The 144179-nt window shown below is 33.6% G+C and overlaps 1 protein-coding gene across 1 annotated transcript; it reads right to left on the reverse strand.

Annotated features, from left to right (window-relative positions):
• Positions 1-4852: 4852 nt before the first annotated feature.
• On the reverse strand, positions 4853-64754 carry LOC129218616 (nuclear pore complex protein Nup98-Nup96-like). Its single transcript, XM_054852935.1, has 8 exons — positions 64689-64754; positions 50339-50399; positions 43137-43337; positions 40756-40932; positions 34195-34261; positions 31204-31564; positions 16768-16847; positions 4853-5612 (listed from the first exon to the last, which is right to left on the reverse strand). Exons 2-8 carry the CDS (start codon positions 50382-50384, stop codon positions 5363-5365), a joined length of 1182 nt encoding a protein of 393 aa, XP_054708910.1. The 5' UTR covers positions 50385-50399; positions 64689-64754; the 3' UTR covers positions 4853-5362.
• Between the last annotated feature and the right edge of the window lie 79425 nt (positions 64755-144179).

Here is a 144179-nt window from a genome sequence, read left to right on the forward strand (position 1 = left end):
TGCAGTCTAATGTTTCTGCAAATTTTCAGTCTGACACTCTTCCAAGAGTTGGAATCATCTCCTAGAGCTACTCTTTCTATTCTTAAGTTTGATATTGTTTTGAAAGATCTGTAGTTTATGAAATACAACAATTTAGAAACGATAAGAAATTTGAGAAATTAGAATAGAAAGAATATCAAAATAGCAAAGCACAAACAATTTTGAAGCAATACATAATATCATCATCGAGGGTCTACTGTCTGTACCTACCACTACACATGGTTTAGGGCTGCAAAGACTTTTTTGATCCAGACCAAGACCTGAGCACCTCCACAGGTTTTGCAGCAATATTTGAATCGTGTCGAAAGAAAATACGTGGATGAGAATGTACTGAAAAACACAAGCAGAGGAAATGGTAGCTAAAATGAAACCAAATCTCTCAACTATGTGTCATTCAGTCAGTACAGGAAATATGAACATTTCAGGAATCTGGAGGAGAAAATAATCATTCATTTTTTAAGTTAAAATTTATAATATATACCAAATCAATAACATATAGTTGATCTTAATTAGTCAAGTGAAAACAAATAGCAACCGTGATTGCTTAAAAAGAGCATTAACATAAGAAAGGTATTTTTCAATACAATAATTACACATATAATGACTTGATTTTTAAATCAATCTCATTTTAATAAATTATCATTAGAATAACGGAAGGGGTCATTTTGATTAGTAAGCAAACTTTTTTTGCTAACTGCTGTTCTATATTTTTACTAATATTGTAATCCTTTCTTGACTTTTCATAAAGCATTGTGCTGTGTGATACTACTTAGAGTTAAAGAATATTTTTTTTTTTGAGCCCTAAACAGAAGGTTATACCTAGAATAACGGGAAGTGTCGTTTTGACCCTTTTAAGAAAGGAGTCTAAATATCACCAACAGTGGCCCAATTAAAAAAAAAAAAAAATCTACCAAATTTGTCGCCAAGTTGGCGACAAAAAGACTGGCAATATATCGGCAAGCCTGCGCCAAATTATAACACCACTTGAGTTTACATCGAAATTAACAATGATTCCCCCTAAAGGGTGCAAAAGGCCCCTTTAAAAAACCCCGAATGCAACCATAAGGGGAGGTGCTCAAATAGACCCCACTAAGAGTCTGCGTACCAAATTTCAACTTTCTAGAACATACCGTTCTTGAGTTATGCGACATACATACATACATACGGACGTCACGAGAAAACTCGTAATTAACTCGGGGATTGTCAAAATGGATATTTTGGGGCCTGTACGTTCTTAGACACTTATCCACGTGTGGTCAGGTTGAAAAAAAAAAAAAAAAACTCAATATTCATTCACGGATGAGCAAAATGGAAATTAAGGCCGATTTTTGAGTGAAATTTGTTTCGCGAATACAATACTTCCTTTTTTGTAAAAGGTAGTAAAAAAAAAGGTTAATGCATTTCGTCGCAATATATTTTCGTTCTGTAAGCTATAGGGTAAACGCTCCAGTAGTCGGCTATGTAAGAGATCGGTTGTTGGTTTTTGTTAACCTACAAATTTCAGCAATCAATACAACAATAAAAACATTGTAAGGCCTTTAGACTATACCTTTCTGATAACGATTCACTAACTTATTTCTGGAATAAAAACATTTTTATTTTAAACTCTAGGGGATCGCAGAAGAATATCAAAGGGAGTGTTGAGTTCTATTATAAAATAAAAATAAAAATGACATTTTCGGTTTTATGGTCACATGAGAATATAAAATAACAGAGTCAGCCCTCTCATTAATGATGTGAAATTGACTAATGTGCACGCCAACCTCACCTGGATCGTGCATTACCTAAAAAAAAAATTGTATTAAATCCCTTTCATCTAGGATCCCCCCCCCTCTCCGATAGCGAAAAATGTTTCTTTATTAACTATTTATGTTAACTTAAAGACTGAACAAAAGAGTTGATAGAATTCATGGCCGATAAAGAGCGAATTATTGATCGATATGATTGACACTTGACTGGTCCATATTTATGAGAATGGACCTTCAACGTACTGAGCATAAAACTAAAATTGCAGTTATTGAATAATTTCACCTCAAAACAATGCAAGTAAAAATCCGTTTGCGTAAAAGATTAGCAATTAAAGTCACATCTAAAAGAAAATTTAACATAAAAAACAATGGAACTTCGCTGTGAATCAACTGGAGTATGATGAATTATAAAGGCTCGACGGTATTTTCAAAGTTTTTCGGGGAAAGGGGGAGGGGCAGAGGGTATGAATTGAATTATGTTTCAAAAATCCGGAGGGGTCAATTGCCCCCTCCCCCCCCTTGACTGCCCAAATGATGGGCTTGTATGTAGGTAAATTGAGAAGGGGGGGGGGGCGGTGTCATGCAGATAATCATACAGCTTTCAACCAGAATATAAGTAAATGATGAACAAGCTAAAATGGAATTTGTAACTACGTAAAACAATTTTGAAGCAAAGTCAGCATTATTTTAAACAAGAAATAAATTTTGCTGTTCTTGAGAAATAAATCCCAAGGAATTTAATATTTGGTTATAGAAGCAGTAATAAGAAGTGGTACTGCTTCTATAACTAAACATTTGAAATAATTAGCCTTAGTAAAATCAAACCACCAATGTTAGATGGTTTGATAAGAAAAATGATTAATCACCATTTGGTAATGACATGTTGAGTAATAGAACTTTTATTTTAAACGCAACGATGGACTATTTACAACACCTGCTTACGAGAGTTCTAAGTTAAAATCAACATTAGAAGCAATAAAACGACAAAATTAATCTTTTTGTCAAAAAAAAAAGTTAAGGCACAAAGTTTAAACATTTTCTTTTGAAGAAATAACGTCATAAAAGGAATTTTTAGTCAAAACAGATAAATTGCCACTGTGTCAATACTTTAATTACTATTTGATGAACATTAGAAAATCTATAAGAAGTATACGCAGTTGACTAGTATAGATCAATCAAACAGTATAGAACCTGTTGTCAATCTGCCGTGGCCGACTACTGGAAATGCATAAGAATTCAGTACTCAGTTGTCAGCCATAACGCAATTGTCGGCCATTTAAAACATAATTAAAAGCAAATTTACAGTAGAACGAAAAACATAAGAGTACTTAACATTTAAAGATGATGTGTCTTCTTAACAAAAAAAAAAAACAGAATAGGATAATGGGCATACCACTTAAAATAAAATGACTCCGTTACTACTTAATAAAAAGTATCCACAACTTCACTGATATTGGATGATAATTGGGGATAGGTTAAGGAATGGGGAAATGCATCATATCCGATCTTGAGTTGTACACATATTTATAAGCAGTTTTAAAGTTCTTGTGGCCGACTACTACTGGAGCACTTACCCTATTTGTTTTTGCCAACTAAGCAACAAACAAAAAAATAAAGGGAGTCTGCATAACATCACACCTGCCTCTCACGTTATGCCATGTGAAATGCTAGCATCATTGAATCAACATAGAATTTTCATTTTGGGGTAAATGAATATTGTTCGCAAAATATGGGACTAAAAAACTGTTAAATGTTGACAAAAAAATTTCAATGATAATTACTTGCCCCCCACGGGAATCGAACCTGGGACACTTTGCTTGGTAGCCAAAAGCTCTAACCACCGAGCTATTTGAGGCTAGAACACGAGATCTTAAACATTATAAAAATAAAAAAATAACATTAGTTATTGTTGATTTAAAGCACTGTAAAATCGGCATGTAACATCATAGAATCAACATAGAATTTTCTTTCCTGCAAAATATATTATTCTCAAAATATTAGAGACTAATATAAACCTCTTAAATTTTGAAAAAAAAATACTGTGATGATTATATTGGACATCATGGGTATCGAACGAGATACGTTCCGCATGGTAGCGAAGCACTTTAGCCACTGAGCTATTCAAGGCAGGATGTCGTGATCTTAAACACTATAAAAACAAAAGATTCACCTTAGTCAATATTGATTTAAGCACTCTAAAATCTGCAGGTCGCGTCATCGAGTCAACAAAGAATTTTCGTTCCTGCATAAATTAATATTTCTTGCAAAATATCGGACAAAAAAAAAACCCTTGCCTGGGCAGCTCTTACCGAGAAGGCCACACGAAGAAGGGGATAGTTGACCCCTGAAAGTTGACAGGAGAGGAGGTACGTCTCTCCGTCCCGTACACACAGGAGTCTGTTATTGTCTCCTCACGGAGTGCAAGAACAACTTTTGCTGGCCTTTGTTGGCCAGATTACTAATCATCATTTCACATTTTATCATAATCATGTAAATAGAACTGTGTAAATAAAGCTATACTTTGCAAATTCTGCTGAATCGTCTCCACACACAACAAATAATTACAATGGTCCCGTTAGGCAAGCATAAATTTGCAAATATTGTATTGATGTGTTTCAGAGTTAAAAAGACTGCATTTTCAGTGTATACAGATGTGAGCCTATGGATAAAAAGCCATTCGAGAACAGATCTTTTCTTCTGTTCTGTCTTTTTCTTTACAACCATTAACTTTTTTTTTTGCATTCCAAAAGAATCCCTTGTAACTCCGAAACAAGAGTATGCTTTTTTTCTTTTTTGCTAAAGCTATGCATACTTTTACCATCGTTTAGATTTTTACATACATTAGTAAAATAACTTCTGCATCGAGTATAAGACTTCATTTTTGCATCATTTTAAGCATTGCACCAATAAACAGAATTCAGTTACAAAAGTTGCAATACCAGCCAAAGGGATCCCTAAAAGAAAATAGTACTTTGAAACCATGAGTGTGCCCATGAATCTTTTCCGCTCCGTTTATTTCTTTTGTGCCAGTATTGTATAATAAAGAGATGACTCGAATGGTTTAATGATCCATTTTACTGTGTAGCTTTATAAGTAGCCTTAGATACATATAAAAAATAATGTTTATAACATTTTTATATAAAATGATCGAAACCACATATCCAACATTAAAGGTTCATCAAAATATTTTTGTCCACTGTTTGCACTTTTCACATTCACAAACAAAGAGATTCTTACATGTGAAAGGAACGGTACTTTCCGACAGAAAATGTTCACACGGAAGGTGGTTAATGGAGAAGCCGTCTACTTTTGTCCTCATAAGAAAAGTCTATAGTGAATGAGTAATAAGGTTAACATCAAAAAGTGGACGGTTGATGTCAATACCGAAAATGGGATGAACCACTGTGAGGCACTTTACGGGCATCTCTGAGTCTTGCATTCAAAGGCACGGATTGCATGTCATCGAAAGCCATTCACGGGAGGATGATGACCATGCAAGAATGATGTCAAGGGCAGGGGAGGGGCCAGGTGTTATAGGCATTCAGCAGCACCTCTGCTGCTGCTGCCTCATTCCCTCAACGGACAGTCAGGTCGAGGGGCATCTCTTCCATCTCGTCTGACTCGTCTGGGACCAGTGTGATGTACCCTTCATCTGTGGCCAGTTGGATGGACCCTCCGTTTGCGGCCACTGTGATGCACCCTCTGTCTGTGCCATATGTGGTCCACCCTCCTCCATCCAGCATCTCCATCAGCCAGTCCCTGCCACCGTCCAATGCCACGTCTTCGTCCGATTCCGAAGAGGATTCCGACTCGTGCCGACATCTCCTGGAAGGGAAGGGAGTCTCACATTAACACGCATTCCACTTAAAACTGTTAATTGTTACACCTTTAAAAGAACACTAGAGCCAGAATAGAGGAGAAACGAAAGCGACTGGGATGACATTCGTGACGACTCTCCAATCGTTGCAAAATGATATACAAATGTGACGAACAGCAACAGGCTGGTCCTAGTCAATTTACAATCCCCAGTGAAGATTAACAGCCCTCTTAAAACTATCTACTCCCTTGCTCATTACCACCTCTTCTGGTAAACTGTTCCAAGGTTCCACTACCCTGCTAAAATAATAATTTTTCCTAATATCCATGTTAGCCTGAGATTTAAATAGCTTAAAACAATGACCCCTTGTCCTGTTTTCAGTGCTAAACTTCAGCCCCGTAACATCTTTCATTTCAATAAATTTAAACAACTGAATCATGTCCCCTCGGTCCCTTCTTTGCTCAAGACTGTACATTTTTAGCCTTCTAAGCCTGGAATCATAGTCTAAGTGAGAAAGTCCATTTATTAGCCTTGTAGCCCGTCTTTGAACCCTTTCCAATACGTTAATGTCTTTCTTAAGATAAGGAGACCAAAACTGAACAGCATACTCCAAATGAGGTCTTGCCAAACTTCTATATAAGGGCAGAAGAACTTCTTTAGATTTGTTTGAAATAGATCTATTGATAAACCCAAGCATCTTATTGGCCTTGTTACTAGCAATGCTGCACTGTTGGCTAAACTTTAAATCCTGACTTATTAAGACCCCCAGATCAGTAAATTTGTCTGCAATATATGCGGGCAATTTCTTGGGGAATCCTGGGAAGTTCCCTGAAAGTGGCATCAACTGACTCCGATTTTTTGCCAACGCACCGTACTCATAGACAACTGAATGCAGATTTCTATCGACACCGGCGGAGGGCAGAGTTGGGCAAATTTTAATTGCATGAAAAATTAAAGATTAACAATTGATTAATTGATAAATGTAACCACAACAAATAACAATTGATCAATTGTAATTGTGGAAAATTGCAATTAATGATTAATTGTTAATTGTAATTTACTACAGTTAACAATTAATTGTTAACAGTAGTTTCCTACAACTAACAATTGTCAATTGTTTTGTGAATTTTAATTAAAAACTAACTCTTAAAAAAATTACTGGTTTTATATAAAATACTGTACAGGCCACAGGTCTACCTGGGATGTGGACGCTGGACATGCACCATATTATTATCTATTTAAATACACATGTCAGCAACTAATAAAAGATCAATGCTCAACAGTAACTTTATTACAAGCAATAAATTATTTACTGCAGCATACGACTTTTAAATCTTATGGCTCCAGCGAGGTATATTTCAATTAAAAATTCAAAAACATCTTTTTTCTTTTTTTCTAAATAACATCTGAGAGAAATTTCAGAAATGTATCTAAATTATGTACATGATTTAAAAAAAAAAAAATAACAGAACGGTCTCTGAGACCTTACATCCCCTCTTATATCCTTCTTTCTCACCTCCCCTGCTATGTGTTAAACTAAAACAGTGTTATCACAAGCTTAAAACACTTAATTAAAACACAAACATTTATGTGTGGAAAAAGCTAGCCTAGACGTGAGTAGTTCACGCAGCGAGCAAGCAATCAGCACTGAATGAAAATACGAAATTGAATAACACTTTTGACTTTTTATCCTGCGCTGTACCTATTGATACATAAAGTTAATTGTTAGTTTTAATTGTTATATAAAACAATTTAAAACATTAATTGCAATTATTTTAATTGTGAGAAACAATTAACGTACATTAATCCAATTAAATTAATTGCAAAGTGCGATTGATAGTTTAACTGCAATTAATTTAATTGGAATTACTTTTTTAATCAATTAACAATGCAATTGAAAAAATAGTTGATTAATGCCCAACACTTGTAGAGGGGTTGAAAAGTATAGGCCTGCCAAGACGATGCGTGTGCCACCATTTCAAAATAACATAATGGGTAAAATGGTCGTACCTTCCAAAAAAAATGTTAATTCGAGCTTTCAATTTCTAATAATTTAACTAACAACAATGCAAGATTCATTTTAAACAGGTTCTACACTTTTTCGTGAGAGTGTCGACTTCCCATTTTTTGACTCGAAAACACAGTAACTGGTCAAGAAGTCTATTCGTGATGGGTCCTCTTCGATTTCGATCTAATTGTATGCACAGGTATGGTCCGACCGCGAATGAATGAACCTTGTCAATCATTTGAGAAAATGAGTCCATTCCTTAAAATGGGTAGAGAAGGAAGAAAGGACGCCGGCCACACATACTTTCGAGTTGAGCGACATTTTACCGATATAGAAAAAAAAAATGTACTTTTAGTATATTTGTGTTATGAAATTATTAAGCCCTGAAATGCTTAAGTAACAGCAATAACAGCACTGAGTTGGCGAAAATATAATGACAAGCTTTGCATTCTTTACTGCAACCCTACTCTCACCAATTATAAGTTCAAATTAATTATAGGAGGCGTTGTTCTCCAATGGCTGCTGAAAGAAGTAAAACCAAAACCCACCCACATACTTGGAATGTGAGCTGTCCAATGAGACATCCGCCTTGAGTGTTCGAAATTGAAATGTTGTACCTCTTTGGTTGATTTCTTAAATTATGAGGTGACGTTTCGAGCTCTAGAACCAAAACCACATTGCCAGTTTCGATCTTTAATTTTTGTCTGCGTATCTTTCCTTCATAATGGTGGACGCTTCTGAAATAAAGCTGAGTCAAGGAATCAAGTGCCAAACTCTTGGCAGCTTAGCGATGTGTTAAAACACCCCCCAAGAAAAATCTTGGCAGGCAGTTCACGGATTGTTCAAAACAATTTTGTATTTTAGAGTCAAAATGTGAAGCTCCATTAAAAATAATGTTTATCACATTATGTTTCCCACAAAATGAAAGTCAAACGAAAATAAAAGATGCCATAGCATGGGACTTTAGGTGCCTCAGAAAACACATCTAAACATTAGAATAAGAAGTAGTTCAGATTATCAATGAGCAGGTGCACCAACCGGGCATGTTGCACCTCTGAAATTTTGAAAAGGGTCATTTGAGACAGATTTTTGGTCTCATTCTGGAAATACTTTGTAGCACTCAAGAAGGGAGCCATTGCTCTCGAGGTACCCCTATGATCCGGAAAGGTTTATAATACACTGAGTAACAACATTCTCCGAAAAAGATAGATCTGAATCTGGAACTATTATTATGTTAAAAAGCATAAATGAATAATTCCTATGTCTATAAAACGGAAACTCTAAATGTGCATGTCCGGAGAAAATTTGGAAAGTACAGGACCGATTTTGACGAGATTTTTCAATTTGTCTTGTTTAGCCCTAGAAGGTTTACAGACCAGTTCGTGAAAAAAAAAAGAAACAAAAACTAATTCTTTCATTTTTCCAATTTAAGGCACAATTTTTTGTTTGTTCTTATATAAAAGTACTTCCTGACTCTAAATATGATTACCGTTTTCCCTCATCCATTTTCATTTGGAAATGATGTCTATCTATTTTTATTTTTTTTCATTTTTCAGTAGTTTTAGTGGAGGGGAAGAGCATTACATTAACCGTTAACATTCTTCTGGGGAGCTAGAGTGGTGAAAAGTGAACATGGACATTTGAAGCAAGTTGGGACTCATGGGGTATCACCCCCTTCCCTCCAATATTTTAAAAGTAACAAAAATGGTCTTTTTTTTCCTGGTTTATTATGCAATTAAGATTGAAAATGAAACTAAATGTGTTGGTAATTAGGACTCGACCGGTGAATCAAAATGCGTTAAACTTGGGGTTTACGCCTAAAGAATAGCTAAACCATGTCAATTTTATGCTTAACCCGTAATATGTTAAGAATGTACATATTCACACTAAAATTCCACGAACCTCATTCTGTACCTCAGAGCCAGAAGGATGCAAGCCACATTATAATTTTACAGGAGAGAGGAAAAATATTTTTCTGGTGCATGCAAAAGATGGGACGTATGCTCTTTTAACTATGGTAAAAAATTGAAAAGGATTTTTTTTTTAAAATTACGTTCACATGGCTAAATGCAGAATAGGCTTCCGCATATATTGCACTAATTAACGGAAGGTCTCAATTTTTGGACTGGCTCTGAGGTACAGAACTTTCCTTCAGGAAAAGCCCTCTTTTATGATGCAAATTTTTCTGAATGAATCTTACAACTACTAAATCTATACTAATATTATAAAGAGAGAGGACAAATTTTTGTGTTTGAAGTAACCTCCGGAACATTGCGACTGTTTGAAAAATTCTTTCACTGTTATGAAAGGTGCCTTCTTACTGAGTAACATAGGCTGTAATTCGAAAAAAAATCCGATAAATTCTTTTTTTATTCCAATTTAGGCCCAAACTTCACGTAAATTGCCTATTATTGACTATTAAAGGAGTGAAAAATTACTTGCACATATTAATATTTTATATCGTTGAAAAGGGTAGAATTTTCCGCATTCTAAGCAATTTGTTTCAATGCTTTAACTTCATTACGACAGGAGCAATTTGCGTTTTTATCTCAAACTTTTTTAGGCTTAGCTGAAATTTTGGCAATACTTTCATTAAATATATCAATAAAAAGTGAGGGAATTTTCCCACAGTTTTCTTTTTGACACCATTGGAAAAAGCAACATTTTTTACTCCAGGAACCCTATCTCTAAAGGAAAAAAGTTACAAGCTGTTAAAAATAAAGTTTGAATAAATCTAATCTTCATTAAAATTACAGACGTTTTGTTTTGCATTGTCATGATTACGTCTTTTACCTTCGCTTCATTTTAATTTCTTAAAGGTCCATAAACTTGGCACCATGGAATTATAAGCAATGGGGAAATGTTTTCGCCAATTCTGCATATTTTACGATCTACATTATGATAATCCCAACAGACAATATAGAAATTGCGGGAAGAGTTTAAAAACTAGGAGTTTTAGCAATTGTCACAATTGTCGCCAAGTTTGTGAACACCAAAGACCAAGGGCTAATGTACTTTTGTCATGGCCTTCCTGATAGTGACAGAAGCAAACAATTATAGCCCATAATTGACGATAGTGTTGGCCTAGCGCCCCTTAAATAATAATTAACAAGTCTTAACTAATTCATCTCACCACTTATCTCACGATAGTATCAGTCAACTGCCTAATCCTAGTATGGGAGAAATTTTTCAACGATGTTTTTCTACCTTCTAATGCGGATGTTTGAAGATGTATCTCGCACGTGCAGTCGCCGATCTTTACGTAATCGATGAAGCATCGTAACTGATCGGCACGTGCCCAATGCTCATTGGCCAGGTGCTATGCTGGCGTGTATCAGAAGGTGATTTGGCGTCCGCATGCAAATGAGTTGACTTAGGATAAAAGGAAATGTTTCGAGTAGAAAATTGACTTCTTCGGTGTTTTCTCTCTGGCAAGTTGACTCGAGTGCTCGTTTGCTTTTATGCAACGACGCGGGTTTATTTTTAATACATGGTTAATAGATTGATATAGCTCAGCTCTAGTTCGCGTTATTTTTCAAATGTTTTTAATAATCTTAAACTAACTTTACTAAATTACCAAATAAATTTGGTTTTTATTTTAAGTTGTCTTTAACTATTTTTAATCATGCATTTCTAGTCATATATTTAATTAGGTTATCGCATTTGGAGGTTATTAGTCTTGAGCATTCTCTTGCTCATTAGATAGCGCCTAACCCCCCGTTATGAAAATATCCTCGAAATTACTAATGAAAAGAAACCAGTGCATCTTAAAAGCATAGGGGATGGAAGTTGTATTTGTATTCGCTTTTACATTTAATTCTAAAGAAGAGCATTACTATGATTTAGCTTTCAAAACTTAATGATATTTATATCAATGTGAAAAGTAGCCAAGTTCGATTATGAGGTTATGTTTTGTTGGGATTTTATTTTACAGCGATCCACATCATTTGGTAATGTCCACAGCCCTGCTATTTTAATTACAATAGAGAAAATAATGCCTTTTAGTTCAGAGTAATTCCATGTGTAACAGAAAGAGTTTTTTTTTCCTTTCTAAGGTTTAAGCGATTACAGTGAAATTATTTTCATTTCAATTGACTTTTTTTTTCACTGCACTTCCTTGTTAAAATATGAAAAACAAGACGGAGAAAAAAAATTATATTCCTTTTTCCACAATGGTTCTGCTATTTTCTGCTCCGTGATGAAACAACACTTTTCTGAACCAAGTTTTTGGACTTCTTAGAACAAAACGATATTTTTTGTGAAATTGTGTAACAATTAGAAACTGTTAATTTAAATAATTTTTCATGCACTAGGTTGACAAATTCAAGTTTATGCGTTTTGACGGAATGACTGGGGTGGAGTGGCTTTTAAAGCTCATTCATTACTATAAAAATGCCCATATTAAGTTGAAAATTGTTGCCTTTAACTTATATGACACTGCTGTTGTTGTTTACCTGTCCATAGTTAATAATCATGGAAGGATTGAGGGCCATTGCCTCGAGATTTTGGACTTTTTTTTATTTATTCACATATAATACATTATCAGAAAGATTTTAAGCATAAAGAAGGGAAATACACCACTCAGAGCATCGTTTACCGGCATTTGAAGTGAAGTTTCTACTACAAAGCCACAAAGACCCCCAGCGCATAATGAATGAGGCATAATGAGTGATATAGTTTACACTTTTTTTGCCAAAGAAAAAACATCCGCTTCACTTGCAAAAGGGCTGGATTCCGGTTGCTTGGTCGCTTGGCGCTGAGCAGTTCAGTCTAGGATTATTGCTTTAAAGCAACCCTAAATGTAATTCATTGTTTTGGAAGAAAAGGAACTTTTGATTTGTTTTTATCCGAGTGAAATGTACGACATTTTCTTCTTTTTTTCTGACGATTTTTAAATGTTCAACTGGATTTTTTTGTTTTTTTTTGTTAGACGGATAGATTCTGGGAGCATGGTTGCTGGGTGAGTTTTGCGATAAACAATAGAGTTGCAGTACTATTTTTACATTTGAAAGATATTATTTGATGTCTTTTTTTGTTTATTTGTCGAAATATTTTAAATTGCAGTGAAAACTGCTTCACTCGCTAAATAGAGTTTTAAAGCAACTGTAAATCTAATTTCATGATTTGATGAAAAGTTTTAAATTCCAAATAAACTTTTAATAGGTTTTTTTTCTTTAAAAAATTGGTACGCATTTTATACAAAGAAAAATGATCGTTTTACATAAGAGGGGAGGGGGCGTCATTTTTTTTTAAATTCAACGGACTTCCATTAAATTTTTAGCATGGACATCACTGTACGGTTTACTGCTAGTAATACATAAATAATAAGCTATTTTTTAAATTTTACTACAGAGAAAATCACGGGAATGATATTCTTCGAACCAAAATAGCCTTGAGGAAGCACTAAAAGCTTCCACTTAAACATTTAAATTTGAAAGTCGAATTCTTGAAAGAAACTGCACTGCTGAAAGGTAGATTTCAGACCTTTTGCAAGGGCTATGAGCTTCACCAAGATCAACAAATTCAAATAGGACTAGAGACGGAAATGGTTGGGAAAGAAATCGGAAATTCAGGGGAAGGGGGAGGGAGGCGGTTACCCTCGGAGGGGTTCATTCACTTCTGGTACAAAATAATGTATTCCAAAAATTAATAAATATATATTTCAACGCTCTTTTTGTTTAAACAGTTATTATATTCAATATTTTACATGAAAACACAAAACTTGCTAATACAAGCATCAAGATGATTCAATTTACCTGTACACAAAAGAATCAATTGATGCTTTTCTCAATAGAACTATTATGTATACACAAGACAGATTTAGTATATTAATACAAGCTATTAGCGATATGTCCAAGTAAAATGTTAATATATTTTCATTTAATGTGTATGTACAGTATATATATAGACACACATATATAAATAAATATCTGTAACAAATTTTATGGCACAGTACAGGCTAAAAACCTAACAGAGCCAACTAAACTTTTTTTAAAACTTAAAATAAAGTTCTGTTTAAAATCTCAACATTTACAAAAGAAAAAAACAAACTTGAGTTACAAAATTCGGCTTAACATTTTATAAAATTCTTATCTTACTCAAAATTTATGGTTGATTTATGACTTGACTCATTTAGACCTTTTTGGTGTTTTCCACTAAGGAAGCTACTGGTTTAATTTTTTTACATCGAAAATTTTTTATATATATTTCACATTAAAAAATAATAACATGGATTCCATTAACGTTTAAAGTAGAATCCACGTCAATTCAACAAGGGGCGTAATTTGATGGTCTCTGATTTTTTTGAATTTAACATGTGTTAAAATTCATAAAAAATTAAGGAATGCTTTTTTTTATGTTTTGCCCCCCCCCCCCCCCAAAAAAAAAATCCTAGGCCAAGATACAGGCTGCCAAAGATGGCGGTCCTCTCATGATTTTCGTCAAAATTTTTAACGAACATTATCTCAGGAATGGTAAAACATATTTTGTTGCGTATTGTTTTATTTAAAAGGATTTTTTTGTTGTTTAAAAATATATGCAACATTTTGAAATACGTGCTTTAGTTTTTGTTCTGGTCTTCTGAAAAAAAAAGTTTAAAATAATTGTTTTGATTTTACTCAAAAATGCCAATTTCAAAAATTTTTTTTACAGTTTATTAGTACCACTGAGCACTAGGTTCCCTGAAAAGGAGAGCTTCAACTTTTTTGTTTAACAGATTTTAGAGGCATTTGAAAAAACGAGGGTTTTTAAGGAACTGGTATTATTTTCTGGTACTAATTTTTTTAATATTACCAACTGCCTTTAAACTGGTTTAATAAACTATTAAAACACAGGGGACAAATGAAAGTAAGTTAACTTTTGTTCCTAAAACTAACAAAAAAGGTTTTCGCAACTAGTGGACAGAAAACACTTTTAACTAAGTTATATAGCAAAATTTTCATTTTGAGTCTCCACTTTATCCAGGAATTTCACTTTTTATGAAAAGAAGAATGGTCTCCAGCCATTTCGCTGCATTTTCCCACGCAACCTTTCAGCGTAGCGCTGAAAGAATTGTTAAGCACAATGTCATCTTGGTCTCACTAAATTCAATATCCAGAATAAAATGGCGACTCAAAATGAAAGTTTCGCTATATGACTGAATTAAAAGTGTTTTCTGGCCTCTTGCTGGGTTAAAAAAAATGAATTTTCAGGTCTGCAGGGATGAGAGTGGTCAGAGGGCAAAAAGGAGGAAATCCAAAAAAATTTCGTTAATGGTATTGTATCCAAAACCGCATCAAAATATTACCTGGAAGCCATGATATTCAAAATTGAACAAAAAATAGCTAATTTACCAGTTTTAAAAGTAATAGTTATTTAATTAAGTATAAGCAATAATTTTGTACAATTTGCGGCATTATACCATTTCTTGGAAAAGTGTTAATTCCTAAATAAATCTAAGTTTTGAAAAAGAAGCAACAATTTCTAACCCCTGAGTCCTTGAACAAAGGGTTGGGGGAGCCAGAGGTCAATCTTGGCTGCATCACACAATAGTGCCAACTTTTCATATTTTTTTGGAGAAAAATACTTTTTTTCATTAAAAACACTTGAGTTTTTAGTGTTAAACGAGTGAGAACATAAATTTTAAAATTAGGTCTGTTTGTAAAGTAAAAATTTACAACAGAGAGAAAAATCCAAAACTTCTTTACGTGATAGAACATACTTTTCATAGTAAGAATTGAAAATAAATAAATATATATGTATGTAAAATAGATTGATTACCTTTCTCCTTGCATTGGAATCCAAAATTTGTTGCTGAAAACTCCCTAATACGATTTCCGAATCAAAAGAACTTGCAGCTGCCTCATTTAATCATGAAATCTCAAAACGTTTAATAGGCTGTAAAGCCTAAACCATTTGAGATTCATCATAAATATTTTTTACACTTTCTTAAATGCACAAAAAAAAGTAACCATGCCAAGTTTCATTAAATTTTGAGACTGTGGGTGCTAGCCACATTGACTTTCGCATTTTTTAAAAATAAATTAAAGAAATAAAAATATTATTGAAATAATGAATAAAATAAGCAGATATAAGGTAGCATATAGTAAAAAACCAGCCAACATTAAAAATAATTAAAATACTTGCAGGATGCAAAGAGATTGAAATCTCAAACGAGGCATGCAACTTTCGGTGCAGCACGTATTTGACGTCGTTGGCATGATTCTAAAACATACGTTTTTGGCAGATAGCATGGAGGATGAAAATTCGAGTGGAAAAAATCAGAAATTGGAGACTGAAAATTTAAAAAAATCGAATTTTTTACCGATTTTTGAGAAAAATAAGGCTTGAAAGAGGCAAAAATGGGAGGAAATGTTTTAAAAGCCAACAGAAAAAGCTGGAAAAATCTCATCCCTGGGTCTGTTCATTAAAAACCCTCATTTTTTCCAAATGCCTCTAAAATTTGCTAAACTTTTTGTTCAGCGAGGGGTTTATAGGGAACGTAGTACTCAGTGGCACTAATAAACTGTAAAAAATGAAAATTTTTGAAATTGACTTTTGAGAAAAATCAAAAAAATTATTTTAAACTTTTTTTTTTCAAAAGACTGTGGAAAAAAACCTAAAGCACATATTTCAAAACGTTGCATATGTTTTTAAACAAGAAAAAATATCCTTTTAAATAAAACAAACCGCAACAAAATATCTTACACCGTTCCTGAGATAATGCACTTTAAAGATTTTGACGGAAATCCCAAGTGAGAAATCATGACAGGACCGCCATCTTTGGCGGCCTGTATCTCGGTCCAGGAATATTTTTGGGGGAAAAAACGCATTTCTTAATTTCTTATTAATTTTAACATATGTTTAATTCAAAAAAATCGGACCATCAAGTTACGCCCCTTGTTGAATTGATATAGATTCTACCTTAATATTTTTCATGTTTTTAAAGGAAATATGACTTAAATACATTTTAATTGACAAAAATAAAAAAAACTTCTACTTTTTCCCCCCAATTTTCCCAGGGGAAAAAAAAACATTTTGTTTTTCCCACCATCTCAAAACTTCCAGAAATTTTACATCCCCATATATCAGGGATGGAGCTCAAGACTTTCCTTCCCATTCCCAATTAATTACAGCACAATGTCACTTCCTGGCGATTCATTAAACAGGTAACTTACTCGGGAGGTGGTCCTTCCAAATTTTCGGAATTGCGATTTGATGTTGATGGTGGATGAAACATTGCTCCACTACCACTTCCCTGCAACAGAGAGAGCACAAAGTTTTTACAATATAAATTACAAATTTAATACAAAAATAAATCTATCCCTTATAACATTGATCATTTTATAATGACAGTGAGACATGGGCAATGAACAAAACAGAGAACAGGCTACTCATTTTTGAAAGAAAGATCATTCAGTCAATTTCTGGAGCGGTAAAAGAAAACCACACATGGAGAAGTTTTATAACCATGAAGCAAGGCCATAGCCAGGATCTGTTTGGGGGGGGGGGGGCGTCTTAAATATGACAAAATGACGAAGAAGTCAAGTGTTGGTATGAGTTTTGAAGCATTATTGCGCATTGGTAGACATATGGTAATGGGACCCCTCCCATTGGGGTGGGGGGGGGGGGGGGACAGAAAAAATTAAAAAGAACTTGGAAGACAGGGGGGGGGGGCGGAATTATTGATTGTTTAAATTTTTTCTTTTGAACAGTAATTTTACTGAATTACCAAGAGTTAAAGCTGCGACATCAAAATGTTTAAATGTGAGTAAATGTTTCCTCAGAAATTTAAACTTATTATTATAATATCATTTTATCAAAATTAAACAATGTACAACTTTTATTGGTACAGATAATGATGTGATGTCGTAAATGTCGCAATTGCGAAAGATACCAATGACATGAGGACCTTTAATTGGCCCTCAAGTTAGAATATGAAATAGTAATATGTGCCACCAATCACTTTCATGAGCTTTGAAGGTCAGGATCACCCAAATTATTGTTTGTACGGGAGGAAAAGAGCTAGGAGTATTTTTAATATTTTGAAATACATGCCAAACTGACAATGGGTTCGGTATCTCATTTTAGATGAAATTTTAAAAAACATTTTTTTAAAACACAATTTCAGGCTATATTTGGTTGCAACACAAGAAAAAGGGTTTGGTTTGTGGAAGCTCCCCTGGAAATTTTTTAATCCTTAAAAACTCATTTGGGGCTGATGCCAGGAATTTTTTTTATTGAAGTTTTAAAAATGCAATTTTGGGATATATGTTGACATGTTAGAGGAGGAGGTGGTTGCTCTAACTCAGAAACTTTTTAAGGTTATAAGGTCTATGATTGATGACGCTGGGGGGGGGGGGGGGAGGGGGGGAGGAGGTCTAGGAGGCTCTCAAATATTTGATAATAAGACTTTAAAAACGCCATAACAAATTTTCTTTCAGTGAGTTTACAGGAGGGAGATAGAAATTTAGGAGCTTTACCTTCTTGACACATTCTAAAGTTCTCTTTGGTAACTTTATACAAGGGAAAGAGGTTCCTCATGGAAAACTGCTTGCAATCGAAGTCTAAGAAATATGATTTTTGATTATGTTTGAAAAGAAGGCATAAGGGGCGGGTAATCAACTGCTGTCCTCCCACAATTTTAAATTAATTTTATCGATATTAGGGGGGATAGCAGGGATTGGAGACTCTGATCCGAAATTTTTCGAAAATTAAGAGCCTGGAAACCTAATTTTGGACTGTCATTGCTACTGTCAAAAGGGTTAAAACACTTTTTTAGATCAGTGATAAGGGGTTTCTCCCGCAGAAAATTTAAGGATTTGTAGTCTTGAAAAAGCATTTTTGACAATCTTTGGTAATGTTAGAGGGAGAAGAGCTATGAGGGTAAATGTAAAACAGCAATTTTTGTATCTCTAAGTATGTTAATAAAAGGGTGGTTCCGGAGCTCGCCAATGAATTTTTTTAAATTGTAGCTCTAAAACGCAGTTTTAGAAGTTTTTTGGTGATGTTAAGGGGAAAGAGAGATTCCAGGGCCGGATCCCGCAATTTTTTTTAATTTTCAGTTTTAAACATGCATTTTAGATGATTTTTGGTAATGTAAAGAGAGGTTCAAGTGCGCTCCCCTCGGCTTTTTTTGAAATTGTGTCTTTTAAAATGCAATTGTTGATTATCACCTGTTATGCTATATGGAAAGGGTGGTTCGAAGGATCTCCCCCAAAATTTTTTGAAATTATAGTTGCAAAAACGCAATTTTAACAATCTTTGGTAATGTTAGGGAAAGAGAGATTCTACCCCCCCCCCCCCAGGAACTTTTTTGAAATTGAAATCTTTAGAATACGATTGTAAGACCATTTTTGGTAGCTTTATGGGGTAGGCAGTCCTTCCCAATTAAAGCTCTAAAAAGGTAATTTTGGTTGACTTTCAATGATGTTAGGGGGAGGAGTTTTCAAAAACTCTTCTCTGGAAATTTTTCGAAATTTAAGCCATAAAAACAAAATTAAATACAATCTTTTATGATTTTGGTGAGACAGGCGGAGGAGAGGGAACAGAGAGACATTCCTCCAAAACTCCCGCAGTATTGTTAGTTGTGAGGAAAGGTTTGGGCGCCCTTCTTCGGTCATTTTCGGGGGTGCTTCAATGGAAATTTCTTTTAAATTGATCCTAAAAATGGAATTCTAAAGGATCTCTGGTAAAATGGGGGGGGGGGGAGGTTACGACCCAAACACTCCCCCCTCTAGCAACCATCTTGTCATGAAGTATACAATAAATACGGACAACATGACACATTAAGAGTTATTAAATTAAACAGAATCAGATGGCTGAGACATGTTTTTCAATGTGCATATTTGGATGCAGTTAAAAAATCTTTTTTCTAAGATTGGGGATACTAGGAGAAACAGCAAGGTGGTTGTACCATGTAGCAAGATATTTGGCGATCTCGGAAATAAATAGGAGAATAAACCTAGCATAAAGTCATGGCATCTAGAGGGAGCAAACAGAGAAGGTCTTTGACCATACCAATCTGTAGTACTGCTGAAGGAGAAGAGTAATTTTACTTTGGTAACGCTGTTGTTTTATGGTAATCCAATACAAGTAGATAGTTAACTATTCTTTGTTTATGCTTGCAAAAGAAAAATATTCCCTGCACCAGTACTAGTGTCAAAAGTTTAACAAGAATGAATTAAGATCGCCAATATTTTAATACAAATACAAGTACAAAAGTGACGACCAGCAACAGGCTCTGGGCCCAGCTAGACTGGTCCTAGTCAATTTACAATCCCCAGTGAAGATCAATGGCCCTCTTAAAACTGTCTACTCCTTTGCTCATTACCACCTCTTCCGGTAAGCTGTTCCAAGGTTACCCTGCTAAAATAATAATTTTTCCTAATATCCATGTTAGCCTGAGATTTAAATAGCTTAAAACAATGACCCCTTGTCCTGTTTTCAGTGCTAAACTTTAGCCCCGTAACATCTTTCGTTTTAATAAATTTAAACACCTGAATCATGTCCCCTCGGTCTCTTCTTTGCTCAAGACTGTACATTTTTAGCCTTCTAAGCCTGGAATCATAATCTAAGTGGGAAAGTCCACTTATTAGCCTTGTAGCCCGCCTTTGAACCCTTTCCAATACATTAATGTCTTTCTTAAGATAAGGAGACCAAAACTGAACAGCATACTCCAAATGGGGTCTTACCAAACTTCTATATAAGGGCAGAAGAACTTCTTTAGATTTATTTGAAATAGATCTATTGATAAACCCAAGCATCTTATTGGCTTTGTTGCTAGCAATGCTGCACTGTTGGCTAAACTTTAAATCCTGACTTATTAGGACCCCCAGATCAGTAACTTTGTCTGCCTGACTAATGACTGAACCTTGCAAATAATAACTTGTACACTTATTTCCATGCCCTAAATGTAGCACTTGACATTTCCCAACATTAACAGCCATACCCCATTTATCAGCCCACTACGTAATATGATCTAGATCCTCTTGCAGCTGATTTGCTTGTTCTTCATTTTCTACAGTCCCCATAACTTTGACATCATCAGCAAAACAATTCATGTTCCCAGAAATATTTTTGTGAATATCGTTCATAAAGACAATGAACAAAACAGGCCCTAACACTGATCCTTGAGGAACCCCGCTTAAGACCTCACTCCAATTAGAATAATTTCCCCTTACAACTACCCTTTGTTTCCTTCCGGTCAGCCAGTTTTTTACCCAAATGAAAGTTTTCCCTCCTATTCCTATATCAGCTAATTTGCTAAGTAGAGCAACATGCGGTACCTTATCGAAAGCTTTTTGAAAATCAATGTAAACAACATCTACAGGCTTCTTATTGTATTCTTATTGTGACTATCAAAAACTTCCCGCTTTTGCGAATTTACTTGAGGAATGTATTTGCATACGTAAACAAAAAACAGGGAACTATATACTTGCATAGGTATACCACAAAACAACAGAATTATGAAAACAAACATAATCTTCTTCGTCAGCTGCATTGCAGCTTGTTACAGGCATTTTCTGACTGCTTCAACAGTATGATTTTTTGCTTGGTTTCTCCTCCTTAGTTGTTATACATTAGATCTGAAAATTTGTAATTTATACAAATGAAACAAAAAATATATGTATGAGAATAAGTATGTATGTGTGTATATAGGCATGTATACATTTGATCTTGACCAAGTTTAGCAGGGAGGTACTTGTGAAACAAATAGCCCAGTCAATGAAGGTACAAAAATAGGCTTTGTTGCAACTAATTTAGGGAAAGCTGAATTTTCGCAGGATGTTAGCACAAAGTATACACTAAAAAAACACAAAGTTCCGACCCCCACCCCTCTTTCTTTCCTCCCCACCCTTTCTGAAACATTACAAGAGCAGTACTATGCTTATACGTTTTTGGTGTCACAACGAATACGGGGAAAGCCGATTTTTTTTCATGATGTTAGTATACAAAGTATACACTCAAAAAAAAAACACAAAGCTGTAACTCCCCCCTCTTGTTTCTCCCCCCCAACCGTTCCGAAACATTACAAGAGCAGTACCATGATAATGCAATTGCAGCTCAAAAATTAATGATGTTACCTGGGTGTTCCTTTTATTTCACCCCTAACAATATTATAAACCAGTGGCGTCCAACCTATGGCCCGTGGGCCATAGGTTGAACTTGGACACCACTGGTTTGGTCGGGCACGGATCACCGTTGGGAGATACTGGCCACGAAGGTGTCCGTGTGGTCCGTTCTTTAGTGAAATGTTAAAACTCAAAGAGCATGATTATTGACAATGTTACAACTTTGGAGCCAAATATCTAAAAATTGGTTTCTGCAAAAAAGGTTGCATTTAACAAAAGAAGCATCAAGTATTGATAAAAAAAATTACTTTAAAATTTTCTTTCCTTTCTTTTTTTCCCATTTCATTTAGAAAAGATTTAAAATGTTTTGAAATTTTGTATGTGCTAACTATTGAAGTCTTGCTTTAAATAAATCAGGAATAGTACATTTTAACTGATTATTTCCTTGCAACATTATTAACATTTAATATTACTTTTTAGTCTTTATAAGGAGTCATCTTCTATTACTTTGGTTTGGTTCAAAATATTGTTACAGTGAATTCCGCAAGTGTCCACACATAGACGTGCAATCGAACCCAGCTCTACATAAACTACAGTTTGTAACACACATTTTTTTACAATTGCAAGATATTAGTAGGAGACGTTCACTTGGAGCAGGGGTAATTGTAATGGACTTGGGAATCAGTCTGTTGCTTGAAGTATATTGTCAACCCCATTTTGCTGCTGGAACCTAACAAAGTTTGAATAAAAGTTTGTGTATGAGCAAGTAATCGTAAAAATGTCCCTAAAGTCAACTTTTGATTCAGCAAAACTTCCACCATCTTCAGATGCTGCTCGTCAACATCTTTTTAGGGTTTGCCTCTAGATTCAAACTTGGTTATGATTTAAACTTCCCCCAGAACAGTGGGGTTGGCAGTATACTTCAAGCAACAGACTGATTTCTAAGCTTGTGACGATTACCTCTGCTCCAAGTTAACTTCTCCAACTAATATCTTGCAATTGTAAAACATTATGTGTTACAAACTGTATCTGTCGTAAAGCTTGGCGTGATTACTTGTCTATGTGTGGACACTGTAGTGAAATGAAATGTAACAATATTTCGAACTAAACCAACAAAATAGTAGAAGATGACCCCTTTGCGAGAAAATAATCTGTTAAAATTATATATTCTTGATTTATTTAAAGCAAGATTTAAATAGTTAGCCTAGCATCGACATTATTTTGTAGACTATCAGTGACACAAACAAACGATAAATTTTTGTAACAGAAAATTGCATTATGGTAGTAAAAGCTTAAAGTGAACATTATTGCATTGTTGCTCCATTTCAATTAAATGACTATCATTATATTATTATCTTTAAGTTTTGTTCAAACATTTCTTCCCAAGACCTAAAGATAAAACGCTATAATTTGTTGAAGTTACTTTTTGTTTTTTGTAGTGAGTTTTCTGTATATGATTAAGTTAATAAAACAGTGAAGTTGAGCTATGTAAATAAAAAGTGCATGCAATATAATTTGTTTATAACAGTAGTCCCCAACACTTTCTTCCCGAGGGCCACATATCATACTAAAATCATTCTCGCGGGCAAAAGGACACATAAAATTTCAAAATATTTTATTCTTTTCTAAATGACATAGGAAAAAAAAGAAAAGAAAATTGCAAACTTGTTTTGTTATCATTACTTGATGCTTCATTTGTTAAATACAACCTTTTTTTGCACAAACCAATTTCTAAATATTTTGCTTCAAAGTTGTAACACTGTCATTAATCGTGCTCTTCGAGTTGTAACATTTCACAAAACATCGTGCCAAGCGGATCAGCTTTGCAGGCCCGGTGTGTGCCTGAGGGCCATAGCTTGGGCACCACTCATTTATAATATTGTAAGAAGTGAAATAAAACGAGCTGATGTGTGCATCACATGACTTCCTTTTACTCCTATTTAATGTCATTTCCCTATTATTGACAATTTTTATGTGATTCAATAGTTTACTCTCTAAATATCACAAACAGTATCCAAATTAAAATCAGATTTTAAAAAAAAATCACCAAATTTGTCGCCAAGTTGGCGACCAAAAGACTGGCGATATATTGCCAAGTGTCCGCCAAATTATAACACCACTTGAGTTTACATCAAAATTAACAATGATTCCCCCCCCCAAAAGGGGCAAAAGATCCCGTTAGAAACACCCGAATGTAACCAAAAGGGGAGGTGCACAACTAGACCCCACTGGGGGTCTATGTACCAAGTTTCAACTCCTGCAAAGATTTAGCTTTTCCTTAATTAGTTGGGATATGAAACCCTTATTGACTGGGCTACAAGAAGGGTTGGGGGTGGGTTCTATGGACAAAAACATTTTAGAATATGAAAATTGCATTAAACGGCTCTTTCTAGCCAAAATAATAATCCGATTTTCATAATTTCAGTCTTATTCGTAAGCCTGCGAAAAATAAACCTGAAATAGATTTACTTCTTTCAGATTTCAAAACCACCAAGGCTGTAAAATCACAGGGTGAAAAGTTATACACAGTTTTAAATAAGGGAACATCAATATTGATATTGAAAACTTATCATCTGCCATGAGCAGTTTTAATTAGCGTGAATAAAATCATAGAGAAGAAAGGTTTGTTGCCATTTTTTACTCCACTGTGAACTGTTAGGCATAAATGCCTGTTAATAACAACAGTAAATAATCCTATCTCATCACCTAACAACACCAATAGTGAAAGAATGTTTTTCCTTACTTATAACGTATTACCAATCATTCTGCATGACTGGGGTAAAAGATTATCAGCACTCATTCACATTGGTCGAATCGACCGAATGTTTGGTTTCACTTTCGTCCACCTTTGGCGGAAACTCCGTAGTGGATGACGTCACATCGAAGCTTCTAGAAGGAATCTAATGGCACGTGTGCTTAACTATAGCAGTGACGAGTGTCCGTTCACGTGACTCGGATATGCTAATGACCCGGGGGATATTTAAACTGCTCGCGACTTATGTTCGCTCTCTTTGATCATCTCTCGTCATTGTAGGCGGTCGCTAGATCGGTATTCGAACTTGCTTGTTCGTGCTGCTCTCCCTTTATTGAAAATGATGAGCTGGAGTTAGCTTATTTCCAAATGGGTTTCTTCGTCGAAGTTTTTAGTCGATAGTCATGCAGTTTGCATTGCAGTATTAGTTATCTTGTGCAAAAGTAGCATGTGGAGAGATTATGTTCTTAGTATTCATTTTTATCATTTACAGCGTGTTTTAACTATTTACATTACTGTTTAAATAAACGTCATGAAAGTTAGAAATAGCTTGTTAGTCTTATTTCAGAACTCACTCTGCTAGTATCAAAGGAAAAATTGGGGAGATATTATTAGATTAGAAATTCTCCCCAACATGAACAAATTAAATTCTTGCTTTTGTTTTGAGGTTTTTTCTGTCATTGGGGGATTTAATTTTTCTTTTTTGGTTATTTTTCTACAATCTGTTGAGATATTTAAGATTTTGTTTTGCTCAAGTTAAATATGTAACACAAGACATAACTCTTATTTTCGAAAAAGACGATGCAAAGCCGAGCGACACAACTAGTACAGATACAAAAGTAAGTTTCATGATGGCCACAGCATACTAGTTTCTAAAGTTAGTCAGCAGCACAACTCGGACAACTCGTTGCCTTTGGCTTCAAACTTTAATGCAATTAAAAGGTTTCTTTATTAAAAGCGAAATTATATTTGAAAGAAATCAAACTCTGAGTTGATTTCTTAAGAAACTTACATGGGTGCAAGTTTGGTGATGTGTTCAAGACGGAAAATATTTTGAGGCATAGGAAAATTTTCGAGGGAGACCCCCCCCCCCCCCCCCCCCCGGATTCTTTCCCTTAAGTTCACTAAATTTGACTTAAATTTGTGGTTCCCCCTTTTCATCACCAAAGCTTTTAGAATTCAATTTCTAAAATTTAAAATTTATCGAGAGGAAGCCTTCGAATTCCCTCTTCTTAAATCCCCTAAAGCAGAGTTCTGAATGCTTTATCTTTGAAGGGAGGAGGGGAACCTCGAACCCCACCCTCTATGATCATTAAAGATGGTCTAAAATTGCGCTTTTAAGACTCTAGTTTCGGAATTTCCCCTAAAGAGACCCCCCCCCCCTCTTGACATTACCAAAGACAGCCTAAAAGTTTTAAGACTTCAATTACAAAGATTTTTCGGGAGAGGGTCCCAAATAACCTTTCTCTTAAGTCATTTTAGTATAGCCTCAAATAGTTATTAATGCATCAGCTACAAAACATTTTTAGGTTGGAACACTGAAACCATCTCACATCAATTCACTAAAGATTGCCTAGATTAGTGTTTTTAAGATTCCAGTTTCCGACTTTTTTTAAAACCTCACCCTCCCCACTTTTGCATCATTAAAGACAGCCTAAACATTTTTGCTCAATGCACCTTTAAATCTTTATATAAAATATGGAGATTTAACAACATACACACAAAACTCAAAATATAAATTTTCAATTCAACAGTTAGAGCAGTCCTACTCTATGGCAGCAATACATGGAAGCTAAATAGACAGCAAGAAAAAGAGCTTGATGCCTTTCAAACTAAAAGCCTGAGAAAAATATTAAACACATACTGGCCAAATAAAATATCGAATTCAGACCTGTACCATTGTACAAATTGCAAGTCAATAACCACACTGATAAAAAAGCACAGTTGGTCATGGATAGGACATGTTCTCAGAATGCAGGCAATAGACCCTACAAGAACTGCTCTTATGTGGACCCCTGATGGCAAGAGGAAGCGCGGAAGTCCAAAACTAACCTGGCGTCAGATGGCCATACATGAAAGAAATGCCTTTGGTGTGCCAAGCTGGGGGAGTACCAGGGAGGCGGCATTAATCTGGTTGAGATGGAATGCCACACTAGCGGCCTCATGCGCCACTAGGCGTTAAGAGAATCAAGTCAAGTCAAACATTTTTGACCTTTTATTTAGAGCTTCCAGAGGAGAAATCCCAAACCACTCTTAGCTTCAAAAATGGCTTCAAAATAAGTTTTTCGATTTTGTATTCTGGAGTCCTTGAGGAGCCCCCCCTCCCCCCACCCTGTTAGATTTTGCAAAATATAAATGTGTTAAGACTTCAGTATTGTGGGTTAATTTCCAGACTCACTCTTTACAAGAGCAGCGTTTTTTCGCAAACTCGTGCTGCCGTTATTTTTCTTGTTTCCTTTCTCTCTCCCCCCCCCCCCCGTATTTCCATTCTAACGAGTGTTAGATTGAAAGTCATTGGAGTTCACTGATTCTTGAAGTCTAAGAATATTTTACTAGAAACATGCCAAAGATGCAGGAACAGTTGCACATCGGTGTTTCAAACCAGCTTGAAATTTGCCTCAAATTCTTTCCAGAATCCACATTTTCATTAAAAATCTTCAAAATCCCTGATAGTTCCCATTTTACGTGGTATGTGGATGCCCTTTGATGTGGCATAAACATTTCATTCTGCCAGCAATCACACTCAACAGGTGACTCAGATTCAACTCTAAGACAATTTAAGAGCGCATATAAATTTCATTTATGCGTAAGTTTGCAAAAAAAAAACGCTGATGGGGGAAAAAAAGAACGAAAGGATGATTGAAAATAGCAAGTGAAAATGAAAAACCAAAGGCCATCAATTCGAAAAATTAGCGAGAATAGCGAGCAACTCCGCGGTCTGCAATGCAGTGAGTTAGAAAAAACAGAGCTACCTAAAAAAGTCAAACGGTGTGAGTCCAAAAGCACATTGCAAACAAATCAAGCCCACGGTGGAAAATCAAGAGAATGTCGATGTAAATTCATGGTTATGAAAAGGTCCAGTAATATTAAAGCATATTTTTCAAACACTCAATTTTTTTTATAGTAAAAACTGAAGGAAAGTCATCGAATTTCTTTCTGTCCTGACCTCTGTCTCGGAAATTTTGTTCAAGATGGAAATCTGTCCTGAGACGGAAGATCTTGCACCCATGGAAACCTAAACTGCACAAGAAAAAGAAGAACCTGGACAAACCGAAGTGCTCAGGATAGGACCTGAATCGGTAAATCCAACAATCCAGATAAACATTTAAAACAACAGTAAATGGGCTGTTGAAGTTTTAACCCTGCCTTTAAGCTTGGTCACCTGTGTTAGTACATAAAGGAGTAATTTTATAGTACTTGCTCACTCAGACATTAGATTTCATCACTTTTCCTTGATACTGCAATTTCAAAACTTTTTGACAAGAAAAAATTCTAAAAGGTCCCTCGCCAGGGCCAGTGACAAGGGGGGCAGGAGGCACAAATAAAAAGGGGCCTGGACTCACGGAGGCCAACGAAATTAAAAGCATCCCAGTGCTTAAAACATACATTCATTGTTAAAAATTAAAGTAACAGATCAAGTTCAAATACTTTACACAACTGCTGTGTTTATCAATGTGACATGCTTAACATGTAGAGAATGATTAGTTTAGCTTCATTCTAAACCAATTGTAAACACTAGGAGGTAAAACTGTTTGGAGGAAAAAAATACTGACTTTACTGACCAAAATATATGAAATACTGACCAATACCGGCTAAATACCAAACCAAATGCTAACTAAAATTTAAAAACTTAACAAACTTTAGCATAACAAAAAAGAGTATCATATTTAGTGAAATAGATGCCAGCTTTATTTGTAATGTGCTGCAACATAATGTAAAGCTTATTTGGTAAAAATTTTGACTGAAAATTGCGAGTTTAATTCATATACTTACTGGTCAAAATATCATTAAATGAGTAAGAGCAGTGTTTCATTCACAATTTTTTTCTTTGAAAACTCACTCAAAAACACAACTTTAAGAAACATTTTGATATCAGGAAGAAGAAAGAAAGAGAAAAAAAATCTATATAAATAAACTGTACATTTAAACCTGTTAATTTTGAGTAGCAAAATTATTTTACTAAAACCCAGAACACATTTAGAAGAATGTTTTAATTACTAATCAGCAAATATTTTTGCATGTACAGAAACTAGGTTCACTTATACTGCAGGAACTTATGATGAAAGTTAAAGGCAGCAAATAAAAACATTAATTTAAGCATAACAATTTTTTTCTCATCTCGAAATTTCACCAAAATGTAGTAGTCATGCATACCTTATTACTCCGATACTATCTTTGTCTTACCCAGGGTGCCCACCTAGGGAGGGGGAAAAGGGTTGTGGCACACTGTGCCATTGAAATTTTTAGGGGGGGGGGGGTGCTTTGAGGGGTAGTTCTCATTTTTTGGGTAGACACTCTTGCTTTTTTTTGAAGGGGTGCCCTTGCTTTGAAGGGGGGGGGGGGGCAACCTTGTCTTACCTTACACTTTAAAAAAAATAAGAAAAATTTTCTAAGAGATTTTTTTAATGATGATAAATCCAGAGTTTTACAACAATGTAAAGCATAATTAATGGTTGTATAAATTTAAAGATAAAATATCCAGGAAAGGCTCTTATGCAGTGAAACAAGATCATATATAGTCTAGTAACTTTGCAAATGAATCGTAAAATACTAGTTTATACACACAGAGGTTAGTACATGATGTGTTTTTGTGTGTATTTATCATATGCACGATACATTTTAAAATATTATAGACCAGAGCAATGGGATTGTAGTGTATAAAAAATACAGTAATTTTTCAATGATATTTGAGCTTAACTTTTGTTAAAGATAAAAAACAATTTACTTTACTATTTTCAATGATTACTCTTGCATTTATGCACTTAATTAAAGAGTAATTCAACTAAAGAATATGAAGCTTTGTCTATTTCTCAAAACTTAGAAATAATAATAATAATAACAAAAATAAATAAAATGAAATGAAACAGAATAAAAAAAACTTCAAACATTACCCTACTTTCTGCAATTATATGCAACAAAAAATTACTTTTAACATAGTTAATTTCTTAAGTATAAGATTTGAATTGGCATTAATGTTTTAACATTTTTAATTTCTCAAAAGTACCCTCAAAATATCTAAATTTGAGAAATATTTTTCCTTACTTCAAGCTCTCTTTAAATAAGTTTGTTCAAAACAACTCCTTTTCAGTTCGAGATTTTTATCTTCCTTTCAATTTTCGCACAGGTACTTATGGTTCATTTTTGAATCATTGGGGGGAAAAAAGGGAATGATGCACCCTCTCCAGTTTTTCAAACATTTTTTTTTAATGGTCGGAGGGGGCAGGGTCAGACAGTCCAACAGACACATTTCCCCATCTCAATACCTTACTTTCAAAGCCTTTATTTTGCAGTATTCATTAACTTAGTTATTTATTTGATAATTATTTCTTTAAAAAATTTTTTTACAACAGACTAAGCATATATTTGTTCTTTCTTAAAAAAATATTTGTGGAAAGTAGACTAAAAAGAAGCTAACAGAAAAATTATTCTTATAATATAATCCAAACTTTACCATGTTGGCAAAATTAGGTTGCAGCATTGGCAATGTCTCACTTTTTTGACATTTGAAAAGTTTATAAGGAAAACAGGAAAAATACAACTGCGATTTTCTTAAAATGAATTTTTCGGCAAATTTACAGAAACATACTGACTTCACTGACCAAATTTTGAAAAAAAAAAAAAAAAAACAAATACTGACCAAGATGAAGAATACTGACTTGTACTGACCAGTTTTATGCCCTGAAAAACTGAGGGTGGTGGCGCGGCTGTGAAATTTCCAAGAACCGTGGCGTCTCCCTGGCGCTGGTTGCTCATGTTCTCACGGGCCCTTCTCTGCACAGGAGCTGGTGCAGTGACTCACTACCCCTTCCCACCCAGTAGCGGATTTAGCCGATCATTTTGGGAGGGGCCATCCAAAATTTTTTACAAACTCCCCATAAATTTTATTAGAATGAACTCAGTTTTGGGCTATCTTTAGAGACGTTAGGTGAAGGGAAAGTATTTAGGAATCTCCCTCAAAAATATTTCAAAATTGAAATTCTACAATAATTTTTAAAAATTAGAATCTTAAAAACCCATTTTAGGCTACATTTGATGATTTAAGAAGAAAGGTCAAGCTTTAGGGGTACCAACTTCAAAATACTTCTTGAAATTGAAGCTTAGAAACCAAAATATTTTGCTGTTATATGTTGAGAAATTAGAAGAGGGAATGGGTGTTCTTCTAGCTCTTCTGCTGTAAAGCCTAAAAAAGCCCCATTAGGCAATGCTTCCTGACATCAAGGGAGAGTGAGGGTGCTTTTAATCTCCCTATACCTGGAAATATTTTGCCATTGATGCCCTAAAAAAATCCAATTTTAGGCTTTTTTTGGACGAATTAGACAAAGAGATGAAAGATTCGTGTGAGTTCTTCCCCCCCAAAAAAATCTTTTGAAAGCTATCATCGTGATATTAACTTGGGGGGGGGGGGGGAGGTCCTACCAGAAGTCGTTTGTAATTGAAGCCGCAAAAAATGTCATTTAAGCTGCTTTCAGATATAAGTTAAGAGATAAGCTAATCTCTGTTGAAAGTTTTTCCAAAATATTAAGTACTATAATGCAGTTTTTTGTATAAAAAGGCAGACTTGTGAATACCTGTTGTGTATCATTTGTTATGATTGGGAAAGCTTCTTCTGTAATGATTGGGAATGAGTCTTCCATAATTTCTGTTTTGATTGCGGAGTCTCCGCCTGTAAATTCTGTTTCGATTGGCAAATTTTCTTCTGTAACTTCAATTTTGATTTCAGACTTCTCTCTCTGGTTTCCTCTTTCTGAGTGAGCAGGGAAACTAAATATGGCAGGTCTAACATTTGGTTTTAGACATGTAGTTCTAAATTTTGGCCGATTAGAACAAATCTCAGCGAAATGCTTTGAACGAATTCGACTAAAATTGGAAGCTTGACAGCTGTTTCGTCGTCTCCTCCATGTTTTCCATCTTGTTTCATATTTTGGAAAGCTACAATAAAGTTACAGTTTTAAAAATATATATTTATCATCATATTTAAAAACAACAACAACATACAGGGTGCAATTGAAAAGTAACCGAACTTTTGTTGCCGGGCCGTTTCCAAGTGTCAAAAAAGAAAAAGTATTTGCGGGAAATGTGCGTCTGATCTTGCTTTTTCAGGCCCAACACAAGTCAGTGCAAAATGTATTTTTGTAGGCCCTATTTTGTATTTCTACAATCATTTGTGTAATATTCTCTAGTATTTTATTATCTTAAATTAAAAACATAATTTTTACTGTGCACAGCAGTTTATGTACCTTGGTCTAATATGCAGGTTATTTTGTTTAATATCCATACTTTCATTAATTTGGACAACCTGGAACCTCTATTTGGGGGGACCTGGACCTCTACTGTCAGGGGTCTGTCCAGAATTTTTCACAGGGTCCGTTTTTTGTGAAAAATCAAATAATTTTATGAAAAATGAATCAATTTTGTAAAAAATAAAATAATTTTGCAAAAAAAAAAAATTTTTTTTTGTTAAAACGAAATTTTAGAATTTAGAGAGGGCATAAACTGCATCATTTAAACTTAAAGTTGAGTGTTTTCCTCTCCTATGTTGAGAATATCATTCCGGGGAGATTTTCTAGTATTTGGTGTGGGGAGGGAAGGTGCGGCATCACTCTGTCAAGGAGCAATATTTATCTACCATTGTACATTATGTTAAATTAAACTGATAATATTTCTGTACAGCATTTAAAAGAATTGTAACAAAATAAATAAATAAATAAAATTCAGACGAGGGGGGGGGGGGGATCTGCATTTAACTTTTTGACCCAACACTGTTAAAAAGCACAGAATTTAGTTTAAAACTTATAAATTCCATGATTTTATCAAAAATAAGAAGAGATTTTATTTGTTTACTTCTTAACAAAGTGTATTAAACATCAAAAATTCAAAAAATCGGATTCCCATAGCGGATGCAAAGAGATCGCAATTCTGATAGTGAAGGCATCAAAAGTATAAAAGCGGCTTGTAAAAGAAATATTTTTTATAAAATTATTTTTAAATTGCATTTTAGAGCCCTATGATAAACATATCATTAATATCTGTGGACACAGTTGAAGCAAAAAAAAAAAAAAAAAAAAATTAAACCATCGATTTAGCATTTTAATTTTTGACTCGTAAAAGAAAATGGAATTTTGCTTTAAAAACTTGAAATGAAGTTCTAACAAAAATAAAGAGACTTTTCATTTATTTGCATCCTAATAAAGTGAAGTTAACTTGAAAAAAGAACAAAATATGATTCTCATATCAGATGTTAAAAGATTGCATTTTTCAAAATGTAGACATTTAAAGAAAAAATGGCAAGTAAAAGAGTTTATTTTAAGTTAATCATCCTTGCAGCGTTGCCAACCTTGGAAAAACAATTTGAGGAGCATCTGTGGTGATTTTGAGGAGCAATTTAAAATTGTGCGGAGCAGTTCGTTATTTTATATAAAAATCAATAAAAATAACTGAAACCATTGATCTAAAAATGCTTTATAGTTTTAATAAATCTTTTAAGAACGAGTTTAAAAATAACTATTTTTAAATTAATAAAACAACTTTAAACACTATTTCAATCTTTGAGTATAAGCATCTTAAATTTCCCATATTTAAATGTTTATTATGATGAAATAGCAAGATGTAGGCTTGAAAACTTTCAGACGGGAAATGCGGAGCAAAAGAACTTCTTTGCGGAGCCGCAGAGTTTCACCATTTGAGAAGCAGTTGGCAACTCTGTCCTTGTTAGCATCGAAAAATCAAACCCATATAATTTTCTCCCAAAATAACAGTTAAACATTGCACCGCACCATAAAAACGAAAATATTGACAAGCTCGATGAATTAGCTGTGATAAAACAAACAAAATTATGTAAAACCAAACTTATTTTCAGCTGTTAATTTCTTTCCAAGAAACAAACAACAAGCATTATATTTATTTGGCAGTAGCAATTATTTATCGCTTGCAAGAGCATCACAAGAGGGTCCCATTTTTTTTTCTTTGCAAAATTAGCAGATTTTGTATAAGCTGATCCCTCTAATTTGACTTTAAAAAAGGTTCAAAAATTATCGGTTTAACATGAGTTGTTTTGCTTTCAGATTTGCTCTTTCAATAAACAATTTGTGAAAGATCCGTTCTTGTTTATCAGAATTTTGTGAAGGGTCCGTTTTGGTTGATTGGGATTTTGTGAAGGGTCCGTTTTGGTTGATTGGGATTTTGTGAAAGGTCCATTTTGGTTGATCGAATTTTTGTGAAGGGTGCGTTAACAGATCCAAATATCCTCTGGCCAGACCCCTGACTGTACTTTCAGCAAAATAATTTATTTTACATTTACATTTCTCCCATGATTCAAAATTGCCCTAAGTGGCAGAAAAACTTTCAACCAGGTTAATAATTTAAATTAAATGGTTCTTAAAACAATTATTTTCTAATTTTAAATAACTAGACATTTAAAATTTTCTTCAGATTTAAATCAATGGATACAATTTTTTTTCGTCAATTAATAATTGTGGATCAAAGTTACGCAGGATAACTGCAAATTTCAAAGGAAAAGAAAAAAGGAAAAGAAAAAATTACTAAGTTTGATAAATAAATACCTTCCAGGCATTTGATTAGCCGTTCCAAAATTAAAACTTGAAGCACTTGGATTAGTCACCTCAAAATCTGAAAGAAAAAAAAATCAAACATTTATCCAGAAACATTAATATTTGATAGAGAGCAATACAGATACAATAGCAAAGCCTACTTTTTTATAATATGTGAGCACTAGCAAATAAGACAAAACGAATAGTTAAAATAAAATTATAATTGGGTAGGGAGACTCAATGTAGTAGTGAGGGAATGAGTGATGTAAGGGAATGAATTCTCTTCTTGAATTCATATTTTAACTTATCCCATTTTTTATTTTTTTTATAATCATACTTTGAGTCTAAGAGTTTAATTGAAATAACTCTTATGTTGGAAAAAAGCACATTGTTGGCATATGTTACCATTGCCATGCCTTCCACCCCCTAACAAAGCCACTGAAAAGTAAAAAGACTTAACTCTACATCAGCAATGCTCAACCGGTCTGCAGAGATTTTTGGTCATCAAGGTTAAAAAAATTTCCTTATTCAAAAAAAAAAAAAAAAAAAAAAGTGAAAGAAAAGAACACACAATAATAATACAGCAGAGTCTCGAAAATCCGAGTCCGAAAAGTCCAAGGTTCCGATTAATTTGAGGAGCTTTATTCATAATAAGAAATTTTTTAACAACTAAAAACGATTTGCATCAAAATTTAAAAATTGAAAACACTTTGCAATTCAAAAGTAAAACTTCCTTATCTGCATTTAATAAAGTATTTAATAGGTATTAAGAAATCAGTGTCAATAAAATTTGACAAGTGGCATAATATGTTCATTGACTACCAGAGGTAGATTAATTGCCTTGGAGATGTTAACTAAATACAAAAAAAAAGAGGCGTAAAATTAACACTGTTTTTCAGCAAAGAACAAATAAACAGCCTTTTAGAAATATCAGATAGCAATCCAGAAGAGAAGCATACTCTTTTGAATGTGACTTGATGTTGTACGAGTTGTCCATGCGAAATTTTAATCTTCTATGACGAATTATTTTTGCGGTTTGCGAGGTACTTTACTTACATACGCACACACATACAGCTGTCATGGCAATACCTATAAAAATGGGTTTAGAGACAATCAAAATAAAGTTTTACGCTGTGTTTAAGTTTACACACAAACATACAGTTGGCTCTCTGCTTAACGATTTTCAAGGGACCACGAAAAATCGTGGTTAAGTAGAAAGCGTCCTTAAATAGAATGCTTTTAACACTATAGTGAACCATCTGGGACTGTGAAAACTGTTGTTAAATAGAGAAAGTCGTTAAACAGAGAGCCAACTGTATGCATTGACATCATGAAACAAAAACTAATAAAAGTTCGTTTAAAGGTAAAGAAAACTTAAATTTATGTTGAAATCTAAGTGATAGTTTTTTGTACAGATAATCTATCCTTTCCTTTTTACAAGAAAGTGTAGGGTGCTAAACTTTTTGTCGATAAATTGATATAAAATTTAAATTTGCTAAGAGATTTTCGGACAATCCAAGGTAGGGAGGGTGCGCCCCAATTAGCTCGGGTTTTCGAGACTCTGCTGTAATAATATCCCCTATAACTCAATATTTATGTGAATTTTATTATTTCTTTTCATAGTTTTTTGTGATTTTTCCGCATTGTTTATTTATGCACAATTATTACAATAATTATCTTATTCGTATCATTTAAATATTTCTTGAAACTTCTTTAACTCCAAATAAAGTTTAATTTATATTCTATTAACTTATCATTACTTTTTCGTAAAAAAAGGAAAAAAAATCTTGGCTCTCAGCAAAAGTTTTTTTACAAGTGTTTGACCGTCCCCAAGAGGGGAAGGGGGGATGGATGGTAGTTAATAGGTGCAGGCCAAGGAATAAAATAGACACCCAAAAAAGTAGAGAAAAGATGCTTTAATCCATAAAAAAGAGACTAAAAGTAGACAAGTTGAGGCCCATTTGGCAGTAGACCTGGGGCATATGCCTTCCATCTTTTCGGGTAGAATCAACATGACTAATCCATTAAATAATATTTTAATAGTATGAAAAAAAAAATCTTTATAAGTATTAAATAAAAATCATACTATATTTGAAAAAAAAAAATGTTCAACAATCGTAGCCAAGGCACTGACTGTATGTTATGTGCCAAAGGAGTGATATTCGAATCTGTACAAAAGAATACATTTTACTTTTATAACTAGTTCGCTTCAGATTCACGGCGCACTTTATTAATTTTAAATTTCAATTTGTTCACCGACGTTTCTCTGATAAGATCAGTAAGATGACTAGGTGAGTGTGTGTATGCCTGGGTACTTAGCATTTATTTCAGGATGCAAATTTGAATTGAAGACTGCTATTTCAACTTATAAGGAAAAAGGAAAGAAACATGGCACATAAACAGCAAAACTATAACATAATGGATAAATGGTACCAATGTAATCTTAAGTGCATTATGGGTTCAGAAACAAAACAGAATACTTGCAGTTGAAATTCAAGTTTTAACATTATTCTATACAATAAATGCTATAATGTCTAATTGTTCAATATCTGTAGTCCAGTTTATTTTTTTCCAAACAACATGCCCGAGAGAATGTATCCCGCTGAAACCCTGCCATGAAATACAATTAATTTATAAACACTCAATAAAAAAACCTATAGGTCCATTTATTAAGATTAACACTGGACAGGAGATTTAACATGAATTTAAAAAAGTAAAACCCAATGACAACCTTAGAAATAAGAAACTTGAATGATGACAATTTGAATAAACTTGGGTTCTCCCCCCCTCCTACCCCCAAAAATGCAAAAAGTGCAAAATATACTGTATTGATAATATATTAAATTTAAATTTTACTTCCAATCTAGTATTTGGAAAAAATGCTCCATTGATAGTTAAAAACTAAAATCAAATTACTTAATATATCAGTGATGAAGAGCAAATCATTAAATTTCTTTTTTGATTTTTGCTTCAATTTTCAAAGTTCTTAAATATTCTTTTTTTCTTCATTTGAAAAACAGATACAATAAATATCATACAAATAAGTTGTGCTTTAAAATACTATCTTAATTTAAAAACAAATAAAAATTAAATAACTCAGTACTTCAAGTCTAAGGCAAAAATATTGGCAAACATAAAATTCTTTGAAATTTCCACAAAAAACAGAAATAAGATTTCTCCTCGATCCTCGAAACTATTATTAGAAATTCTGTAATTAAAAAAATAACAAATTGGGAACTCAATGTCAAAAGCATTATTATTAAGTGTTTATTAAACTTAAGTGTAAACTGAATAGTTAAAACAATAAGCACTTACAATGTATATTTTATAAAATTATTCCTGTTTTCTGATTGAAGTAAAAAAAAAAAACATAAAAATTCACATTTAAAAATTTATTAAATTTAAGTCTTTTGCTAAAATTTTTGGAATTAGGCCAAAACTTGGCTATTTTGTTGACTAGCAATTCGAGATCCCTAGCGCAGGCTTTTATAAAATGCTTAATAAAATGATTTCCACGGTTTGCAGGATACAAACAATTTTCTGCAAAGCATACGAAGTTGAAAGCTTTTCATTTATATATATATATATATACACACACAAGGGGTGATCAAATGAAAAGGTACGAAATTACATAAAAATGAAACAGCTAAATATTTGCATATTCAACCATGAGAGAATGTTGCAAGACATCTCGGGATCAGAAGTGATGGTTACCGCGAAAGTTGTTTAGCAAAGCGATGAATTCGTTAGGTTATCATTATACCGCGAACATTCACAGTACTTTTATATTTAAATGACTTTAGTGTTTGCAAATTATGAGATATGTATAATAAATGACTTATAATATACTTAGGATAAACTTAGTGTTTATCAAGGAGCAGCGAAGTATTATCAGATTTCTGACAGTGGAAGGTGAGACACCGGCAGCTATTCATCGGCAGATGGTGACCGTTTAAGGGGAGAAATGATGTGTCTCTAACAAGTCTGTCAGAAAATGGAGTGCCCGTTTTTGTGTAGGGAATGAGAGTGTGGGTGATGACCAGTGGTGGCTCGTGCCTTGAAAAAGTGAGGGGGCAAGATCATGGGTGCCCCCCCCCCTGATTTAGAAAAAAAAAGGCTTTTTAAAAATCTTTTTTAATATTTAAACTTTCATCATAAATTTAAATTCATTTTAAACAAAGGACAAGCTACAAAATACATAAACTACTAAACAAATCACGAAAGATGTTAATCTCCTATTTATGTCCTTAATTGCCAGCACAGTGGAATACTTTCAAAAATAAAATTTAATTAAACAGATAGGGAAAAGCTACAAAATACATCACGAAAATTATTAATCTCACGTTTATATACAGTACCCTTTCCTGCGCTGCAGTACGCTTCCCTTGCAGCGTCGGTAAGGGGCTGCAAGGGAGGCACTTACACCCCCTGGCTTTTCAAAATAAGTAAATAAAATTTTAAAAGAAATATTATTTTTAATCTTATGATAATTTATTATTTTGAATGAGTAAAATTAATTTTATTTTAAGCAAGGCCAAATTACAAAAGTGCAAAAATATTGTATTCAGAGAAATATATAAAAATTATAAATTAATTACTTTAACACATAAAAATACATCTCAGTATTTACTTCAAATTATACAAAATAAAAAATATAAACTAAATTTAAAAATATAAATAAAATTAAATAAATTAAAACCTAGTTAAATTTTTTTTAGCAATTTTAATGAGGGTGTAACATTTTGCATATGATTCTGCCGACCCACATGGGGCAGATTCAGAATTCTTATGCAGACAAAGACAAAAAAATATCAAACTCTTTACTACATGAGCAGTTATTTAAAACAAGTAATAATTTCTGTGTATCAAAGATATTTTTTGAATGAAAAAATTATCTTGTAAGGATATATGCACACACGTACATACAACACATGACAGTGGCACAACAAGAAAATAGTTTTTATGGAGAGGGAGAGGGGCATAATAGGGAAAAAATCCCATCACTTTGATTGATTTGATTTGCTCATTGAATCTCACAATTTAGAAACTTGTAATTTTAAAAACACAATTTTATACTGTCTTTCAAGACGTTAGCGGAAAGAACGATACACGGGACTCCGCAGAAATTTGTAGAAATTGAAGCCATAAAACATGATTAGTGGCCCTATTTATTGACCTTAGGGGTAAGGAATGGAGCTACAGGGGATGCACAAACCATGTTTTTCCTTTCTTTTTTTGAAAAAAAAGTAGGTATCACTTCCTCCCCCCCTCCAATTTTTTGAAATTGCAGTTCCAAAAACGCAATATTGTAGACAAACTTTGAAGATTTTTACAAGAAGGGGTTTGTGAGCTCTCCCCTGGATTTTTTTTAAAAACTGAAATCCTAAAAACTAATGCACAATATTCTATGATATTATGAGGAGGTGTTCAGAGACTATTCCACTTAAATTTTTCATAATTGGCTGTTTAATAAAACCTATTTTTTGATGATATTAAAGAGGGCGGTTCAGGGGCCCTTGTCCGAATATTTTTGGGATTTGAAGTCTCAAATATCCAATTGTAGGACCATATTTGGTGACATTATTAGGGACAGCAATCTTTCAAAATTGAAGCTTCAAAAATGCAATTTTAAGCAATTTTCGAACTCAAAATTTTAGGCGATGTTGCAAGGTATTCGGGAGTAGGACTGTCAAACAAGCCCCCAGTATTCGATGCTGCACCAAAACCTTAAGAAGATATGTTACAAATAAAATTTGTGTAAGAGAGTGCACAAAAGGCAAATTAGTAAAATTTCTGTAACATAACAAAAAATGATTGGAATGTGTGACAGGAACTTTTCACAAATACGACATTTTTAGACAAATAAAAGTAAAAAAAAAATTATTATTTCAGTACAAAAACAATAGAAGTAGGATATTTTCTCTTTTTATTAGAATTTTATAAATATATCCCTGTTTGTGAAGACACAACTAAACATACTAACAGAGCAGAATTTGCATTTGGAGAACAAAAACTGGTTTGGGACTGGACAGAACAGATGGTTTTACGTCCAAAACCGTCTGAAACTGTCCGAAAGAGTATTAAGCTGTTCAAGGGGGTTCAATCTACTCAATTTTTATTTACTGCAATATTATTAGCAGAGTATAAATACAAATTACTTGTAACCAATATTTTCTTCTAAAATTTAATTAAAAAAAGTTTACATAATTTATTTATTTATTAACTTTTTTTTTAATGCCAGTTTAACTTAATTACATAAAAACTTCCAAACATAAGAATTATACATCTTTTTCAGGGACAATCATACCTTTCACAGTTTGGGAAGTCCTTTGAGCTTACCATTTTCTTGAAGGGATCTATTGATCAAAGAGCCGAAAAGAAAAGGATAAGATAATAAAACTTTTGTTCCCTCCCTCCCCCACTACTCAAATTTACTACAACATTATTACATCTTCATTTTGTATCAATTCATGTCTTAAACAAGATAATGAATGGCAATGTAAATGTAAATTTAAAAGGTTTGACTATATTTCTAAAACCTATGTAGATTTTCTAAACAATTTCAAAAATTACCAAAAGTGTTAGTGCTTATAGATGCAAGAGCTCCAAAATCTGGTTGGCCAAACAAACCAGTGCCAGAGGTAGGTGTGGATGTTCTAAACTGTCCTCCTGTGTTTGGAGTAGAAACACCAAATGTAGATGCTCCAAAAACATAACTAGTTGCAGGTTTGACACCAAAAGCAGTTGTGTCTACAAATATAAGTTGATAAAAGAATTTAAAGAAACAGATTAATAATAGCAATTTTTGTATGCAGATAAAGGTAACTTGTGCTCTACTTACAAGTTTTAGCATACTTTGTATTAAGCTGTTAAAAGGGGTTTAATCTAATCAATTTTTATTTACTGCAATATTAGCAGAGTGTAAATATAAATTACTTGTAACCAATATTTTCTCTAAAAATTTAATTAAAAAAAGTTTACATAATTTATTAATTTATTTTTAAATGCCAGTAACTCAATTACATAAAAACTTCCAAACATAAGAATTATACATCTATGTCAGAAACAACCAACCTTTCACAGTTTAGGAAGTCCTTTGAGCTTACCATTTTCTTGAAGGGATCTATTGATCAAAGAGCCGAAAAAAAAAAAGGATAAGATAATAAAACTTTTATTCCCTCCCCCCCTACTCAAATTTACTACAACATTATTACATCTTTATTTTGTACCAATTCATGTCTTAAATAAGGTAATGTAACTAATAGAGCTTTATTGGTTTTCTGAACTATATTCTATGAACAATAAATAAAATCAATATTTTAAATTATAACGAACTAGAGGCCTGTCCTGAACTTGCTCGGGTTGAAAAAATTATGCGTCTTAAATACACATTCAGCCGATTTTTTTGTTTTAAAATATCATGGTATACATGTTATCATGGTATACTCCTACATACACTTTTTGTTTTGTTTTTATGAGGTTTTGAAAGAAATTGATTAACGTCATTTCCTAATCAAGAGAGACCAACCTTTACTTCTCTGTGAACAATATAATCTTCCCATATTTAACTTTGTACGTTGTTTTGATGATGGTGATGGCATATGAAATTTTTATTGGAAATTGCAATTACTTATATTAGAAATGGAAATGTGCAAGGATCATGGGATTTGCAGAAATATTACCGACTGATCTGCTGTTTATCCAGTAAGAATAATATGGTAAATCATATTAGTCCATATTGATTTTACTTGGGGTCCAGTTCCATTGCATACATAAGACAAATTAAAGTTTAGCAACAAAACTATTGGAATACCGCCTTTAATTTTAATAGAATGAATATGGACTCTTAAAAGTATTCTTAAGATACTAAGATCATTTAGAGTCCCTAAAAGGAGACAACGTTAAACAGGTTTAAAGTACATCTGCACGCGTTTATCAAGGGAACCACAAGAATAGTTTGGTAAGAGTCACCAGCAAATGCGAAGATGACACCTCTCAATATTGTTTTCATCTTTTAGTTCGTTTAGAATCCACAGCTTCTATATACAAACTGGCTTATCGAACATCCATAATACATTATGCAGCAGACCTTTTGAGGACGCTATCCAAATGGCCCATTTTTTTCTTATGAAACATAGTCTTTCTGAAGGGAGCCATTCAAAGTAGTTTAAACCTGGAGATGTTGGTTTTTTGACCACTAAGAAAAATTGCTGCAATTAAGTAAAAAAAAAAAAACTACAAACACATCCTTAGTTTGCCTGTTGATTTTGGTTAAATTTATTAAACATTTTTTCAGTTCCACCGGGTATGCCGATTAACAAAAAGAAATGTTTTACGACTATTTTATACATATTTATCTACTTATATTTTTGCACTAAAACCCCTTTTAATAATTCATTCTTTCATAAAATTCAGATTCTATAAAAAAAAAATCCATCGACCAGGACAAAGAGATTCCAGGAGGCAGTGCTCGGAGCAGCGTCTGCAGGAGGCCGGTGGGTGGTGGTGCTGGTGTCCCTGGTTCAAGCTGAAAAAAGCACGGACCTCAAAAACGGTCAAGTGAGAACAATAAGCAATTGTGATTTCTCAAAAAAAAAAACTGACGCTTCAATTAATTAAATAGCTTGCAGAACCCTTGTCAAAGTTCCAGGGAACTTCAGGGTTCTATGGAATCCAGGTTGAAGACCTCTGATCAAGTTCAAAGATTTGAAGCAAGCATGACTGTTGTTGCTCACATTTGGTTTCTATTCTTCACATTTGCTTTCTTTTTATTTGCTTAAAGTAATTCATGAAAAACAAAAAACAAATTTATATTGGGGAAAATGGTGGGAGTTAGGATTTGATTTGCAAAAACGTATAAAAATCATTGGAAAAAACATCAACCCATATGATTTAAAAGGCTTGACTACATTTCTAAAACCTATGTATACTTTCTAAACAATTTCAAAAATTACCTAAAGTGTTAGTGCTTATAGATGCAGGAGCTCCAAAACCTGTAGACGGTTGGCCAAACAAACCAGTGCCAGAGGTAGGATGTTTCAAAAAGAGAGGTGTGGATGTTTCAAACAGTCCTTCTGTGTTTGGAGTAGAAACAGCTAATGTAGATGCTCCAAAAACATTATTAGTTGCAGGTTCAGCACCAAAATCAGTTGTGTCTACAAATATAAGTTGATAAAAGAATTTAAAGAAATGAATTAATAATAACAATTTTTGTATGCAGATAAGGGTTACTTGTGCTCTACTTACAAGTTTTAGCATACTTTGTTTGGAAGCATCATAACTTACAGGTAAAAACTAAGATTGCATTTCAAAGTGCAGTAGAACTCCAATTATGCAAATCAATTTGGACTGGATCATATTTGGATAATTTGACTTCCTCATGAAAAAAGTTTCCATTTTGATTAAATAATTCCTGTATGTTTAAAATAGAGAAATAAACTATTTTGAAAGAAAAAGAGCTCGTAATTAATTAAATGAAAAGGTCCGTACCTTACACGAAAGTCATTGAATATCCTTGTCTAAGTACACTGTTCGACAAATTTCCTGGTAGGAATAGCACATTGACAGAATCATCATTTTCAAAATTGCAGTATGTTTCTGTCCTCATTTCCTCCTTCCCCCTTTCCCCAAAAAATTCTCTCAGATAGTAGAAGTCCCAGTAGCAGAAACTTTCTATCCTGTCTGCGACACTATTTTGGGCAGTTGAAAATAATCTGCAGCATTATTATCAGTTTTATTTTGAGTTTTTGTAAAATACACAAGTAAAGGTCAAGACTCAGAAATTTTCCAACTGGCCAGTGGTCGTTAGACCTGAAAAACCTAGTGGCCAATATTGTCGCCAAGTTTTAAAGTATAAAAAAAGAGGGTGGGGGGGGGGGGGGCAGTTTTTTCACTACTTTCATAAAAATAAATAGAACTCTGCGCACTATGAAAAGCAATTATTCAATACATACATATTTAAGTGTGGAAAATTTAAGTTAAAATATTTTGATGAATAAATAAGTTAATAAATGAGAAGTTGCAGTAAACTGCATTTTAGATGAATGTTTCAGTTTGTAGCAAAGCTTCCAAAGTAAATGCAATTGTGCAGGTAATAATTTACATTTTTTATGAAAATCATTTAAAAAGAAACATGATTTATTGTACATTTTATGTAATCTTCAATAGTTTGAATTGAGGTAAATGTCAAATTCTGTTTTTGGAAACTTAGGAAAGTAATAGTCTCGTCTATTTCAATCTTGCAAATGACAGAACATGGCCTCTACATGAAAAATTCATGATTCTAAATATATTTTTGAATTTGTTACATAAAAGTAGAAATAAATTCAAAATCCTTAAAAAACTACGATTTAGATGAAATAGTCAGTTTTTAGCACTTTAGTCTCTAAAGCAATGAAGGTAAGATATTATTCTAAGATAAAATTTTACACTTTATAAGACAATAATTAAGAATTATCTGAAAAAATGGCACATTTTGCATAATTTTCAACAGTTTGCATTGCAATAAACATCCAATTCCGTTTATGAAAACGTAGGCACTTAAAGTGTCTTGCGTACCAACATCTTGGGAATGACCAAACATGGTGACAACGCCGAAAATTAAGATATAAATTTTTGAATTTTTTGCGAAAAAATAATTTAAAAATAAAAATCCTCATGAGGTTACATTTTAGTTGAAAAGCTTTTAGCACTTTTGCGTCCACAGCGATCAAGATAAGATGAAATTTTAAATTTAAAACTTTTCATTCCTCAAGAAAATTACTTTAAAAATTAAAAATATAAGAAAACAATTTGCTGCACATTGTAAGTTATTTTCATCAGTTTGCAATTAAATAAAACATCCAATTCTGCTTTGTTTTTGAAAACTTAGGCACTTAAGCATCTTTTGTTCTTCGATTTTGTGAATGACAAAATATGGCGACTATGTTCCTAGCTGAAATGCTGAAAGCATCCATTGCCTTTCCGGCCAAAAAACGATCTTTAAACGATCTTTGGCAAGTTGTGTTTATTTTTTTTTTTTGTCTTTTATTTATTTATTTTTCTTTCTTTTTGTTCTTTTATAAAATTGTCTGCAGGTCGCTGAAAAATCTGCGACGCACGTCTCGCATCTTGCAGTTTCTGCTACTGGGGTAGGAGTTTGGATAATTAGAGTTTACTGTATTTACATTTCTTTTAAAAGTAAAGATACATTTTCAGTTGTTTTAACAGATAGTATATAAAATAGAAGCCAGGAATACTGTAAAAGCCCGAATTTCGGGTTTGTCAATGAAATTCCCCAAAGTTTAAAAGTAGGACACAATAATTCAAAGATCATGTGTGGCAGTGAGAAGCAAAAGAATGTAAGTGGACTTCTTTAAATTTCGTGAAAAACGCATTTGAAGTTCAGATCTAAGCATGATTGTTTTTCTAAATCCATGCTGCATTGCAGAAACTACCAGGGCTTCTAGTGCTATTGCTTGCACGAACACAGAGGAGATATTCTCCCATCATTTGTACTAGTTATCTCAAAATTTTTAATTTGGCACCAACATAATTTTGTTCCTCACTGCCTTGGGTATTAGGGTGGGCCGAAAAAACTCATTTTTTTAATTTGGAAGTTGTAATAGCGCGGAAAAGTTGAGAATTACAAAAGAAAAAAAGAATTATGGAAATCGATTGACATCTTCCGTTCCCACATGCGGCCTAAATATCGACAAAATATGAAAAAAAAAAACATTTTTGAGATTTTTAAAAATTTCTTAATTAGATGTTTTCCTAATGTAATAGTTTGTAATGTCTTTAAACAGAGCTTCAAAACATTGTGTTTAAATTTGGTTTTGATCAGCTAATATCTTTTGTTCACGCATGGGCCCCATTTTGCACCTAAGTATTGCACATATAACAACATTCCTTTGAGTTATAAATGGAACTGAAATTAGTTATCTTGATAGTGTTGTGAATTTCCTTTCATAACTCTACCAACTGTTTCGTAAGAAAGTTTTTATGTAATAGAGTTATTGGCAATTTTTTTAAGTAAAATATTTTTAAATGAACATTTGAGAAAAATATTATCAAGTACTTATTAATCAAACCTTATTAACATATATATTTATGCTTTACAAATATTGCTGTAAATACGAATTGATTAAATTACACTGATTACACCCCTTGAGCTTTAGCATACTTTTGGACAGTTTAAGACACTATCTGACACTTTTGGACAGTGTCGGATGGTAAAAACCACCTGTCCTGTCCTAAACCAGTTTTGGACAGTCCAAAACCCAACCCTGGGTTTTCGCAATAAATTAACTTGTGTTCACGTGCTACTGTTAATTAATAATTGCATATGAAATAAAAATCCTCCCATTCATATTTTTACTGTGAATTGTGTATTTTATGCTTGTCTATATTTCAGGCACAGGAAGTAAGTTCACTTATACTGCAAGAACTTGTGATGAAAGTTAAAAGCAACAAATTTTTATTCATCTCGAAATTATACACAAATGTAGCTGCAATGCATACCTTATTGCTCTATATTATCTTCATCTGACCTAAAACTTTGGGCAAAAATAGGAAAATATTTCAAAGAATATAACCAATTTCAAAGGGGGAAAAAAAGGCTAGGTGTTGTACCATAAAACTAGATCATCTCAATCCAATAAAAGAATAGCACACTATTTTTATCAAGTAAAACAGACTACCAGGTTGGAGAAATTGGGTTGTCATACTGGCAATTTATTGCTTTTTTTCCATTAAAAGAAAAAAAAAATTGATAGTGAATTTTTTTCTTAAAATTAACTTTTTAGTAAATTTGCAAGAAAAAAAACGACTTTACTGACTAAATTCTGAAAATACTGACAAATTTTTTAAATGCTGAATTTTACTGACCAGTTTTATGACCTGACACATTTGAAATAATTAATAAATCATCAACCAAACAAAGTTCGATTTTTAAAAGTTACATACAGTGAAACACGTTTAACACAAAAACTCTAAACATAAAATTGGTTAATGTGAAGTTATATAGTGATCCGGACAGAATACTGTGCAATTTAATACAGATCTTTTAACATGAAAAACTATTTCAGTCCCTTAAGCTCACTGCTAACATTTTCCACCATAGTCGAACCTGTATATCGCAAAATTCACAGGGCTATGATAATTATTTTGCGTTAACTTGAGTTCATCTTATCTGATAAATTATTTAAGTGATTGTTGACTTGCAGGATCAAACTAATATTTCTTGTAAGGCGATATTTCACGTTGAGCAATTCGCGTTAACGAGATTGACTGTATATATTTAAGACATCAAAGAGCAATTTCAAAAAGTTTATATAAACACTTGAGCTCATAGGTTTTTTTTAGTTTAACATGGAATCTCTAATAGTGAACTTTTCTCATGATTGCAAAGATGAGTAAATTTATTAAAAATAAATAAATAAAAATAAAACAAAAAATAAAATAAAATCCAAGCTGTTAAAGCACAAAAATATTATGTGCAAGGGTTTTGAGGCTATAAAGGGGATCTCTTTTTCATTATTGAAAAAGCTTTCAATTTCTGTCACTCAACCATCACCAAAGTTGCAGGCGATATTTCAAAACAATTTTGCACTTCGATAATATTGAACTTTCCTGAACAACTACATGGCCTGATGCAAAGTAATGAGCCTCACGTTATACTGATGCATTCACACCCTGCAGCTCACTCCGCTTGACAGTAATGGTGGTTGTTAACTTTACAGTGCAACGCAGGTCAGTTGCCTCCAAGCTTTCATAGCAGTGCCATCAGCTTTAACAGTAACCCCTATACAGTGGTGCATGACACGGCGATTTGGAAAGTTCGTCAGAGCAATGCAAAGAGATCAAATTTTGCGTCCGGTTTCCTTCCTAAATGCTCACATTGCTTCAACAGAAGTTTAAGTGTATGTCACATTTGCAAGTAGAAAAGTGGAACGAGGCCTTTCGTAAGGCCGGGAAGTGGTGACTGACAAACCGCAGTCTGAAGGCCAATCTTTGACCTGTACTGATGTGAATTTACAACAAGTGTGTGAATTTTTGAACATGGGCTATTGTCCGAGTCTCTACCAAGTAGCAAAAGCCCTGGACTTATCGGAGACAACGGTGCAATGAATTATTACGGAGAAGTTGCACATGTGGAAAGTCAGCATGAAATTTGTGCCGACAGTTCTGACTGAAAAAGGTCCGAGTGAACACTCCTGTGATGCACTATCCCTCCTACAGTCCGGGCTTGTTACCTCCTGACTTCTTGTTTCCACTATTAAGAACCACCCGCTGAAAAGGGAACGTTTCGACTCCATCAAGGACATCCAAGCTCAGGTCAAGGTAGCCCTTGCAGATATCTCAAAACAGGATTTCTGGGATGCCTTTGAGTCATGGAAAAGTTTCCTACAGCAGTACTTTGTTGCAGAAGGTACCTATTTTTAAGACAATATTAGGCAGTTGTACTTATCAGCTCAATAAATCTGTCTTTTTAAATGAAGGCTCATTACTTTTGGATCAGACCATGTACAATCATTTTTATTTTTGAACAAAAAACCAGTTGAACACTGTTCATGTATTAATTTTAATTAACTAAATGTTCAGGGAATGACCAAATTAGTTTTATTGCCAGTAAGTACTTAATTGGAAATATATTAGACATTATTTGAGAAATACATAATCTATTACACTGCTCAACATTGAAAATGCAACACCAAGAAGGAGTGTTCAGAAATTTATGCAAATTTTAGAGTAGACGTACATCACTGAGCTATGTAAATGATGCGAAATGTGCAACTCTCCAACGCATGTGAAGTAAGATATAAGGGAAGGAACTTGCAGAATGGGCAATATTAGTGTCGTTATTTCTGACTGGAGAATTATCGAAGAAATTTTGTTTTCGCCTTGGAGGATACCTGTAACACAAGAGAATGCCAGGCCACCGTCAACGAAGGCGCTTGCAGCAGATAGACGATTTTACGAGGGGTATGGTGATCGGACTGAGAAGGGGAGGATGGTCCGTACATCAAATTGCAGCCGATACCCACATGGATGAGAGTACGGTCCATCGGCTGTGCCGAAAACGGTTGGAACAAGGAAATGTGGCAAGATTGAGGGGTGCAGGGGCAGCCAGAGTGACGTCAGATTGCGTGGATCGATGCATCCACCGACAAGCTGTAGCAGACACACAAGTCACTTGTTCCTCGATTCTGCAGCAGGTGCAAGATACCCTTAATTTTCCCGTGTCAACCAGAACCATTTCCCGTCGGTTGGTCACATGTGGTCTGCACTCAGGGTGTCCGCTAAGAAGACTGCCATTGACCCCACAACATAGACAGCAATGTTTAATATGGTGCCGGACTAGAGCAACGTGGATGACAGAATGGCGAAATGTCCTGTTCTCAGATGAATCTCGCTTCTGTTTATCCAGTGATAGTCGCCGCATACGTGTGGCGCGTCGAAGTGGAGACAGATCTAATCCGGCAGTAACTGTGGAACGTCCCATCGCACGACAATGTGGCTTAATGGTTTGGGGAGCAATTGCGTACAATTCCATATCACCTCTAGTTCGTATTCAAGGCACTATGACGGCCCAATGATACTTGGATAATGTGCTGTGGCCAGTGGCAATCCCTTGCTTTCAAGGGCTACCTAATGCAATTTTTCAGCAGGATAACGCCCGAGCACACAGTGCTTGCATCTGCCAAGATGCTATCCAAGGCTCACAGATGCTTCCCCGGCCATCATACTCTCATGACCTGTCACCAATGGAACATGTGTGGGATGTGATTGGACGCCGTTTACAGACTCTGTCCCTGCCTTGTTCAGAAGACGAACAGTGGCAAATGGTTGAAAGGGAATGGAGAGCCATCCCTCAGGACACCATCTGCACTCTTATTGAATCTATGTCTAGACGTGTTTCTTCGTGTATCGCTGTCCGGGGTGGTCCTACATCCTACTGAGCCCACGCCATTCTCGCTTTGTATTCTGCCTACCATTTTGAAATTAAGATCATTTATTATTTCTTGTTATCTCTGTCTTTTTTTTCCAAATTTTATCACTTTGTGACCAATCCTTCTTGGTGTTGCATTTTCAATGTCGAGCAGTGTATTTAATTTCATAGCACTAAATTTCAAATTTCTCATTATTGGCTTACAAAAGAATCAAAATAACTTACTTCCTGCAAAAGCAGATACTGTTCCAAAAGGATTATTTTCAAACATTATGCGTGGCTATATCTAAACAGAAATGAAAGTATCAATATTAATAATAATCTCAAGTTGATGATTTAAACATTCTGTTTAACAATAAAAAACTTTTGAGATCCTAGAACAGCCAGAAACGTACAAAATCTTTATTCTTTACAAGAAACAAAATATTTATAGCAGTAAGTTACCGCCCTTAGCCAGAACTAAGTCAGAACGTGTTGCAATAAACTTGTTGCCCAGCAGGCTTGGAGTAATACGTAATTGTAAACTGCGTAATCAATTACATTTTTGTGTAATCATAATCTGGCAATGAGACACTTGTAATCGTAATCTTATTCAACTGTTTCATGTATAATCGTAACTGTAATCTAAATTTCAAAAATTGTAATTTAGCCTTGTAATTGTGCAATCCTGACTTTCTGCAAGTGAAAACTTGTTAGCTGAGATTTTACAATGGTATAAAGGAGATGGGATCCACACAGAGGAGAAGACTTCATTAGAAACGTAAAAGGTATGTTTATATTGTACGTAAGGATGGCCTTTAGGTGCTGCTGTTGATTGTCAAATGAGGATCATAAACGAGCTGTATGATGAGTCTTTTGTACCCTGTAGGTGCCATTGATGGGGACCCTACAGGAACGCAGGGAGGAACGTCTCCGTCTCCTGGGCTTTTAAGGATTGGTCATCAATTTTCCTTCTCATCACTCAATGACAGGCAAACAAGCAAAGCTACCGCCTTGGAAAGAGAACAATAGGAACAGTACTAGCATATGTTTTCGGTTCGAGAAAGTTTTGAAAAACAGTTAAATGCCTTTTGGTGTTTTTTTTTTAACTTTCATTCACAGAAAACGTGTCCCCAAAACTGCCATCAATAAAAAAAAAAAAAAACTGTTCGTATTTTTGGAAAATCCTGCCCACACTTCCAAAAGTAATAATTCTTTCATAAAAGAGAAAATTGAAAGCGAACTAAAAGCTTACAAGCTTACGAAACCAGCGGATATTGATCCGCTAAAATACTGGGGATCAAGCATTCATGTGTACCCATTGCTTAGTAAAATTGCACCTTTGCGCACCCTCTGCTCTGGTTGAGCGTTTGTTCTGCATTGCTGGAAAATTTTAGCCTTTTCAGAGAATGAAACTTAACAGTTTTAAAGCATTGTTGACAATGAAATGCAATAAAAGATTATTTTAAATGCAGTATATTTTTGAACATTTGCTTTCACATCATTTGCTTATACTGTCTGAATTTATTTTAATACAGTAAAATCCCTCTAATGCGGACACTAACAGGATATTTTTTTTGTCCGCAATAGAGAGGTGTTCGCAGGACAGGGGTTTAATAATGTTATTTGCATTGGAACTGGGAATTAAAAATTTTACACATAAGAGGGATGTCCGCTTTTGAGGGGGACCCTGCCAGGGGGGGGGGGTTACTGTACCATGCATGTTTTACAAATTCTGTATTAAAAAAAGTTTTTTTTCTCAACAATTGGGCTGAATTAAATAGTATTATATTAAGTTATAGAGAATATAGAAATACAGAATGTAAATTTTAGAAACCGTAACCTCTAAAATTTTGGTTGTATGCAAAATAACAATGAATATTTAAATCATGTACAATATGTATTGGGAAAGCCATTTAGATATAGGATATCTAATTACCTTTGTAGGATACATTGTCAAAATATTTATGTAGCATTTAAATGCACAATCAAAAACCATAATTTTTTCAACTATGATGTAGTTACTGCAAATGAGCAATGAGAATAATGCGTGTATAATGAGAATTAATATGCATGTATTTTTTTCCCATGAGTCTGTAATCCTAATCAAAATCTTAATCGGCACATCATAATTGTAACCAATTACATTTTTTAAATAATCTAATCATTACTGTAATCCTAATTACCTTTTGGCATAGGATTATAATCGTAATCTCCTATTTGTCAAGCTTGTAATCGTAATCTATTACATTCTTTCATAATCGACTCTAAGAACCTGCTGCCCGGTTATCACAGTGATAACCAGGCTGTCTGCTGTATTGCAACAAGCTACATATTGTTATAAAAATGTGTGTAACCGACTACAGCGTTTTATGTATGTTCTCATTAGAATTATAACTTGCTATATACATTGCTAGATAATATAGCTTGCGCAAATACATTTGTTACTGTGCTGGTATGTTTGCTGCAGATATGTGCTTCCCCTGATAATTGTGAATTGATATCAGTGTTAAACAATGAAAAGGTAGATAAATTTAAAAAGTTTTGTTTTTATGCATACAGGGTTGAAAGCAAATGGCATTCTCACTAAGTATTTTACCTACTCATTGTGTTGATTTTCCCACCTGGGAATAAAGAATATGTATTCATCTTTCAAATGCACTCAGTTCAAATGCGATTCAGAAGAAATGTGATAAACGCCATGAGGAAAAAAGAAGAAAAATTCTAAAACTCGGTGCAACCAAATATTTCTCTAAAAAAGGTGTGGCTGGGAGTCACACATTAAAATTATCAAGTCATGGTCACTTAAAATCATTTCAGTTCTTTGTATGGAACAGGGTTTCCGCGACGGTCGCATTTTGCGTATAATGCGAAAACACTATCTGAATTGCGAAAATAAAGCAATGCATTTTTGCTTTTTTGCTCAAATAAAAAATAAATTAATTAAAAGAAAAAGAAGAAATCTCTGATCCTAGAAAGGAAGCATGTATGGCGGTAATCAACTTAATCTTTTTTAAATCTTAGTTAAGATGTTTAAACTACAATTAAGTTCAATAACTATTAGTCTTATCTAGCATTATGTCCCCCCAAAAACTGCTTTATTAGGAGGAGGAAGAGACTGCAACGTTCTAAACATCAATCGTGTTTTCTTTTTTTATTTTATGTTTTAAAAAAATAGCTGTTGTACTTATTTCTTCAAAGATGTCACAGATGAAATATGAATTTTATTTTCAACTGGAGATGAAACACACTGAGGCATATATAAATACAGTGAAACCTGTGTAAGTTGACCACTTGCGGTGCAGTACTTTGGTGGTCAACTTAGACAGGTGGTCAACTTATAAAGGGGGTAATTTTTTTTTTTTTTTTTTTGTTATGTCTTGCACCATGTATTCATGTTTTGACTAATTGACTTACTCTTTCCGTTCAACTCACTTTCATTGTTTAACATTACTTTGAAACAATAATTTAAAATGTTATTCAAATATTTTTAGAGGTTATTTTCTCAGAATAAGGTATAATGTGTCATGTAAATTTAAAATTTCAGTAAATTGATCAAAAAAAAAATCATTTTTTATAAAATGTTATTTGATATTAATAGTTCCTAAAAATTCATAGCTAATCAAAAATAACAAATTTTTCGATAATTTTTTTTTCTCATATACATTTAATACATTTATAACCATGATGATCTCCTTTTCAACAAAATAACTCCTTATTGAAGTTTGGCGCTCTTATTAGACACTAGTTTTGGAAATATGTTAGCGAATTTTCTCTGGATTTCTCCCTTTTCAATTAATCTTAATATTTCATACTTTTTATCAATCTCAAGTTCAACTAATTTTCTTTTTGAAGCCATTTTATGTAAAACTATAACACAAAGAGCAACAAGCTGGACCCTCATCTCTAAAAGGCAGTTGAAAATGAAAATGTCCTCTTTCTTTATTCCTTGTACCAGAAATACTGCAATGCAAGTAACTTTTACTCTAACACAATTCCAGTGTTGCCAAAAAATATTGCAACTGAAAAAAATACTTTGTACTTTTCTACTGACACATGTTTTCATTGAACAGAGAGTACAAAAGGCAAACTCAAATAGAACAAGAAAAGAAAAACAAGTTTGGAGAATCTGGTTCTTAGTAATTTTCCGATGTGGTTAAACTTACAAGGAGGTTTATTTATGCTGCTGTTTTATTTAGTTGGTAAAATGCTGGTCTGGCATCAAAAATATTCTTGGAAAGCTATAAAAATAATAATAATAATAAAATAAAATAATTTGCTAAATTAAGTTTAAAAAAATAAACCAAGTGGTCAACTTACAAAGGGTTTTTTACAATACTCCAAACCAAATTTGGGGTACATTAGTGGTCAAGATAGACAGGTGTTCAAGATAGAAAGGTGGTCAAGTTACAGAGGTTTTCCTTCATTATACAAGATAGGACTAATTATGTTCCTGACAAAAGCGGTCAACATAGACAGGTGGTCAACTTACAAAGGTGGTCAACTTTACAGGTTTTACTGTATATGAGAATGTGTAACATTTTAGCATTTTGCTAACATTTTCCCCTCAATTTTAGCTTTTCTGCTAAAGAACTTTTGAACGCAGCTTAAACCCTGGTATGGAATAAAAATATAATCAAATAAAAGTATCAACTAAAATAACCCACGATCATTTTGACTGTTGTTGGTCATTCTAGGTGTATTTGAAATTTGTAGAAAAAAAGTAAGATAAATGTATCAATTGTTTTGCAGAGATGTTAATCAATATTTGACTAGTTTGACTGGTCTAGTGGTAATTAGTGTAAGAATAACACTAAAATGAGGTTCAACATTTGTCTGTTTGAATTGCTCACAGCAGACTTTGTCGTTGTCCTGATTTTCCCCCCATAAAAATATTTCGTCCTAATTTTTAAATTTTTTTGTTCTGATTTTCGTAAAAAATCAACTTTATGGCTTCAGTTTTTCAGTTTGTCTCTAGGGGAAAAGTGGCCTTTATTTTTCCCGGTTCTTAATCTTAACTTCAAAAGGGAAAATTAGTGATGCACTGATTAAACAGCAGTTATTGGTAATCCATCACTTTGCTGATTAACCTACCCACCGATGTTAGCTGATTAATAAGTAGAAACATTTTTGTATTAAAAGTGTGATTGGTTAGAGAATGTAACTATGCTTACTGAATTTTTGCTGATTAATCGATAGAATATTTTTGCTATTGAAATTACTTTTGCTGAGAACAGGTTCTACTATAAGATGTATCCAGACTATCTAACATTTTAAACTGTTTTCAACCCCATGTGTGATGATTTTGATTTTACAGATTCTTTGTTTTATTTCTTCCCCGGTCCTATGGAATACAGTAGTTTATTGATACTTTAAGTTTGCTTAACAATTTTTTTTTTTTTTTTTTTGTCGCACAGCGTAGGAAATAAGCGGTACCTACTGCATCACAGTTTGAGATTCAAACGTATGAAACACAAAATAATATCATAAATAGCATCGAAAATTTAGTGATAAAAAAATAACTGCATTTTTTAATGGTTTTAGATGACTATTTTCATCAATAAACAGGGTACCAATAATTTTAAATTTTTTTAATGTTATAAATGTAATTTTTTGAAATTTCCGTATCCTAATTCTCATTGCTCAAAACTTATTAATGCACATTAAATATTACATTTCTTAAAACTTGTTTGTTTTCTTATTGAAAATGTATTTTACAGAATTGCTCCACAACATCAAAATTTAACCCCCTTGCGGTTGGACAGACCCAGAATTACATATTTAATGGACGAGATATCCCAACACATCTGCACAGAAAATCTGTCGTACATTTCACAGGATTATTCACCAGTGGCGCTTTTACAGGAGGAATTAACGGAAGTAGTTAAGTTACCATTCTCTGGAATTGCATGGGTTTATTTTGTTCCTTTTTTTCTCAAATTTTAAGAAAACAAGAACGTATTGTTTTATTTGACTTATTTTTTTTCTTTTTTACAAAAGTTTTAAGTATGAAAAAAAGTCTGAATCTCTTAATAGTATGGCTAAGAACAAACAAAGCACTACAACCTCAGCACAACCAATAAATTTTTCTTTCTCTCATAATTTGACACTTGTGCGATACTATAGTACGTGTCTCATATTCCAAAAATGAGATTGCTCTCCTTCAAAAGACTAAGGCCTCCGAAAATAACCCCCTGAATTTCAATGATACAGTCAGTACAGCCTTGCAATCCACAAAGTTAATGTTTAAAAGAATATCACACAAAAAATTTAGAATACATATCCTGATTAGAAATATTTTATTCCTATTTCATAATACTTTAAGAGTTTTCTTTTTGTAAGATATTTACATTTTTGAAATTTTCAATTTTAACTTGATAAAAATAATAGGTTTCAGCTTTAATAATAGAGTCTATTTTTGATTTTATAAAATGTATAAGTTAAAAATATTATAAGGTATTAAAATAGGAAAATGTACTCAGTGTAAAAAAGTGTTCATGTAACACGACACCACATTTCATCTTATAAAATTTAGGGAGAATTCTGATTAAAATTACTCAGTTTATCTGCATTAAAAAGTGCACCGTTATTCATGATGTCTTAAACGTCAAATGTGATCTGAATCATGCCTTTGTGTTAAAGTGGGTTTACCTTTTCATACCTGGTATAAAAAATAAAAAGAGTTACTGCCGGCTCATTCTAAAATTAATGCAACATTTGATGTTGGAGAGTTTAAGTCATAATACTAACCCACATTTTATTCCAAATTAAATATAAACATGAAAAATGATAGCTCCGAATACAATAAAGGTAACACTCCCCGGGACATAATGTCCCCCCCCCCCTCCATTATTCAAAGAACAAAAAAACTCATTAAGAAAAAATATAAGGCATTGTGTGTGAGCATTTATGTTAAAATCTTAGCAACATAGAGATAGTTCTTTAATTTTATAAGAAAGGATTGGAAGATAATTTAAGCTATGGTAAATAACAATGGATAAATTTTCAGTTTAAGCATCTACATTTTTAAGTTCCAAGATAATGTTTAAAAAAGTGTGCATATTTTTTATTCATTTTGAAAAATTATTTTTTCATTTTTTAAATGAACCTTTATTGTTAGAATGACTCTGCCATGACATTAACTTATGTAGGGTCAGGTCGGGTAAAATGGGTACAAAATAGCCTACTTTTGGATTTTGACTCAAACATTTTGTTTTTCTATATATATATATATTTGTTTTTTTAATGTATACATTACATATGTTGAGAGTAGAATTAAATGATTTTCACACATAATTTGATACATATTTATTTTTGAGAGGAGTGTTTATGACTATATGTTTTCTATATCCATTTTTCCCCACCCAGATGAAAATGGGTAGCCTGTGGGGTAAAATGGGTATTGAAATCTAAGAAGTGATAAAAAAGCATACTATTTGTTCAATGCAGTGTGATTATATAGACTTAAGAGTCAGTTAACAAAATTTAACTATTTAATTTTTAAAAAAAAGTGCAAACAGTAAATTTGTCAAAATATTAATAAGGTTTCTTTCAATGTATGATATGCATACTTGTCATTCTTTAAAAAAAGTAATGGCCTCTATTGTTAAATTGTGGCTCATTATTTTTTTTTATTTATTATTTGATGTTTTTCATGAAATCCATGTCGTCTATATCAGGAAAAATAAAAAAAATCCCCCATCTTAGATTTTTTAAACATATTTCATCTCATAATATTTCCCTCAACAGCCATATATTTGCCAACAAATTCTTTCTTGCTTGTTTCCTCTAAGTATAATATTTATACTCAGGCACCTGTGGTTAAACTTTGCTTCATAAGCATATTTTTAGCAGTTTCTATTCCAGATACTTCCTCTGAATAGAAACTTTCTTTTTCTACTATTTTTTATTTTCTTGTTTTAGAATTCATTATTTTTTTCACTTTCAACTCTTAGCCTTTCTAAAACATCTTTGTCAATACTTCCTGTATTTGCCAGCATACATTTAAGTTGTTTTAAATAACTCATGCAGGTAGCTGTCAAATCTGAAGTTCTTGTTGAAATCCCAATCCGTTGTTCAACCTTTGGGCTGTGTTTACGTGGATTTCAAGGTAAGACAATTTTGTTATAGGCAGGTACTGTCCCGTGGAAGGCTAATTATCGGAACTTGTTTTCCTAATTAGTTGAGGCAAAACCCCCTGCTTTTAGTTTTAGGTTTGAGCTCGAGTTTATTGTTTTTAGCTTAACAAGTGGTGCGTTTGCCCATTGTTACTCTATATTGCATGTACTGGAGCTTAAACATTCTCTTCTAGTTCATAGTTAAAATTTTGGTCTTTTGACCATAATTAATGAATCCTCCACGGCTGATGAGCTCTGGATTCATACTTTATCTATTCCTACTTAATAGCTGTTTGCATTTTTCCTTTTTATCATCATTTATTATTTATAATTTGTTTAATATTTGAAATTCTGATTGCTTAATTTATATTTACTTGACTTTTTAGTTTTGCTGCGTTGTGCATCTATGGGCTCTTGGTGTGGTCTTTTCAATATTTTTCACTTTTATTATTATTATTATTATATATATATATATATACACACATAACATCTACTGAGAAGGAACATTGGGCATCATTGAAAATAATTCTAAGAAAGAAAATTCCAAAAAAAAAAAATTACAATGCTGCCTCCTATTTGTTGAATCAATTAATCAAAATGTCCCCCCCTCCCCAAAAAAATTTTTTTTTGGAGGTCACAATGATTTTTGGTGATTTCCCATGTGAGCGACCGGGGGGGGGGGGGGCACAATTTCTTTCGTTCACCAGAGGCACTAGACTCCATACTTACGCTACTGCTGTTTAGATGTGGTCAAGCTGCAGCGATTGATTGATTTAGAGAAGAATTTTAATGATATCTGCCTCCAGATCATTTATTCACTAACCCAGACTGATGAGTTCTAATAAGAATAAAACTGCAGCCTCTGGAGGTGATAACAATGTTGTCTGGTGCATTACATGTAGTTCTGCCATAGCTTTGACTTTGGGGCAGTAACTTGATCTGCTAAATAATAGTTTAGGTTGTTGGCTCAGGGCGGTTTAGATTTTTTTAAAAATTCTACGTTAACTAGGCTGTGGTGTTATCCACCATAAGCCTTCTAACAGTCTAATAAAATTTTGCCAGGGCTGCTAAGAGATAACGGATACCTCTCGTCAGTACAGGCATTGACCCCCCCCCCCTACCCCAACTTATAAAATTACACTAATCCGATTCTAAGCCCCGGCTTAAGTTACCATGTAGGCTTACATGGCTTCTTGTCAGTCAGGTTTTGGATGTACAGCTACAAAGTTTCACGATAATTCAGACATTGCCTAGCTCTAACGTACCAACAAAGTAATTATTTGTCAACTGAGTGTTTAAATTGTTTTAAAAATGCATTTTGAAGAAGCTGCCCTCCTCCTTATTACTTTCTATATTTTGGAAGCTTTCTTACTTAAAAAGCATTTATTATAAACAGAGAGAATACTAATACTAAATGCACTAGGACATTTACGTATTGAAAAACTTGAAAGTTTTAAGCAACACAATGCATGGCAGTATTCAAAAATTATAGTAATGCTCATAATCAATATTAAAAAAACTATATTATAGAAGATACATAGTAATATTATCAGGGTTGCTATTTTGTCCACTTTTTTGTAAAAAGTCCGGGACGTCGGAAGAAACTGGACAAAATAAAAAAATAACCGATTATACATACATAAGTTTATTCTTATGGTGCAATAATATTAGCTCTTTATTCTAATACATTTTCTATTATGAATTAATCATTTAATTGAAATAGAATCATTAGCTTTAGAATTTCATAAATTTAAAAAAAAAAATTACACATTCATGCAGCTAATTTTAGATCATAATTTACTTAAAAGTATATAATAAAATTTAACAGTGTGAAGAAGCTATTGGACATGATTAGACTGTTATATACAATAGTAGAAAATAAACTCAATTGGAAAGTCAAATGAAATGCTTGGAGTCATACATACAAAAAAAAAAAAGATTTTTAGACTAAAAATATTTCTATAACCAGGGGTCTGGCCAGAGGATATTTGGGTCCGTTAACGGACCCTTCACAAAAATCCGATCAACCAAAACGGACCTTTCACAAAATCCCGATCAAACAAAACGGACCTTTCACAAAATCCCGATCAAACAAAACGGACCTTTCACAAAATCCCGATCAAACAAAACGGACCCTTCACAAAATTCTGATAACAAGATCGGATCTGTCACAAATTGTTTATTGAAAGAGCAAATTTGAAAGCAAAATAACGCATATTTCTGTGTATAAACCGATAATTTTTGGAACCTTTTTTAAAGTCAAATTAGAGGGATCAGCTTATACAAAATCGGCTAATTTTGAAAAAAAAAAGAAAAAATCGGCACTCTTGCGATGCTCCTGCAAGGGATAAATAATTGCTACTGCCAAATAAATGTAATGGTTGTTTGTTTTATCACAGCTAATTAGCAGCGGTGTTGTTGTAAACTTTTCTGAAAAGGCATTGGTAAGCACTTCTTTTCTCCGCTCATGATTTAATAAACAATAATAATATATATCTGCGAAATGAACTTAGAACGGCAAAGGGATAGTAAGGGTGAGGAAAAAATATGATCGCTTCAGATAGGGTTACCAACTTGAAAACTATCACCACTTAGCGTCTGGCGTTGAACCTTTATAATGACTTGATTGGAAAATATTCTCATCATTTTGTCGGCTGGTCAATATTTGCGTTTGGCTGGTCAATATTTGCGTTTTTACGGTACAGTACGGTGCGATGTTTAATTGTTATTTTAGGAGAAAATTATATGGGTTTTGATTTTTCGATGCTAACAAGGATGATTAACTTTAAATAAACTTTTAATTACCGTTTTTTTTTTCTTTAGATGTCTACATTTTGAAAAATGCAATCTTTTAACATCCGATATGAGAATCATATTTTGTTCATTTTTCCAGCTAACTTCGCTTTATTAGGATTCAAATAAATGAAAAGTCTCTTTATTTCTGTTAGAACTCTCATTTCATGTTTTTAAAGCAAAATTCCATTTTCTGTTATGAGTCAAAAATTAAAATGCTGAATAGATGGTTTATTTTATTATTATTTTTTTGGGTCAACTGTGTCCACAGATATTAATGATATGTTATCATAGGACTCTAAAATACAATTTAAAAATAATTTTATCAAAAATATTTCTTTTACAAGCCGTTTTATACTTTTGATGCCTTCACTTTGAGAATTGCGATCTCTTTGCATCCGCTATGGGAATCCGATTTTTCGAATTTTTGATGATTATTACGCTTTGTTAAGAGGTAAACAATTGAAATATCTTTTTATTTTTGTTAAAATCACGGAATTTATAAGTTTTAAACGAAATTCTGTGCTTTTTAAGAGTGTCTTGGGTCAAAAAGTTGAATGCTGAACCCTATTCTGAATTTTGTTTTATTTATTTATATTTTTGTTACAATTATTTTAAATATTGTACAGAAATATATCTAGTATAAAATTTTAACATAATGCAGAATGGTAGATAAATATTGATACTTGAAAGAGCGATGCACCCCCCCCCCCCGCCGCCAAATATCAGAAAAAAAATCCAGAATGATTTTTTTGTCATAGAAGAGGAAAACACTCAACTTTAAGTTTAATTGATGCAGTTTGTGCCATTTCTAAATTCTAAAATTTCGTTTTAACAAAAAAACTTTTTTTTTTTGCGAAATTTTTTGATTTTTCACAAAATTAATTCTATTTTCACAAAATTATTTGATTTTTCACAAAAAACGGACCCTGTGAAAAATCCTGGACAGACCCCTGATAACTGTTCTATTTTTCAAGTTTTTATTGATGTTACCCCATTAGTAAAATATTTATGTATTATGTAAAATATTTATGTATTAGCATATTTTATGGATATGATAATGTCATACAAATTAAGAAAAATTACTACTTTAGTAGGGTTGTGGGTACTCAGAACAGTGTACTGGAAGAGGCTATAATAGGCAAGAGGGTAGACAGCTTTAAAAGGACCATTAATCTTCATTGGGGACTAATAAACTGAATAGGAAAAGCCTAGTCAGAGCCTATTGCTGATCATCACAATTGTATTTGTATTGCAAGAACAGATTTCACTTCATGCCAACATTTCTTTTATTAATATCAAGTAGTTTCTTTTTTTTAAATATGATTTTTAATGTTTTGAAACTCCAACCTTTAAAAACTTTTTATTTCTACTTTTTAATTTTATAAATGCACTTATTATGGGCAATAAACTTCTATATCACAGATAAACATCTTAAAATTTACAGCTGATGTGCTTGTTTTATAAATGCTATCACATGCATTATAATTTATTTTAACAGTCATTTGATTTGTTAACACACTTACATTAACCTCAACTGATCTTACTTTTTTTTATTTTCACTTTTTAAATATTTTACAATCAATTGTTTGTATACATATTTATGTAGGGTCTGTTGGGGTAATTTTGGGTAGTCGGGGGAATTTGGGTGTAAGTTATATTTTATTAAACAACATGAAAACTATTCATTTCATACATTTACAAAAATTCAGTTATAAACATCATTCTTACCTATTAATATATGCTGAAAAAATGCTGCCAACACTCTTTTTGAAATTGATAAAAAATAAATTCAACTTTTCAGAGATGTCAATGCAATAGTACAAACGAACTACTTCCAAATAGTGCTATTAATTAACTTGTGACTCTATGTTTTTCAAGTTCAGGTATGTAGACATTACATATGTTTACTTTAATTTGGCACTGAATTGAAATATTTAACATAATAAGTTGTCTGACTTGGTTATCTAAAATCCATCTTATTACTTAAAAAAATTAGTTTTCATACTTTCCCATTATTTATGTTGTAACTACTTTCAACCTAAGTTTGAAAACATTGAGTTAGATTGTTATTGAAACCATGCTTTGCTCTTTAACCATTACTATACCCAAATTCTCCCATCCATAGGGTAATTTGGGTATAGTGAACCTTATGTTTGTCATTTATATGCAAATGGGTCTATTAATATGTAGTTTGTAGAAAGCTATTCTGGAAAGTCATAATGCTATTCTGAAACAAGAAAAAGAAAAAAAAAATATGTATATGTATAAATTTATTATAGGAGACTGAAAAGTTTAAAGCAGGTCATTTTTATACCTAAATTGCCCCGACAGACCCTATGCTATTTTTTATATTAAAATATTATTGAATAGGAAAAAAAATCAATATAATTATTTATTATTTTCAAACTTCAAATTTTTAACTGAAAACTTTCAGTTTACCGATGAAGTGGACAAAATGACTTTTTGTCTGGGACGGTTTTTCCTGGGGTGAACAAAATAGGACAACCCTAAGTATTAGAGGATAATCAAAAACACCTGGTCAGTAACTGCCAAAGTATTCTAAGTAATAAGACATATAACACAATCTACAGCATTGAACATTTAATAATAAAAGAAATATATAACACATTCGTTTATTAATTGCTATAAATTCAAACACACATGTTTGGATTGTCTTTCTTACTAAAAGTCTGTCCAGCAGTTTTGGGATCCCCAAGTTTCTTTGAAGCTTCCTTTTTGTAAAGTTATGTTTGACATTTTTTAAAAAAATTTAATGCTTATTTACGCACTAAAAAATGTAAAAGGACAACATAAGTATGCAGCGTACGGAGGAGTTTTAGGGTTACCCCCCCCCCCCCCAGAACACAAGCACACTCATTTCCTTCGTTAAAATCAAGGGAAAAAAGCAGAGTATTTGAGCTTTTCCAAGCGGAATAGGTTCAACAAAATATCTTACTGCTTTTAATGATCGGGAAGCTGACAGATTAATTACTTTTCAATTCTTAAATATAAGAGTTATATTTCATAATAATCATCCGACGTCCCCACTGGTATAAGATATCTAAAATGGTGTCAAAGCTCTACAGGGTATAATGGTCCCTCAGCACTTCCATCACTGCACAAATCCTTTTTAGGGAAATCTAGAGAGAGGAAGCCTACAGAGAGAGCTTACTGCACCAGATTTTCTGAGGCTCTTTACCAATTCTCATTAAAAGATCAAAACCTTTATTACCTAGCATTTGACATTCATAAAGACAGTTTTAAATGATCTGGGGGAAAAAACACAAAAAATGAATATAAGATTAAAGTGAAACTAATGATAAATATTCTGTGCTTTTTACCACTTTCTTCGTTTCATAGTGATATCGATAAGAATTATTAATTGTTTTTGAGTAAGTTCTTTGAATGAATAATTACTAATCGATAGAAACTCTTTGATATTGAATAATTACCCATTATAAGTGAATGGGAAAGAAAGCAACAATTTTCCATTTTGAAAACCCCTCCCAGAAAAATTTTCTGGCTGTGCCACTGCATTTCACAAAATCAATAGAATTTCTCAAAATATGGAGCTTCTCTCAAAATTAATTCTACGGCAAATATTAAAAAAAAAAATCACCACGCAAAAATTTTGTCAAAATATTTTGATCAAGCCCTTGGATGTTAAATTTAACTTTACTTACCTTCTTCACTGTCATTGTTCACTTTCTTCTCTCGGGCATGTGGACGCCACAAGAAACAAAACAAACAAAACAATAAAGATAGTTGCCAGATTCTATAGCCCTCACCGATAATGGCCAGGATCGGCCGTTGAAGGTCGACATAGATCGGCCAATGCCGGTGAAAGCGTAATTTCATATGTTTCTTTGTTAATGATTATAAGCGATTAAAATATTGTAAAATGTCTTTGATCACTTCTGTATATCATTTAAATTTAAACTGTCCTTCCAGGAAATGGATTTTTAAAGTATCACTACTTCTGCAAAATAGCAAGTTGCCAATACCGTGCTACTTTGGCCGGGAACGGCCAATGTTGGCAGAAGCATTATTACATTTCTTTATCATTGATACAATGTGATTTAAATGCATTCATTTGTGTATGTTAGCTTCTACGTTTATGTTAAAATGCAAAATATCTTTTAAAAAGGAGACTTATTAAGTCTCTCTAGAGTCCCTACTAGGGACTCTAAGTCTCTCTAATTCAATAGCGTCGGCCTGCTATATTGCGCAGCATTGGCCAAAATCGGCATAAAATGACCAACATAAGCCGATGAATGCCAGAATCGGCCAATGTCCAGCTAACATTGGCCAAAATTGATGTGCTGCTGGGGGACCCCCTAGAGTCCCTATATGAAAACGTAATAGTGACTCTAGGGACCCCCAAGGGGATCAGAAGCATTTCTTACAGGCCGCAACATTATCCCTACATTAAAAAATATATCACTGCATAGTTTAAAAAATGAAATACATAGGGATAAAATAGCATCATTTAAAAGTAGGATTAGTACTTGAAAGCAATTACAAGATTACTCCCAATTAGAAAAAAAAAAAAAAAAAAGAGCTTGCTTGAAATCTATTATAATCGATGAACTCAATAGAAAATGCAATGTTCCCACGCAGAAACTGTCTCATTAAGGGCCGGATTCAAGTGAAACACTACACAATCGCAAAAAAGACAATCGCAATCGACGAGATTTGCAATCGCTGTTGGCAGTCGAATTCAAGTGAAACAATTTGGACAAGCGCAAGTGAGAAGTCGGGGTAGGAGCTACTGGTCGATGATAATCGCATGTACTTGAAGCGATTAACTGATGTCAACCAATATAATATTTTAAAATATTTTTATTTTATGTAAAATATTTTTGAGGGGGCTCGGGCCCCCTCAGGCCCCATGGAGTCGGCGCCACTGGGGTGGGGGAGTTATATGAAATTACTCATTAAAAAATAACCATAAATATTGAGTTTTACAACGTATCTACTATGCCTCTTATGAAAAAAATGTATTCATTACAAATTCTAAAAGTACAATTCTTAAATAATTAGTTTAAAAAGTTTGTTCATTTTTCTATTTGTATGTGCTTAAAGGAAATATTTGCACCAGTGGTTCAATCACAAAAGTTTTATAGAGGGTGCACTTTTAAAATTTTCACCATCTGATAGGGCGGTTGTTGAAAAAAAAATGTTGAAATTTTAGTCTTAAGGACGCAGTTTTAGATGGCCTCTGGTGATGTTACGAAAAAGAAAGGTTCGGGGACCGCCTGCGGAAATTAAAGTTTTAAAAATGCAATTATAGGAAAATACATATTCTAGTTTGAAATGCAGGCAGTAAGTTCAATACTGACCCTCAGTGCACTGAGATACAAGACATTAAAAAGTACACTTATCATATTTTAATCAAAAACTTTTTTTTTCGCAGCAGTATACATTAATCATGCATTTAATAAGCCAATTTAATAATTTATACATATCACTACACAAATTGCTCAAAAAACTATGGTTGAACCTGCGTGAAGTGCATGGAACCAGGAGGCCGCAATTATGACACATTTTCACTTTCTTCGGCACAGTTTAGCCACCCCTTCCAGGGTCCGCTGATGGTCAGCCATAAAATTTACGATATATTTCATTTGAGGCACTAAATATTATATTGTAATCACAAAGATTACTTTTGCTGATGCTCAATACGCAGAGATAGTTGAATATTAAAAAATGTCGATGAGAAAAAAATAAGTTTTTACCAATTTTCGGAATTTGTGGGTTACAAAAAATTTTTTTTGGAAGAAAAGAAAAAATATATATCTTTCAAAATCATTCGAAGAAACCAGTGTAAAATTTTTAGCGAAATCAAAAATGACATGTATCTAACCTGCCTCACTCTTATAAAAACTGGCTCTTAATTGCTTTAAATGTTCATATCTGCCAACATTTACTGGGAAAAAATCCAGAAGGGTAACGGAACCATTAACAGACAAGGGTTAAGTGACACAGTCGTAAGTTTTGATTTTAGTAATGCGAATTTTAGGCGGGTAAAATTGATGTTGCTGTAGCCCATGAATACGGTGCAACCATCTTATGTTATCGGAGTGAATTTTATAAGCCAGTTGGTATTTACAAGGCATTGGTGGAAGATTATGAACAGACATCACAAGGTCTGCTGGTGTCCCATGTTCATTTAAATTTAATAAGGCTTTAGTTCTAAAAACAAAGAACTTTCGCACATTTTGAAGAGAAAAAGGGAATTTTGACCATTACTCATCCTTTCATCATCCTGTCTATTACTGGATACCATCAGATTTATCGGTGTCTGTTACTGGGGATCGTACCTTTTTGCTAAATTAAGCAAATAAAAATATAATTAACTAATTCAAAGAATCCAAAAGCAGCCAAACGTTAGATTAGATGTAGTTGCGTGAGAGAAAAATAGTTTTAAAAGTCTAAATACATTAAAAATGCTCAGAAAATTGAGCAAGTCTGTTACTGGCAGCATGGTATTAGTGCCTTTACATTAGATGACTAAAAACTCCAGTAGATGATTACGACGGATTTTTCATTGTTATTTAGGGGAAAATAAGGATTTTTTATCACCCTTCTAAGTACAACCAAATGTTCTTTACATCATATACACAATGAAGAGAAATGATAAAAATCCGGGAATTTCCCGGACAAACCAGTAGTAAAGTAAGAAAAACGTTAAAAAAGCAAAAATTTGCCAAAAACAGCAGACACGTGTTTCGGAGTTACAGGGAACGCCCTTTTCAATGCAAAAAGTAATGAGCTTATGGATGAAAAGACATCCGACAAAAGCCAAGAGCAGATAAGCATGCAGCTTAAAAGATAAAAATAGCGGGTTAGCCAAACACCAATGACAAAGTTATAAACCGATCAGGAACCAATAGGAATGCAAGCAAAGACCAAGAGCTTTCACTTAGGTACGAAACCCAGAAAGAAAGAATTCAATTGGACAAATATTAAGCCGAAACTTAAACAAAAAGAAAAGAAATTGTCAGTAACCGTGAACCGCAAGAAAGAAAAAGCAGAATGGAAGACCATGAAATAAAATAAACAGAAACAAAAATAATCGAAAAAAGGAAAAATAAAGATAAACGGAAGAAAAAAAGGGGGGGGGGATGTCAATCAAGACAAAAAAGGTAAAAATGAACAAAGGAAGGTAGATAAAAATGAATGGGCTAAAAACGGGGTAAGGGGGAAAGGACAGTATTAAAGATATGGGAGCCAAATGTTGGAAAAATATGGAACTGCTTTAAGATCATTAACTAAGTTAGAACTGTTCCTCAAAATGTAAACAGGATTCCCAAAAGTCAAGATCTGATGAATTGGGGAATTTTTGGATAATCTGATAAGAGTTAAAATCAAAAGAGTGATTCGAATCCCAACAGTGTTGAGCAATACTAGACTTATTTAATTGTTGTTTTTTCACATAATTTTGATGCTCTTTCAAGCGAATTTTTAAAGCACGCCGAGTCTGTCCAGTATAGGCAAGTTTACAACTACAATTAATTCTATGAATTCCACAACAATTAAGAGGATGAATAGGATCTTTAAGAGAAGAGAATGAAAGTTTATTAATGGGAGAGAACACCACCTGGAATTGGAAACGTTTTAGAATCTTAGCACCCTGATAGCTTACAGATGGAAAGAATGGCAAAACAACCAAATTCTTTCTGATGAAGGTTCGGTTAAGAACATTAGTTTGGGATTTATTTGAAAGTTTTTCATAAATGGAATCAAAGTTGGCGGATAGTCTCTATCAATTGCCACAGCTTTAAGATAATTAAGTTCCACTTTAAGAAGTTCCGATGAAGAACAAATATTAATTGCGCGATAAACAAAAGAATTGAAAGCAGAATATTTTTGATTTGGAGGATGAGACGATAGTCTATGAGGAGGTAAAGAAACAGCAAAGGGTTTGCGATAAACAGTAGTTTCAAAACCAATTTCAGTACGAGAAACAAGTAAATCAAGAAATGAAATGCAATTATTCCGTTCTTTCTCACAGGAAAACTGAATATGAGGATCAATGGAGTTTAAAATAGATAAAACCTCATCACTCTCAAACTGATTCTGGTTCATTAGAACAAAACAATCAACATACCGAACATAAAATTGAAACTGCAGTTTTTAGAACAACTTAACCTCAAAATAATGCATGTAAATATCACTAAGAAAGGGGATAAATGGGTTTCCCATAGCCAGACTATCTAACATAATATAAAATTTTCCATTAAAAACAAAAGAACATTGCTTAAGACAAGTACGGGTAAGGAAAATTAAATCCTCAATTTCCGTATTGGTGAAACGAAATTCAGAAAGTCTTCTACGAAGGCATAACAATGAACCCTCGACGGGAACGTTCGTAAATAAAGAGTTAACATCAAAAGAAGCCATAAAAGAATAGTTTGGAACGAAACTATGAATTTTTTTAACAAAATCAACAGAATTTTTAATAGTAAATAAATTGTGACTCCTAAGAGGAGAAAACACAGAGACTAAATATTTTGCAAGGTTGTACGAAGCCGTAACAATATTGGAAACAATCGGCCTGAAAGGAATACCAGCTTTTTGCACCTTATTTAAAGCATAAAATCTAGCACAATTAGCAATAGATGGAACAATAGAGCGTTTAACATTTGAAGGAATAGTCTTAACAGACTTGACAGCAGAGGAAACAGTTTTTAACTCTTTATCACTAGGATCTTTAGAAATTTCGACATATGGCCCAGAAGAAATCAAATCATTAGTTTTATCAACATAAGATGATTTGTCAAGAACAACAATTTGGCTACCCTTGTCAGCTTTGTTAACAACCAGATCAGAATTCGAAACTAAGTCTTTAACAGAACGGCTAACAGTATTAGCAAATACCAGGGCCGGATTTAGGGGAGGGCAGGCGGGGCTACTGCCCCGGGGCCTCCACAACAAATGGGCCCCCCCCCACAATAAAATTTTTACAAAATATCCTAACTTTCACGGGTGGAAAATATCGGATATATATACATATATATCAAAATATTCGGATATATCTATCAAAGTATCGGATATTTTCGAAAATATGATGATCTGAACTAGCGAGATCGTCGGTTCGAATCCCACCGTTAACATAATTTTCAAAACCTGGAGTAATTTGTTTTTTTTTTAAACATTTTTAGTAATAATGTTGTTACAGTTCTTTTTCTTTTTATCAACAATCAGATCATAAAGTATTTTCTTCTGAATTGAAAATTTATTTTTTTTAATGCAATTTGTTCACAAATAGATAATCTTTGAAAATAACTATAAATTTTGCACTAAATTTCTTTTTTAACCTAATGGTTTTTAACTAGATGAGGAAAGATTGTTGGTGCAATTCGGTTCTGTGATCTTCTTCCTCATACGATATTAAAAACAAATGTGCTTGAATTACATAACGCCTAACAGAGAGCACAAACATGATATCGACCAAAATATGTGTCTTTTTCCTTCTTCTTTTCGTTTCTTTTTTTTTTTCGTTTCTTTTTTTTTTATTTTTTATTTTTGAAAAATAGATTTTGTTTTAAGAAAACTACTTCAACTAGAAGGATGCTTCTCTCCTTACCGAATGGAAAACAAAGGAATAAATAAATAACTTGACTTAGTCTTGATTTAGAGACAGTCTAACTCTATTTGTCGAAATCAAATTTGAAATAGAATAAGAATACAAAAATAAAAAAAAAACCTTTAGGCGTACAAATAAAAATGCGCACAAATGTTTTTGTCTATAAAATAAAAGTAATTAATAACGCATAACATTTATAAAGTAAATAAACAAAATAATTTTCATTAGAATAAGGTCGACAACCATCGAAAAATAAATATATTTTTGCAAAATACAAAAATAATAGAAATCTATTTACATGAGAAATACTCACAAATGATTTCATGTTTAAGCTGTGTGTAAATGTCATTTTTAAACTGTGTACATTAACAAAATACTCGTAAATAAGATTGGCAGAAAAAAATAAAAACAAAAAGATGCGAAAAGATTTATCGTGTCCAAAAATTAAATAAATAAAACGAAGAAAAGAATTTATTAGCAGTGAAAAGATTTATAGCCTGCGAAAAAAGTTAAATTAATGAATGGGGTCCCGAAATTCGCTATTTACGTTCAGCAACACGACGGACCAATGGTTGATTTTCGCAATGTTATTAAATCACCGTGACTAGCTATCTGCCAGTCACAAGGACAATAAAATGAAAACATTAAGCCACAGCAAAGGGAAATCAGCAAGCAACCTTGATTTTTCAAAAAAAAAAAAAAAAAAAATAAGTAAAAAAAAAATAAAAATAAATAAATAAATAAATAAAAAAAAATAAAATAAAAAAAAATCAAACAGTGTATGCAAGAGGGGAGGGAAAATTCATCAAAATTACTGGTTATTCCATCAAGCAGAAACAGAATACGGAAACATACTGCAAAAGATATTGCATTTTAGTATAGATATCAATGTGGTTTCGACATTTTTTTAAAACTATTGTGCGCTAAATTTAAAATGAAATGAATGAGTCTATCTTAACTTGCATTATTTAGAGTCTTATTCATTGAATTACAAAAGAAAGCCGCAACTTTCACATGAAGTAAATTAAATCATGAGAGATATTTTACTAAATAAATCCCCATACATTAATGCTACTTTATAGGCATATCCTAAGTTCATTTTTAATCATACTTATATCTGGGAATGCAAGTTGAATAATACAGGACGGTTATTTACTGAAGATATGCGATGCGACTCTGAAAAAAATGCGATGTTTCCCTTTTTTTCTTGTTTAATTTTTTAGCTTCGTGAAAATTGTTTCGGATATGGATCTAACAAGGAATAAGCTCTACTCTCGTTTTAGGTCGAAAAATTGGTGAAAAAATTGTAAAACAAACCCCCTAGACAAAAAAAATGGGTTTTGATGAGTTTTGAAATATTTTAGGGGGAATACCCCTGTGAGTCTCTTGACTTAGTCTAAATGTTGATACTTTGGAACCTTGCACCTCTCTAGACCTCCAGAAGAGTATCAATGGCTAATTTTACGCTTCCTTTCCCTTCAAATAAAAATAATGGCTATTAAACTGTCGAACACGGTAAAAGAAAGGGGGGAGGGCACCATTTCTTAAAAAAATGGGACATGTAGGGAGGAAACGGTGGTCATATTTGAATTCCGGGGCTCATTTTGCATAAGAATCATCGATAATTATGTCACAAGCATTTTGAAGTTTTTTTTTTTTTTTGCTACACTGTAATTTGTCTAATTTGGATAATCTCTGATAGTTAGAACAAAGAAAGCTAGTGGCGAATTTAATTTAATAGCAAAAGTTTTATGTATCTGTTTGAAAGAAAAAAAATACCATGGATTGCATACACCTTCAAATATTGAAAATTTTAAACGCTTTCTGATAAAATATATCAATTAATACATTTTAAATTTAAAAAAATCAATTTTCCCATATTAATTCAAAATAATGTTTCTTTCCCACCGCCGCAAAATTTCCGGAAATTTTGTATCTATAATTATTTTTGAAATTTCATTAATTATCAAAAAAAATGTTAAACATGTGGTGATAAAAAAAACAAAGCCACTATTGAAATTCACAAAATCCACATGAAACAAGAACGCATAGAAACAACAGCATTTCAAATTTTCACGCTGCAATCTTTTATTGGTTCATCTTACACCACGCCTACAATATGACGTCATATTTTTTTTCCCGAACGGCAAGTCTTTCCCACTGTGAGTATGCTTCTCACTTGCAGTTCGTAATACGCCTAATGACTTCGTTCGGAATGAGAAAGGTGAGATATTAGGCTTCCCGAAGTCGAAGAGCTCGTAATAAGCCCCCTGAAGCTGATCTTGTCATCAGAATTTTGAGGTTTGCCGAAGTAGGGTTGCCTGTGACACCACGTATTCTCCGACGCTTGTTTATAAATTTTGTGAGCTTAATAACATAAAGTATAATTTTAATAAACTTGCTAAAGTTGCTGGTAAAGATTGGTTAAGCATTTATGAAAAGACACCCGGAAATATCTAGACGAAAAGCTCAATTTATGAACCCGGCCAGAGCTCAAAAGCTTAAGAAATTTATCGTTAATGATCACTTTAACAGACTAAATGAAATTTATGATAATCTGGACTTGAGAAGTCATCCTGAAAGAATATACAACATGGATGAGAAAGGCTGCCGTCTCACAATTCACCACCAGCAGACTGTTTTGGCAAAGAAGGGGACTAAAAGAGTGCATTTACAGTCATCCTGAAAGAATATACAACATGGATGAGAAAGGCTGCCGTCTCACAATTCACCACCAGCAGACTGTTTTGGCAAAGAAGGGGACTAAAAGAGTGCATTTACAGTCTTCGGAACACGCCGAAAGTGTCACAATAGCTGGATGTGTAAATGCACTTGGTACTGCTATACCACCAATGATAATATTTAAAGGCAAACGGTTGAAGGCAGAATTATATGACATTTGCCACCGGGTTCTTTGGTAGAAAGAACCCGGTGGGTCTTAGGGGGGGGGGGTCACATAGTTCATTAGTCATATAACCCCACCTACAAAGGGTTATATGACTAATGAACTTTTTACAGAATTTCTAAAGCACCTATCTAGATTTAAGAGTGCAGGAACTCTTAAGCCCTTTTAATATTTGATGGAGCGGCTTGTCACCTAGACTTAACAATCGTTGAAGTCGCCGATTCTCTCGATGTATCATTATACTGTTTACCTTCGAACACCACTTAAACTCCAACCACTTGATAAAGCCGTCTATCGATCATTTGAACACCACTGGGATGCAGAAGTTTTATCATTTATGGAACAAAACCCAGACAAAAAGCTCACCAAGGCACGGTTTAATGTTATTCTTTCAAATGTCTGGTCTAAATGCATGACACATAGTAACATTACAAGCGGCTTTAAAGCCACTGGTTTGTATCCATTGAATCCACAGGCTATTTCAGAAACAGCTTTTGCTCCGTCTGTATTAACAGAAATTCCAGCTCCCGAAGCTGACAAATTTCAAGAAAAAAATTCGCAACCTCGCACCTCCCTCACGCCAATAACCCCAAGGCCTTCCACATCGACAGCACAAGATGAAATAATTAATAGTACCCCAAATAAACCTCCTGGAACGACGTACGGCATGGTTTACGGTTCTAGTTCGGACGATAAATAGGACAATGTACCACTACCTCAACTAAAAAAAAAAAGCATTTCAGGAGCTTATGCGTACTCCAGTGAAAAATACTGAAAAAACATCAATTTTAAGAAGAAAATCTATTAATTATCGAGGAATTAAAGTCACCAAAGAACTGTTTGAAGAATATAGAAAAGAGAAAAAAGCAAAAAATGACGTCAACCATCAAAGAAAGACGATACCCCCCCCCCCAAAAAAAAACGATGCTAGTTGGTACTGTCACGCTTGTGAGGAGGATAAAATGATTGACATGAGGCCCTGTTCAAAATGCAACAGGTGGTATCATGAGCAATGCGTCGGTTTGACAGCCGATGACGAAGATATTTGAGTACCCTGGCGGCTGTTAATTTATTTATTTTTTGTTATTTTGAAGATTTTCAGCATGAGTAACGCTTAAGGATATTACAAATGATCTCAATTACCAATGTTAATAGCTTATTTTGATTATTTATGAGTGTTAAAATATTAGGCCTTATTACCCTACCATAGTATAAGAAGGCCTAATTGCAAGTTTTTTTTAAATAATTAATTTTATGTTTGTTTTCGGCAAGAAAGGCCGTTTTTTGTTATTTTCGTGTAGTAATTGAATGGTACTTTAATTAAATTTGCAATTTGCTGATTCGGATCCTTTTCTTTCCATTTTATTCCAAATCTCCCTTAAGTAGGCCTTATTACCCGCACCTACCTTATATTGATTTAGCTTTATTTTTAACTTGGTTGGCGACTTCCAAGTCGCTTATTTAACATTCAATATTCAGAGATTTTTAATAAGGATTATTATTGACTATTTCCCCCTTCCCCTATTTGAAAAAGTGTTGCATTTTTTCCCCTTCTTATCGGTACTGTGGAATAATTTTGAAGCTCCCTAATATTTAGGAGAGTTTTTTTTTTTTTTTTATTAAGTTACCCGGTACTCCGGCTCAGCTACCGATATATTTGTTGCTACTTCTTTTCCCTATACAGGGTGGCGACAGGAACTGTGAAAAAAAGTTCCCTACTTTTCCCTGATTAAGTTCACCAAATTTCCCTGATTTAAGTTACCAATGATAATGGCTTTCTTTGATCTACTTGAAATCCATTGTATGTTTGTAAAGGGTGTCCCAAAATTAACGCAAGATTTGAATTTGCCACCATTTTTTCCATAAATTGTTGGCAGCCATGAAAAAAGAACAATTTGACAGTTGATAGTTTAGGGTTAGTAAAAATGGGGTGTTGTCGTACCATACAGTTAGAGAGACAGTGAAACATTTCAATTACTGAATAAGGCATTTCCTGGTCGCGTACTTTCTCATTTCGGTGATCAGAATTGGCACCCTAGATAGTGTGATTTAACATTTGTAAATTTCTTCTTATGGGGTTATTTGAATTCAAAGGTCTATGTCAACAAGCCCACAACCACCCGTGCATTACCGTGTTGCGATACCGAGCGCCAATAACAGTAACTGCTTGACTAGCCTCAACTTTCATTATTTTTGAAATGTTATTTCAATGATGAAAACGCGTTATTGTATCGTATAACGCTCCATTTTTAATAACCCTAAACTTTCAACTGTCAAATTGTTCATATTTCAGGGTTGCCAACCAATTACTGCAAAAACGGCGGAAAATTCAAATCTTGCGTTAATTTTGGGACACCCTTTATAAAATGCAGTATTTTAAACGTTTTAAGTTGTGTAAAGTTGTTGAACTAAAGATATATTTTAAAAAGATGCTACTTTAACAAAATGACAAAATATATATATAACTAGCTTACTACCCGGCGTTGCCCGGGTGCTTTTTAATGCAACATATCTTTTGGATTATCAAATGTATGAATTCTATCTAAACGAGCGTAAAAAAATACATTCACCCCGCTTTCTAGGCTCAAATCTTCAAAATACTTTAAATAACACAGAAAATCAATCATTTGTGGAAAAAGTAACATCAACTTAAAGCAAAAAAGTATGTAGAATATTGTTTCGGCTCTGTAGTGTACACTGGTACGTTGTCTGAGGTTGAATCAAACGGGCGGTACATAAATTGTCTTAATGAAAAGACAAATGACTGTTTTTGCACGTCTTCTGGGACAACCTTTTACGTGATGCTTCGAAAGAAAAGCGTTGTGCCGCCTTTGTAGGTTTTGCTTTCCCCAAGACTTAAAAAATGCAACAGTACTTTCCACGTACAATTTATTCGAAAATAAATCATTGAATGCTTCCTTAGAAAGAAGGAGTCGTGAGCTTACCAAAAAAAAAAAAAAACTATTATCAGGCACAAATATATACAAAAAAGTCTTCTTGGACACAGTTATATTTTCAGATTAATTTAAAATCATCTTCAATGTCCAAAAGCTAAACGGATAGTCCACCGTACAGAAAATAAAGAATTCAGTCAGTGTTGTTAATAGACGATAACACTCTTTTTTGGCGGTGTTTTTCGAATGAAGGTATCAAGTGATAGGTTATTTTGTATGTTTTCAGGCAAGCTCATTTTGCAGAAAACGTTTGCTTAGTATAAAAAACTTTACGAAGTGTGTCTGCTCACTCTTTCCAAGGTTCATGTCTTGTAACGATTTGAAATTTGTCAAGATTTAAGTTCTAGTTCAAATTTTTAAAACTTAATACTTGCCGTAAATGTTATGCATGATATTTCACACTGATGCAGGTAGAGAGAGCACGTATTTAAGTTTGTTGCTTTAGACAGAGAATTCTTTAGAGAACATAAAAATTTTAATTTATACAGCCACAGTCGTTGTGAGAGGTGGGAATGGGTTCACTGACTACATTACAGTCATTATTTTAAGTTATGTAAAACATTAAAAATGGAAGTGGGTGCACGTGAACTATTGAACACACTTTTAAAAACCGTTAATTAAACTGCGTTACAGAGAAAGAAGTAAACGTGCGCATTTTGGTCACTATCCGTGTTAGATTTTGTTTTTTAATTATTTGCAGGCCGGGAAATTAAAAAAAAGTCTTGTTTATACTTACAGCTGTATGAGACAGGGCCGTATCCAGAGGGGGGGCCTGACGGGCCCGGCCCCCCCCCCCGAAACCCGAAATGTTTTGTACCGTAAAACAGAAGGTTTTTTTTTAATTCCTAATTTCAGAAAAGGAAAATGACAAAGTTTGTTTATTCTTAATTTTGCTACTATTCAAAATTTAGAATATTTTGAAGAAATACAGAAAAAGCAGTTCCAGTTCTCATTAGCTGCAAGGCACACTTGAAATTTAGACCTTTAATTAAGACTTCCTGCTCTCTTTTCCAATACAATTCAGGGCAGTCCAGTGTTAAGGCAGGCCCTTTGTCAGTTCGGTAGACTTTTCAAGTCTACCAAACTGACTTTGTGCACTTCCTCCTCCAGGAGCGTGCACAGAAATTTTGGTGCTGTCACAAATGCTTTTTTTTGGGCCCCCTCCATATTGTTTATCCATATTTTCAACCCTAGGTTTTAAAATATTGCGCCCATTTAAGCCCGGGCCAACAGGTGTCCCTTCTCCCCTCTGTGCACGACCCTGCCCTCCTCCCCCTAAAACTCTTATAAAACTTACACTGTACTGATTTCGAGCCGGGGACTCCCCAAAGGCTGGGCCCCTAGTTTCCGATTAGGCGAGTATCTTGTTACGAAGATGTGCCAAATTCAGCTCCTTGATACATCCTGAGTAAAAAATGCAAAAATCGCGATTCTCGCGTTTTTGTAGCATAATTTTCAAGATCATTTTTGAGACTGATATGTTTCTTGTCTTGCATTTATTTAATGCCGAATTCAGTATCATGGAAGTTCTTTTGTTATTGCTTGTTTTTTTTTCTTACTTTTACTGCATACTGTTAATACCTTTAGTATGAGAAAAAAAATAACACTTACTCTACTCTCTTTCATTTTCTGCACTACTTGTGATTGAAAAAAAAAGTTTGTTTCGAGAAATATTTCGTTGCATTTATTTTTAACTTAAAACGGGTGTGTCTTACAAAGTTATAATCATTTTGTAAGACTATGCAATCAACTTCTGAAAAGTGTAAATGAAGAGCTTCAAATAATTTCAACTGTTCGAGAGTCTTTGAAAATTATTTAAGTTTTTGAAATTCCTTGAAAAGTTCTTCAATTTTGTATCTTATCAAGAAAATAAAGTATGAATTGTCCAAATGGCCAGAATATTACTCTTCCGTTCTTATTTTCTGAATGTCTACACCATTTCTTTTAAACTATTTTGTACAATTTTCATACTGTTAGGCATTTAATGAAAAAAAAAAAAAAAAAAAAAAAATGGGGGTAGGAGGAGTGATTAAAAACAAACTTCACTAAAAGCCGATATGAGCAGATGACGAAGTGCTTCTCTTTTCTCCTCTCTCGTTTTTCCTCTCTGTCCATTAAGTTCCATGATTTGTCGAGCAAGCAATTTTTATTTTGTTTGATCTTGATTTGCAAAAGAATGTATAACTTTTAAAAGACTTTGTTTGCCTATTTTTTTTTCATATTTTTGTTGTCTCAATTACCAAATATAAGGCCTCAAAATACAGATTTTTTTTTTTTCGAAAATTTCTCGGGGGAAAACCCCCGGACCCCTGAAATTATGGATGTTCTACATCCGACTTAAAGAGACACTCTCCTGTTATCCTTACCACTACAAGGTGAATAAGAAAAATAATAAGAAATTAAAATAACAACAGTCCAAACAGTGGAATCATTAAAAATAGAGAGAAAAGTCTTCTATGTTAACATTTTTATGCGTTTGGTGTGTCTATATATACTATATGTGTGTGTTAGGGCAATGTGCTAATCCGGGCCCCTCCCGAAAAAAAATTCTGGATACGGCCTTGGTATGAGACAAATATTTTGTTTTATTTTCAGAATCTTGTTGCATATTTTGTTCCAATTATCCAAAGCTTTAAAGCAAACGAAATGTATTTCACGTTTCGAAACGTAGTCTAAAAATTTAAAACTTAAAATGATTCAAATTTTTCTAATCCATAAATTTAATTCAAAACTTTCTTCTAAATATTGTTCTTAATCCCCCTCCTAGCAGCAAGAAGAATTACTTTTTGTGAGTGAAACCAACCTTGAGCAAGTAACATAAAGCTATCTATATCGAAAATAGTTACATCGCAAATACATTTACAGCACTTAATCGTCCATTCTGGTTACACGTGAGATACAGTGTTTCACCTTATTCCCATACTGTTAAAGAGAGTTTAAGCTATTTTGTATAATGGAAAATTAACAATGATAATTTTTCCTTCATATTAGCAATTTTTTGCAGTTTAAAACAGTTTAAATTTAAATCAATATTTATTTGCACTTTTTCCAAACTTAAAACTCCAACCCTCTCAAACTGTATGAATTCCGCCAAATTATATTTCCGTGTGGTTTTGCGGGTAAAAAAAAGGTGCACAACCCTTAATTTTAGCACACATTGGCAATCCTAGTATGGTAGTTTATGTGCATGTAAAAAACGTCATGACCATCCCCCCTCCCCCTTGAAAAACAAATTCCAGATACGCTACAAATTCCTACGCACAAATATGATTATTTTGCAATTTATTTGCAAAATTATTATTTTTTTACCCTTGTTCTTTGTTAGACTTCAGCAGTTAAACTTAGTTGGAATGAATTAGGCAAAGATACGACGTAAATCATGGAATAGTATAAAGAACATATACATATTGGTTTTAAGAACCAACCATCATTGAATTGTTGAAGCTTGTACATGGATAATAAATGAATTATTGATACCGAGATGATTTTGATATTTTCTCGCCTGTTCATGTGGGAAATAATAATCTCTAATTTCGTTCCACCATTACTGCAACGGATATACCAAAAGAAAGCATGCAAAATAAGTAGAACTGTCGGAGACCGCTATTCAAAACACTAAACAGCAGCATTCCGATTTCGTTCAGTTTTCTTGCCAAACATGCTTTACGCTAATCGCGAATCGGCATTAACGGTAAACTTTGAGAATACCTTTAGTTTTGATTGCACTTAAAATATTTCCTGGTGGTTATAAGTTGCAAATCATTTTTATTAGCTTGGAATCAAAGTTCCTAAATTTATTAATAGTAGTTAATCATTAAAGAAACTTCATCTAGGGCAATTTATTACGGGCTTTTCATTTAGACTAAATTAATAACTATACACAAATTCGTTCGTGTAGAAAAAGGGAATTTTATGACTCAAAATACGAATTCAGACCTCTTTGGGTCTTTTTAAAATTCCAAAAACCTTCCTATGTGAATTCCTGAGAAACAATTTACCTTTGTGATAAATGTAGAAGAAATCCGACGAAAACTGGATTTGTAGAAGGAACATACACACACCCACACTCACACACCCACAAACATACATCCATTTATATATATATAGATTTACCCTTGTTCTTTGATCACCTGGAGCGACTTCTATCAAACCGAATTAGATTATCGGTTATAGTTGAACCGAATTACTTAAAAATTCGACGTAAATCTAGGAATAGTATAAAGAAAATTTACATATTGCAAATTGGTTTTATAAGGATCATAGAACATTAAATTGAATTTCTGTTGCAAGGATGAAATAGATGTGGTTTTAATAAAAGTAGTCTAATGCTGAAACAGTCGAAGATTGTACGTCAATATTTAATGCAATATTATTACCTTACTCATGTTTGTATTTTCTCTGCTATTAACTGGAAAAACACTGATCAAAAATTACACGCAACCCTTTCACTGTTGTGGATTTTATGATCAAACAATATTTATAAATTATATTTCAGCGATAGCATTCTTATTAAGTAGAACCATGAGTAGCGTCAATGGACCCCTTGGCTTCGTAAGTCGCAGTTCAAAAAACGACGTACAGCACCATTTCTTATATTTACGGCTTTCTCGCCAAACATCCTTTAACGCTCATCGCTAAACGGCATTGACGACCATCGTTCAGGATACGTTTTGTGTTGATTGCATTTAAAATAGCTCCTGGTGGTTAGATGTTGATAACAGTTTTCATTTGTTTTGAACCAATGTTCACAAGTTTAACGATTAAAGTTAATCTTTGAAGAAACTTCATCTAGGGCAGATTTTTACGGCCATTACTAAATTCATAACTTTACAAAAATTCGTTCGTGCAGAAAAGAGCAACTTTATGACTTAAAATGTGAAATTAGACCTCTTTGGGTCTTTTTAAAATTCCAAAAACCCGCCTATAAGAATTCCTGAGCAACAATTTACCTTTGGGCCAAATTTGGAAGAAAATCGACGAAAACTGTGGATTTGTATAAGGAACATACACACACACACCCACACACATATATCCATTTTTATATATATAAGTCAATTTTTTGGAGAAAAAAACCTACCAAACAATACATTAAATTTTTCTACATGAAAAGGTACTTTACTTCCAGAAACCACTTAGCATAAGCATTTTAAGAAACTATTAAAATCACTCTTAAAAACATGTGTATTTATGGTAGAACTGAAAAGTAATTAAAATTATTTTCAACTAAATTTTCAAACAGTATAATTGTTGCAAGAATAACAAATAATAGTGAAAGAAGGGAAGTAATGTAGTTATTCTTATATAACTAATTGACATATTTATGCAAAACAGATGAAACCTTTTGACATCCATTCATAGGGAACTTTTCTCTAATCAAGAATATAGGTTTTAATGAATGAATACAGCATTTTAACAATAAAAAATAAAGATATTTACTGAAGTACACAAGTTAACTCTATTTCAAATGATTTAAGTATGTAACGAAAAAAAAATCTTAGATTGTTTTTGTATCAAACTTTGAAATGCAAGGAAAAACGAACAGAAAAAAAAGGCAATTAATTAATTTCAAAATATATAAAAGAAGAATACAACTTGGTTATAAAATAAAAGAATCACATTTAAGTCTGAAGAAAAGAAAATCTGCGGCGACAGCAAATAGTATAACGGTAAAAAACAAAGTTTTTTTGTATTGAAAGTTCAATTTTAGCAATTAAATTTAAAAAACGAAGAAGTAATAACTTTTAAGCTTTTATCAGTATCAATTAAAAAACCAAAGATTTCTTCTTGAAATCGTGATTACAGTAACGCTAATCACTTCGAGACAATGGAATACAGGCAAAGGAGCTAAGGCATTAATAAAGGCTTCCTCTTTGCCTATATGGTTGTTTATTTTACCTCGCATTGAAAGCGTGAAAGAAAATTTCAAGCTACGTGAAATAAACAACCTAACAGACACAGAAGCAATCTTAGGAAGTTCATCCTGTGGTTAATAAGTAAGATTCAATACTTTGACGTTGAGGAAAAAAGATGCACAAATATTTGACAGTGTATAATCGCACCTCATTAATTTTACTTTTTTTTTGTGAACAGATAATTGGCCGAAAATGCGTAGGGAATTAAGATACTTAATTTTGTAAATCAAAAAAAAATTCTTCATAAAATCAATTTTCCCTGATTTTTTGTTATTTTTTCGAAATTTCCTGATATTTCCCCGACTTTTCCCTGATTAATAAATTTCCCTGACTTTTCCCTGATCTCCCCGATCTGTCGCCACCCTGCTATACATGTTAATACTGTATATGTATATATGCAGTGCTGTAGCTGGAAAAAAAATATTTCGAGGAACACGCCTTTCTTTTTGGTTGATGTCATAGTTGACAGATGTTTGCTTTGGGGTAAAAAAGGTCAGTTTCAACAACTTACGCCAGTTTATATGCAAAAAGCAGATGTTTACTTTATAGAAAAAAGAACCTTGTTTTGAAACCAGTTTACAGTAAGTTGGCTGTTACTACGTTAATTCTTTTTAAATTAATGTCATCCTATCTTTCTTCAAATCGTATTCTGAATTGTTTTGAAAAACATTAGTTCTGTAATTATTTCAACATTTGCTTTATAATTATATCAATAAATGATTTCGCCATGTTTACTTGCTGACTCACGACGCATTTTGAAATCTCTGTGACTCCTTTTAGGGTTTGCTGCTCCCACTCACTGACGAAGCAGCAGCTTAAATATGCTTATCTGAACATTCTACATCTGACCCCAAATAAAATATTTTTTGTTTAATTTTTCAAATGCATATTTTTTCACTTTTAATTAATTTTAGTTATTTTTCCTTCAGAGAATATTACTTATCTAATGAAACATTTCGAATGTACGTAAGTATGTCGTGCAGAGATCACCTGCAACTTTTTTAAATGAACGTATCAAAAGAATGAACGATCCTCTGATGAACGGATTATTAAAAAGAACGACGTTGCCCACCTCTACTAAATATTCAGAAACTGTTTATAAATGTGACTAAAACTTTCTTTATAAGAATATTTCCCTACAAAGTACATGTATTAAGGTACGTTTTACCTTTAAGGTATAGTTTTCTGATAAATCAATGCCTAAAATACCAAAAGAAAGCAGTCAGTACGTCAGGAGAAGTACCAGTAAAGTATTTTCCCGCGTCGCATTACACAAACAGTTAAACACTCCAACCAAGTTTTGAATTGGAGCGTAATTTCCGTTTAGGGTGATGGATGTTTAAGCATTGTAAAAGGCATGAGGACCCAATATCAGCATGAAAAAGTGCTTGAACAAAGGTTTTAAAGTTAAAAGTTTGGCTTCCAAATGGAGACTTCATATTCATGCCTGATGAAGTTATGAGTCTCAAAGCTTTATCTGTGACCAAAAATTTGAATGAAAAAAGTATATAAAAACACTCCCACGGCATGGAAAATGTCCATATATAAGTCTAATAGAGAATACTTGAACCATTGTATAGAAAAAATTAAAGAAACAGAACTTTACAAACAAGTATTGCCTGACAGAAGGACTCGTTCAAACTTGGCACCATGACGAAGAAATACAAATTAATTGCCAAAAACTTATAAAAATAATGCCAGGACGGATAGAACCTTTAATAAAAAATAAAAGGATGCCCCCCCCCCAATATTAAATGTATCAATATTTTAAAAATAAAGTATTATGTCTTCGATATAACAAGATTTTACAATAAACTTCACAATTATTCTGATAATTTTCACACCTTTGAATGTTCACCGCAGTTGTTTACTATTAGAATTCACCACTCCTATTAAAACGATTCCAAACATCTCTTTGAAACTCAAAAATAGAGTGGTTATGAAATTACGTGAGGTGTTCAGAGCCCTCTAGCAAGTGAAGTATTGGACGAAACATTGCCAAATTTCATGGGCATGCATAGCAGACCATGGGATTTCGATTTCTACTATAAAAATAGTACCAAAAATCCCCACCAGGGGGAATTTTGGCGCTGCAAAAGTGTATTACTTGAGAATACTGAAGAATTAAATGCTAAAAAATGCAGCACACAAATTTTTTTCTTCTAATGTTGTTTACAAATGAGGTTCAATGAAACCAACACGGAATTTCAATTTGTAACGACAGAAGAATAATACCGAAAGTCGTCACGAAGAAAGTTCGGCACGGAACCAAGAATTTCTTCCTTGGATAACATTCATATAGAATGGTGCACCACCACAAGTTAGACTTTAGGCTGAGTGTATAGCGGCAACATTTCTTTGATAGTTTTATAAGTGATACATTTCCTACAGTACGGCCACCGTGGTCGCCCAAACTTTCACCTTGCGACATTTGGCCATGGGGAGTAATCACGATGTAGTGTACCTACGACATGTTCTCGATATCTCAACTTTGAATTACTTGACAGATAAGATTTTACCCCCCCCCCCCTCGGATGTGTGGAAAATATTGTGCATTGTATGCAGAACATGGAAAATTTTGATGTTGGTCATATTGAACCTCATTTGTACGTAAAAATCATATTTTGTGAATAAAATAAACGCCTATTTTGCCAGTTGACATTTAATCTTTCAATATTCAAAGTAATACACCTTTTTAACGCCAAAATTTCCCCTAGTGGCGAGTTTTCGTACTATATTTTTTTATTTCAGAAATCAAAATCCCATGGTCTACTGTGTACGCCCATGAAATTTGACAATATTTAGTCCAATACTTCACTTGCTAGAGGGCTCTGAACACCTCACAACACTGGTCAGTATTGTGATTATGAACAAAGGTTATTTTGAAAATCTGTTAACTGATGGTAGATGATTCAAACATCAGATAACGTGGTTTGAGTCGTATTTCAGTGGAAACCCGAAGGATTCGATTGGTCTAGAAAAATAATAGTTCCGGGTTTTAATTTCGAAGCTTAGAGACCACTATTAGATTATTGGTTGGCAGAATTGGGAAAAATTGGAACCTTCATTTAAAAGCGAGTTTCAGATAAATCTGTGGAAGAGATAGTGCTTGATTTCGAATTTTCTATAATGTTACATTTCCAAAACTTGCCGTATCACATACTCAAACTGTGAGATTATGAGTAAAATTAGGCAAAAAGGCATCAGCTGCGATTAGCGGTGTAACTAAGAAAAAAGGATTCAGAAATTCACAATGTAACACGGATGCCGATCCTTGTCAGAAGTCAAAACACTAGTCCAACTCATAATCCAACTGATGTGTTGTTGTTTGCTGAGTGGTTAGAGTTTGAGGGGTCAAAATTATGAAAATGATTTTGCAATTCCTATTATTCCGAAGTAACTTCTGCAGGCTAGATTTATATTTCCAAACTTATATACTTAATTTTTATTCTCGACTATATGCATGTTTCAGAAATTACGTCAAAGTTGATGGATCACGTTTTCTTTTACTATCAGAGAAATGCTTTTATCTCTAATGTTGTATAAAGTTATGTGTATAAAGTGCCTTATAATATGTAAGGATTGATGACAAGGAAAAATATTTTTCACAAGTATTTTTTTATGAAAGTTTGGATCATTACGATGTTATTCAAATTTGATGCGATATTAGTCAATTTCAAGGTTTATATGGGAAACTTTAAAACAGTTTGTTATGATCATATAAAGTGTGTAATCTACACACAAAGCATGCTATTATATGCTTTTACATCAAATTTTTACTATGGATGAAATCATTGCAACGTTTTTTTTTTGCAATAATGTTAAATTTCAAGGCGCTGGCGTATCCTTAAGTTATTTTTTGCAGTTATAATCTTTTTGTATGGCCAGGGGTGGACTGGTCCGCGAGTCGACGTGCCTTCCCGCCTGTACGCCCTCAAACGCCTTATGCAAGCATTTTTTTTTTTTTTTGCGCCCTCAAACCTGTGCGACTTCCTTTCTTGATCTTTAAAATCTGAGAGCCTTCGGTTTTTTGTGCCCCCGAAAATTTTCCTTTTTATTTCATTTTATTTGTACCCTTGAACATGTGCGTCTTCTTTCTTTTTTTGTCATCCATGAACCTAAGCGTCTTTTTTTTTTTTTTTTTGTATCCTGCACACCTGTGCTATCTTTTTCTCTTTTGCATCTTTAACCTGAGCTCCTTCGGTTTTTCTTTTGCACCTTTGAGAGTGTGAGCTCCCCCCCCCCCCCGCCCTTACTTTTTTTTTTTAAATTCTATTATGTGTTACTTGATTAGCGGCCGAATGTGTGCACCTCCGTTTTTTATGCTCCCTCAAATCTGTGTGCCTACGTGTTTTTTTTTTTCTTTATTCGTCCTCAAACCTTTTCGCTATCTTTTTTTTTCTTTCTTTTGCGCTTTCGGATTTTATTTTCTTTTATTTTATTTATTTTTTTCATTTCTGGTTTAATTTTTACTTTTTTGCTTCATCGGTTTTTATTTATTTATTTATTTATTTTTTTGTGTGTGCCCTTTGGGAGTCAAGGTTATCACCCTATTGGGGGATCCAGTCTGCCCCTGCGTATGACAAAATATCTCTACAAAGGGCAACTTTTCCGCACTATAACTTGCGCTTATCAGATCTGAATTTTTTCACTCCACCTGCACGAGTTACATATATTTCGATACTATGCAGGGAAATGTGATGTTAAGTGATGAGACAAAATCCTTACACTGTGTGCAGCGTCACTTATCTGTATAATTTGCGGATTATCAAAAACATTTTTTCATTCTAAAATGATAAGCTGGCGCAGTACATAATTAACATCAGGCACACTTTGATTTTAAAAGTTTAACGCATTTTGTCAAATGTACAAGGCGCAAAGTGATGAAAGGGGAGGGGGGGGGGCAAAGTGTAATAGTTCATTTCATTTACTATGTTTTCATGCATTAATTCATTTACATTCATTTATTTTTTTCATTCTTTTTTCCATTTACTATTGAATTAATTCATTTATTTTTCTATACAAATTTGCATTAATTTAATCGTTCATTGTTTTAATATGAATTTTTTTATTCATTTGTTCGGTTAAACATATTGTAAGTAGTAAAATAGAAAATATTTCGCAGAAATTTTTTTCTTTTTCAATTTTAACTATATACATGAGTCAAAATGAAATTTTTGCTCTTGTTTTGTGAACGAAAATATTTACTCTCAAAAATAAAAATATTGTTTTAATTTAACTTATTGTAAAATATACAATTCTTTACGTGTTGTCTTTCCACACAAATTTCTAATTTGTTCCCTTAGAAAAGGTTAACTATTTCACTTTGCCATATTTTCAACAACTTAACTACATAAAACATAAAATCAAAATTTAAACGTTATACATGTGTGAAACAAAAAAATTACATACCTCTGATTCCTTTTTCCTGACCCTGGACCAGAATTCAGGATTCCCGGTGCCTCACAAACGAGCTGTATTAGATTCCTGAAAAAAGAAAAACATGTTTCGATCAATATTTACTAACATATTTCAATAGAAACAAAATTTTGCAATAGTATATGGTCCATCCTGTACCGTTGCTCCGGCACATTCTGAAATTTCTTGTTTTCGGAAGGGGTAAAACGGAACACTGAGTACTTCAACCAAAACTAATCCGCCCCTCGAAAGGTGCATTTTAACACTAGAACGACTGACATTTTCTGTATACCTAGAAAGACTGAAGGGCCCAGTGTGGCCCCTACCCATTTTTGGGGTGAATTATTTTAAAAATTCTTCCTGAGTGTGTCCACATGCCCAATGCACCTTCTTCATGACTAAATAAAAACTTAGTATGCAATTATTTGTAGTGTTTCTTTCTATACTGGCCAAAAGCTTGGATCAGTTTTTCTTTTCAAGAGCAATGGCTACCATTAGGCTGGTAAGCAGTCAGAACTGTTTATAGCATTTGGATATCCAACTGGCTGTTTAAAGCGGAAGTTAAAGGTTAAACTAGAGAGAATGGCCTTTTTTTATGCTAGAACAATTTGGAGAAAGAAAAATTTTTTTTTAATTGTAAAAAAGCTTAGGGGCCACTGTGGCCCCTCCCGTCTTTCTAGGTATAAGGATCAATATTTACAGTACTATGAGGCGTATGATAAAATGATTAAACAAGCATTCAAATAGTGTCATAATGAAAAGCCAGGAAGTTACATTACGTTCCGTTAGACATTATCCGAGTTATTAAACAACAAACTATGCGAGGGGCCACACAGGCCCCTCCGTCTTTCTAGTGTTAAACTGATGACTCATTTGTAGACTAGCTTAAAAGCTCACTATCAAACGGCACGACCTTGAGGGTCACGGATTTGGACGAAGCTCTGGATTTAGGTTAATTCCCACTAGATATGAGCCCAGATGCAGCGGTTTGACTGCATAGGACCTAGTTCGGCCAAAATGAGGGTTCAAAGTTTCTAGTTTAGCTCCAGAATGCAATGGTTTTTCCTTTGAAATTAACCTTTTTTTACTCTTTTCTTGATATTGCGTGACAGTACCACCCAACTGAATGCATTCACAGAATAAATTCCACCGCCCCTATGTTGTACCAACGAGATACGCGACAGATGTTAGGAAAGCAAATATTGCGCCAAAATTTCTAATTCCAAAGAGACCGCTATGGCAGTTCCGGGGCAAAACCAGCAAAGTAAGACCCAACTTGCAGCCAAACTAAAGCCTATGTACTCAAACTATTTTACCTGGGCTCATATCTAGTATGAAATGTCCTAAATTCAAAATTTTATCCAAATTCATGACCCTCAAGTTTATGCCATCTGAACTGCACTGATTTGCAGGACTCCAGAGTTGCAATGGCGCACAGTGGTTCAAAACGATAAAAAAGCGGAAAAAATTCAATAACTTTGAATACTCTCAAAAAATGCTATGGAAAATTGTTAAAATTGTAGTATGGTAATATTTACCTTCTTGCTGGCTGATCGTATTCACTGCGAAACCCCGATTTTACGTCCCCCGAATCAACGTTTTCCCCGCGTTTTACGATTTTTATCATTAGGTCCCAGTTTTTCCGTGTACTAATAATATTAATTTAATGTACTAACAATATTAATTTAACCCGGATGGAAAGTTTGTTATTTATGAATTTCCCGCATTTTACGTTTTCCCTTGGCAGTTAAAAAAAAAGAAAAAAAAAATGTTTTAAAATTAAGCAACGTGTTTCCTTCTGTGCATTTTTAAACGTAATCCACTCTGTTGAAAGTTAATCCATGAAAACAGAAATGCTACTGCTCCATCCGTAGCCGACATTGTGGACCCTTCGGCCACCAATGAAGATGAACAAGAAGAGGAAACAACTCTCTACTTTCCATACTGCATTTAAGAGCTTACTAATAGTGAAAGACTATTTTCTTTATCATGAAGACCAGGAAAAAACTTTGCAAAGTATTTCAATGCCGAAAGATGCTGTATTTACTTTGGATTCAATGACTCATTATTACTGACTATTTTTAACATAAAGGCCCGGATTCGTAACTTAATGAGTTAGAATGATCTAAATTGGTATGTACAATAATGTTCTTTTCGTAAAATATTACGTTTTTAACTTTTATAAGTGTCAACGTAACAACCTTTATTATTATTTTTGTTTCCTTATCTGATTTTTGCTGTCTATACAATTCCCATATTTAACGTTCTCCCATATTTTATGTTTTGTTATTTTTTTTAATTTGAATTGACGTTTTCCCGTATTTTATGTATTTTTATGTTTGATTCAGGCCACTGAGAAACGTGAAATCGGTGTTTCTCTATAGTTCAAATTTATTTCTGGGTTTAGCGAAAAATATAAATTAAATCAGTTGTATGCCACACGCAAGGTTTATTTATTGCAATTGATGCCCTCGAACAATATTTTCTGGCAATGTTGACAAACTGAGAACAGCTTTATACTAGAATGATTTCGAAAAGGAAATCAGAAATTTCAAACGCTTGATGATTTTCTAATTTCATTGTATTATGAACCGAATGGTTATTTAACTTTTTATATAGTATTCTGTATGAGTTTTAAAAATTCCTTTCTCATATATATATCTTCTTTAAAGCCATACTAAACGGGTCTAAAAATTTTATTTTCAGGTTACTACTTCATTGCATGTAGAATAATGCTCCGCATTAAACCATAACAACACGTAAATCTGTTTAAAAAAATCCTCTATATTTATTGATGAATGCTTCAAAAGCCCCAACTTTCAGAAACAGTAAACAAACGTTTTTAGGCTCTCCTGCAAAGTAGTGAAACTGAGATTATACGTTAGTCTGGAGGAGATCAAGTTTGATGACCAATTTCTTTGATAAAAAAGCAATTTAGTCCCGTCATAATGTTACGGGTTATTTTCTAGCTTACAGCAATGGTGTTTGTAAATAGCGAAAATCAAATAAAACATCTGCCACGACTGCAGTCGCAGGTGGTCGCAGCTAAAATGTTGTTGTTTATTTACAGGGAGGATTAAACTATTGATATATGTAAATTTTAGCCCACCGGAAGCCGTCGATAAAAGTATATTTTCTAAAAAATATATTGAAAGATATTGTGGAATAATGTTTTTTTATTTCAGGTAGTTCAATTTTTATGAATTTTTAATTTTTAACTACGATGTAATATGCATCCTATAAGTGTGAAAAACCAATCAGAAATGACTTTTTTTAAATTTTAGTCCTCCTTATTGAACGAATGAATTAAAACTGAAGAATAAGGCGTACGTCCGAAAAAAGTAAAAACATAATTGTTCAACAATCTTGGCTTATTTTTGTAAAAACGAATTTTTTTTCCAAAAAACTCTTATGGAGTAAGTTACTAGAACTCAAGGGCTAAGTAATTACGGCAAGAAATATTTTTTATCTTAAAACTTAGAAATGGCTATTTTTTCCGCCTTTGAACCACTGTGTGGCGTCTTCATTGGAATTTGAAACTTTGGGAGAATATCTACTCTTCTGAGATATTTGACGTCTCTTGTCAGCACAATGAATGGGGGGGGGGGGAAGTATTGTGAAAGCCTTTAATTGACACATACGGCAATGCAAATCGAGAAAAGGGTATAGAAAGTTTGATTTCAAAGGAAAACCCATTTCTTTTCTGGATTCAAACAGCAACTTTAGAACCTTCTTGCAGTCGAACCGCTTTACCTTCGTTCATATCTTGTGCGAACTGATCTAAATCCAGAATTTCATCCATAACTGTGACCCTCAAGGTCGTGCCGTTTGGTAGTCAGTTGTAATGTGCAGTTTTTAAGAACTGCGCTTTGCAAGCAATCAGCAATGTTTTCTCTGGAAGAATCAGCAATGCTAATTGTAAAAATGAATTGTATGAAATTCTGCCAAAAATTTCATTCTTATTTAAAACCAGCACCAAATGTACTCAATTGCTGAGATTTAAAAATTACATCAACTCTTTATTTGAAGTGTTCTCTCATTTCTGGGGTTTTTTTTTCTGTCTTAAACTCGTTAAAAGAAGCATTTTTTTCAATAAAACGAGCTGATGTGTGCATCACATGACTTCCTTTTACTCCAATTTAATGTCATTTCCCCATTATTCGCTATTTTAATGTGATTCAATATTTATTCTCTAAATATCACCAACAATGGCCAAATTGAAACCAAAAAAAAAAAAACTCCGCCAAATTTGTCGCCAAGTTGGCGACAAAACTTGGCGACCAAAAGACTGGCGATATATCGCCAAGTGTCCGACAAATTATAACGCCACTTGAGTTTACATCGAAATTAACAATGATTTCCCCCCAAAAAGGTGCAAAAGACCCCCTTAGGAACATCCGAAAGCAACCAAAAGGGGAGGTGCACAACTAGACCCCACTACGAGTCTATGTACCAAATTTCAACTTTCTAGGACATACCATTTTTGTGTTATGCGAGATACATACGCACATACGCACATACACACATACGCACATACATACAGACGTCACGAGAAAAGTCGTTGTAATTACCTCGGTGATGGTCAAAATGGATATTTCGCGTGTCTATACATTCTTAGGCACTTTTCCGCATGTGGTCGAATCGAAAAAAAAACTCAACATTCATTTGGGGGTGAGCAAAATGGAAATTAAGGGCGATTTTTGAGTGAAAATTTTTTCGCGAATACAATACTTCCTTTTTTGTAAAAGGAAGTAAAAATGAATTGTATGAAATTCTGCCAAGAATTTCATTCTTATTTAAAACCAGCACCAAATGTACTCAATTGCTGAGATTTAAAAATTACATCAACTCTTTATTTGAAGTGTTCCCTCATTTGTGGTTTTTTTTTTCTGTCTTAAACTCGTTAAAAGAAGCATTTTTTTCAATAAAAAACATCCAGATGCCTAAAATTGGTATATGTCCCGTTTTGAGGAAAAAATACGTGACCCCCTTATGTATGGTACGATCTGGTAACAAGAACTTTGACCTTGGAAGAGCCTATTTCTACTTGGAAAGTAATAACTCTGACACAAAGCCAATAACTTTTATTGGTGGAGTTAATAGGTTTTCCTTACACTTCCATGTCCAAGATCAGATTGCAAAATTGCTACATTCATCTAGAATAATGTCAAAATCATTTTCTTAATATTGATTTGAGAAACGGGCACAGTGTTTTGGCTAAGTTGCCTAATAAAAAGCGTCCACTATATTTTTTTAATCAAATTAACATTTTTAGAAAAAACGTTATTCACTTGTTATTGAAATACACTATGCCAAACTTCAAAGAAATATATCTATAGAACTTGAAAAATAATAGTTGCCGCTACCTCTTCTCAGCCAGGTGTACACAGGTAACATTTTGTTACATTTATGCATTCATGACGTGTATTTATCATCCATATATCAAATTAAGATTTTTTTTTCAGGACGTGAAAAAATGAGTTTCAGTACGCTTAAACAGGGTAACTAGAAATAACTTCGACACACATAATGCATTATAACTTTAATTCGAATGAACATATTACTACCAAACTTCAAAATAAATATTAACAACATTTTTCGTTAAATATATATTCCAGTTTTCAAAGTGGCTACATTTGGCCTTAATACAGAGTTTTAAACGTGCCACAAAATTTTCGGCTATGAGCCGCAACTCACTGATATTCTATCCCACATCTTGCATAGGCATGCCAAAATTTCATGAGGTTTAGCACACGCGTCTGTCTGTAAGACAGATCATGCAGAATAATTCATTGGGTTTAAATCTGGGGGTTACGGTGAACATACGTGAGCTCCAATGAAGTCCGGAAATGTGCATTGCGCCAATCTTGAGTGCTTTTATTAGTTCTGTGTGGAGGTACAGCATTTTGTTGGAAAGTCAATCTTTTGTTTCCAAAGAACTTTTGCGATAGCGGGGAAAATAACACCTTCCAAATATGCGTTTGCGGTATGTTTCTTGATCAACAAAAACAAGTGATATTTTCCCACTAGGCACATATCCCACTAAACCACTTGACTGGGCGGTCATTCCAAGCTCGTCAGCTTGCGAGATCGAGATTTTCGCTCACGCGATCGGTTGTGACGTAGAAATGTCGCAAAGTAGCATTTTAATCTACTCGAACTTAGCTTGCGGCTAGGTTCGAGTGGATTAGAATACTACTTGACGACATTTCTACGTCACAAGCGATCGCGTGAGCGTGAATCTCGATCTCGCAAGCTGACGAGCTTGGAATGACCGCCCTGGATTTGTTGACTACGTTTAACAATGCAAGAAGGTCTTGGAGACAAGGATGTGTGCTAAACCGCATGAAACTTTGGCATCCCTAAAGAAATCCTTAAGCATGAAATGGAATAAAACATCACTGAGTTGCGACCCATAGCAGAAAATTTTGCGATACGTTTAAGGTAGGCGAACACTATTTTTTTTTCTTCAATGTTCATTGCACCTTTCTAAAACTTAATACGATTATAAAATGTGACATAAATAACACATTTTGACTACTTATTTGTTGGAAAAAAAAATTCGATAGGTTTTTTTTTAAACAAAAAAGCCATATTTTTAGCAAAAAAGCTACAATCACCTTAACACTTCCAGTGCATTCACTTTTTCATTATTTTTAAAATTTTTTGTGTATCTCTTCATGAGATACCATAGAGTGATATGACCTTCCAATTTGGAAATAATTAACTAAAAACAGGTTTTATGGGTAAATGTTTGAAAAAGCCCCCCGAAAATTGTGTTTTTTGCCGTCTAAGTTTAATTGATCATTATTTCAAAGCCACATATTGCATGCACATTAACTTTTTGAGGTTTATATCACAGTAATGTGTCCAATCACCATGTTTGCAAAGTTTCAAATCTTGAGAGTTGATGCTTCTTTCGCTAGAGCTGTTCGCGTAACAAAAAACTTGAAAACGTGGTTATGAGAAAATCAGGAAAGAAAAAGTAAACTTCAGTTACAAGCAGTGAAATTGAGTTTGTGAATTATTGAGAAAACCAGAAGAAATTTACTAGACTTAAAAAACAATTGCAGATTTTGAAAGAACACTGGGGCTCTCTGAATTTTTCAAAATCTCAAAATTGATTTTTTTTTCGAAAATTAGGGTGTTCGCCTATCTTAAAGCTCTATATTAAAAATAAAGGAAACCTGTGAAAATTTGTAAATATATTAGACGAAATAATGTATAGGTATTAATTTTGCAGTTTGGTCTTAATATTTTCATTAGCATTAAAATTACTATATTATGTGTGTCCAAGTTATTTTTTGTCACCCTATAATGTCGCATTTGTTAATATTTCTGGAGCTGAACTGCTCTTATAGTTTTTCACTATATCAAGAAGTGAACAGATATTAATGACTATGATAAATCGATCAATTTAAATTTTGTATCTTATCTACTCCTTAGCGTTACATCAAGCTCACTAAAATTTGAGCGACGAATAAATCTCATTAAACCCTCCAATAATAGTAACTGTAAGAATTTATTAGTGACGAATTAATGATTAAGCACGTAGAATCTTCTCTGCAATCTCCCGGAATTATCCACTAAATTTTTTACTTTACGAAGTCTCTCTTGCTGCAAAGAAAGCAGTGACGCTGTACATTTTCGCAATTAGGCAGCTTAATGAGTTTTGAATCTGTTGACAAATGTCACATTTTTCCATATTTTTGATACTACCTCTGACTATGTAACGGTGGTCGTAAATAGGAGTCTTTACCTGTTAAAGATTACTTAAAAAGAAAGGGGGGTTAGTGCGTTACACCATTCTTTGAACTAGGGAGGCGATACGAGTGTTTAAGAGTCATGTTTTTTAAAGCTGGACATTTTTGATAGTTGATGTCTTCGATTTTCGTAAAAATTTTAGGATGTGTTAGTGGTACTACGATAAGAAAAAGTGAAGTTTCTTTTTTAAAAAAACTGATTTGTTTGTCCTTGAGTAGGGGTCAAAGTTAAAGATCATTAAAAAAAGATCTAAATGTATAATTGTTTTGCTTCAAAAGCAATGAGTGAACCGAGCCAATTCTAATAAATAAAGATACTACTTGATACTAGGTACATTCTAGTATACATATTTTGGTGACTCACTCATGGCTTTGATTGCAAAGGTCAATTGAAAATGCAACTTTTAAAACTTTTTTTTGCCTTGTTTGGGCCCGGATATCTGCTATTGCCGTGAGTAATCCTCGGAAATAAGTATATGATTAACTACTCACCACATTATAGTACTAAGACAAATATAAAATAGCTTTCGTTTGCCTTGGCTTTAGTAGTTAAACGGTCTCAAAGTCGATGATTCTTTAAAAATGGTGAAGTTCAGAGGTCAATAACGGGTAAACAACTTTGGGACGCAGCTGTAGTTATAGTCCGAGTGGTGTGGTTTAAGGTCCAGGTTAAAAACCCATGGCAACTAATCAACTTTTTTAATTACGCGGTCTCAAAGTTGATAATTTGAAACATCAAGAATCAAAGTTTTAGGTCAATTACTCTATAACGCCTGTGGGTCATTTCATACAGATTCAACGGATGAGTGCGCTCGACCATTTTTAATTTTTTTGAAACTAATATCCCAAAAAGATGCATATGAATGATATTTAAAACCACTTTTATTTTTTATCTAACCTTAACCCTTGATTTTTTTAGAGGTCATCAAAAGTCATTTTCGTAGTCAAAAATGGGACTTTTAGACCTTTGCATTTTGGCCAAAATCTGTTTGAATTACATTTGTGGCAGTTAATTTTACACTTTGATGTTAAAGTACATAAGATAGTAGTCTCACACACTGAGTTATGTAGCTGTAACTTAATAATTAAAATAATGGCAACAGGTTAAAGTTCAAGGTCAAATGTAAAATTTTTACTCATTTCAAAGGGTCATAACTCGCTTAGGGGATAAAAACAAAGTGAAATATGGGAAAACTAATCACCGGAGTCACACTTATGATAAAATACAGCTTTAATTTTGTGTTTTTTTACCCTTTACAAATTACAGCCCCTCCAAAGATCAGAAAATTGAGAAAAATGACATATTTAGACCCCTGTAAACCGAAAGGGGATAGAATTAAGAATAAAACTTTTTTACCAAGTAAATATTCAATTCAAGTACTATACATGTTCTATGTATTGTTTTGTGTATTTGGTTTGTGAAAAAGATACAGGTCTTTGAAATTGAGCACTTTTACTAGTTAATTCACACACTGAAACAGAAATAAAAAATGAGAACTTCATTGCACCTTCTTAAATTACGTAAATTGTGCTCTATATAATATATTATACTAAAAAAACATATTGTAAGTATAAAAAAATTTTAATTTGATAACTTAGAAATATTTGAACATGAATGAGTAGTTCATACTTGATTTACAGCTTAAGTAGTTAATTTATAGATTATACTGATAATCTACACACACACACAAATTTTCAATGCATGCAAACATACTCATTAACTTATGTAACTGTACATTAACTTATGTAACTTCCCTAAACACATTCAAAAACATTATCTACATAGTTAAAAGGGAAAAAGAGTGCGTTTTTCATTTCTTGCGTCAGTGCAGTTTTAAGAAAATGAACTCACGTACAGTAGTACTATAGTTCTGATGGTGACACAGTATGTGACGTATACTTTACTCAAATACACAACAAAAATAGAAAGAACTTTGTTAATTTATGTAATCATGAAACGGATGTCAATTTGAGAGCTGAATGACCTTTCTATGCAATATTACATGGTAATGGACAATGTAAGGGAATCAGAGGAACCGTAAAAAGAATTGATGCTACTAAGACGAGCTTGCAAGGAGAACTATTAGAAGTCACATTTTAATTCCTACAGAAATGTATACCTTCTGCATTTTTGCTACTAAACATTACATGTATTCTTGTGATGACTCCGTATATTAAACTAGCTGAAAAAATGCAGCAAGAAAGGTTTGGCTATGCAAATAGACTTCCCTATACCACATCTAATCACTGCTTTATATCACCATATTTAAATATTATCACAGTAATATTATTGTCTCCTAGCAATAGGTATGAAGAATAGTGTGTTACTAAAAATACTATCAAAAGAAGATGCCCATTATTGTCAAAAAGGTTATTACAAGGCTTGTGTTGATCACTAAATTTAGAACCCCTGTCATTGTCTTGGTCCTGGTTCAGTTTCAAAGTATCAAATTATGAATGTGCATTGGTAATGCATTCCAAAACGTAATATACATGAGTCACCATTACAACTATAGGACTACTAGATGAGTTCATTTTTTCAAAACTACACTCAAACAAAAAAATAAATAATGCGCTTTTTGAAATTTAGATTTTGTATATATAATGTTTTGCATATGTTTAAGGCAATTTGGATACGTTAATATACAGAGCGTATGTTTGTATGTATTGAAACTTTGTGTGTGTAGATTATCAGTCTAGTCTATAAGTTAACTACTTAAGCTGTCAATCAAATCTGAACTACTCATTCATGCCCAAGTATTTCTAAGTTATCAAATTAAAATAATTTTTTTATACCTACAATATGTTTTTTCAGTACAATATATTATATAGAGGACAATATATATAATTTAAGAAGGTGCAACGAAGTTTTCACATTTTGTTTTCTACTTTAGTCTGAATTAACTAGTAAAAGTGCTCAATTTCAAAGACCTGTATCTTTTTTAAAAACCAAATACACAAAACAATACATAGAACATGTATAGCACTTGAATTCAATATTTAATTGGCAAAAAAGTTTTGTTAATTCTATCCCCTTTTGGTTTACAGGGGTCTAAAAACGTCATTTTTCTCAATTTTCTGATCTTTGTAGGGGCTGTAATTTGTAAAGGGTAAAAAAACACACAATTAAAGCTGTATTTTATCATTACTCCAGTGATTAGTTTTTGCCATATTTCACTTTGTGTTTTTATCCCCTAAGCGAGTTATGACCCTTTGAAATGAGTAAAAATTTTACATTTGACCTTGAGCTTTAACATGTTGCCATTATTTTAATTATTAAGTTACACCCACGTAACTCAGCATGTGAGACTATCATCTTATGCACTTTAACATCAAAGCGTAAAATTAACTGCTATAAATGTAATTCAAATAGATTTTGGCCAAAATGAAAAGGTCTAAAAGTCCCATTTTTGACTACGAAAATCACTTTTGATGACCTCTAAAACAATCAAGGGTTAAGGTTAGAGAAAAAATAAAAGTAGTTTTAAACATTCATATGCATCTTTTTGGGATATGAGTTTCAAAAAAATTAAAAATGGTCGAGGGCACTCATCCGTTGAATCAGTATGGAATGACCCTTGTGTCAATAACTTTGAGCAAGAGCTGTAATTATGCTCTACGTGATGAAGTTTTTGACTCATGTCAGAAAACCATGAGATCTAATCATATTACTTCATTAAACATTGTCAAAAATGACGATTTCAGTATAAAAGCGTTTTTTCACGAGTTTATATGCGTGCTACTCAAAATCTTATGAGCTCAAACTCACATAAATACTAGAACGAATCAATAGCTATATGTACTTGAAGCTCTCAAATTTTCATGCTGCCAGTGTAATAAAATTTTTTGCAACCTTCACCACAACATGGCAATTCTTCTCACAAAGTGAATCCGCCATTTTGGAGATCCTAGATCCTCAGGATTCAAATCTCGGAAGCTGAGAATTAGCATCAGATTAGTTTCAAAGACATCTTTACGCTTCTATAAAATTTCATCCCATTCGGGGATGATCGAGGGGGGACAGTTTAAAAACTCAGTTTGACGTGAAATCACTCTGACATAAACATTATACACATTTCACCCGCATCTTTTGATCTTTTGTTATTGTCTAACAAACCTGTGATTTTTTTTTTTTGACTTTGTATTTATGCTTTTACTTTTGAGCCAAATTTAATAAATTTGTTTATTTATAAACGTTTATTACTAAGTAGTGTATATGCAAATTCTACTGTAATTATGAACTCAATATCTTACCCAATTCCAATCCTCTTCCTAAAATATAGCATTGATTTATGATCATTATGAAGTCAAAAATAACCAAAGATGCATGTGATTAGTCACAATGTTATATCAGAGTGATTCCACGTCAACTGACCTAAATTTTTAAAATTGTCCCTGCTCAATCACCCCCGAATAGGATAAACTGCATAGAGCTGTCTTTTAAACTAACCTGTGCAAGTTTTCAGCTTCCGAGATTTGAATCCTGAGGATCTAGGATCTCCAAAATGACTTTGTGAGAAGAATTCCCGTGTTGCGGTCAAGGTTGCAAAAAATTTTATTACACTGGCAGCATGAAAATTTGGGAGCTTCAAGTACATTTAGCTATTGATTCGTTCTAGTATTTATGTGAGTTTGAGCTCTTAAGATTTTGAGTAGCACTTATATAAACTCGTGAAAAAACGCTCTTTTGTACTGAAATCGTCATTTTTGACACCGTTTAATGAAGTAATACGATTAGATCTCATGGTTTTCTGACATGAGTCTAAAACTTCATCACGTAGAGCATAATTACAGATCTTGCTCAAAGTTATTGACTCAGGCGTTATAGAATAATAGACCTAAAATTTTGATTCTTGTTGCTTCAAATTATCAACTTTGAGACCGCGTAATTAAAAAAGTTTATTAGTTGCCATGGATTTCTAAACTGGACCTTAAACTACATCACTCGAACTATAACTACAGCTGTGTCCCAAAGTTGTTGACTCGTCGTGATCAAAGATATTGACTATCAAAGATATGATTATGATAAAAAATCATCGACTTTGAGACCGTTTAACTACTAAAGCGAAGGCAAACGAAAGCTGTTTTATATTTCTCTTAGTACTATATTCTGGTGATTAGTCAATCACATACAAATTTTTGAGGGTTACTCACGGCTTTAGCAGATCAAACTAAGAACATGAATAAATAATTTGCCAATTATAAATTGAAAATGTATTTATCCAAGTAAATTACATCAAAATTAAATTTCGCTCTGGACTCATCCAATGATTCTTTTCAAGAGTTTTTTGGTTTTTCTTGTACCAACTTAATAGCAGCTTTCATATGTTAAAAAGAAAAATGTCATTCTTTTGATCAAATATTTTTAAGTTTTGGGGGAAAGCCCCAAGTATTCAACAACGTCGAAAATCGGTCAGAACTGCGTTTTTGGAGCTTTAATTTTGAAAAATTACTGGCTCTAATATTACAAAATAAAAACATATACAATTGCATTTTTAGACTTGAGTTGAAGAAAATATTCTGGTAAGAGTCCCCATACCGCCTCTCTTTAATATCACAAGCAATGGGTTAACAACACTAAAAATTTATGTGGAATAGCCCCTGAATATAAAACATTGCTTAAGTTTTTAGAACCCTAATTTTGAAAAATATTTCCAGGGAAGGGCTTCAGATCCTCCTTTACATAAAATCTTCAAAGTTCGTTGAAAGTTGCGTTTTTGAAACTTCAATTTCGAAAACTTGCTGGAGAGAAGGCATTGATTTTAATCTATTTTTTAAAAAATCGATCGGAAACAGTCTCCCTCCCTTACCCCAACGTCAATAAACATAGCCTATAACCGAATTTTAAAGATTCAATTTCTAGAAATTTCCGCTGAACCCCCTCTATTTTATTTTCCTCCTAGCATCAGGAAAGAAGTCTGAAATTGCGCTTTTAAAACTTAAAGTTTCAAAATTTTGACCTACACCCCCCCCCCCCTATCAGGTCAAAAAAAAAAAATGTTCCTTTAACGCACCCCCTGAAGCTTTTCTGGTACGTCATTGCACGCAGGGGCAGATTTCCAAGAAATTTGGTGGGAACTAGTCAAAGGAGAAGTGCCTTTTGTTTGATTCTAAACAATTATATTCTCAGAAATTGTATCTGCTTCAATGATACAAAGGAAACGAATGTTTTGGAGACAGAGAGAGGAATGCTTTCGTGCCATAGGAAAATATAGAGAATCATTGCAATGATTCTCTATTTTGTGTGTATATTGTCTGTGATACACGAAATGAGGGGCTCATTTCGTGGTGCCCGGGGCAGTTCCCCGCCGGACGGTCCTGCTATTCAGCTACAATTATATTCAAAAATTGTCGTGATGTTTTGGAGCTCGTAACACGCAGCGTTAATTTATTTTAACATACAATTTTGTTTGGGTTTGCGGTCAAAATCTCATAGCCCCAAAGTGTCACTGGTTCAAAATGACACCAGTCCATGAGGTCGCCGCCAGTTCAAAATTCGCTCATTCAATGGGAACGGAAGACGATAATGTGCAAAAATGCTGTTTGACATCAAATTTGCGAAATAATGGTAACTGCCTTTAATGATTATCTCAGTTAAAAATAGGACTGGATTAAATGAGTTGCTTGATAAAATCTAAGAAACTTTTCCCGTTTTGATTCGTAACAATTGGCTGCTTTTCAGCAAATAAATAGAATGAAAAATAAAAAAACAACCCGCACTCTTCCTTTTTTACGTTATCTTCTTTCTTGTGACTTGCTATCTATCAACTGTAAAACGTTCCAACGGAGTTCAGTTCTGAAATGAGCTGAATTATTTTGTACCTTTAATCAAGGATAGTGTGCGCATGTGCGTGTTAGTGCGTGTGCGTTTTTTTGCGAGACCAATTTTTTGCGGCCATTCTACCTCAAAACCTGTTGTAAGAATTCAAACGAAATTTGGTACCCGTTAGTACCCACTTATGATTTAGGGCTGAGTAGTTTTTTGCGTCAATTCGTTCAAGATAGTCGAGCAACTGAACGTTATCATCGATATGAGTGGCTGACATTTCTCAAGAAATGTTGAACGGAATCAAATAGAACGTTAGAAAGCAGCAGAGGGGGCAGATGTTGAGGTCAATAACACCAGAGGCTGGAGCAATCGCATGTCTTTTTTCCTTTCTTTTTCATTATTTGCGACTGATATATTTCAAGAAGTAATACAACGGTTCAGTTCAGACAAAGTTTGATCTATAGGTATATCTTAAAGGGCGAGTTACTTATTTATTTTTGGCTTTAATCACCTCAAAAAGATATCGCACCGAATACTTTTCCTCGTGTTATATATGACTGCTATCTCAAGAAGTAATGCACGGATTCATAAAAAAAATTGGTAGTCAGTAAAACTGAACGAAAACAGACATTATATCCGTTCTTTAGTTGATTTTCATCATAGTTTGTGTGAGTCAGTGTAATTAAATAATGAAAAATAAACTAAATTTAAATGCATCACTCCAGAGTGAGATTGAGCAAGATATCAATAAAGTCTAAATTAGTCATGTATTCCTCTCATTTTTGTTGCACTTAAACTAACAAGGATGTTAAATTAAAACTGAATTAGCATTCTTATACAATTTTCGTAGTAAAAATTGACTAATTAAAAGAACTACTTATTCTGATTACAATGTTTATTATTACATGAAATACACCGCCAGCTCAGTCATTTCCAGTCGATTACTGCAGTTTCGTGCTTATTAGCACTCATCAGCCCGGCATAGGAAAGTGACTGAGCTGGAGATGGAAAACCTCTTAAGGAAGCCAAGAGTGCGAAACAAACTGGTAGCTAATATAGAATTAGCAGACCAGACGAGTGACCGAAGCAATGGTTCGGTTCAACTCGAAGATTGAACGCGAGGCAAGGTATATTCAGTAAATTACCGCCCATTTATTATTATCAATTTTATTTATTTTTTAACTGCCAAGCTATGCAGAACTGGAATTATTACTTTTTAAAGACCCCATTTAAAAAATAAGTATAGGGCAAAATTGCACTGAATAATCTTCTTGGTATCAGTTGTTTCCTCCTACATTATGGATTTTTTTCTTTTCCATTTAATATTGGCAAATGTGGTTCAGCTGACACGCGTTACTTTGCGAGCATGAAAGTATCCGCTAGCACTGGCAGAGTTGCGGACTTTGGGGGAAAATGACCGACTCCGACTCTTGGAATTTTTAACCTTCGACTCATGACTCCGACGTTTTTACTTCAAACTCAGTCCGACCCTGACTTCGAGTGTGCAGCCTTTCTCTATAAAGTTGTTCTTGTTCTGCTAGGCGTTTTAACCGGTTGTTGTCAGGATTCCGAACTTTCGAAAAAAATAGTACGCATTGCTAAAACTTTAGGAGCATTTCAGTTTGAAAGCATAATCTCAGGATTCTATGTATTTAGTTCAAGCACATTATTATTTTTTCTTTATCACGTTTGTTGTAATTGACAAAATGGCAAGAGATAAAGATTTTAATTCGTTGTGATTTTTCCGATCTCCTGCCAACAATGAAATCGCAACAAATGTGAAATACAGTCGAGTCCCGACTTACGCGAGGGATGCGTTCCAAAACTCCTCGCGTAAGTCGAAATTTTGCGTTGCGGAAAAATATATGCATACAAATTTTTTAAAGCTTAGCAAATACTTTTTTTAGACACTTATAAACACCCCTAACTGCTCTAAAGCATTCCTCAACTATATACTATAGGTTTTTTTTTTTTTTGTATATAGAACTGAACTTTTACTGTATTTAAAAAATAAAAAACTGTTATTCAACATGAAATATTTTAAGATTAACAAAATGAATGAGCAATAGGAATGAAAGACATACCCAGCTAAAAATAATCTTCAGAAAATCTGCAGAAAAAAATTTTTTTTGAAGTATTTTTCAAGATTTCTGCAGATTTTTAGACGACAAGCAAAATCTGCTTTTTGTCTTCAAAATAATCTGCAGAAAATCCACACAAAAAAGTTTTCTTTTTAGTCTTCTTTTAATATTCTGCAGATTTTTTATAGGTAAAAAAAATCTGCAAATTTTCTTCAATTAGATCTACAGAAAATCTACACAAAAAATTCTCTTACAGTTTTCTCTAAATAGTTCGCACGTTTGTAGATATTTTATGGTCACCAAAAAAAAAAAAATCTGTATTTCAATTCAAATTATTTCTTAAAGTTTTATTACAGCATAAAAGTTTTTCACACTTTAAATTTTTTTATATTTTTTTTTCAGTTTTTAGAAAATTAAGCACATTTCTTTGTTTCTCTTATTAAAATCAGTAATAAATTACTTAAACTTTTCCCCCCAAGAACTTTGATTTATATTTTGCTAACTTAAATTTAAAAGCATTTCAACACGTTTGAAACATTTACCAAATAAAAAATGTCTGTTTATTGTATTATACAAATAATATGACATGAAAATCAATTTTAATATAAGTGCATGATTCAAATCAAATAAAAGTGAAATTACAATACATCTTTTTTTTTTTTTGAAAACAAAACGATATTGAATAACGCAAGTTATTACATGGTTTGAAAGGGCTTTCAAAAATGTCATTTTCAAAAAGGATACGGATTAGAACAGAGTCAAATTTGTCTCACTTGTAGAAAAATCAGGAAATTGAAATTAAATAAGAACAAATATGACTTGAAATAATGTTCTCGAACGGCGCACCGTTCGAGTACAAACGCACCCAACGCCAAGCCTCTTACCGTCCACGGAGGCCTCGGTCCGTCCCGCAATTCGGGTGCCACAAGCACAAGGCTACGAGAGTAGATTACCCCTCGACCAGGTGACGCGTATTGTTTTTTTTTTCTCCGTCACGGAAACAAATAATTAGGGAAATTTTAAGTTCCATCATTGGAAACCCATGAAAACATATTGGATTTATGCCTCGGTTCACAAAAAGGTAAGACACTTTAAAATTCACCAATTATTATTTGATTAAATTAACTTTTATTTAATAAGTGTATAGTATATTAGGGTTAGTTTGAAATGTTATGCCTAATCGGAGGTTTTTAATTTTTGAAATTTTTTCTTCTTCACCGATTGACTTAAAATTTTGAGCGAACATTTACGTTGTCAATATCTATTGATAAAAAAAAATGTGTTACGATGTCTCAATAATAACCAGCCTAATTAACTTACTTTCCACCACGTGGTCGATTTGGAGGAATTTTTCGAAATTTTTAATTTTTACAAATTGTTCTATTTATTATTTCGTCTTGAAACTTTATACTAATTTTACAATCATAGCGATGTATTTTTGTGACAAATTTGGTTTAATTATTTCAATTTGCATAAGCTTCAATTCAATAAAATTTAAAATTTCATTTTGGATGCGTAGTTCAAGTTTTAATTATATGTTTTGTTAAACGAACTTGAAACACCACTCTGCAGTGAATTTACTCATTTTTATTAAAGAAATGTCGAAACTTAAAATTAAAAATGTTTTCGGATTTTTATTGCATTAATTTCATTTGTTATTAATTGTTATCTACTACTTTTAATTTGCTGGGTACATTTTTTGCAGTTTATCTACAGATTTTCTGCAGAATATTTAAGTATATTTGAAACATGCTTTCTTTACAAAATCTGCAGAAAAAAATCCGCAGAAGAAATCTGCAGAAAATTTGAGCATATTTGGAACACGCTTTCTGCAAAAAAGCTACAGATAAAATCTGCAGATTTTCTTTAGAAAGCATGTTCCAAATATGCTTAAATTTTCTGCAGATTTTTTTTAAAGATTTTCTGCAGATTTTTTTTAGCTGGGTATTTAAGAGTTAAAAAATGAGGATAGTGATGATTTATGCTCCATGATCAGATCGTTATTCTTATCTAATACATTTTTAAATACGTTTGCTTCGCCTTTTTAACGTTTCAATTTTGTAGTTGTTTAACCATATTGAGAAATTTAGAGTTTTTTATATTTTTGATCAGAAACTTTCTTTTTCTTCCCATTTTCATAATTTTAGATGAAGGTGACATTAAAGTGCCATATTATTTTTCAACAATTTATAAATTTAGAATTAAAAAAAAAAGCTGCTGAGTGTTTATTATGCACTAGACTAGTTTGGTGTTGGAACTTTGGCTGTCAGTGAAGCGTAAAGGGTTGTAATAACATTCACGAAATCAATATTTAGTAGTCAATAACGAAGCTGATACTTCCTTCCAAAAAAATTCGTGTTGTGGGCGAAAAATTCGCGTTAGCTCTAAAATTTGTTACTCGTGAAAAATTCGAGTTAGCTCTAAAATTCGTTACTCGTGAAAAATTCGCGCTATAGCCATTTCGCGTAAGTCGAATCGCGTTGTAGCTGGAGTCGACTGTAAAATTAGACTTGCATTTAAAATGGGCTTAAAAAAGTTATAATTCCAGCTCTTTATACGGTTTGGAAGTTCAAAAAGAGATATTTATAAATATAATAATAAATAAATTATTCTTGGAAAGATTCTTTCTCTAAGTAAATTTTTATTACAAAAATTGTAAGAATGCTAATTCAACTTCTATTTAATATCCCCGGAAATTAAAGTTCTACAGAAAAAAGAGGAATATGACTAATTTAGATTTTTCTTTTTTTTTTTTTGATATCTTGCTCAACTACCCTCTTTCGGCTGATATTTTGGTGATCTACGAGAAATATTTAAATTTAATGCATATTCCGTTGCTTACTTACACTAATTATGACTCGCGCAAACGATGAAAAAAAAAAAAATCATTTTAAAAGATATAAGTTCCTGTTTCCATTTACTTTTACTTCCATACCAACTTTTTGTCTGAATCCTTGCATTACGTCTTCAGATACAGCAGTCATATTAAACGAGAAATAGTATTCTGTTGCAGCATCCTTTGTGGTGATTAAAGTCAAAAAATCAGCACCTCGCCCTTTAATATATACCTGAAGACCATATTTCATCCGAATTACTGAATACATGTACTAAAACTTTAGCGTGAAAATAAAAACAAATATCAACAATAATTATTTTAAAGTAAAAACTGGCTGCGGATTTGGAGTCAATCTCATTTTGGGGTAAAAGAGACAGATTCGGGAGTCGAAGGTTTTTAATTCAAAGACTGATTCTGAATCTGTCATTTCCCCTTAAAGTCCTCAACTCTGTCAATGTTGTCGGAGTCGAACTTATTTTGGTATAAAGGAGTCGAAGTCGGAACTTAAAATTTTCCAAAGTCGGAGTCTCATTCCCCCCCCCCCGTGTCTAAATTTTGCCAAAGTTAAGGCAGTCGGAGTCAAACTTATTTTCGAGTACAGGAGTGTGAGTCAACTGCCATAAAATCCTAGGAGTCTGAGTCAGGAGTTGTTCATCAAGAGCTATTTCCAACAAAATTTATTTGAAGTACATCCGCCTTTAAGATCGGGATCTGCATTGACTTTTAGTTTCGCCGCAGGCGCTAATGCTAAGGGATTTGAACTGTTCAAAATTGAACGGAAAATTGTTCAACTCCAAGAAATATTTTCTGTACATACTCCACAAAAACGTTTTCCTACGCAGTTTGTTTGAAGCAAATTCGCCTCTAAGTTCGGTATTAAAATTTGCCTCAAATTTCCCCGTAGGAGCTAATGTTTTTTTTTTTTGAACTGTTCAAAATTAAAAGAAAAATTGTTCAAATCAAAAAATAAATTTTGGGAATGAGGTGTCCTCGCCGAGATTTTTTGAACAAAAAAAAAAAAGATGTTTGAATCGGACTACTCATGCAAATGTTATTAGGGGGGGACAGACAAACATTTCCCCCCCATCTCAATACCCTACTTTCCAATTTTTTTTCAATATTTATGTAATTATTTCATTGATTTGACTTTTTTTTTGCTTTTCGCGATATTTTTAAGATGGACTGAGCCTTCTTTCATGCTTTTTTCTTCCTTTTCTGACTTTTACTGGGAAAGTAGACTGAACAACAGTCAAAAATAATTCAGCGTACGTCAGAACGAATAATTCGTCTAAGTTAAAAAAATTCCACGGATCCGAAACTTTTTTCTGTACATTAAATATAGAAGAAAGTAAAAATACTTCTATTTTTTAAATAATACTTTCCATTATATCAGGAATTTCCACAAAAAGCAAATTTCAAAACTAGTAAAAAAAAATATATACTTGCATGGTTCGTTATGAACGTAATGCGCATGATTTTATTGTAACGCGATGATCGATAAGAGCGCGGTAAACCAGGGATCAAATGTAGTGGGGAATCTGTTCTTTGAACGCAGCTGGTCGTCAGTTTGCTCCAAGCTGTGTGAAGCGGTAAGACACGCCTCTGCGTGAAGTGTTTTCTACTTTTGCAACACGGCGCACGATGGAGCGTTCGCTCGAGCAACGATTACGCCATAAAGTTTTGCGCGAATCTTCGAAAACATAGAACCGAAACTCTCCAGATGCTTCAAGAGAACTTCAAGGACGATTGCATTTCAAGATCACAGTGCAGAAGGTGGCACAAGGCGTTGAAGGAGGGACCGGGATGCGGTCGCCGACGAACCCCGTTCCGGACGCCCAACAACAGCCAGAACAGACGAGAACGTGGCTCGTGTGCGCGAAGTTTCACATTCCGAGCAGCGATCGCGCATCCAGCACCCCTGCTGACACTCTACACATGTCCCCATTCGTTGAACATGGAATATTGGCCAAGTATCTGCAAATGCACAAGATCTGCGCGAAGTTAGTGCCGAAAGTGTTGTCGGAAGACAAACTTCCTGGCTCGGACCAACACCCCGGTGATCCCGCAACCCCTTTATAGTTCCAACTTGAGGCCATGCGACTTTTGTTTACGAGAGTCAAGAGAATGCTGAGAAAACATTGGGATACTGCGGAAAACATCCAAAACCATGTTACAACGTTCCGGAGAGACATTCCCGTCGAGGAGTTTCAGGGTGTCTCTGAGGCGTGGCAAACACGTCTCCTGCATCAATACACGTCTAGTGTATTGATGCAGCAGGACAGTAATTTAAAGAACTTTAAATATTTGTACAAGTAAGATCAATAAATCTATTTTTCCCAGAAAATGCGCATTACTTTCATAATGAACTATGTATTTATTAAATTCTTATTCCTTTTTATTTTGAACAATCAAAATTGCTTATTGATATCAATTAGCCCAGCCTTTTGCTCCAGATGTATCCGTTAGACAATTAGTAGGTTGTAGTCACGTAAAATAAGCTAATGTAAATAATAAAACGTTTTTCTGTATACTATTTATTTTCTGGAATATGTCTGACGTTTACGAACGATGACAGAAAAAATGTTTGGAATTTTTCAAGGAACTTTTTTTGAAAGGCAATTATAGGACACGGAAAATGGGGGGGGGGAGGGTTCATTTGACCCACCGGAACTCGTATTGTAAGTCTTAGTGTAGCTCATAAAAAAAGAGCTCAAGAACCACACCGTACATTTTGGATGGTACATACTAATACACCGGTAGCAGGAAGTTATGCATCGGGAAATGGTACTTTAGTTCAAAAGATTATGTACGGCATATAGTTAATCTTAAAGGTGAGAAGTCATTTTTAACTTATTGCGTTAAAAAAAGTCAGGAAAGGCCCAAAAGTTTGTTTTCCAATTATTTTACGATTTTTTTCAGTGACTTTACCATGTACGGCATAAACAGATTTTCTTTTTATACATAATTTCATTTTTTTTTCAGCGCCGTACAAATTTATTGGTACGGATGTGAAAATATGGGGGTGCCAACCCCTCCTTTCAGACCGAAGGTTGTGGGTCATTTGATCAACCATAAATTTTTTAGATTCTGAAACTTCTTCAATAAACAATACGATTTGATATAATGCCGTACATTTCGGGTGGTACATGCGACGACACCGGAAGCAGGAAGTGAAGCAGCGGGAAAGGGTATTTTAGGATAAAAAGATTTTGTACGGCATATAGTTAATTTTAAGGATAATCAATTAAAAGTCAGTTTTAACTTATTGCCGTACAAAAAAAAAGGTCCAGGAAAGGCACAAAAGTTTTGGTTTTTCAATTATTTTACGGACTTCTTAAGTGATTTTACCATGTACGGCATTAGCATACGTTCTTAACGTACCAATTTATTGGTACGGGAGTGAAAATATGGGTGTACCAACCCCTCCATTCAGATCGAGGGTTGCAGTTCATTTGATCCATCATAATTTAAGATTCTAAAACTTCTTCAAATAAAATATAATTTGATATAATTCCGTATATTTTTAATGGAACATATGACCAAAAAAAGTACTCTCGAGGACGGTGAAATACGGTCAAATACTTTTGTACGGCATATACATATTTTTTAGTGATGATAAAATTCAATAAAAACTAAATACCGCCTGAAAAAAATATTACTTGCTGGATTAAAAAAATATTTTCTGTCTTTTTTATTAATCATATAAATCAATCACAACAATAAGGTGTTTGAAAAATTCAATTTGAATGCTTGCATTATTTAATTTTTTTTGTCATGTCGTGCATACGAGTATTTACAGGGACAAGATTGCTAACAATACCTTACATTGGTATTTTAATTCAAAATTTATTGAAGGATCTGAAACTGTTTTTGAATTAAAGTGTTATTTTCTTATATCAAAGTGTAGTGTTTTAAAAATGCATTATAAATTTTTGGTATAATAAATATATTTTAGACGTAGAAGGACAAACGATGTTGTTTATTTCAATTCTCATGTTGCGTAACACAGATTATTACATTGAAATTAAAATCAAGTAGACGAATCATAACAATAATAACAACATTTAGAATATTTAAAATTTTTTGAATAAATTGAAAGTTTTCAATCTATACATGTAATAAAATAAAAAAATTGTGCATCTTTGTGTGTGTATTTGTGGTACACTTCCAGATAAAACGGTAAGGCCTAGAAAGATAACATTTGGTACACAGGGGGGAATTTTTGCCTTAAAATGCGCACCTTAAAGCTCGCTTTGATAATTTAGTTGGAAAAAATGTTATTTAAGGTTGTAATCGATTTTTGGCAAATTTTATCATTTTTTTATTTCACAGACCGAGGACTGATTGAGTCACAGAAAATTTTTTCATATCCGAGTATAAGAAATTTAATTTTAATCAAGATAAAAAAAAACTTTGAAAATAGAGTAACTTTTGCATGTTTTATTGGTTTTTGAAAAATACCTCTATTTTGGACTTTATCCGACCTGCGGCGTTTCCTAAAATTATCCCATAAGAAGTAGGAAAGCTTCTGTTTTAAAACTTACGTGCCTTATGGTACGAAACATTTCGCCCTGTTCATGAAAAAAAAAAGTTTTCCAAAATATGCAATATTTTCTTTTTTTTTTTTCACGATTTTTCAAACCAGAACAACCACAAATCTCAATGATACACATCCTTCTCGGTCGGTCGGGAGAAAAATAAAACGATCTTCGCGGCTTCCATCCATGACGTCACAGCATCAGTTGGATTCTGAATAGAATACCGCAATTTCCACTTAAGTCCCACATAAAAGGTACGGCATTAGAATTTTTTATAAGAACTATATGTTGTAAATAAAATGTTAATGCCGTACAAAAATTTATGACAAAAAAGCATAAAAAATCGTCGAAAAACACATCAGCTACGATTAACCTTTCACTGAAAATTGTACGGCATTATTTTCCTTTTTCAACTTTAGGCAAGCTAATAAACCATAAAATATTATCAATTTACTCCTTCAGTCAATAACACCGAATTTAAACTTACTTTTTCAATTTATCAATTTTGCCTCATTGTTTAAATTAATTATTATATTGTTGCACCACTCATTTTAAACGGCAATAGTATAGAAAGCTAATACATTCCGGCCTGTATTCAAAAAATTTATTGCCGTACAGAAATAAATGAAACTAATGTTAAAAACTTATTATAAAATGAACGTTTTTTTAAAATAATATTATCATGGACCATAATTTTTAGACGTCATTGTTTTTAAAATTTATTTTAAATATTTAAGAATATTTCTCAACAAATGCCGTACATTTTCAAATGAACTGCAACCCTCGTTCTGAAAGGAGGGGTAGGCACCTCCATATATTCACCCCCGTACCAATAAATTGGTATGGCATTGGAAAAAAAATGAAATTATATATAAAAAAAGAAAACATGCTAATGTCCTACATGGTAAAATCACTGAAAAGTCCGAAAAATAATTGAAAAAGCAAAAATTCTGGACCTTTGCAAACCCCCTTTTTTTTCGTACGGCAATTATTTAAGAAAGACTTGGAAATGATCATCTTTAAAATTCCGAAAGCGTAACTTCCTGCTACCGGTGTAGTCGTATGTACCACCCGAAATGTACGGCGTGGTGCTTGAACTCTTTTTTGCAAGCTACACTAGGGACTACAATAAGATTCCTGGTGGGTCAAAGCCCCCCCCCCCCCCCATTTTTCGACGGGCTTGCGTACTACTAACATTATTTCGCAACTTTTATGCTGAAAAGCATCGACGTACATTTAAATTTTTGGTAACAATTGAAGGAGCGAATTTTGGGGTGGCGACATTTTGGCGTAGTGGCATTTTGTACGGACGACATTTTGGACTGGCGACACTTTGGGCGTATACCACTTTGTTATAGTTAACACGTAGTTAAAAAATAATTTATTTTCTGCGTCATAAAACGTTGATGTAGTTAATAATACATCGGTTTAAGTGTTTTCAATGATTGATTCGTCTCAAAATAAAAAATACTATCGTGGTAATTTTATTATCTGTGGAATCCATGGAAGCACTCAGATGTCACCCAGAGTTGCAGGAAAATAACAGTTTTCAAAGCAAAAACATAAGCAAGATTTACATAATAATAGCAATAATGCATAATGATGAGCAGAACTACAACCGTAAACACATTTCTAATGAAATTTAAGAAGAATGTCACTATATAAATAATTCATAGTTGCTTTGGAAGTTTTCAGCGAAAAGTAAATCCTTTACATCTATATAAAAGGTAGGAATGAAGTACATTTTTCAAGCCGTTGAGAACGGTCAGATTAAATGACATTGCAACTATATATGAAAAAAAAATCATTCAGCTAACTATAATTGGAAAACTCAAATGCGACCATTGAAATTCTATCTTCACGTAGGTAATACTAACTGCTAAATGTCTAATTTTTGGGTGGGCCAAAAAATCGAAATTCTGCAAAGCTCTTAGCCTTAGAGTGGAAAATTTGCAACTCCCTAGCACCAATTACTATGCAAAATTTCGTGACCGAGTTCATGTCCTCTGTTCTAGCAAGATACTTGGATTTTTGATATTTAAAAAAAAATATCAAGTAAAGAGAAAATTTACAAAGTATTTTAAACTCTGCAGAACTTTAAACTTTAGTGCGGGAATTTTGTAACTTCCTAACACAAAGTACCGCATAAAATTTCAAGCCTATGAGTTAATTATTTCTGTTCTGGCAAGATATCTGAATTTTGAGAGTTTTATGAAAAAAATCCTTAAATACGAGTGACACATTACAAAGTAGTACATACATAATACGCTGCAATAATTTGAATTTTTGATCACATCAGTGACACCAGACCACTCCTTGACCCAGGCCTGTCATTTAGATTTTTTTTTTTTGGGGGGGGGGGGGGGTAGGGGTCAATGGCCCTCCTTACTTTGAAAAACTAATGTTTTTACATATAAGTGATGGTGGTTTTGTGATTTTCCGATAAAGAGTCAACGAGTTCATCCCTCCCCCCACCTCACTAAAAAAAATTCAAAGAAACAGAGCAGTCTTGAACTGAAATAGGTCCTCCGTTTTCTATATGGGGAAAATAATAAGTCACGTGTTTTAAATATTCGTTAGAAGTTGCTGTGTTTAATACACACTTCAAATTATTTTCAATTCACTAGATTAAAAGCTGGAATCGTTCGCCAATTAGCGCAAAATCTTTATTGACTACTGTAGTGGGCTATTTGTCTTTCACATTTCAACGAACCCCCATCGCGGCATCCTTCCCAGTTTGTTGATGGTACGACGTTGGGCCGTAAATCTTGCTCCGGTAAAATTGGAAAAAGCCAAAAAGCCTGAGCGACTTTGAAAAGCGTCGCATAGTTAGTTTTAAACTAGTAGAATGCAAGTTGACCCGACGATACTGAGTAAAGAGCAACACATGATTTATCATTAATAACACATGCCGTGAAATATTACTATTATTATGTTAAATGTTAGAGCGAAATAGGTCTCGCTGACTGAAAACAGCTTATAGAATCTTGAGGTTATACATGTACACTTCAACTATAAAACCACCAACTGAATTTCAAATGTTTTTCAAATGCATTTTTAAATGCATATACTCCATTCTAGTTTACAATAAAAACCAACCAATACCATTCGAGACAGAGCAAAGCATGTAGCGTCAGTTTCCCGAAAACGTACATTATGTTGTTTTATCAACGCACAGTTAACTACCTTCCTTAGTCATTGTATAATTTTTTCCTCAGTTAATAGAAATCCACATTCTAAATGCAATTATAATTTTTTGCATAATTTCCCCGAGATTTTTGGTTTTCGTACAAAAGCTTCGATTTTTTACCGAACTTGTCCTTACAAGAAGTAGATTATAATGAAAGGCCTTATAAATTTTAAATCTCTACCCAATTCAACAGTGAAGCGAGTGTTTTTTTCTATTGTAGTTGAGACCACTTTCCATAGCAAAGGGAACTAACCCAGAGACAGGAAACTTTACATAAATTGTGTTAAAAATTTACAAAATTAAAGGCAGGTCCGCTATTTCGAATTTTTTCAGGGGGGAGGGATAAAAGACGAACTGAATTAAATTTTATCGGAAAACCACAAAAGCACGCCCATTTATATGTAAAAACATTAGTTTTTCAAAGTAAGGTGAGCCATTTATTCCTCCCCCTAAACTCTCTAAATGACCGGCCTGGTTCAAAGGGTGGTCTGATGCGATTTAAAATTCGAAGTATAGTAGCGTATTAGGTATGTACTACTTTACAATGTGTCACTCGTATTTTAGGATTTTTTTTTAAATATAAAAATTCAGGCTTTTTGCCAGAAGCAGAAATTAACTCAGAGGCTTGAAATTTCACGTAGTAGATGTTAGGAAGTTACTAAACTCCTGCACTAAAGTTTAACGTTCTGCGGAATTTAAAATATTAGGTTCAGTCAATAAATAACGAGGCAGAGGCTAAAAAACAGATTTTATTCGAAACTAGCTGCGTGCCCGGTGTTGCACGGGCTACTTAAAAAATGAAAGCGATGTCCAATTGATGTTTTTGTATTACTCTGACATCAGTTTCTAAAGCGCTAAGGAATAAATAAATATGCGTAATGCAAGGTTATGCGTAATGCAAGGTGTGCAAAACACCAGTAGAGCATATTTTTGTCAAAAATCTCTTTACCGTTAATCATAGTTGTCAATGATACAAGTTATGAGTATTTTCATTTAGCACAAAAGATGAAAATACATGCATTATCAACTACAATCTGTGCTCACTTTAAATCGAATTAAATCTGATAGACTATATCTGAAATATTTGTGTACAATTACAATCAGCTTTTTGCATAAAATGATACACACTTTTTGGTTGATTACGTGAAACTAAAGCACCAAGACTAAATAAATACCAATAAGCATTAATTTAATACCAAGTCATCAGATTCGAACTAAGCCTTAAATAAAATCCTTAAAAACAATCTTTTTTGTTCAACTCTGTTTCCCTTAAAGAAATCCAAACAATCTTAATTTAACGTGTTCTTTTAACGATACAAACTGCATTTCAAAAATAGAAACAGGAAGGAAAAAGAGTTATTACAATTCGAAAACACACCCATGTGACGGGAAAAAGTCCAACAAAATAAACGTAATTAGTCGCACATCCTAAATGTACCAAAATATGAGGCCGGTGAATGATAAACTTACACTACAATCAATAAACATATCTAAAGAACCAACTTTCATATGCTGAAAAGAGTTAAGAACGTCGAGTGTAAAAAAAATAAAAAAAGGACAGACGATAAAATAAAGGCTATGTCCGAATAGAGCAACCAATTTTAAACTAATTTAAAATGAAATTCTAGATAGAAACGTTGTTTTAAGATTTGGGCAGCAACCAAAAAAAATCTCTTTTAAAACAATTATTAGAATTTTATTTGCTCACCCATACGCAAAATGGCAACAGGAAAGTAATAAAAATTCCTGAATAACGTTATGTTAATTAACGTTTTAATTAATATCTCCGCTAATTAAAGACGCACAGTTACGAAATTGGTTCTATTGTCTTCTTTGGAAAATTTCAAATTGATCGGTATCTCGTTCGACTCTCGATTCGCAGCGGTTCTCGAGAAGATCGATCTTCAGACAGACGGACTCGAACAGATTTTAATATTGTAGTGGATTCTTCAAAAATACAGACGGAAATTGTTTAAACACATATCCCTCTGGGAAATCAGTCGCATAATTCCGTGCTCATAAAAGTTTTTTTTTTGCTGCTGCTAACCAATTACGCCACGCACTCCTTTACTTCATCGTCCGAATGAAATCGTTGTCCTCGAAGTGTCTTCTTGAGTTCGCCAAAGATCTGGGATCATATGGAGGTAGATCTGGACAATAAGAGGGGTGGTTCAAGACTTCGCACTTAAATTTCCGCAAAAGTTCCTTTTTTTCCATTGGTTGTGTGTGGTTCCGGTAAACTTTCACGTGCTCTCATCCTGTTGCACGATAACACTAGACCACACACAGCCAATGCAAAAAAGGAACTTTCATGGAAATTTACGTGGGAAATCTTGAGCCTTGCCCCTTATAATCCAGGTCTATCCCCATATGATCTCACATCTTTGGGAAACTCAAGAAGGTACTTCGGGGACAGCGATTTCATTCGGACGATGAAGTGAAGGAGTGCGTAATTCGTTCCAGCAGCAGCCAAAAGATTTATGAGCAGGGCTGCGGAGTCGGAAGGAAAATGGCCGACTCCTGGATTTCGAAACTCCCGACTCCGACTCCAGATTTTTTAAATTTTTTTAAAAATAATTTTTCAACTTCCTCTCTCTTTTCAGGGGAAGGGGGAAAATCTCTAAACAGAGATTGAAATATTAATTTCTTTTTATGAAAATTTCGCATTTTGTTTTTTATTGTAAACCCAAGACGCATACAACGTTAGAAATTCAATTTAAAAATCGAATTTTCCAATAGTTACGAGTTAAAAAGTGAGATGACTTAAAAATCTCTTTTAAAAAATTCGAAAAGGATTCTGTAATTTGCCCCCCTTTAATGTTTAACAAATAGATATTGATCAAATCGTGTGCTTTCAATTTTTGAAAGCTGTAACTTGAAAGAAAAAAAAAATCTTTTTTTCTTAATCCAAGTTCTTGAGAGGAGGTGGTTTGCCCCGGGTAACACCCATCTGGTAGATGGCACCCAAAGTTAATTTCAGAGTTTGTAAAAAATATAAATACTTTAATTCTGAAAATTTTCGCGAATATATTTTAAATTATATTTCATCAATAAAATTTCAACGAAAATAGGGCACATATACATCAGGAGCTAATTTTACACAAAATGCGGCGGTATACAAATTTGTACGAATAGCTTTTACTATACCTATATTTATTCGCTAAATTTTTAATTTAAATTTTATTGGCTGCTTTAGAATTAACCTTAATATGAAGATTTTAAGATTAACAGTAATTATTGAGTGTTGTAATCAAGAAATCATTTACACTTATTTTGTTCCATACTTTTTAGTGAGAACCAAGCTTATAGAAATAGTCTTAATAAAGGAAAAAATATTAGATTATTTTTCATCGGATCTTTTGGATTCGTGCTTTCGCGCCAGAATTTTTTGAATTTGTCGATCACCCTTAAACGTTTCAACCTTAACCTCGACTTACTAATTTGTTACATTTCTTTCGCTATTTTATAACTGAGATCGAACAAAACACTGTATTTCTATTTTTAGTTGAAAGTGATTACTTGAAAATGTTAGGCAACAAAACCGTTTGCTGACAGTCGCTATTAGTTAAGTTAAAAAGCAAGGGACGGCTACAGAAAGTTCGGTAAGCATTCAAGATTGCCATAATGGCAGTTATTTTCTCATTAGTATCTTTTTATACATGTAATCGAATCAATTGGTAGTCAGTTTTTAAAAAATGCAAGGAGAGTCGGTAAAAAGGAAAGAAAAAAAACCCCGGAGTCGGCATGTTTTCTAACAACTCCGACTCCTTTACCCCAAAATCAGTCGACCCCGACTCTTCAACTCCGACTCCACAGCCTTGCTTATGAGCACGGAATTATGCGACTGATTTCCCAGAGGGATAAGTGTTTAAACAATTTCGGTCAGTATTTTTGAAGAATGTCGAATAAAGTCTGTTTTACAGCCTCTGCTTCGATATTTATTGACTGACCCTCATACTTTGTAAAATTTCTCTTTGTCTGATCGTTTTCTAAAAATCCCAAAAAATTAATGTCTTCTGCTGTGGCACGATACTTAACTCAGAGTCACGAAATTTTATGCAGTAATTAGTGTTAGGGAGTCGCAAATTTTCCACACTAAGGTTAATTACTCTGCAGAATTTCAATTTTTCTGACCCACCCTAATGTGTATATTCGGAAACTTCCCGACCGATTTCATTAAAATGTTCTGCTTGTGTTGGTGAGTACTGGATAGGTTTTTTGGCTGTTTCGAAAAAAAAAAAAAAAAGATGAATAATTCTTTATTCGGAATTTTATTTTAGGACCTAAAAATGGATCTTTCAACTCGAAATAATTATCGTCTACTCTGGATCTTAGTTCAAATACTCTAAATCACAATTAGAATAGTTTAAATAAAAAAAGTAAATATACGCGTCAGTAACTATTAATCATTTTTCTAACGTTCCGTTTAATTTGTATTCCTCAAGTAAGTTGTTGTATTTACGAAGTAATTAATGTATATCCTACAGTAAAAAGTTGAATAATATTGAATAGTTTACAAAATGTTATTTGTATAATATAATTGCCTTGTATATAAAAAAACTGGGTTTTATTTTTTTTCACAACTATTAATTACTTGTACCAGTTTTATAGAGGAAAGACAGTTAACCTTTTTCTGCAGAATAAATGATTTATATAAAAATTGTATTTCAAATGAATCCAACCAAAAATGCTATTAAATAAATTTCTTTTGGTGCTTTTGAAATTCACCCCGTCGGTCGAGAACATTAGCAATTGACGCATGTACAGTACAATGCCTTTAAAAACTTGTACATCCGTCTATCGCCATCCTTGTCGAACAAACGGTGTAACGCGCTAACTTTCATTTTAAGTGATCTTGAACAGCTAGCAAGAGCAACGGAATGGGGGGGGGGGGGGGTACCTTCCCTCAAAGGGATAAATAACTTAACTATTTCATTTACTATTTTTCATATTTTCGCTACGTCATAACGATTTTTTTTTTTTCAGTTATTTAAAAAGAACACAAAATGAATCATATTTGAATGAAAGCGGTTGTGTTTTCTAAAGAAGTAATATTCGTATGAGTCAAAGGCTACGGCGATCAGAATACATTTAACTCATTGATTTTGAACTCAAGGGAACGCGATATCGTGATTCGTCCATTAATTCTTTGATGTCATCAACAGTTAACACTTAAAAAATATATAAATGTAAGACGTACCTCGGACAGTTATTTTGGTCCAGGAAGATTTGAGAAACATTAGATTTCTTTTTCAGCTCATAAAGAATGAAAAATGGAAGGAACCACTTGGTCGTTTCTTGGCAAAACTGTAATATTAATAGAAATAGCATTTAGTATCAAAATGTTCTCAACTGCATCATGATTTTAGGAACAAATCAGCAACGACTTTTAAATTGACAAAGAAATAGTTTGAGTTCTTTAATAAACTTATATGTTATGAAGTTATGAATTTCTTAATTACATAATATTTTTTGTTAAAACATAAACTAATTGACAAAAACCGAAATCAGTTACGGGTTTATTTGCTAACCACCTTTATTTTGGTAATATTTTGCTCCCTATACCTTGCTCTTGTGTAATAATCATTATGACAATCTTCCTAATTAAAACCACTCATTTTATAGCATATCTACGAAATTATATACCGTAAAACTGTACTACTTTAGACCAGTGTAGCAACTTAAGACCACTGAAGGAATCTGGTAGTATGTGCCATGTAGTGGTCCCGTTGGAGCAAAGCTAAAGTCTTTAATAAACGAGCCGATGTGTGCATCACATGACTTCCTTTTACTCCAATTTAATGTCATTTTCTAATTATTGGCAGTTTCAATGTGATTCAATAGTTTACTCTCTAAATATCACTAACAGTGGCCAAATTGAAACCAGATTTTTAAAAAAAAAATCGCCAAATTTGTCGCCAAGTTGGTGACAAAACTTGGCGTCCAAAAGACTGGCGATATATCGCCAAGTGTCCGACAAATTATAACACCACTTGAGCTTACATCGAAATTAAGGGGACACTGGACCTTGAAAACAAATTTTTTTTAATTATTGATGGATTTGCATGAAATTTTAACCATATACTTTAAACACTAGTACAAGCTTAATTATAAAATTTCATTAAAAAATTTAAATTTGAAAACCAATTATTTAAAAAAATGTAAATAACCTTAACGATAATTAACAGAACTTTGAAGAGTCTCTTGCGTAATTAGTTTGATTTCACAACACTGAAACTTATTTTAAGTCATTCTCATAACTATAATAAATATAACAAAACTCACAAAATTGTCCTCATATTCAAATAAATTCAAAAAATAAAAATTTCAAAAATGCCCAAACATTTGACAAAAATTTCTTCCTTTTGAACGTCCAGTGTCCCCTTAACAATGATTTCCCAATAAAAAGGGGCAAAAGATCCCCTTTGGAGCATCCGAATGCAACCGAAAAGGGAGGTGCACAGCTAGACCCCACTAGGAGTCTGAGTACAATACGGAGGTTTTTTTTGAAATTTTTGCTTCAGCTCTCAAAGTTTCCTTCGAAACCAATTTTGCCGATTGAATTCTCCGAAGGTAAGTTTATTTCTTTATTACTTAGGTATTTAAGATGATTTAGCCTTATCGGCGAATCCTGATTTTGCTTTGTTTACGTTTCGTTTCGAAGTAAATAAAATACGGGAATTCGAGTTGCAACTTAAGAATACCCATTTTTATTATCGCTTGTCAATATTTTGAGAACAATTTGTATTGTCTAGAGCCGTTTTTTTTTTTTTAGTTTTCGGGTTTTCTTTGGTTTTCGACATTAATCCAGGGAAAAGAAAGGCAGGCGGCCGTCCTTACCTCAACTCTTCGCCTGAACCGATGGAAAAGGATCCAAGACATCAGGAGCAACCAAATTTCAACAAGAAAAGCAAAAGGGAGGGTAAATTTTGGTGTTTGCTTCATTCACCCGATGTCATTTGGTACAAAAAAATATTGTGACAATGAAAAAACCTACTCAATTGAGACAAAATTTGTATCAAGCACCTGTAAAAAAATGATAAACAAAAATGCCCTTGTAAAAATAAAATCCAGGAGTAGATGCCTACTAATTGCTTTACATACTATCTAACGTTCATATTTGTATATCTGAATAAAATATTGTATTTTTCACAATTGATTTTATTTAAGAGAACCTGAAATCGACTAAAAAAGAATTAAAAAAATCGACGGAAAAAGAAAAATTGGAAAAGAACGATTTATGCATTGTAACTTTGGACCGGAGCTGTTTAGCGCTGTATATCAAGGAAAATAAGAGGTGGTCTAAAGGTGTCACCACCATATGCAAACTTTATATCACTATACAAAAAATTCCCCCTCCCTTTGTGTGTAATTTAGAATTTTTTTCGAAGCGTCACTCTACAGCTGAGACGTATGGTAGTGTATGGTTACATTCAACCTTTTTTGGCAAAGAATATATGAAAAAAAATACATATAATGATCTAAAGTTGTACGGTTTTACGGTAGCGTTTATTGTTTAATTACTTGAAATGTTCAAGACACTTTACGTCCACATCCAAAGTATATTAGTGCATACTATTTATATACTTGGCCATACTATTTATGTTCTTAAAGAAGATTAATTTGCCGAAAAGGATCTTAAAAAATTTAAACCGCCCCTGACTAGCCTATTTTCCCTCTTTCACTTTGGCAGAAGTAGTTTGTCACATCCAGAAAAAATAGCTTATAGTTTGATGCATGAATTATGAATAGACGTCATGAACGTATAAAAGTAATATTATTTGCTTACACCTGACTGCGGAAAGGTTGCAGCCATGTGCAGAGGCTGGTGCCAGGTACGCACCAGCAATTACAGTTAAACCTCGCTATAGCAACCCCGAAATGTAACGATCCCCCGGTTGTAACAAATCTTTTAAAAGGGCCGACGGTGAAGTAACGTGTTTATCATTTAGATTTTTTTTTTGTTTTTTTGGTTTTAGAGTTGGACAATGCGATAGTTTATGACTTCAAATTTAATAAAAATTTCAAGATGCGTTAGTTGCGATATGATAAAAGTAAAAAATTTTTGAAAAAAGAAGCAAAACAACCGACATTATGCACAATTTGCCTACTTCTTCCGTAATTTTTGGCTAGACAGTGATGATGATTCAATTCTATATTTTAGAAAGAGGATAGTAATTGGGTGAGAGATTGAGAAAATAATGTCAGCAGAATTTTGCATATACACCGCTAAGTAATTAGCATTTAAAAATAAATGAATTCATTCTCAAAAGCAATTATTTTTACGTAACGTAAAAACAAACTGATGTGTGCATAATACTGTTAAAACCAGTAGTGCCTCAGGGGTAGAGAATTTCACCCTAGGGTGAAAAAACGGTTTCTCAGGGTGCAACGGAGGCTAGGAAGTGTTGTTAAAGTGCTTCTGGTTCACTTAGAAGGTGCTTCTGGTTGTTTCAGTAGGTGAGCAACGTTAACAAAAGTGCTAAAACACCATTCAATAAGGAGGGCGACTCGTTGCGTGTGCGCTTTGACATATTGTCCAACGACAACTTCAATGGCGGACGAAGGAAGTTGCAACGAAATTTACTTTCGCGTTGAATGAAGTAGAATACTGAGAATTTCGTGAATTTCTTTTCGAAATCTCGCGTAAGTAAGATATTTGTTCATATTGTAGCTCTTAGGGCTTTCGAACATATTTAAAAGTGTTTAAAGTCTGTTGACAACTGCTTATTGTTCCGTTTACCTTATTAAACATTGAATGTCTTGCTATTCGTATCCTGCTAAACTGATACCTAAAATTATCTATCAGTATTATCTTGAACAACATCAACATTAAAAATAAAAAGGTTTAAATCAGCTGATAATTGAATAGCTATTTATGGAATAAAAACACATCGACGTGAGCAGATATACCAAATGTCTACTTCTTCTCAATGAAGTAGTACGTAGGAGGAAACGAACTTAGAAGCAAAGGTGGAGGGAAAAAAACGGTTTGTGAAAAGAAATCAGTGTTTGGAATCATGACTTTTACATCGTGTTTTGGTTAAGTATCATTCTTTGGCGTTATTGCATGAAGCAAATGTAGTATCTACTCGTTTTTTATTTTTCATCTGACGAAAAGCTTGAGATTGAAAAGAAGGGCTTTTATATTATGTATCTTGTGTGCATAAGGATACTCAAATGTCGAATCTTACAATAAGTATTGATATGTTACTCTCGATTAAAATTTTAAACGTTTATGAAACGCTTTTATTCTCCCATGATTCTAATGTTACTTAATATTTCTGGTTGTTCCGGCAAATGATTGATAAAAACCTACCCTTTTCATTTTTGGTACGGATCCTGCTATAGTAGATGTCAACAACATAATTACGGAGGAATCCAAGTGAATATACGAAAGTTAGTGCAGGAACAGACAAATTAAAGTTATAAACACTTCTAAACTATGTTCGAAAGTTGAAATGTGATTAAATGCTTTAAATTGATTTAAGTTTTGATATTAAAACTTCTAATGTAAAAATAGTATCAAGACTTCGTATATATAAATCAAAATAAATAAAACAATTGTATTCAAAAACGCACACAACACTGGGGGGGGGGGCAAAAATCACTAGAGAAAGCAATAAAGGTGCCACTTTTCTTGCCTAGGGTTCCACCTTTCACTTCCGGTGCACGTTGGGTGAAGGAGCCTGTTTTCATCCTAGTTAAGGGAGCAAGTTCGGCTCTCTATTGAGTGCCGCTGGTGTGAACAAGCGTTTCACACCTGAAAGTGGCCAAACGCAACCTGTAATTTTCTCAGTGCTTTTACGCTAATTTCATGATAATACCTTGGACTTGAAGTAAGCAAAGAAACACTTTAAATATTTTCATTCCAAGTTTGTTGCGAACCGAAGCAAAAATAAAAACTTTATACAGATTAATTTTCCCAATATTGGCAATTTTAATGTGATTCAATGTTGCCAATAGTGTCCAAATTGAAACCAGAATTTTTATTAAAACAAACGCCAAGTTTGGCCTTTTTTTTGGGGGGGGGGGGGGACAAAACTCTGAGACCAAAAGTTTGGCGATACACCAGCAAGTGCTTACCAAATTATAACACCACTTGAGTTTGCATTGAAATTAACATTGATTCCCCCCGCCCCAAAAAAAGTGTAAAAGACCCTCTTTGGAACATCCGAATGTAACCCAAAAGAGAGGAGCACAACTAAACCCCACTAGGAGTCTACGTACCAAATTTCAAATTTATAAGATATACCATTCTTGAGTTATGTGACATACAAGCGCACATACATATGGACGGACGTAACGAGAAAACTCTTAATTTGCTCGGGAATCGTCAAAATGGATATTTCGGATGTCTATACGTTTTTCGGCACTTATCCACGTATGGTCTGGTTGAGAAAGAACTCAATATTCATTCGAGAGCGGTCAAAATGGAAATTAAGGCCGATTTTTGAGGGAATTTTTTTTTTTTTCACGCACTATTTTCTGAATCTTTATTTTTAAAGAAACCCTGGACGTCGTTTGAAAACATTCTCTTATTCAAACGAAGATTTTCTTAATCCAAAAGGAATTTTTAGGATTTTTCCACCTTTTAAATGGATATGTTTTTGGAGTATTTTCCTCATTCTAACGAAAATTTTTACACCAACCTGCCGCTAACTCAAATTCTAATTTCACACTCATTAGCTGATACACTTTTTTTTTTGCAGACTATAGGGAAAAAAAAGGATTTCACTTTTCGTTTGTTTCCTTCTTTTTCCGTGAAATCTGGAGTTGTGCTGATGAAGAAGAAAATCATTCGCAACAGCCTGGTGCAGGCCAAGGCTTTCTCCGGCTGCTTCCTCCAGGCGGTACGACACGTTGCCAGGTTTCTCCACCTGTTCACTCCCAAAATTTTAAGGTCCTTCTCAACACTATCCAGCCACCTTGTTGCTGGTCTTCCCCTTCTCCTTGTACCCTCAATCCTTGAAAAAGTTAGCTTTTTAACCGGGTCCAGATCTGCACGCCTAAATACATGCCCCAGCCATCTGATTCTATTGGCTTTAATTACTCTTAAGATGTTGGGTTGTCGGTATTTACGGTATACTTCAAAGTTATATAAACTTCTCCAAGTGTCATTTTCTTTAACTGCTCCAAAAATTGCCCGAAGGATCTTTCTTTCAAAAATGAGAAGTCTATTTTCCTCTGTTTTATTAACTGCCCATGTCTCACTACCGTATAAAATGATCGGTCTTATGAGGGTTTTGTATAGGTTTATTTTTGTATTAATGGAAAGGAACTTAGATTTTAATTGGCTCTTTAAGCCAAAGTAGCATCTATTTGCCATCAAAATTCGATTTCCGCGAATGATTTTAACTAACTTTAATTCTCTTACGCGTATTACTAGAATCTCATGTTGGAGACGATTCAATAAGGAAAAAAATATAATCCGCTGTGTTACGCTGCTTGAAGATTTTAATGGGGTCGTTTCCGAAATTTTTAAAGTATTTTTTTCTCGAAAGAGCATGCTCAAAAAAACATAGGATCTGACCATTTTTTAAAATAGTTTGCCAGAGTTTAATATTTTGAAAAATATATTTCAATCGGTACGCAGATTCAATTTCTCTTTTTACGCTTCTGCACATGACATAAGTGATGAAATGCCATTCGCTGATGCCATTAGCGCAGATCGCAATATTTAATTCGCATCTTTACTCACATGTACTAGCAACGATATGGCTGATAGCAAGAGTCGAGCTTAATATTTCATTCGCTTCTGAATTATCATAAGCTGGAAACACGGGAGATAGCAAGCGTCAGTATTCAGTGCGCCAGAGTTCATCACTTGTGACGTCATAATAACCACGCCTTGTTTGAAAAATCGGACATTTAAACGAATTAGTTAAAAATTAAACGTTTTGAAAATAACATGGAGCGAGGAAAATTTTTTTATTTATTTTTTTTTTTTTTTGCTCATTCTATCAATTTTAATCACTGAAAGTAGTTCTTTTGACTAATGTAAAAACCACATTTCATTTATCCATTCTTTCAAGAATTAATACTTTTCTTGATGGAGGCAGACGATCATTTAATTTTTAGTGTTAATAGAAGCTTTTACTGTGAACGTGATCCTTTATTTAATTTTATAAAAACTAAGGTATCCTTCACGGAAGTCAACTTAAGGGCGATTCACTTATCGACCGTTCCGTCCGTCCGATCCGATTCTTTTGCTGCCAAACTGGTTTTCGAAATCCGTTGCCATGTCAGCACGCCCAATTGCACGGCTCCCGTCACGTTCTAGCGGTGCTGGATTTTGACGGCCGTCCGATTCGGGGAGCGAATGTGATAGCCAATCAAAGGAGAGACGCTGTTTTTACTTTTGCGGGAATGTTTCTCGTTTTGTTTACTACTAGTTTCGTACAAAATTTGTAGTTTTTTTTTTTAAATTACAGTTGATTCTCATTTTGATGTTTTTCAAAATGAGAATGCTTTCAAGTTATATGAGGGTTATTACTCAATTACCTTTATTTTGCATGGACTGCTTAATTACATATAATTACGTGAAAATTCAGTTTTGCAATTTGTTTTTTCGTTCAAAAATAACTCTACAGCTCATAGTAACTTGCGAAACCAGCTTCTAACGCTAAACATTGGCATTGAGACCATTGATGAAACCCATTAATTTTTTTTAATTAGTAAGTAGAAGTTTTTGAATCCTTGTTTGAATAGTCATTGTTTCGATATGTGATGAAGCAAATCATATTTTAACTAAGCAAAAAAAAAAAAAAAAAAAAAATCATTCAAGTTAAATCTTTTATTGTTAAGCGTTAAAATTCAGTTTAATCCTGCTATATTATGGCACTTGGTTTCAAAAGTCGTCAAATCATAATGATATTAAACTGTCTTAAACATTTGCTATACTTCTCAGGCTTTAAATATGCTTTGCCACGAATCTATTCATGAATATAATGTGCTATTTTTCCAAAAAATATCCTGACATTTTCAAAAATTGTCATTTTTTTTGGGACTTATGGATAAATATAATAATCGAATTCTTTTGTAACTTTTGTCATTTTAAGAGTATGCTTCAGCTCACTTCCCAGTAAAAATTTAGTTACGCAATATATTTAAGAATCCAACAACAAATTGAAGAAGTCAAAGTTTTTTATCGATCATCCTGAATCGTAAAAAGAGGAAAATTGTACCCAAATTTATCTCAATATAAATATTTTAAGACAACTGTTTATAAATTTAAGAAATAAATAGTAATTCAAGTGAAAACCCATGCTTAAATATAAGGAAAACTTTACAGAGCAATTTTTATATATTTAAGGACATTTTTTGCCTTTTTTAACAGCATTTTTTCAGTTAAAAAAAGCATTTTTAAAGATTTTTTATTCCATCCAAGTCCGGGACCTATTTTTTTTTTAAATGTTTTAAGAGACGAAGAGTACTCTAGCTTGAACTTATATGAAATATCATCACCTATTGTAGTAGCATTGAGTCGAAGTTTCACTTGTGGCGTGCCTAGATTCCTTTCAGACTAAATAGCAAAATGGAAATTAAGGTCGATCTTTGGGTGAAAATATTTTCGCGAATACAATACTATCTTTTTTGTAAAGGGAAGCAAAAAAGGCCCAAACGTTTTGTCACCAAGTTGGCAAAAAAGCATGGCGACCAAAAGCTTGGCGATATGTCACCAAGTATTTACCAAATTATACTACCACTTGAGTTAGCATTGATATTAACAATGATTTCCCCCCAAAAAGATGTAGAAGACACCCTTAGGAACATCCGAATGCAACCAAAAGAGAAGGTGTACAACTAGGCCCCTTTAGGAGTCTACGTACCAAATTTCAACTTTGTAGGACATACCGTTTGAGTTATGCGAGGCACATACGTACATACAGACGTAATGAAAAAAAACTCGCTAAAATTATTTCGGGGATCGTCAAAATGGATATTTCGGGTGTCTTAGACATATCCACGAGTAATTGGGTTGAAAAAAACTCAACATTCATTCGAGGGCGGGCAAAATGGAAATTAAGGCCTATTTTTGGGTCAAAATTTTTCGTGAATATAATACTTCCTTTACTTCGTAAAAGGAAGTAAAAGAGAAAAATTTCCCCCTTTTTTTTAGGTCGAAATTCCTGCCGAAAATTAAAAATAATGTTTCAATGCAAGTTTTATTATGAAGTACAATGCTCTTTCTTTTTAACCGACTTCAAAAAGGAGGCGGTTATCAGTTCATACCGTATGTATGTTTTTTTTGTTTGCCCACTCATAGCGTCTCACCTAGTGAACCAATTTTGATGATTCTTTTTTTAATGGATAGGGGATGGCTCAACTTAGGTCCCATTACTTTGCTTGACCATATTTGTCCTTTTGTCCTTTAGAAAAAAGTTATGGGCAAAAAAACAGTAATTTTTATGCAATTTCCCTATTAAATGATATTGTAGCGAAGTTCGCACTTTTCATCCGTGGATAACGGTGGCTCAGTGGTAGAATTCTCGTCTCCCACACGAGCGACCCGGGTTCAAATCCCGACTAGGACAAAGTGAATTTTACTAAAATTTCGTTTCTACTGTTTCTCGTATTTTCTCGAACGTTCTATTAATTTCTGTATCTTTTCAAGTCTGGAAAGTTCCAGCATTTTTTCAAATTGTATATAAGGAGATGTAACGTTCATTCGTGGTTCTGAATCAAGATCTCGAGTTGAGACTAACGAGTATTCGCTTCATTTGGCTTTCACATTGTCTTCGCTATCTTCATCTACGCGACAATATGTAACTCATTGTTATAAAAGTTTGGTGCCATATAACTGTAACATTAATAGTAATTGTAATGATAATTTTGAATAAAGGCTTTTCTAAAGCAATACAGTGATATAGAGCCGCACTTCTTACTAGGTAACTTCTTACTTTTACTGAAATATCTACATTTACCCTAAAAAGAATAAAATAAAAAAATTTTGAAAAAAAAAAGAACTGACTTCAAAATTGCTCTAAAAAGTGAAAAATAATTTTATTCTTTAAACACCATCAATAATACTTTTAAACATAATTTTTGAAGTTGGCGCAAAAACAAAAAGTAAAATATATTGTAACCATGCTTCGTTCATATTTTTATCAAAAAATCATCCAAACTTAGGAACGAAACATTTATATCGTTACTCAAATATGCTGTCATCAATGCGTAATGCATGTGGTAGTGAAGAAACTGGACCTGGTTAAATTTATACTTGTAGTTGAGTTATGGCTGTGAATGATTTTATCGATCGTTTTTGCGCCAACTTCAAAAATTATGTTTAAAAGTATTATCGATGGTGTTTAAAGAATAAAATTATTTTCCACTTTTTAGAGCAATTTCGAAGTCGGTTCTATTTTTTTTTCAAAATTTTTTTTTGTACTGTAATTTTCAAGACAAGTTACAAATGTTCAGTTTGAAAAAGCCGAGTCATCTTACCCATTTCACTTTGCCCCACATTCTCCTACCATATATCTAATTTATTACAATCGGGTTGGACCGTGCAATTAAGAATTGAATGAAATTGTGCTTCTCTCAAGGCAGCTAAAGTATTTAGCAGCAGCTATGAGCAAGGCCGCGGAGTCGGAAGGAAAAATGGCCAACTTCGACTCCTGGATTTTGAAACACCCGACTACGACTTTAAATATGTATTAAATTTGTTTTCATTTCCCCCTCCCCATGGGAGGGGGAGGGGAAATACCCCTAAACAGATTAAATATTATTTCCATTTTACGAAATTTTCGCGCTGTATTTTAATGTAAACCGAAGATGTATAATCAACGTTACCCATTCAATTGGAGAATCCTCCTCATTACTTACCTTTCGTGGATTTTGTTCGTCACGAATAATAAAAAATGAAGCGTTAGTTCGTGGTCTCACTGTTTACCGATCATGAAGTGAATAAAAGTGAACGCGAGCTGTGATATACTATTAAAGTATTCATTTTCTTGAGATTTTCACTTTTGCATTTTCATTCTTAAAACAATTACCCAAAAATATAAAGGATTAAATATTGATATTAAATACCAATTATTAGAAGGGTCAAGTACAAATATATTTACATTATAATGTTGGGAAATGTCAAGTGCTACATTTAGGGCGTGGAAATAAGTGTACAAGTTATTATTTGCAAGGTTCAGTCATTAGTCAGGCAGACAAAGTTACTGATCTGGGGGGTCTTAATAAGTCAGGATTTAAAGTTTAGCCAACAGTGCAGTATTGCTAGTAACAAAGCCAATAAGATGCTTGGGTTTATCAATACATCTATTTCACACAAATCTAAAGAGGTTCTTCTGCCCTTATATAGAAGTTTGGTAAGACCTCATTTGGAGTATGCTGTTCAGTTTTGGTCTCCTTATCTTAAGACATTAATGTATTGGAAAGGGTTCAAAGGCGAGCTACAAGGCTAATAAATGGACTTTCTCACTTAGACTATGATTCCAGGCTTAGAAGGTTAAAAATGTAGTCTTGAGCAAAGAAGAGACCGAGGGGACATGATTCAGTTGTTTAAATTTATTAAAATGAAAGATGTTACGGGGCTGAAGTTTAGCACTGAAAACAGGACAAGGGGTCATTGTTTTAAGCTATTTAAATCTCAGGCTAACATGGATATTAGGAAAAATTATTATTTTAGCAGGGTAGTGGAACTTTGGAACAGCTTACCGGAAGAGGTGGTAATGAGCAAAGGAGTAGACAGTTTTAAGAGGGCCATTGATCTTCACTGGGGATTGTAAATTGACTAGGACCAGTCTAGCTGGGCCAAGAGCCTGTTGCTGGTCGTCACTTTTGTATTTGTATTAAAGTGTCTAAAACTTACCAATGAAAAGTCCGTAAGCAATCTCTGTTCTCAGCATTCTAATTCGACTCACTAATTTGGCTTTGGAAATAGATGCAGTGGACCATCATCTAATAATCCTAAAAAGTACAAATTAGATTTAATATGTTGTTCACTTAAACCTGCGTTCATAAATACAGTTGAGTCCCAACTTACGCGAGAGATCCATTCCAGGAACTTCTCGCGTAAGTTGAAATTTCGCGTTGTGAAGAAGGGCATGTACATAGCTTTTTGAAAAACAAACTATTGTTTTAGACACTTGTAAACACATTTCAGACTGCTTTAATCCATTCCTTAAGTATGTCAAGTCAACGTTTTCTACAAAAAGAACTGAATTTATACTGCAATTTATTCTGCATTAAAAAAACTACGTTATTCAATATAAAACAATGTTATGATGCACAAAATCAATGATAAATGGGAGAGTGAAAAAGTGCAATACTGTATGTACCAAACTACAACATAATCACGGGACGCGGGAGCGCCCCAGCTACCAAGAAAACCAATCGTCAGCAGCCAACAAAAGCAAATCCACCACCAAGAAAGACGAAAGAAAAAACGCGACTAAGGAACAGTTTATACGGCAGAACAAGTTAGGTTTTTCTGGTTTTTTTCACCCCTTTGTATCTCAGCTCCATGAAGACCCCCGGAGTTGATTTTTGGTATACTCAATCTCTAGTTGCCCATGACGACATAAACCGAAATACAATCCCCAGGATCATCAGAGGGAGGAGGAATTCAAGAATGGTAATGATTTTTTGTTTACATATTCTTGGGGGGCCATTGAGTACATATACAAAAATTCAACCCCCAGGGACATCATGGACTGTAGTAATTGAAGTTTGAAAATCACTAATTTCCCCTAAATTCTTATGTACTGACTCTCAGCTCATAGGGTTTGCTGCAATTGAAAGGCTAGAGCAGATCTAAGATCTAACAGTTATTCAAAAGTTGTCTTAGGAAATGAAATTCAATCAAGACTAATAAAACAGATCCAACAGTTGCAACTAGACGTTAAATCGCGGATATCACAAATTTGTCACAGCGACTGCGCATGCGCGCGGACTTGGCTCATTGGGTTTTCTGTTTTAAGATTCTATGTTTGTTTATATTTAAGCATAGAAACAAATTAATGAATGAGATTAGAATACATCCCCCCCCCCCCCCAGTTTCGTTGGTACGAAATTTCCTTCCTGTTTTTCAGTTTTGATATATTTCAAGGGTAAGAAATTTTAAATGTCAGTGAAACTGGGGTTAAACATTAGAATACTTTGCGTGACATATTATATGAAGCTGTACGCTTTTACATCTTTACTTTATAATTGAAAGCGAAAAATAGCACTTATTTATTGGTTTGCTTACTTTCTAAATTAATGCCTTTTTCACAAACATAACACATTATGAATTGAAAATATATAAAATAGGTGTGTGGATATCCGTGTTTTGCAGTAATTTAACAGACAAAATTTTTGCAATTTATTTAAGCAAGACTTTTGGAATGAGCTAAGTTCGCGTTCATGCGCAGTCGCTGTGGCAAATTTGTGATATCCGCGATATGGCAAATATGTGATACCTATGATTTGACGTCGACTACAGTTGCATACATACCCCTTCCCCCCTGTAACAGCCCCCTGGTGGGCTGTGATAATGATTTTTTGTATGCATATTTTTGGGGGCCCATTGAGGACATTTACAAAATTTCAACTCCCAGGGACATCATGGACTGGAGTAAATAAAGTTTGAAAATCACTAATTTCCCCTAACGCTGAAGCGTAAGCGAATCAAGTGTGGCCATGCATAGATCTTCTGACACATTTAAAATAGGGAATTTAAAGCAGAGTAAGTGCTCCAGTAGTCGGCTAGTCTCCGGTAATGGGTCACAAGGACATTAAACTACTTATAAATAGTATATTTATAACTCAAAATCAGATTTTATGCATTCCCACACATTCATTTACTTATTTCCAATTATCATCCAATAACAGTCAAGTTCATCAAATAGTAATTAAAATAAAGTATCGAAATACAGCGACAACTTAGCAGTGTTGAGTAAAAATTCCTTTTCTAACGCGTGTTATTTCTTCTAAAAAAATGTTTAAATTTTCTGCCTTATCTTTTTTTTTCGACAAATATAGTCATTTCGTCATTTTATTGTTTCTAATGCTGATTTTAATTTAGAATTCTCGAAAACAGGTGCTGTAAATTCAATCCATCGTTGCGTTTAGAAAAATAAGTTCTAATACTCAACATGTCATTACCAAATGGCGATTTATCGTTTTTCTTATCGAACGTTGATGAAATTGATAAAACAAATGATTTGATTTCAATTAGTATTCATTCTGCAATAAACATTCTAATGCTAAGGTATTAAGATACGATAGTACAATAGTTCCGTTAGCTCAAGTTATTTCACCGAGTTAAACCTGTGGTTTTTCTTTCTGTTACTCAATATGCTAAACTATTTGCTTCACCAAAGGTTCAAGAAGCCTGTATTTTATTAAGGTTAATTATTTCAAATGTTGGTACCACTTCTTATTACTGCTTCTATAAAGAAAAATTTAATGTCTTGGGTTTTCTCTTCTAGGAAATCAATATTTATTGCTTGTTTAAAATGATGCTGACTTTTTTCAAAATTGCATTACGTAGCTACGAATTCCATTTCAGTTTATTCATCATTTACTAATATTCTTGTTGAAAGCTGTAATATTATCTTCATGACACCCCCCATTTCATAATTTCAATATACCGACATACAGACCCGTCATTTGGCCAATCACGGGAGTGGGACGGAGGGCAATTGACCTCTCATGTTTTCTAAAAAAAATAATGCAATTATATATTTTGATGCTTTTTTCCTATAAAATGCATTGACTTCAAATCCTATGCCCTTCTCCCACAGAAAAACTTTGAAAATACGGACGAGCTTACATAATTCATCTAACTCCAGTTCGTTCATAACGAAGTACCATAGTTTATGATAATTTTGTTTTAGATGCGACTTGATTGCTAATCTTTACGTAAACGGACTTTTACTTACATTGTAGTTTTAGAAGTAACTTCATCTCAAAACAATCTTAATTTTATGCTCCGTATGTTGTACGTAAGTTGAAGTTTCATTCTAATGAACATAGACCAGTCAAGTGTTAATCATATCGATCAATAAGTTGCTATCTTTATCGGCTATGAATTTTATTAGCTGTTTTGTTCCGTCTTTAAGGTAACAAAAACAGTTGATACAGAAACCGCTTTGAACCCAAAAAGGGGGGGGGGAGTCCAAATTCTCATGTTTTTAAAGTTTTCAAACCCCCCCCCCCAAAAAAAAAAAAAATCTGGTTTAACCCTGGTTTTTTCCATTTATCAAATTTCTACTTACGCAGATGTGATATCATTTTAGTTAGTGGTGTAGATCAGGAGTTCTCAAACTTTCAGGCTCTGTACCCCCCTTTGAAGACTAACATAAGGTCACGCCCCCTCATATGTGGTTAACACATTTATAAGGTCACGTCCTCCCCCCCCCCACAACGTGCTTAATACAAACAGCATAATAGGAAACCTTTGCTTTTATTTCCCATCTGCTAAAAGTTACGAACTGTAATATTTTGTAAATAGTTACGTGTACATAATATCGATGCAAAAAGATGCGATATCATCAAAAACAACCCTGTTGTAAAAATTTCCCCGCCAAGAAAACCGTAAACTTTTCCGCACAAAAAAGAAGGCCTTCACACATCCTGAACCCAAAAACCCTCAGCCTTAAAAAGTTATGATATCTAGTTTGCCCGCCAAGTATCTACCAAACTATCATCCTCCCTCTTCTCTTTAATCACACCTACTTCCATTAGAACCTCCTCCCACCTTCAACTCCTCAGAAATATGGATAGATCCTTTAAATTGTTTATCTTGTTTGGCGGGAAGCTTTTCAAAGTGAAGTGGTTCTTGGTGAGCAAAAAGCTTCCCGCCAAACAAACAATTTAAAGGATCTATCCATATTTCTGAGGAGTTGAAGGTGGGAGGAGGTTCTAAAGGAAGTAGGTGTGATGAAAGAGGAGAAGAGGGAGGATGATAGGTTGGCAGAGATACTTGGCGGGCAAACTCGATATCGGTAACTTTTTAAGGCGGAGGGTTTTGGGTTTAGGATGTGTGAAGGTCTTTTTTGTGCAGAAAAGTTAAGGATTTTCTTGGCGGAGAAATTTTTACAACAGGGTTGTTTTTGATGAAATTTTACACTACTCAACAGTAGATAAATATAATAACTATTATAACTAAGAAACTCAAGATGATGGTGGGTGTTGTGATACTCGACTGATAGATACAAATGTTCTCCACATCGAGGACCCTCACGTTTTCTTAAAATTAAAGAAACTTTCTTTTCCCTAGCTTAAGCTGAAACAGCACGCTTGGATGCTACTATGGTAAATTAACTTTCACATTTAGAATGGAAAACACGGACTAGTTTGAGATGTTTGGGGGGAGAAACGCGTTTTGTATTCCATACTAACGATAAAGAAACGTTGGAATTCGAAGTTATTTTCGTGCTTTATTGTTAGTGGAATTGCAATAAGCTAGCGTCTTTACTAATGATCAAGCTGAAAGTCTGGATCTCTGTCTGGATGTCTGTGAAGTGCATTGCGTCTAGACCGTTCGGCCGATTTTCATGAAATCTCGCACGAAACTCTTGTATGGGGGGGGGGGAGAGCATCTCAAAGTGATTTTTCAAAATTTTGATTTTGTTCTTTTTCTATTCCAATTTTAAGAACATTTTACTGAACAAATTATCATAACATGGACGAGTAAATTACCATAGCATAGACGAGCAAGCTACCATAACATGGATGAGCAAATTACCACAACATGGGCGAGCAATTCCTCATCCATTATTTGAAAATGTACAGGCGAACCAAATGACCTTTTAATTTTGTACTGCAGGCAAAGCCGTGCGGGTACCACTAGTGTAGCATAAAAGCTAAAGCACAATAAAAGACAAAACTGAAAAAAAAGGGAAAAAGTTGAAATTTGAAGAGACTTTACCTTTCTAAGGCGGCATTGACTGATCAGTAATTAATTTTTAAAATTCGTCGAAGACTTTTTTTTAATTTTATTTGCCCGTATAATGCTTTAAAAAAATAAAAAACTTAAGCCCTACTTGTAGCAACAAAGACAATTGTATGCAATTCAATTTGGCAAGAAAAATAAATAAGTTTCAAAGAAATAAGTTTCACAAAATTTTAAAAATTGTGTCCTTTTAAATTATGATAAATAATTGCTTTTCAATGGATACATCTAAAAGTTTTCAGAGAGGGATCATAAAACTTATCTGTTACATCAAACATTAAAAGTACGTTTTTGCTAAAATTGTTCCTTAAAATTTAATAACTGAAGTTTTATAAAAGACGCAGAGTTTTATACGAGCTCAGTTCAAAGCAAATTACATACACTTTAATTTGATATGTAATTTAAATAATTTTAAAATACTGCCCATTGCAAACTTTGACAAAGGATGTGTTTTTTTATGCCTTTAAAAGGGGGCGGGGGGGGGGGGGGGGTTCAGCGTGAAAAAAAATTACGAATTCTTTTTAAAAAAATGGTTTGATTAAATTAAGAGCCACTGTCTGTAAGAATCAGGCAGTTTAAGGCATTTGTGATTGTTGACATTTTTAATTTTCTTTATTTTCACATATGTTGTTCCTTATGGATGTAATGTAAATCCGAAATTTGAGCTTTGTCTGACTTACCGTTTTTGAGAAAATATTTTTTAGTTTAGGGGGCGTGGAACATTTTTGCTGTTTTTTCAAATTTGCAGATTTTAATCTGCTTGTTGCTTGAAGCGCCCTTATAATGACATTCATTTTTTAATTCCATATTATGATAGTCTTGTTAGATACTGTTACAGCTGTCAAATTGGTGTCACTACGAGGGTGACGCCCACGAACTCCATTTAAAAATGACCGAAAATGAAATTTTTCTATATTCAGAGCCAATTTTCTCAAAGCGCCTTTCACGATGACACCAACGTCTTTAGATCATTTTTTAGCCACACTTACATCAAAAATATGTAATAAAATCGGTGTCACTATAAGGGCGCCAGAAGATATTGGAACTTTTATTTGATAAATTTCACAAAAACACAAATATTTAAAATCTAACTACATCTGTCGCCCTCATAGCAGAGATCTGATACTAAATAATTTTGATAACCAACATGTTTGTCTAACATTTGCACGAAAAAAATCGGTGTCACTCCTATTATTTTTGGAAATATAATCATTCGAAGTTAGTACGTTATGACGTTTTTTTCATATTTATTTATTTAATCTTTTCACACCCGGAATTTTTTTTTGAACATATTTATTAATAATTTAATACAGAGAAGTGTACCTTTTAAAGTAAACAGCTTTGGGCAGTAAGATAGTCTTTTTCTTGAATAGAAAATGCCCGTTTTGATATAGGTACAGGCGGATCTATTGTGCATAATATGTCTAGATTATCATACCAATGCTCGTCTTGTTTATTCGGCCAAACAAATTTATTTATTCGAATTGTTCTTGACATATGACCTTAACTTGCAAATGGATTGTGTATGAAAAATGTGCAGTGAGAAGCTCTTGCAAACATTTTATGAAAATGCTTCAAATTGTTCAACTCTAATACATACCCCTGCATTGTCACAAGTTCATTTTAATGGAATTAGATGTGTCCTATCTTTACGAGCTCAATTCAAATTACCTTCAAAGCAGAAGCAGTATTTATAAGAACAATTTATGATTGGTAAATATACTGGGAAAGAACAACATCCAAGTCAAGTTGCACACTTAATGAGATATGCAGTTCATAACGGGGAAAAAACTGTTCGCTACTTCAGGGTATTGTACTATGAACCAAATCCTATCCCTTTTTTCTCGATGGAAGAAACAAAAAAAATAATTTGATAATTTGAATTCAAGATGTCAAAATTGTTTTTCGCAATCACAAGTGTGTGTATGTGTGTGGGGGTATGTGTGTTTGTGTGTAGGGGTATGTGTATGTAGGCATGTATGTTTGTCTCTGTGCTGGCATAAGTGTGTGGGTAGTTGTGTATATGAATGCGTGTGTGTGGGGGGGGTATGTGTATGTGTGTGTAGGCATATGTGCTTGTGTCAGTGTGCAGGCATGAATGTGTGGGTAGTTGTGTGTATGTGTGTGTGTAGGTGCGTGTATGTATGCGCGTGTGTGTAGGACATGGATGCAACCTGGAGACGGCTTTCGCTATAGGAGCAGCATCGTGAGCAGCCGGTCGACGGTGACAGGGTGCGGAGGGTGGCGGTGGGAAAATAAAAAGATAGGACATCAAAACAGCCAAATGAGAACAATAAGCAATCGTGATTGCTCAAAAAAAAAAAGAAAAAGAAAAAAAAAACGAAGGCATTCTCAAATACATCAAATGAGAATATTGAAGAAAGCGAACATTCAGAATCTGAAATAGAACTTGAGGATAACGTAGACCAAAACGAAGAAAACATTAAGAATCAAATCAACAAGTTTCAGAAAGACGATCATCTCTTAGTGAAAACTGATAATTTTGTAGCACTAAAGCATGGGAAAACATGGTATTCCGGAAAAATAGTAGATGATGACGATTTGCAAGTTAAGGTCAAATGCATGTCAAGAATAATTGGTTTCCCTACATAGTATAAAATGTAGTCTCCAAAAAGCGTCTGTTTCTTTGAACGCGCAAAACTCGAGAACTACCCGTTCGATTTTGCTGAAATTTTCACAGTATCTTTCTTTTAGTACAGGAAAGGTTTGCAGACCGGTTCGAAAAAAAAAATGACGAGCAAGTCTTTTTTTATTCCAATTTAGGCCCAATTTTCACATAAACTTCCGAATATGGTGTTGAAAAATTACTTGCACATATTAATATTATTACATATCGTTGGAAAGATTAGAATTTTCCGCTTTCTACGCAATTTGTTTCAATGTTCTAACTTAATTACGGATTGAGTTATTTGCGTTTTAAGCTCGAATTTTTTTGGGCTTAGCTGAACTTTAAGCACTACATTCTTCATTAAATTTATCAATAAAAGTGAAGGAATTGTCCCACAGCTTTCTTTTTGACACCATTGGAAAAAGTGATATTTTTTACTCCAGATCCATCTCGACCGATGGTCGAAAAACTGAGCTATCTCGAATGGAAGAAAAGTTACAAGCCTTTTTAAATCAAGTTCAAAAAATCTCATTTCCATTCAAGTTGTTAACCATTTTCTTTCGCACTTTAATTCCTTAAACTTATTTGTGTTTCCATGGTTACGCTTTTTAAATCCATCTTTCTCGATTTAATTTCTTAGAAGTATTTCGATATCTGTCGTCATTGTTTGGGAGGGAAATTTTGCACGATGTTTTTTTTATTTATTTAAGTCTGATTGTTAAATATAAGTCACTTGACACAATTTTTATTTTCAAGGTAGACCGGACAAAGCCGGGCAACGCAGCTAGTTATGTATATAGATGGGAAGAAAAACTTTCTTTGGTTTCAAGCTTTAATATACATTTCGTTGATTTTCTGTCAACTATTGTAGACAAATCGACAACGTTTTTATCTACTTCCTTTTGTAAAAAGTGCTGACAGCTGCCTTAGAATTACAATTCTGCGAGTTAAAATCTACAGTAAATATAGAAAGGAAAAAATGTCTCGCAAATGGAGAATAGGCTCTGACTACTTTTAATTTCAGAATACATTTAACTTAAAAATCCCCTACAGATTTTTTTTTTTTTTTGGCAAACTTCGTTTTGCTGTTGTCAGTGTGAAGTTAACAATATTATCATAGGAATATTAGGTGAGGAATGTAGCTTGGACAGGGGTATTCTGGTGAAAAAAAGGGGGGTAACTATTGATAAGATTGTGTTTACATGTGGAAACATGGGTCAAGGAATGTAACTGGGACAGGTGCTAAGAAAACAGTTGACACTAACAAGACACAAGCGATTATACAGCTTGAGGATTTTGTATTTTCCAGGGAGGAGGTTTTATTTCATTTGAAAAAGATTAAAGCAACTAAAGCTCCGGGACCAGATAATATCTATCCAAAAATTTTAGTTGAATGTTCAGAGGAATTAGTGGATGTTATTTTGAATATTTTCAATGCTTCTTATAACTCGGGGACGGTGCCAGAGGACTGGAAGCTGGCTAACATAACGCCACTCTTCAAGAAGGGGTCTAAAGGTATTGCTGGGAATTATAGACCTGTAAGTTTGACTTCGGTGATTTGTAAGATTTTCGAAACTTTGATCAAAATTAAGATCATGATGTTCTTAGAGACTAATAGTCTGTTGACTAGTTTGCAGTATGGTTTCAGGAAAGGTAAATCCTGTACTACTAATTTATTGCATTTCTACGACAAGGTTACCTCAGCTTTAGATAACAAAAAATGTGTGGATGCTGTTTATATTGATTTTCAAAAAGCTTTTGACAAGGTACCGCATGTTGCTCTTCTCAGCAAGTTAGCTGACATTGGAATAGGAGGAAAAACTTTACTTTGGGTTAGAAATTGGCTTACTGGTAGGAAACAAATAGTTGTGAGAGGAAATCATTCTAATTGGAGTGATGTTTTAAGTGGGGTTCCTCAAGGATCAGTTTTAGGGCCTCTTTTGTTTATTATATTTATGAATGACATCAATGAAAATATTTCTGGAAGCATGAATTGTTTTGCTGACGATGTAAAAGTTATGGGGATTGTCGAAAATGAAGAACAAGTAAAACAGCTGCAAGAGGATTTAGATCATATTACTAAGTGGGCAGATAAATGGGGTATGGCAGTTAATGTAGGGAAATGTCAAGTGCTACACTTAGGTCATGGAAATAAGCGTATGAGAGATCGTTTACAGGGTTCAGTCATAAATCAGGCAGAAAATGTTATGGATCTGGGTGTCTTTATAAATCAGGACTTCAAGTTTAGTCAACAGTGCAGTATTGCTAGTAACAAAGCCAACAAAATGCTTGGGTTCATCAATAGATCTATTTCAAACAAATCTAAGAAAGTTCTTCTGCCTTTATATAGGAGTTTAGTAAGACCTCATTTGGAGTATGCTGTTCAGTTTTGGTCGCTTTATCTGAAGAAAGATATTTTTGTATTGGAAAGGGTTCAAAGAAGGGTAACTAAATTAGTAAGGGGACTCTCAGATTTAGATTATGATACCAGACTTAATAGGCTTAACATGTATAGCCTGGAGCAAAGGAGAGTCAGAGGGGACATGATTCAGTTATTTAAATTTATCAAAATGAAAGATGTAAATGGATTAAATTTTTGCGGGGAAAGCAGGACAAGGGGTTATTGTTTTAAGCTATTTAAATCTCAGGCTAACTTGGAAATCAGGAAAAACTACTACTTTAGCAGGGTCGTGGGCACTTGGAATAGCTTACCGGAAGAGGCGGTAATGAGCAAGGGAGTGGATAGCTTTAAGAGGGCCATTGATCTTCATTGGGGACTAATTAATTGACTAGGACCAGCCTAGCTGGGCCCAGAGCCTGTTGCTGGTCGTCACATTTGTATTTGTATTTATTTGTATAAAAGCTGAAAATTTTGGAAATTTCTAGATCGCTATAGCCGTAGAATTTAGGAATGGTTAGAAGCGTTTGAAAATACATGAACGGCATAGGGCTTCAATTGGGACCATTTAAAAGGCTCGCTGCAATTGGGGGATCGTTATATTTCGGCTTCACTATAGCGGGGTCCAACTGTAGTATGCTAACTATTACAAGACAATGAGTAAACGCAAGAGCAATAATGAGGGCTTCTTTGCCTGTAGAGTTGTTTATTTTACGTTGCATGGAACGCATGAAAGGAAAAATTCAAGTTATATAAAATAAACAACTCTACAGACGCAGTCTTCGTAAGTGAATCCAGGTTTATAAGTTTAGGTTCAGTACTTAGGCGTTACGGGAAAAAGATGCACGAAGCATATAACCCGCACCTCATTAATTTTTTTAACAGATAATGCACAGGGATTTATGGCACTGAATTTTGCAAAGCAATCACAAGTTTGTTTTTTTCATTCAATCATATTTTCCTGAGTGTGTTATTTTTTCAAGATTTCCTGATATTTCCCTGATCAATAAATTCCTCGATTTTTCCCCGATTTCCAGGTTTTGTTGCCACCCTGCGAATTCATTTCTCTGCATTGAAAGTTGCCCCGTACAACAACTAGATTGAACTCAAATCAATAATTTAGCACTTGCATTTGTTACATAACAATCACTGACAAATCATTTTAAAAGAAATTTCTGGTTTATTTGTTTTAAATCTTATAAGGTTAAAAATTAGCGTATTTTCCTGCATATTATCCGCGGTGGCGTTTAATCCGCACGTTCTAAAATCGGCCTGAAGCAAAAGTCTTCGTATAATCCGTGGATAATACAATGCAATAAAAAAGTGAAGTTTTGATTTAACATACAATTTAAGCAACTAAATTAAAAATGTGAAGAAAGAATAACTTCTAAGCTATATTGAAAATAAATCTAACTAATGATTTCTTCCCGAATTGTCATTTAGTATGCAAATTACTTGAAGAAAAAGTGTCAAGAAGGAAGCAAACGGTCAAATCATGTGCAAATGAAGGCTTCTTCCTTTACTGTATGGTTTATTTTACATAGCCTGAAGAGCATTAGATGAACGTTCAAGCTAAGTAAAATAAACTTACAGGCAGCGTAACGGTCCCTATTTTCCAATTCTACAGGGCAAGCAAATGCACTCGCCACTCCTAAAAATGACACACAGAAAAAAATTATTCGCCCCCCCCCCAACCCCAAGTCGGCGCTAGTGGTTCAGAATTAATCAAGTATAAATCCCCTTAGTAGAAAGCAACTAAAAAATGTTTTCACTTTTTTCATGGAGTTCGTACCCACTTCACATGAAAAAGCTAAACTTTGGCTGAAAATAAATGGGAAAAAATTTTCATCCACCTTTGAAGACAAAATGTTTAATGTGTAATGGCACAGCCCGAGGAGGTTTTTGGGGTTAACTACTCATGGACATAACTGGTTGTAGTATGACTAGTCCAATAAGGGTGCAGCAATAAAGATTGCTGATTTGGCTTCTAGAACACTTGTTCAAACAGCTACTTTAGCAAGGTGTTTGCTGAGATCACTTTATTTTTTGTGAAGTAGGCCATTAATCTGTAAGGTAAAAACTAATATGTATAGGAAAAAATATATTTACCTTCAACTACAGATCCATATCCATCTTTAATTAGGAACTTCAAGATACTTTCATCATTATTAGGGCTAAGACCTTCCGTTTTCGTATCAATAAATTCAAATACTGAAGTTGCATTTTCGGGAATTTTAGGTGGGCTCCCCTTTTGGCACTATGCATAGTCAGGAAGGAAAAATAATTCTCCTTTC

Source organism: Uloborus diversus, chromosome 3 (assembly GCF_026930045.1).
Source record: "Uloborus diversus isolate 005 chromosome 3, Udiv.v.3.1, whole genome shotgun sequence".
NCBI classification, from domain to species: Eukaryota; Metazoa; Arthropoda; class Arachnida; order Araneae; family Uloboridae; genus Uloborus; species Uloborus diversus.

Bases quoted from the DNA above. Each gene is read 5' to 3' on its own strand.
- LOC129218616 (XM_054852935.1), bottom strand. From the start codon at position 50,384: ATGTTTGAAAATAATCCTTTTGGAACAGTATCTGCTTTTGCAGGAA. The intron at 43,338-50,338 runs GTAAGTTATTTT...TTATATTTGTAG, and splicing joins AGTATCTGCTTTTGCAGGAA to ACACAACTGATTTTGGTGCT. The intron at 5,613-16,767 runs GTAAGTTACCTG...CTTCCCTTCCAG, and splicing joins TTGGAAGGACCACCTCCCGA to GAGATGTCGGCACGAGTCGG.